The sequence below is a fragment of the Lampetra planeri genome, chromosome 8 (genome assembly GCF_965212315.1).
Source record: "Lampetra planeri chromosome 8, kcLamPlan1.2.h2, whole genome shotgun sequence".
Lineage (NCBI taxonomy): Eukaryota > Metazoa > Chordata > Hyperoartia > Petromyzontiformes > Petromyzontidae > Lampetra > Lampetra planeri.
The window spans coordinates 13,773,023-13,917,201 of NC_136114.1; the positions used below are offsets into that span (position 1 = coordinate 13,773,023).

Here is a 144,179-nt window from a genome sequence, read left to right on the forward strand (position 1 = left end):
CTAACATGAAAGGCGTGTGAAGTGGATGAAGGAGGCGGAGGCTGGGCAAAGTGGCAGAGGTGGAATACATGTTCGGGATAGACCTGGGCAAGTGCTCGTGTTTGCGTCCGGTTTGGTTAGAACCAGGGAAAGGATAGCGTCTTATTGAATGGTGTGGTTAGGGTTAGTGTCTGATTCGTATAGTTAGCGGCAGGGCGAGAGTCTGGCTGTCTGGTTAAAGAAAGGGCTAGGGTATGGTTGTCTTGTGTGGTTAGCGTTAATGGCAGGGGTAGTGTCGTCGCTGCCTGGTGTGGTTAGAGTCAGTGGCAGGGGTAGTGTCTGGATGGAAACTGTGGCCAAGGTCACTGCTATTGTCTGGTTGAATAGGCACAAAATACAAAACTTAACTGGGCACACATTTGTCAACAAAGCTCGTGGTAGATCTGGGGCATGTGGATGGCGAGTGCGAGGTGGCTGCAGCAGCCTCTTTAACCTGTCGGCGATGACAGCGTCGTGGGTGGGGGGGGCAGTGCGATTCGGAAAGAAAACGGGCCGCGCGGGGGGGCGGGGGTGGTAGGGGGGGGCACCACGACTGGGGGTTTCGAAGCAGAATGCACGCATACACACACACACATACACGGACGTACGCACACACAAACAAAACAAAGATCGCCTATATCGCTTTAACAGGCTGTTGGGGCAAGTGCTGTTAGCGAGCACCTATGAAGGCCAGCACGGCACACGAGGGGGTGGGTGGCCAGCACCACGCCCGACCGCCTTTGTCTCCCCAGTAGCGATGTTTTTACACAACGCACCAGGTACTCATTTGAGGCTGAGTCAGCCTAGGGGAGGCCCAGGACCGGTTCAAATAATCGTCACCGGTGTTGGCCGTGAACGGGAATCGAACTCGGGTCGCCGGGTTCGTAGCGCAGCGTAGCGCTAACCGCTGCACCACCACTCCCCTACACGCGCACACGACAAGCGAGGGAGCGGACGTACGCAGCGCAGCGCGCAGCAGCGGCGAAGCTGAAGAGCGGAATGTCTCTGAAGTTTCCCTCGATTTGCGCCGAACGTCCATCGGACGACTCGCGACAAGCCGACACAGAGGGGTCGTCGCCGTTCACGACCGCACACAGACGAGCCTCGAGCCCACAGCGATTCACGGTCTGCATTTAGACGACATTTATTGTTACAGATTTTTCTTTTTTATACGTGTACGGGTTTTGTTGCCTAGTCTCTTAGAAAAAAATAGTTTATATTACATCTGTTTTGATCTAACCTAAGGCCACGTCTAGCGCTACGCTAATATAAATTTAATATTTTTTTTGTATAATAGTTTTATATATTTTTATTTTTTTTGTAATATTTGTCCAAAAAATACATTAAGGCTGCTCATAAAGTTGAAATAGACGTTTTTTTTTTAAATATGTACAATGGTTCACAACAATAGTATTTTATTTCTCCAAGCCGTTTTTTCTTCTTTAATCTTGCGTTCGGGTTAGTCGAGGGTTTTGCGTTTGTCGTCGTCGTCGTCGTCATCACGCCGTGGCGTTCACCGTTGGGTCGCGCGCCAGCTCGGCCGTCACGCTCGAGCCAGGCCTCAGCTCCTCCCTGAGGAGGGGAGGGAGGGAGAGAGGAGCGGAGAGAATGCGCCTTTAAAACACACACACAAAAAATGTCACGGCCACGTTTTTGAATATTTCATACGGCCGAATGGGTGGGTGGAATTGCGCCCGGGTAACGGGCCTATGAATCCACGCGACGTCAGCGACCGATGTTCATATTCGTGTTTGACAAGCCTCACACATTTTATTATTCACGCGTTATTCAGAGTTGGAGGTTTATTTGATTTCTCAAGGAGGATACTTTTCTGGCCACTGTAGAAATTGGATCGAATTTTTTTTTTATCAGGAGGTGACCCCCGTTTAATTTCATCGCATTTTTGGAATTTGTAAGTTACATTTCTGCGCGGTGTTTACACGTTACAGTTGACGTCATGAACAAAAAATCTTTGCAGGGTTTTTCCACAAATTAATAACATTATTCCATGAACTATTATGAAGTGCTTTAACATCGGTGACCGTGCTTTGAATCTCAAACGAATATATATCATTTTTATTATTTGTCCAGCCCTTTGTCACTCCACATAATCATACTAATCATAATTAGTTTGCCCATACTTCACCATGCCGATCAGTGCGAGTTAGTGAAGGCGGAGGGGGGGGCATGACATAGGGGTGTAGAGCTGTAGAGCACAGTACAACAATTATGATCCCAATTTTGAGTTTTATCCATTATTCACGCTTGCGGCATTTTGTCCCTGCGTATTTCTCGTTACCACTTGGCACGGTTTGTTTGTTTTCGCGCCGTACCCGACTCTCTCCGTCACGTGCGCACGTGACCTCGTGCGCGGGTCCCGTGCATAAATAGACTCTCCGCTGGACCCACTTCAAAGCACGTCGCCACAAACCAATTTACGCACATTTTGGTCTCGAAAAGTCGGCAACTCTCAGCCCCAGCTCGCACACTGCACGGCTTGTCCAGGGAACAGCAGCGTGGTGCAAACGTTCAATTAGAACAGGCACCAGTATTCTATTAATCATGAGCGTGCTCTTGCTTCGTACCCCGCTATGGCACGTGAATACTAATTTTTAAATCATTTGCAGCCGTGTCAATCTGCTCCAGGATCGAGACCTCCCCACCCCGTCACGTGTCAGTTGCGTAAAAACACTCGTTAACTGGCCGGAAACATCTCATGTACGGAGGACTGCGGCGCTTGTGAAATTGTTAGCGCCAGCTGACTGCCTGGCTTACAGCTGTGTCTGTGGCTCCTCAGTGATTGTGAGATTCGATTTTCATGACTAACATTGCTACATCAAAACTAAACATTATTTTAATTCCTTTATTACTCTGAGAGTTGCTTGACCATACTTCACCACACTAGTGAGTATGAGTTTTGTGTAGAGGGGAAAGTGGGGGGGGATACAGGACCAGTTCAGATGTCATTCTCCCCCAATGACAACTGACGTTTGCTCAGGGCGTCTCCGCCTGCAGCCTTGTAGACGGACGGTGAAAGGGAACGGGCGATGGAACCCAGCGATATGGGGGGGAGGGGGTGGTGGTGGGAGCAGTCCATTTCATTCCTCTGGGCTCGTGCTACCCACGCTACCCCACCCGTGCCACCCACACTCCTCCACCCGTTCCACCCACACTCCCCCACCCGTGCCACCCACGCTACCCACGCCCGTGGCGTCCGCGCATACCGGTGGGGCACGGTGATTTTGTTGTAGGTGCCGTTGCCGTCCCCGTCGCGGACGGCGTCGCTCCCCGGCTCCGGGTGCCGCTCGCCGGCCCCGTGCCTCCAGGGCCTGGGCGCCGGCGGGGCGGCGGCCATCCCGGTGGCGGCGGCGGCGCCGTCGTACAGCCTCTCCTCCCGCTCATGCGGCCACACCACGGAAGCGTCCTCCAGCGAGGGCCCATCCTCGTAGAAGAGGAGGCTCCGGGAACGCACTGCTCCGCCGCCGGCACACACGGGCACAGTGGGTGAGCGGCAGGTGAGTCGGGGGGGGGGGGGGGCGGGGGGTTGTGTGCGGGGGGGGGGGGTGAGTGGGGAGTGAGTGGGGGATGAGTGGGGGGTGAGTGGGGGGTGAGCGGGGGGTGAGCGTGCGCTGTCGATCGGTGATTAAATTCCTGCGCGGTGTTCCAAGAGTTGCGACCGAATTTGGAAACTGGTTTCTACCCGCGATGCTCGCTGTGTGTTTAACGATGCACCGGTCGGTTGGAGGTTTTAAAGCAATTGTCCCTTGTTTATTCAGAATGTTATAGGAAATACCACTCGCAGCTTGGTAAAGATGAATGTAAGCAATCTTACACTCGACCATACTTCACCACACTGGTCAACGCAGTTTGGTGTGGGGGGGGGGGGAGGGTAGGTGGGGGGGGGGAGATCGGGGAACCAGGACCAGTCCAGATATCACTCGCCATGAGCCAGAGCCAAGAATTGAACTCGGCTTCACCAGGTTAAAAGGACATGCTGCCTCACCACTGTGCCACCGCTCCACCCACTGAAATATTATCTCATTTAAAATGTATCTTGCTGAAATATTGAGCTCTATTTAAATGTTAATGATCCGTTGTTATTACGGCTCAATGTTCTCGTATTATTATTTCAGTGTGTTGAATGTTAATGTTGACTTTTTTTTACCAGATGCTTACTGTATTTGCTTTGTTTGACTCAGTTGTCGAGAGACCTGCTCACGGTAAATGTGCGCGAATGAATGAATGCAACGCTTTAGCAGCAGGACGAGCGAGCGAATTAGTTGCGCAGGCAGCTGCGTTTGACTCGCAAATGGATTCGAGTAAAGCAAGCAACGAATTAACTCGAGGTGGGGTTGGTTTCACCGAGCTGTTGGCCGATTCTAAACGAGAGCAAAAGGAATGAATTATTGAATGGGTGAATGAAACAGACCGGGAATCCACAAGCTCTCAACTTAGCCTTAAATAAAGTATATATGAGCGAACGAATGAATTAATTTGTCCTTTAAAGAGGACACACTAATGAGTTTACCAGAGACAGTCTCAAATGGCCCTGAATGAATGAATGTACGTGAACAAATTATTGAGTAAGCAACAGAGAGACAGGCAATTTCTATGGGCTTAACTAGTGTCAACCAATGAGCCAATGATGGAATGAGTGAATGAGTGAGCAGAATCATGAGGGGATGAGTGAATGAACGAGTGAATTAATAAGTGAGTTAGCAGATGAGTGAATGAATGGGGACGAATGAGTGAGTGAGTGAATAGACGAATGTGTAGTTGAATGAGTGAGTGAATGTCATGGTGAATGAAATAGTTGTGGGGAGCGGTAGTGTCGTGGTTAGCGCGCTGCGCTACGAACCTGACGATCCAGGTTCGATTCCCACTCAGGGCCAACACCAGCGACGATTATCTGAACCGGTCCTGCGCCTCCCCTAGGTCGACTCAGCCTAAAGTGAGTACCTGGTGCGATGTATAAACATCGGCACTAGGGAGACAAAGGCGGCCGGGCATGGTGCTGGCCACCCACCCCCCTCGTGTACCATTCTGGCCTTCATAGGTGCTCGCTAACAGCACTTGCCCCTACAGTCTGCTAAGGCTGTATGGGGGATCTTTGTCTTTGAATGAATGAGTGAGAAAATAAATGAGAAAATGAGTGAGCAGATTAATGAGTGAATGAGTAAATGAACGATCGAATCAATAAGTGAGTGAGTGGATGAGTGCGTGAATGAGTGAGAAAATTAGTGAGTGTATGAGTAAATGTGTGAATGAATGAGTGAATGAGTGGGGGAGGGGGGGGAGGGAGGGGAGGAGTCAAACACGCAGAGGAGGCGGCACTCACTGCGCGTGGTCGTGTACGCATCCTTGCCCGCCAGCGCCACCTCCTCCGAGTGGCCGGACGAGGGGGCGAGCGAGGAGGGGGGCGAGCGAGGAGGGGGTGAGGGGGCTCAAGCTGGGGGTGAGGCCGCCCAGCACCAACGCGAAGCACAAAGCCACGACCTGTCGTGGAGAGGCAGAGAGTGAGGGGTGGGGGGGGGGGCAAGGAACCATCAGAATTAGTATTTTATACTGGAGGAATCCGAGGAGCTATAATGCTCTTAAATTTCGATTGAAAGCTTTCGTGACTGCAGGGATTCATCTTCTTGCTTCTTTCGGTAAAGTCACGTAGAAGGGGAATAATAAAACAATAAAAATAAAACATAATAAAATAATTCTCACGACGTTTCGGCTACAATGCAAGCAGCCGTCCTCAGGTGAAGAACAGGTCTGTCGGAAAGACAGCGTCTGAATCACTGTCTTTCCACCGATGTCCATTAACGGAAGAGGTCACAACTTTACAACAACAAACGATACAAAAACACGATGGGAGTGCAAAGTATAGGAAAGGTAACCAAATCACTTAAAAAATATAGACAAATAAAACACTTTAAAAAAGGCGAGTAAAAAAAAGATGAACAATTTTTTTATCTGGCCAGCTAAAGCCGACCGAACTATTCACTTTATATTTCATGAGCGACGTGGCCACAAATAAAAGTCCAACAAAGTAGCGTCTCACGTGGAAATTTCCAGCAGCAAAATAATCTACACGCATGTTTCCATCTCGGCGAATGTCCCTCCGCGCATTGCGGACACGCAGACTGCTTTGTTGTTCTTGTTGTTGTTCTTGTTGTTTGTTCTTGTTGTTGTTCTTGTTGTTGTTCTTGTTGTTGTTCTTGTTGTTGTTCTTGTTGTTTGTTCTTGTTGTTGTTCTTGTTGTTGTTCTTGTTGTTTGTTCTTGTTGTTGTTCTTGTTGTTTGTTCTTGTTGTTGTTCTTGTTGTTGTTCTTGTTGTTGTTCTTGTTGTTGTTCTTGTTGTTTGTTCTTGTTGTTGTTCTTGTTGTTTGTTCTTGTTGTTGTTCTTGTTGTTTGTTCTTGTTGTTGTTCTTGTTGTTTGTTGTTGTTCTTGTTGTTGTTCTTGTTGTTGTTCTTGTTATTTGTTCTTGTTGTTGTTCTTGTTGTTGTTCTTGTTGTTTGTTCTTGTTGTTGTTCTTGTTGTTGTTCTTGTTGTTGTTCTTGTTGTTGTTCTTGTTGTTGTTCTTGTTGTTTGTTCTTGTTGTTGTTCTTGTTGTTGTTCTTGTTGTTGTTCTTGTTGTTTGTTCTTGTTGTTGTTCTTGTTGTTTGTTCTTGTTGTTGTTCTTGTTGTTGTTCTTGTTGTTGTTCTTGTTGTTGTTCTTGTTGTTTGTTCTTGTTGTTGTTCTTGTTGTTTGTTCTTGTTGTTGTTCTTGTTGTTTGTTCTTGTTGTTGTTCTTGTTGTTTGTTGTTGTTCTTGTTGTTGTTCTTGTTGTTGTTCTTGTTATTTGTTCTTGTTGTTGTTCTTGTTGTTGTTCTTGTTGTTGTTCTTGCTATTTGTTCTTGTTGTTGTTCTTGTTGTTTGTTCTTGTTGCTGTTCTTGTTGTTTGTTCTTGTTGTTGTTCTTGTTGTTGTTCTTGTTGTTGTTCTTGTTGTTGCTCTTGTTGTTGTTCTTGTTGTTTGTTCTTGTTGTTGTTCTTGTTGTTGTTCTTGTTGTTTGTTCTTGTTGTTGTTCTTGTTGTTGTTCTTGTTGTTGTTCTTGTTGTTGTTCTTGTTGTTTGTTCTTGTTGTTGTTCTTGTTGTTGTTCTTGTTATTTGTTCTTGTTGTTGTTCTTGTTGTTGTTCTTGTTGTTGCTCTTGTTGTTGTTCTTGTTGTTTGTTCTTGTTGTTGTTCTTGTTGTTGTTCTTGTTGTTGTTCTTGTTGTTGTTCTTGTTGTTGTTCTTGTTGTTGTTCTTGTTGTTGTTCTTGTTGTTGTTCTTGTTGTTGTTCTTGTTATTTGTTCTTGTTGTTGTTCTTGTTGTTGTTCTTGTTGTTGTTCTTGTTATTTGTTCTTGTTGTTGTTCTTGTTGAGCCGCTTGTTTACTCAGGGCGAGCCTCGCTGAGTCTCAAGAGACTCTTTTTTCACGAGGGGGCGGTCTTGCCAAGTTTGTCGCAGCAGAGGGCGATGTTCCTGCTGTCGCTACTCCTGCTGCTGCGAGTAATCCCACACCGAGTAATAAGTAGGTCACACTGCAGCACTGGGGATGCTTTTGTTCGCGTTTTAAACTAAGCTGCTTCTCTTTCCTATACCCTCAGCGACAGCTCCTCCCACACAACGTCCGCGACTTCACCTACCCAGACAAAGACAAGGCGCCCCCGTATAGCCTTAACAGACTTTGGGGCAAGTGCTGTTATAATGAGCACCTATGAAGGCTCGCACGGCAACCAAGAAGAGGGGGGCTGGCCAGCACCACGCCCGGCCGCCTTTGTCTCCGTAGCGACGATGTTCACACACCAGGTACTCATTTAAGGCTGAGTGGACCTAGGGGAGGCTCAGGAGCCAAGTTCAGATAATCGTCACCGGCGTTGGTGGCCGTGAGCGGGAATCGAACTCGGGTCGCCGGACTCATAGCGCGGTGTGCTAACCGCAGCACCACCGCTCCACCCCCCCCCCCCCCCCATCCGGTACGCGACATCGTCCGGTAAAGGCCGTGGCTGCCTGTGCCGGGGCGGAACGGCGTCGCCTACCATGAGGCACGTGCTGGTCTGGGTCGTCGCCACCTTGCCGGGCCTCGGAACCTTGGACGCGACGAGCGTCTGGAGCCTCTGCAGCTGCTGCAGCAGCGACCTGGGGGGGGGGTGGGGGGGAGGGTAGAGGCGGAACGAGAAGACGCGTCAAGCCACGGCCACCGCCACCGCCGTCCCGGAACAGCAAACTAAAAGTGCAAAGGGGCTCCCACCCCGGCAGAGTTAGGGTGGTAAGGGTTAGTCAGTGCGTACTGTACGTTGAACTTCTTTCATACCGCACGTAGCCAACCGTGACCGAGTACTTGTGGATATAGTTGGCCAGATGGATTGGGCAGAGCTGGTACCGGTGGTGAGAGTCAACGGCAGGGCTGCTATTAGTGTCGAATTGCGCAGTTGATTGGAGTTCGAGGCAGGGCTTGTAGAGTGCTGGCGACCAGGGTAGCTTAGTTGGGTCAATAGGAGGACCAGTAGCACTTGGAGCTTGTTGGTTACAGTTTGTGGTAGGATTTGTCACTGGTTAAGTAGAATGTCAGGGTTATTAGGACGGCCCGTACCATATTGGCTGCTTGGCTAGTTGGTTATGGTGGTTGGGGTCAGTGGGAGGTAATTGCTCGAGGCCATCAGGGATGTAACAGTCAGTGGCTAGACAGTGTTAGTGGCTAGTAGGGCTCGACGGTTAATTGGCCAGAGCGTTCCACCTTCTAAACCGCGTAACCCCTCCGTCAACTTCAGCCAGAAGAAACCATCGGTGCCACTTAGGCCGCCCTCCCACCGCGTGCGCGTCTCTCGTGTGGCCACGCGGGGGCGCCCCCGCATGAGAAAATGAGCTGGGGGGCTTCAGAGCCCAGCAGAGGCCAAGGGGGTGGTTTTGTAATTCGCATTCTGGCAGGGCCTTGACGAGATGTTTTCTTTCTACTACGACGACGAAGTTGCGTCTTGACGCGATGGCAACCTCTGGACGCTCCAAGTACCCGTCAGCCAACACTCGTCCCATCCCCCCCGCCCTGCCGATCGATGGCTCCTGGCGGGAAATTCCACGTTCACATGGAGGGAGCCAGTCTGTCTGCAGCAGCGGTTCTTAACCTCTACTGCAGCCTCGTACCCCTTTGGTTCTCAATCGTTATGTTTTTTTTATACTGTTAATAAATGCAAAGGGTTTGATGCAACAAAGTAGTTGTAACTTACGTGCCCGTGCTTAGTTTGTTTTTCCGATTATTTACCTTCTAAACAAATCTGGCCACGTCTCGCACCCCCAGGAAGGGCATCTCGCACTCCCAGGGAGTGCGTGCACCCCAGGTGAAGAACCACCGGTCTGCAGGATAACCGGAGTACTCTTCGACTTCCCATGTGGTGGCACAAAGCTTTAATTTAACTTTCTGGCCCGGCTTGACGCTGCATTAGCGCCACGTCGTCTCAACTAAACGCGGGTGTTTTTTTTTTACTCCGCGTCTTCAAACACCCTCGTCAAATACCAAACTACGTCGCACTGAGGATTTCCCCCACCGCCGCCTCTCCTCCAATTCCCGTTGCTACCCCTGGACATATGGAAGGCATTACGGCGAAACGCCAGACACAGGCGGATTGTGTCCGTAATGGGGCCCGCGGACGGGCGTGTACTCTCCCACACCCAGTCATCATGAGGTCATTGTGCCCTGACGCCCCCCTCCACCGCCCCCTACCCCCCCTTCTGCAACCCCCCCCCCCCCCCAGCTGCGAGACAGAAACCGGATCGCTCCCCTCCATTCGTTACTCCGTGGGCCCCCAGGCCAAGGGTTTTACTCGCTGCTGCTACCCGCCATGGCAAAGCTTGAATTGCGTCATACAATCGCCAATAAGAGAGTGAATTATGCTATAACCTTGGTTAATAAGTACATGATCCCATAACCCTCTCTCGGAGCCATAGATACAGACTGGTGTCGCGAAATATCTGCCACCTCCGGGGTAACCGAATTTCTGCTTTGGCGCAGGAGACGATGTTTCCATGCCTCCATTGCGTGCCGCTTAAAAATTGGACTAATCGTGGTATTCATGCGTTGTTCATCGTTTGCTGTATTCGTTCCGCAAAGGCTTTTGCCTCCCCGTTAGCGGGGGAGAGGCGTCGTGAAAACGCGACGGACTGCTCGTAAAAGGGAAAAAGCGGCCCAAAAAAAATAAGCAACACAAACGTGTCAATTATTTCCTTCACCAAGCGCGGGGAGGGGGCCCTTCTCAGAACAGCGCCTCCCGCCCCACCACCGCCTCTGTTTCTATGAATCTCGAATAATCCGGATATACTCTAATCTCATCGATAGAAATGAACGAATGAGGACAAAACCTGAATACAGTAGTGACGTGTGCGGAGGGTCAATGCGATAGCGTACGCTCGCATCGAATTGCCGTGGCTGATGTAGCGGCGTAGATTTAACTTGAAGACTCGACTGACTTCATTGGACAATCGCATTTTAAATGACCTCGGCACGAACTCGTTGCTCTTGCTGCCCGTGGGGAGTTACTATGGGTGATAACAAATACGAGCAGAACGGCCGTTTTCATTTGTTTCAAGCAAACAAACAAACAAACGCATACGTTGCTGTATTTGTGACACAAAGGCTCGATTTTCTTTTTGTGGAAGAGGGAGGGTGTGAAAATGTGAAAGCCAACAGGCCGATAGACTCACACATTTTTTTTTAATTAATATGCGGAGAGACAGAATGGAGATTAATTACATCTTGACCTCGCCTGCATTTTCGCAGAATGCTTTGCCAGCTACGAGAGTGTCACATGGCGAGTGGTTTCGCCAATGGCGCGAGCGACCGGATCGTACCTGTTTGCAGTCTCAAGCGTCTCCACTTTTTTTCTCAGCTCGCTGTTTTCCGACGCACAGTTCTCCACTCTAAAAGCACGGAACGAGGCGGGGCGAGAAACGACACCGCAAATTTACCAATTGCCGCATACGGCAACACGAGGCCACGACAAAAAATGACCTCGTGAAAGACCCCCAAACGCACAAGATCTCTGGCCCTGATCTTCAGCAAAGGCTCTGGCGGGCCACAACCCCCAAACCGCATCCGCACACAGACCATTGCGGCGGGCAACAGTTGCGGATACTTAATGGGAAATTGGAACATTAAAACAACTCTCCGGTGTGCGGAGTCTGGTCACCCAGAACAGGACAAGGATCGTATCGCGACTCAACGATCGATGCACAAATACGAAGGAGGAGGCATCGTGACGGCGATTCACCACTCCGCCACTCCTCACGCAATTATCCGGCTCAACGGCTTCGGTGTAAAATTGCAGCTGTTGCTCAGCACCAACATCCATACGAGGAAGATGACGAAGATAGCAACATAACCGCCCTGGTGTGAATCTCCTGCAGACTGCGTTGGTGTAACGTAGCAGCAGCGCCCTCCTTCGCGCTGGAAGAATGATGACAGCGCCGCTACCAAATGTACCGATGATCCGATTATAAACCAGTGAACATCACGAGCACGCCCACTTTAGGAATGGCGGGGAGCGCTGCCGCAGGGGTCAGCAATGCTGCGCTATGAACCCAAACATCGGAGCTCGGTTTCCGGCCATAGCTCACGTAAGTGGCGATTATCTCAACCGCTGCCCAAGCTGATTTTGCGCCGCGGCGAATTTAGCGTTTAGCTTCGCTCTGACGGTGACTTGTGTCAACAATATTTTCGATTCCTCGTGCGATGCAGTGTTTTTTATTCGTAACTTTTTGGGGGGTTTCCGATTTCCTTAAGTCATTGCTCAGTTTTTTTTGCCATTGTCATTTCGGTGACCCAGGCCAATTGCAAAGGGAGACTCTATCCTGGTCTCTTGACTTCTCGCCACCTGGTTACATAACCTCACGTCCCACCCCCTATTCCCCAACCTGCGTGGTGAAGTATGGTTCCATAACCTCCATGACTAACACAGCATCGGGAGGACTTCACCATCCGGCGGTGAATTGCCAACAGGGCTGTGAGATTGTTATTATTGTAACAAAGCGCATTTTGACATTTCATACAAGTGTGCTTGTTTAACGCTCGAGCAAATCAAGACGATGATTTGAGTATGATTAGCCAGCGTCTGTCGCATCGAATGCAGGCAGTAAACTCAGGAGTTGTGCCATCACCGAGCCAGAGATTTAATTTTCCCGTGCAGGGCCTGCTGGTGGCTCCAGGGGTGAGTGCGTCTGTCAAACAACAGTGACGTAACACCACCCGTGAGCTCCTGGCTTAAAACCCTCACAACTGCAACCTCGCAAACAATCGTTTTCGACATCCATCGGTAAACATTGGTTGAGTGTTTAATGTGGCCAAGGCCGGCTGGAACAACAGGAAGAAGGCAAAGAGCAAAGAGATCAAAGCTCACGGCCGACCTGCCGAATAAGTGAAAGAACCTTTTAAGAATTTGTGTAAATTCTTCCAAGTAATTCCACACAAAGCTATGCGCAAGGCTTATCTGCAATAAGGACTTCCATATACTCACGTGAGTAATTTGCTCTATCTAACTGGTCAATTTTCACGATGGAATCGGGATACAATTTGCAGACAGGGCAAAAAACATGTTTCTAAACAACTTTTATCCATCTCACTTATTTTGAAGGGGACGCTTACAGACGCAGGAGACACTTTGATTTGCAACGAGTGAGAGAGCCCGTTTGAGACGAAGCGAGGCCCGAGCAATGAAAATATCGTACGATACACAAACGTGGAGCAGTGGGGCTGTGGGGGTCATCGCAAAGCGCCCGCTAACCTGGCGACCCCATTGCGATTCCTGGCGATGGGCTAACCGTCCAATACCTGGACCAGCCCCTGAGCCACACCGAGCAGAGTGGCAAGGTACGGTCAAACGAACTCTGTGACCTTACACGGCGTGGGGAAGGCCTTCATCCAGCAGTGGATTATTATCACACACGGGGGTGGCGGGGGGGATCAGGCCACGGCAAAGCGAGTGCTTCTCGGAAAGACACGCCGCCACATTAGCATTGGGTCACTTATGGGAAAAAGCCCTCGGGTACACAAAACCTGACCTGCGAGTTAGCGTTTCCCAAATCTGCCGACCGGGCCACATTTCCCACAATCTCGCTGCCGCCGCCGCCGCGGTATTTAAATATGCTTAGAAGCTCAGGGTAACGTGGCACACGCGTGCGCACGCGCGCTCTTTCCACTGCGAGCCCGGATCTGTTTTTCCATTAGCGGAGCCGGCAGAGAGATAGCGCGCGCGTCACAGCGAGAGGGGAGGGGGCTGGGGAGGTTGGGGTGCGGGGGGTGGGTCCGGGACGAGGGAGGGGGCAACGATGGGAGGTGAATGTCTCATGGCGGAGGCCAGCTGCTGGTGGGGGCCCCTCAACTGGACACGGTCGCCCACAATTACTCACAAGCTTTGGCGGTTTGTTTAAAATCATCGTCGTCATCATCACCATAAACCATGATCTATCAAATGCTACAATTACTGGACATCTGTGAAAAAGAGCTTCATAGCTCAACGGATTCCTCCATTATAGATATTCTGATCTTATCTGATTAAGTGCTTCAGTGGAGAAATGGTATCTCCCTCGCCCTGGTATGGGGAAGGCCGTAGATTTTTCTCCGGGTCCTCTGGTTTTTCCCTCAACATTGAAAATTAACATCACACGTTTAGATTATTTGGCTGTTCTGTTATACATTTCCACACGATTATAAGCCACTTCGTTGAGCTATCGTGTGTGGCCAGGTAGCCTCTGAAAAAGAGCTGTGCAGCTCAGTGGGCTTTACCTGGGAAAATAAAATAAAATTTGTTTAAATGTTGACGTAAAGCTTTCGTGACTGCAGGAATTCATATTCTTTCAGTAAAGTCACCGCTTGTGTTGCGATCAAAACGTCGTAGTTTTTTGTTGTTTTCTTTGAACCTATCTACGTGCCTTCACCGAAAGACTCAAGGAAAATAAAAATGTGTTTTTTTTCTCCAAAGCCATCCCCACGTCGATTCCAGTCACTGTAGTGCAACGGCCTTGTCCGAAAAATGTGACGAATGGACGAACTCACTTTTTCTCTAAACACTCCACGTACTCTTTCTTTTTCCTTCGGCTTTCTTGTGCTGAAATCTGAAGGGCGCAAACATGACAAAAAAATAAAGCGGTATTAAGACGGTCAACGTTCGTTTTCGCAGCCGTCGCTGTACGGCTCTCCGGAGCACGTTTGGGATGTACTGCGCGCGTGGGTTCATTTAGGGTAGCGGGCATTCTGACGTTTCGCTCCATCTGCTGGGGGCTTCTCCAGGCACCGAACCCGAATATAAACAGGTCCTGAAGAAGCTCCCAGCACGCGGAGGGAGACTGTCGGACGATCATGCTGAACGAACCGAAACACTAAGCGGGAATGAGAAATATAAACCTGGATCGGTCAAACTCTGGTGAGATATTTGTTTTTATTATTATTGCGCAAAGTCAAATGTGCATACCTTGGCACGCGATGGCAAAACAAAAATAGAACCACAACGTTCATAAATAAATAACATCACAAAATGTAACGAAAAAAAGTGGGGAGCTGGTGCATCAATCAAGGCGCCTTAAGAGCAGTCCAACAGGCTATATTGTTGAACATTGACTCGATGACTCATTTTATAATCGAAATCTATGGCCGCTGCAAAAATATAAACAAACAGTTCAAGACCCATGGCTGTGACAAAACGGCCAAGATACACAGTGACCAACTTCATGCCTTTCTCCCTTTCAAAAAGGGTGAGAGAATCTGTACTTCCCTGCTGCAGTTTAGCCAAGGGACCCCCCCCCCTTCTCCCCACCCTCGGTGGCAGCTGTCCCTGCGTGGCGCAAGGCGAAGGCAGGACCCTCCTGCGAATGGGGCCCTAGTCTGCCAAGTAAGGGAGGCGGATGAGGCTATTTCAAAACAAAATTTGGGCCGATTTCTTTAATTCGGTAAAAGTTGGAAAAGTGACGGCGGCACACGGCCCTCCGCAAAAGCAAACGCTTTCACCGCGGTGGAGCGGCGGCAAGCAACAAGTGGCGAGCAACAAGCAACTAGCAACAAGCGGCGAGCGGTGGCAGCGTGCGTGGGCGAGCAACCTTGTTTTTGATTTTCCGTCTGATTTTCTTGAGGGCCTTCTCCTCGGCCTTGGTGAGGGGCAGCTTGGTGGGGACGGGGTACCCCTCCGTGATCAGGGTCCTCTTCTCCTCCTCCGTCAGCATCAGGGGACCCGCCGCTCCCTGCAGCTTCTGCAAACGGTCGCACCCCCGATTAGCGCGGGGCAGGCTACGTGACACGGTGCGGGAGGGAGTTCAACGTGCGTACGTACAACGGTACGTGTCAGTGCCACTCTGTCAAGGCCGGACCAAGTTTGAGTGGGGGGGGGGGCCTCCTCCAAGGCTGTTGTAGTTTTTTGCCAGTGACCCCCACCGCTCACCCCCCCCTCGCCACTCTGCTGCCCCCCCGTCACCCCCCCCCCCATCACCCTCCCCCCCTCTCGTCATCCCCCCCCCCCCCCCCCCCGTAGATTCAGTTCCTTCCCTCGACTGTTTCGCCACCACCGATGGCCGATGCCAAACTCTCCGTTGTTATTTCAGTACCGGTTTTAAACGGGATATAAAAAATATACTTGCACAACTGAAATCTATGGCCGCTGCAGGAAAAGCAGACTGAGAAAATGAACGAATGAACGAACGAACTTATATATACAAGATTTGTAAAGTCGCAGTTTCCAAAACGAGTTTAATTTCGCCACGCGACTGATAATAAACGCGCATAATGACAAGGAGGGCTTTAACTACCAAATAACTGATGGCTTTGTCCAGCAGTGGATTGATCATGGAATGATGACTAAATATGGCCAAACCCATCGGCCGATGGACACGTAATTAACTGCTCACTAGGTACTTGGCCTGCTCTTCCATGCTGGACAGATGTCTTGCAAGAGGTAGGAGTAGCCACACTTAACGTTTTGGGTAATGGCCCTTTCTTCACAGCACATTTAATTTGTGTACGTGGTATAAAGAAGGATCATTGCCTGAAACGTCACCTATTATATTTTTTTTCTCTTGAGGCCACACAACGCCATTGACCAATGTGTTCCCTACGAGGGCAGAATGAGCCGAGAGATGGATGCGGCCTGGCGCCAAAATAACTCCCGTCCCAGACTAAAACAGATCGCTGGTTACACCGCGCCCCCCCCCCCTCCCCCCAGATATCATCGGCGGCGTTCGCGGCGGCACTAACGTGGGGAGCGGTGAGCAGCGTCGTGTTGGAGAGGGCCGAGGAGGGACCCCGTGCCGGCACCTTCAGTCCCGGCTGTCCCCCCCGCACGGGGCTGGACGGGGGCAGCGAGCGGGGGCTCAGCGAGCCCTCGCTGTCGCTGCCGTGGCTGCTGGGGGGCGTGGGCGGGAGGTGAACCCTGTCCAGCGCTGTTGGGGGGGGGGGGATGGCACGGAGTGTGGGGTGAGGGAGGGTGAGAAGAAGGCACACGCACGGAATTTTGACGAGCGGCACGCGTGTGTGCGATTACACCGACGCACGTGGGCGCGTGTACACGTGGGCGCGTGTACACGTGGGCGGGTGTACACGTGGGCGGGTGTACACGTGGGCGCGTGTACACGTGAGCGGGTGTACACGTTGGCGCGTGTACACGTGGGCCCGTGTACACGTGGGCGCGTGTACACGTGGGCGCGTGTACACGTGGGCGCGTGTACACGTGGGCGCGTGTACACGTGGGCGCGTGTACACGTGGGCGGGTGTACACGTGGGCGCGTGTACACGTGGGCCCGTGTACACGTGGGCGCGTGTACACGTGGGCGCGTGTACACGTGGGCGCGTGTACACGTGGGCGCGTGTACACGTGGGCGCGTGTACACGTGGGCGCGTGTACACGTGGGCGCGTGTACACGTGGGCCCGTGTACACGTGGGCCCGTGTACACGTGGGCGCGTGTACACGTGGGCGCGTGTACACGTGGGCCCGTGTACACGTGGGCGCGTGTACACGTGGGTGGGTGTACACGTGGGCGCGCGTGCACACCATCTTTAGTAGATTTTTATAATTAAAAAAAAACACGCAGCTCTGAGCTGCATTTTCGGGTTGTTCGGCACGATGTCCTTAGGATTTTCCCCGTCGTGCCGAACGACACGTGGCGCAACCCAAAAACGCAACGGAGAGCTAGGGGTGTCCCGACGTTTCGCTCCGTGCGCTGGGAGCTTCTTCAGGAGCTGAAAATAATTGAGATGGAGCGAATCGCCTGAAGGACGCGCGGCACGACCCCAAAAGGGCAGCGCAGCACAACGGAGGAAGTCTGCAGAGCAGTAAAATAAAAAACATTCCTTTCAGATGGTGCCCACATTTTAAGGACAAATGATTTTATTTCAACTCCATCGTGCGTCTATAATGATGAGGATTCAATTTGCCCGCCAACACTCGCATCACATACAGCAGGTTAGCACGCAACATCACCCCAATGAACTGGACACTGTGCGTGCGATGCGTCCGTGATTTAAATGTTCAACTGCACTGCTGTGGCCACTCGGACACATCTCACGTCAACCGCGATGGATCGCTACGCGGCACGTTTCACTCGACATCCGCTTTACTTTGCCAGTGAGAAGGTCCATGCGTTGATGCTGTAAGAACAGCATAGTGTCATCGTAAGACATGGGGGAATTTTTTTTTTAATGCCACGCTATGGTACAACCAATTACAATTAGTCCGTATTTTTTTTTCTGTATCAGGCTAGTCCAGTGGTTCTTGACCTGGGGTGCACACAGCCACACACCCCCTGGAGGTGCGAGATGCCCTTTCCGAGTTCGCAGGCTGCTGTAAAGGTTAAAAACCACGGAGCCAGCCGAAGACGTCATGTGGAAGTTTACCCAAGTCTCAGTTTGCCGATTTAATTTCGTCACTCCTCTCCCCATCTCGTCAACGAATGCCCCCCCCCCACCCCCCCTGGGAAGGGACACTCTCGCGGGAGCTCTCCAGGTAAAATACTTTCATGAAAAAATATCTTTAAAAAATCTGGCTTGACCTTCCTCATTAAATGTCAGTTCGAGGGGGCGGGCAATTTCTCTCCCCCCCCCCCCACCCCATTGCTTTTCCTCGGTGCGAGGCAGCCTTTAATAATTCTCGTAATGCGTCTTCGACTGCGTGTTCATTCAGACTAGCTAGCTGCAGTAATTCTGTCTCGTCGCAGCCAGTCACGCTTCGGTCTTTGGCGTGGGTGGTTGTGTAGCCACTGCCATCGCCGCTCGATTAACGTTGCAAAAAATAAAAACAACACTTTGTTGACAATATTTTCCTCACGAATTGCATTAGCACAAATTAACCGCCGCCAAAACACACGCACACTCTCACGCGTTATTGTCCTCTTGTCACAAAGCCATTTTGGAAGCCAAAGTCCAAAACAAACACCACACACACACACTTAACCATAATCAAGAAATTTAGGGGTTGCTTTGTTTTTTTTCTCCTCGAGAATTACAGAATTTCTCTGTGGCGACGGCAAAAAGGCGATAAAAGCCATTGTAGCCGGAGCCCGGCTCAATTAGAAGCGCGCGGGCGGAATGAGCGAGCCAGGCATTGGGCCTGCGTCTCTATGGAAACGTGCGTGGGCCGCTCGCTCGTCACAAAACAGCCCCGGGGGCGCGCAGCGGAACCCAGCGACGCTGGCGAACGTGCACACGCGAGCATTCCTCTTCGGATCAGAGCACCTCGCCATATCACACGGAACATTGTTCTACCTGCTATGGATTATACACGCGCGTGTGTGTGTGTGTGTGCGTGCTCGTGTGTGCGCATGCGCACGCGAGTGGGAATAATGAGGTGGATTAACTTGTCCCCCCTGAGCCCACTCTGGCTAATTGTCGATTCCTCAGAGCCTGAGAGCTGAGTGGCGATAGCTACAGCATCACTCATAGGAAGGGAATAAAAATTAGGAAATGCATAATAATAACAACATGAAATGTAAAGGTACAGCCCTGCAATTGCGTGCTCATGCCACTGCTCGTGAAAGGGTCTCCAACAAGAGACCCCCCCCCCTCTATAGAGGATGTTGGTCTACTCTTCAACGCCAGTCAGACATCTGGCAAGAGGTGAGAGCATCCGCAATTCATGCCAAACAACATTCTCGATGTGTGGCATCAGGAGAGAATTGAAAAACTAAATATATTTTACCAGCAAAGCCCCCACTGAGCTATGTAGTTCTTTTTCAGAAGTGACCTGGCCACAAATGATAACAAAGTGGCTCATCTTCTTGGTTCTTTCGGTAAAGTCACGTAGAAGGGAAATAATAAAATAATAACAATAAAACATAATAAAATATTTTTATTTTATTATATCCCTTCTACGTGACTTTACCGAAAGAACCAAGCAGATGAATCCCTGCAGTCACGAAAGCTTTAAATCGAAATTTAACAAAGTGGCTTTTCACGTGGAAACTTCTAGTAGCCAAATGCCCTAAGCGCACATTTCGAAATGTGGAGAGAAAAACCGGAGGATCCCGAGACAACTCCTAATATACAAGCATTAGAGTCTGGGTCAAACCTACGACCTGCATACCAGGTGAGGTAGTTAACATCTCACCACCGTGGCGCCCCTCACCTGCTGCACTGGCGCTGAGGAACTGCTCCACGTCATTTGGCTCAATCTTGATCTTTGGCAACACTTTGGGTGGGCACGGCTTGATCTGAAACAATGCAACATGCTTCTGTCATCACCACCATCATCATCGGCCGATCTTCATTGTCGTGATCGTCAATATCATCATTGATGTCGTTGTCATCATCATCATCATCATTGTCGTCATCATCATTATAGATATAACCAACATCTTCACCATTGGCATTATCATAATCAACAACAACACTTTCATGGTAATTAATACCGTCATCAACACGGCTAGGATTAAAATTTATAATTTTCTTTGAGCCTGGCACAGGGGAGCATTTAGGATAAGGGCACCGAAAATGTTGAGCAAGAGATATCGGTCAAAACTTCTCTCATCCTCCAACACTCATCGACATTTTCCACAACTCCACGACATAAAAAAATAACAAAATAAAACAGCAAATCTATTCGCTACATTTCTAACAGCAAAGCTGCAGCGGACGAAGCCGCCCCCCCCCCCCCTTCCCCAACGGGACGAACATTCGCCGCGCTCCTCTCGCGAAAAACAACGAGCCGCTATTTTTCTCAACCGAGGGCAAGCAAGGGGCCCACTCGCTCGCACCATGTGCCCCGTCGAATCGCCTCTCCCGCGTCTACCTGCGTCACGTTGGTGGGGATGGGCGATCCGATTCGGTTGCCGTTGTTGCCGATGCCGCCGTTGCCGTGGCCAGCGCCGCAGCCCGCGCTGGCACCAGGAACCGCGCCGCCGCCGCCGTTCATGTGCTGGGCGGCCATCGCGCCGCCATTGTTGTTGTTGTTGTTGCCGCCGCCGACGACATTCTTGCAGCTCTGGTTGAACTGCCCGGCTTGGGGGAGCAGCGCCGGCGTGGCGAGCATCTGCGTGCTGGCGGAGGTGGCGGTGAAGTCCGGGAGGGCGGCGGTGGCGGCGGTGGTGGCGGTGGCGGTGGGGGCGTCGAACTCGATGCTGTCAGACGGCAGCAGCGGCTCCGGCTTGAAGATGGCGGCGCGAGCGTGCTCCGCTCCCAGGGCCCACACGCCGTCCTCCAGGTCTGCACCGCCGACGGCGTCAGCGTGACAGCAAGCAAACAAGCGCGCGGTCAGAAGTTAGACCCCGGGGCATCCCAGTCGCACCCCCCCCTCCTCCCCCCGGCAACTACCTCAACCAATACCACAACCAAAATGATAACCAAGACCACATTGACCGGAGGGCCTCAATAGAAATGCATTTTGTTCAAAAGCTGCTCTCTCTATTCATCCACCTTTCTGACATGTCAATGTCTCATCATCTTTCAATAACTTCAAGCATAGACTACGGGTTAACCTGATGAGCAAAACTACGCAGCAGTCTCCTCCATGTAGCCTAACTCTCACACACATACGCACGCAAAAACAAACATGTTTTTTTGAACACCGAGTTTAACATGTTTAATTGTAATTAGTATGCTTTATTTAATTGATTGATCAATCAATTTTGTACATACATAGTTCTTTTTTTGTTGTTGTGGCTTTCTATATAAACCCTCTTGGGTTTCCAACCTCACCTGCACCACCTTTTTTTAACCTTTTTTAACTTTTTTTATTTCCACTGTCTTTCGTTTTGTTTTTTCTGCGATTAAACAATACGATACGGCGTGCCATGAAGACGGGCCATTGCCGGAAACGTCGCCCCTTATACGTGTTGTCTTTTGACGTGCGGGGGGGGGGGTCCATTGAGGCGAAACTCTTTCCTTCGCGAGACTTGCGTTCACAGATGTAGCGCGTCAAGTCGTTCCGCGCGACGGAGAACAGGGCGCACACAAACCGTCGCCAATCCCACAAGCGCGATCCACGCTCCAGCATGAGCACCGCCGCCGGAGAAACACCATCATCATCGTCGTAGTCATCATCTCCATTGATGCTCATCGAGAGTTTACCCCCCCCCGCCCCCGAGCGGAACGAGGGACAAGGCTCGCGACACTCAAACTATTGGGCACACTAAAACTATCGATATCACCTATAATTATAGTTATAATAATAGCAGCATATAATTGGCATGGTTTGTTCACATGACAAACCTGACTCATTGGCTGCGTCGGGTGGTGGCGGGTTTAACGACACATTTATATTTACGCGATCTAACCCAAAAAAACAAACCCTCTATTATGAACAATATAATAACATTATTACAAATGATTATTGTTATTTAAATTTTGACATGCCTTGTAGATCCGTGGCTCGACTTCACACAACCGCTGACCCATCCCTGTGTGGTGTCTGCGTCCCCGTGCAAACAGGAGGAGGGCACAGTGCCGATATGAAAGGGGGGTCTGTGTACTCGGTGCCAAACGCATGCAGTCGCTCAGATCCTGTCCCTCGCTCAGATCCTGTCACCCACCGCTCACGTGACACCCCACCCCCTCTCCCGCCGACTTTGTTTGGCCACCCGTCGCTGCCCAACTCCTCTGCCCTTCCCCCCCCGCCCTGCTGCCCTCTGTCCCTCCACCATCCACCCCTGCTGCTCCGCTGGTGCCAACTTAGCGGTTTTTGTTGCAAGACTTTAACGATTGTTTTTGGTTTTCCCTCACGACAACTTTTAGTCAGTGCCTCCCAACGAATATAGCGACCGTCGATATTTTATGATTTGACTTTCAGGATGAACGCGTCTATTTGGCGATACTTTTTGTGACGTATGAAGCGCTTGTCTTCGGTAAACTCAATAACTACTGTTTGCTGCCGATTTAAAAACCGGTCATGAAAACAACTTTTTTTTTAACGTAATTCTCATCAGGCCCCATTAAACGAGTGCAGCCTCTAGCTCTCGTTATCCACTCCCGTCTCTCCGGCCACTCTCGCGACATGCTATGAAGAAGAACCATTTCCTAAAATGTTTACATATACCGTATATTCTTTCCCTTTAAGGCCACGGTATATTTTGTTGAGGCTTTTTTGTTTGTTTATTATTCACCGCAGACAGCATTGTGCGGATTTACGAGCGATTCCAGGTGCGCATTAAGGATCCTGTATTGGTGTACGATGTTTAACAGCTGGTAAATTGTGTCCGGCGACACGATTCCAGGTGCGCATTAAGGAGCCCGTAGCAACGTACTTCGCATCGTGCTTGATCGATGGCCTCGCGACAGTTTCCGAACACTGGTAGGTCTGTCTCGCGACATCTCGCAACATCTCGTGAGGTTCACTTCCCCAACCTTTCGCTTTCAAAGGAGTTGGCAAACCCGCCGTTGCCCGCCCCCCACCACACACAGCTGCGTTTGCAAGGGTAGGTCGGGGTTTTGCAGCCTTGTCACAAAATTCTCACTTTGCGCTCCCGGCGATTTCCCCACCTAGGCGAGAGGCAAAAAAAAAGCGCATTCCATCGACGAAGACAGCTCCACCACCCCGGGAGGGAAGCATTTCCTCCGCGGCGACAACGCCGCTCCTTTGTGCCACTCGTCGCACGCAGCTGCAGCAGCAAAGTGTGCAGCGGCGGCACGGACGCACGTCACGTTTTCTCGCCGTCCATAAACAATATAATGCGAGACATCCCGTGCAGTCTGGTACATACGCGCGCTCGTAACAGCCCTTCGGGTCAATCCACTGCTGGATCAGGGATGAAGGCCTCGGCCACGCCGCACACGTCGTTGGGGGGACGGGGACGATTTGACTGTAGCCTCATGCTGGTCAGCAGCAGGGCTCGGTGGAGACGGGGCGCTTAGACATTCACTGCAACGATGGATTCTGCCGCACCCGCCTTCTGCTGCCCACGCAGTGCAGCTCCACAATCTTGTTTAATAAAGAACAAAACTTGTTTTCTTACGACGGCCCGGCCAGTCGTGCACGATGCAGGCTCCAGGCTCGGCCCCTCCTGGGATCCGACGAGACCGGGCGCATTCCGCACGGAGCAGCGACTCAATAAAGCCACGCGGCCAACGCCCCAAAACCTTCCTGCTCTTTAACTGCCGAGCGTCCGGGGGTGCACGAACGCGAAACGTGAGCGACGTTTATTTACGTCACCCACCATTCTCCTTAAAGACCACGGCACCGGCCCAAGGAGCGGGGGCGGTGGCGGCGCGCGGCCGGGGCGCGTGAAGCGGCGCAGCCCACGCTGGCGCGGTCAAAATGTAATTTTTTTTAATAATTTATTTTTAATAATTAAAAAAAGTGTCAAAAACACTATTTTTTCGAAGCCTGGCTGCCCCCAGGTTGTGCGTGAAAGGCCCCATTGTCTGCGCTTGCGTCTCTCGGCGCCGCGTGGAGGGCGAGCGGCTGAGCGCGCGAGCGCGAGCCGCGTGCAACGAGGAGGCGTGAGCGGCGCGTGAAAGCGCTCGCTCAGTGGAGGCCGCACCTGGACACGCCGTTTGGCGTGCGCCAGGCTCTGGGCCTCATGCCAACCAAAGGTCTCTAGCACACGGCTTCATTTCTCACTCGACATATATACGCATGAACGTCGCTAGGGCCGCCTTGGTGGTCGGGAATATTAGCGTAAGGCGCTACTAACTCCAGTATAAGGTACGCCTGTTATATATATATGTTTCCCTTTAAGGCCACGGTTTTATTGACGAAAGTGTCGAGTTTACTTTTGTTTATTTGCGCCTGTACACCACTGCCAAAGCAGTATCGCCAAACAATATGTTCGGAGAGTGGCGAGGCCGCTCGCTGTGTCGGCGGTGCTGCTAATGGAGTGGATGTGGCTGTTCAAAGGGGGGGGGGGGGGCGCTGATGGACGGAGGGACAGTCAGCCTCAGCACGTGTTCTGGTCGAGCGTCCCAGCAATGCTGTCGCTTTTCGCACGAGGCCCCTCCTCGGGCTAGGAGACACCCACCACGGCTCGTCGTTCAAGCGAACGAAATCGACAGAAGCAGAGCAGCAGTCCGGTCAGGAATGCGAGGAATCCGGTCTCGTTGGCGACGGGATTCCAGCCAAGCGCGGTTGCTATTTGGACACTAATGAAGCCTGGATTGTGATTAGGAGGTTTTAAGTAACAGCTCCTAGGATGGGAAACACGTTCGAGATTGGGGCAATTGTCAGGAAAGCTACATGCTGACTCCACGGGCAACATGTGGCTACTAACACGTGGCCCCCATCATGTTCGGAGACCGACATCAACGTTTCTCAACTTCAGTTCTCGTAGCCGGCGCCTCGTTTATAAGAATACCAATCTTTAGTTTTCGTTACACATGCAAATGTTTCCGCTGCGCACCGCACGCACCTGACGGTTGTGAATCGCGGAGAGCTGTATCGTGGGTGGGTGGGGGTGGGATAGCAAGAACTGGAAGCTGCACGCACACACCGACGCAAACCCTCACGCCAACCGAGCAACACGCAGACGTGCGAGAGATTTGTCATTCCGTGATGACGCACGTGGACTCTGGATGAGAAAAAAAGCCGAACGCGTGGTTGGCACGACATTGAGATAACGAAAGAGAAAAAAAAAACATTGAACGAATGCAAATTAGAGACATTGTGTTGACTGTCACGAAGAGTAAGTAAACTAAACTATTTAAAAACTAAGCTATTTTCATTTTTACCAGGTAAGGCCCACCGAGCTATAATTATAGCTCGACGAAGTGGCTTATCATGTGGAAAGTTATATCAGGTCAAATGTTCTTGAACGCACGTTGATTCTAAATTTGGAGGAACAAACACACGACCACGGGGAGAGAGACCTGTAAACTCAAAATATTCAGGCATCGTCAGGGTCGGGATCGAACCCACGACCTCCTGCATAACAGGCGAGGGAAACAACATCGGTGGTCGAGACTGGCGATGGAATGGCCACCAAAGGAGGGAGAAGCCAACGGAGAGTACGTCCCCTGCAGAGACGATGCCATGACATCAGCTCATGGGGCCACGGTGAGTAGGGGGGGGCTTCATCCAACAGTGGCTAGAACATCACCGACAACACTGACGGAATTCCGATGATGAACAAAATCACATAAAAGCCACGTGTTCCCATACTGACAACAAAATTGCCACGGGGTAATAAGAGGGGCATTTTCAATTAGAGAGCATGCGGCCGTCAGGGACGGCGGACCACAACACCCCCACCCCCTGCCGGCCGTCGAGGAAACGCGAGAGGCTGGGCGCGTCGGCGCTGGACGGAGCAGTTGCCCGGGAGCGGTGATCAAACGATGTGGAGGCCGCACCCTGCCCCCGAGACGCTGACAATTCCTCGCGGAGGCAGAATCGTAAAGCGTCGTCCGATCGTCGCCGGTGGGGTGGGAGGGGGGGGGCAGTCGCGTCGTGCGCACGTTTAAAGGGCGGCAATCTCACGCGACTGTTGGACCCGAGGCTGTCGGGGTCGAACAGCGAGTACTTTTACGAAGGTGCTGCGTGCGCAGGCCACCGCGGGGGCTGCCACGGGGGACGGGAGGGTTTGCGATACCAGGTTGCATTTTTTGCGACGAGTGTCAGATAATTGTTGAGGTTTTTGTTTTTTTATATTCATATGATTGGTTCTTTCGGCAAAGCCACGTAGATTGATACGCCGTCTCCAATCGTATTCAGGAATGAGCCGTCGCTATCATGTAAAGTCCAATCCCCCCAATTCTTGTCATAAACTCTGTCTCTCTATTCACGTGTGAAGAAGAAGGAAGGAGAAAAAGGAAGGAGCATATGAAGGAGAAGAAGGGCCATTTCAGGACACATCGCCGCTTATAAATATTTGATTTCAAGGCCACCGCGTCATTGATTATTGTCTTGAGCTTTGTTTTTGCACCACTGTCAACGCAGCAACATCAGCAGCATCACCGGATAATTTGCTTTGATGAGTGTCAAGTCAAGAGACAGAGTCCGTATGGGACCTGCGGAGAACAGCGCATCAGCCGGTGCGCTGTGTGCTAGAAAACACAGGGGGCAGAAAGTGGAATCGCATAACCACACGTGGGGTTGCTTCAAGCGACTTGTGGAGGAAGCACTTTCCCACGCACACCGCTGCTGCAAAGAAAAACTATTTTGTCGCATGGCAGTAAAACCATTTTTTTAATTCTTAGTACTGGAATACGTAAAGCCATATTAAGTGACAAAAGTTAACTTTTAGATCTATGTTTTTTTTTTTGTAAAGCCAGAGGCAAACCAGGCTGAGACAATCCAATTGCTGGTGTTTGAAACTCGAAATAAAAGCCCAGGATGCCAGCGGTGGTGGCCCCAGCGCTCCAACAATGCCTGGAGCTGACCGTGTTGGGACCGACGGCCTTCCACCGGTCGCTCGTTCGCTCGCTCTTGGATTTGACCGACGAGGGCCGCGCTGCGCCGCCGTGAAATCTGATCGCCGAAATGAGGGCACGGAGCAGGAAGCGGACGGTTCGGTGCGCAGCCAGGCGAGCTGATGAGATCATTCCGGACGCGGCCGCCCGTCAGCACGGCAACAACAGGTCGTGGGGTTAAAGAGTTTGTGAGCGACTTTTGTGTTCGTGTGCACAAGCTGTGCGCACTCTGACCGGCGTCACCGCTGTATGTCCGCACCAACACCACCCCCATCCACCCGGGTCTGAGCGGTCCCGGCATTCTACGTCGCTCTCGCGGTTACCGAGCCGCGGCATGAGCTCACTCGCTCTCGCCAGGTGCGGCGTCCTTCCTGGGAGATTCTTTCAAACGCAAATCCGGTTATGCAAAGACAGCGCCCACCAAACCGTGAACCTCCCATGAGGCAAAAAATGAAAACACGAAAACGTGCAGGCTGTGTAAAGACACGCAGGTACGCCCCCGCGTAGCCGACGCTTTGTCTTTTTCGATAACGAAAAAAAAATGAAAACGAGAACCGCACCCGGGCCCCGTCACGCCTGAACAGGCGTTAACAAACAAAGGGCACGGCGGAGGCCTTTTAAAAGAGCAATGGGTGTGACCCGCACACGCGGGACATTGTATTCACACCGAAGAATATGGTGCAGGTTGAGCGGCGGTGATGCAAAATGCCCCGGACCTCCAGCAAACGCGCGTGCTGCACGGGGCAGGGAGCTTGGCCGTGCGGGGCTGCGACGGAGCTCGCTCGCTCCGAGCCGGCCACAGCGGCGGCACAATTTCGGTGGAGTTCGCCGAGCGTGGCGACGGAGAGCTATCGGCGGGGGGAGCTCGGGTTTTGCAGCACTGTGTCTGTGCCGCGCCGGTTCAGTGGCGGCGGCGGCAGCGGCGTCTCCTCCCAATTATTATCCACTAAATTATCAGCACCACGACTTTCAGATTATATATTTTTTTTTACATATACGCGGCGGCATTTCTTACAGAGATAACGATGATAATGATGGCGGCGACGCCAATGGTGATGAATCGTTTGAATTGCCATTAAATGATTTGCTTGAAGGAGTTGCAATGAATCGGTGTGCCAACGCGGTGAGGTGGTGTTAAGCGTCAGCCCTTCACTTAAATTTTTTTTATTTTTTATTTTATTGAACAAGAGCCAATTAAAAAGCCCAGACTATAGGGGAAAGGGATGATACAGTTGTTCCGTGGACAACAAGCCCGAGGCTATGTGCCCATGGGGTAAGGGGAGGGAGCCCCCTCGTATTATAAATATGCACAGAATTGGCCAGGCATCCCAATGTATCTGGATTCCTCCTTTTAACAAAAAAAGAGTCTTGAGACTCAGCCAGGCTTACCTGTGCAAATAATTGGCATTGCGCACTTATTTGAATGAACGTGATTTGGGCAGTATTTAAATATGTATTTGAATGTAGAATAGAATTAGCGGGTGCGTGTGGGTCTCCCCCCTCGTATGTCGTGCCGCCTTTCATATGTACTCGCTAACAGCACTTGCCCCAAAAGTATGTTAAGGCTCCAAGGGGGATCTATGTCTTTTGTGTGTGTGTGCATGCCCATTTACAAAAAAAGTCTCCTAAGTAGGACTCCTTGCACACGACTGGCCCAATACTGGCACACACACACACAGTCCACTAATATTATAAATAGCATACACATGAGATGTGTGATAAAATTATTTGGAATTACACTGCAGAAACAAAACAAGTGTTAGTTTTTGTGTTGATCTGTGTTGATTCCATACGGGGGGGGGGGGGGTATCTTCATCTCTTCTCGTCTCTCGCCAAAAGCCAAAACGCCGAATTCAAACCGGTTCCTTTAAAAGCGTTCAACCGAGAGCTCGCACGTGTGGAGCAGAGGCCAAACGACGCCTGCACAATTGAAGCCGACACCGACAACGTGCCCGCGTGCCAAGAATAATGAGATCCCCAATCAAAGCTTTCTGAAACTGAAATCCCACCAAGCATAAAATTATTTGCTCAGAGCCAGGCCTACATGTGGGCAGGATTAGAAGCCAACATTCCGCTTGCTTCACTCGAAAAAAGCCGCACAGATAGTTATTTTCCATCGCATTATCGCCAGCTCGGAAAGACTTAGCTCACGATTGAATTTGGGGGGCTTTTAGTTTCTCTCGCTTACATCGACTAAATATTTCACTGCAAAGGATAAAACTATAGCCTCGTTTTCAAATGCAATTAACTTCCTGTGTTGTTAGTTTAGGAGTGTTCAAGTGCCGAGCCTGCCGCGCTATGAACCCAGTGAACCGAGTTGAATTCCTGGCCAAAGCTAACATCGGTGACGGCCGATTATCCGAACCGGTCCTAGGCCTACCCCATCCTGCCCTCGACAACCAGCACTGAGCCAGAGTGGCGAAATATGTTCACACAACCACCCATGGCTGACCCGGCATGGTGAGACTTTTTTCTAGCAGTGGCCTGACACGGGGCTGCTAAAAAGTTATTCGATTCTTACCTTATTCTATTTTATTAAAATTCATATCATATTATTGAATCTGCATTTTTACTATGGTAGGAGATAAAAATGACAGTGTAACCTTATTATGAGGAATTTGCTTACTTTATAAGCTCACAAGGTTCCAGGAAAGAGCCACATGGCAGCCGCTACTCTGGGCACTCCATGAACTCTGGCTCAGCATTCCCTGGGCCGGGTCCCAAGCAGTAATATCTTGTAGCCAAAACCAGCCGAGAGAGTCGGGGAGTGAATCTGCAGGCTTGCAAGGACCACGGGGAAGCTCCTGGAGATTTATATAGTCCTCTCGATATTATCGCGGCTACCCTCGCAGTTGGCGCTGCAGCGAGCAGTGGCACGGCGGTTGATGCGCCGCAACTCTGAACCCTGCCGCCCGAGTTCCAATTCCCAGCCGCGGCTATTGTCAGTGGCGAGCAAGGGGGGGGGGGGGGATGGAGCCTCCCTCCCAGCCCGATCGACTCACCCTGGTCAAAGTCGTCGAGCTTGAGCGGAGCGAGCGGAGACTGTGGGGTAGAGTAGCTGTGCTCTGCCTGGATGTGAGGTTGAGCCGGGGTGAGGTCCACCTCCATCAGAATGCTCTTGTCCACCAGCAGAGGGTCCTCGAACAGTGTGTTGAAGAGGTCCTGGGAGAACTCCTCCAGATTCTCCGACAGGTGCTGGTGGAGGGAAAACGGGGTGGGTGGTGGCGAGGTGTTAATTCCCTCGCCTGGTATGCAGGAGGTCGTGGGTTCAATTCCAACCCTGAAACGTGTATATTTGCAGTTTGCATGTCTCTCTCCCCATGGTGGCATGGACTTTTCCCGGTCCTCCGGTTTTTCCCCTCCACATTTAGAATCAACATGCTATTAATGTCCACGTGATGATAAACCACTTCGTTGATATAATTTGTGGCCAGGTCACTTATGAGAAAGAGCTGTATAGCTCAGTAGGCATTACTTGGTAAAATAAAATAAAAATGTGTTTCATAGTTTAGTTTACATACAGCGGTGAAACCGGGTCAGAGTGGGCACAGCTGGTGCACACAAAGGCACGTTACAGGTGGTCCCCGCTCTTACGACGACGCATTCCCGGAAACCCGTCGTCGTCATCGTCGTTGAAACCGGACCCACTTTTTTCCCCACAGACAGCAGAAACAGTGAGAAACGTCACTCACCGACGCGCTTTTCCCTTTTCTCGGCCGTACTTCAACGGGGTTTCACGAGATAAAAATCCACAAAGGACACTTGAGAACAACGAAAGCTCCTCCACTTCAATTCAGCCAAGTCACGTTGGAAAAACCAGACCGATAATATAAGTTTTTTTTTTGTGGGGGGTTAGAAAGCGTAAATATAAATGTGTCGTTAAACCCGCCACCACCCAACACAGCCAATTATTAAGGTTTGTTATGTAAACAAAACAATGCCAATTCGTTACTAGTACAACACACCGGTGTGTTGGAGAGCAAATCGACAACATTTACAATCTGAGTACGACGTTTCGCCACCAATTACAACCGGCATCACGAGGCGGACAACCAAACTAGACCGACTCTGTTCGAACACGTTCGGAGTCGCGTCGGGAGGACGCGTCGTACAAGTCACGTTTCTGCGTCGTAAAATCAATCCACCAGTGGCATTATATGAATGTCGTAAATGTGGTACACGGTAAAATCGGTACTCCCGTCGTAAATCAACCGGTAAGGAGATGGGTGTAATTAGCATTTAGGCCTCCGGTTACTGGTACAGTATTTGCAAATCGCACCATCATCGCCGTCGGCTACAATCGATCTACTGCTGGAGGAAGACCGCCCCCCCAGCCACACCGAGTACTCATTTCAGGCCAAGTTCTGAAAACCACTTTCCATTGATGTTGGCCGTGTCCGGGACACAAACGCAAGCCTCTGGGTTTGTAGTGCAGCGCGCAACCCACGCCACCTCGAATGCGCGCACGCACACACCACAAAAGACAAGGATCCCCTACATATTCTTCACAAACTGTTGGGGCAAGTGCTGTTAAGCGAGCGCCTACGATGGCCGGCACGGCACACGACGTGGTGAGTGCCGTTGTTTACACAACGCGCCAGGTAATCATTCGAGGCGGAATCAACATAGGGAGGCCCAGATAATCGTCACTGGTGTTGGTGGTCATGAGCGGGAATCAAACTGGGGTCGCTCTGTTCCTAACCGCAGTGTGCTAACCGCTGCACCAACACTCTCCACATACACACCTTGCCAGCTCACGTTCACAACGCTGCCATTTGCTGGGCACCACGCGGATCGAACCGCCTGCCCGTGAAGCCTCCACACTGAGCACCATCGTCCACAGTGCCCATTTCTATTTCATTGCACCGTGCTGTCCAGGCACGCGCTCTCACACGCACGGCCAATCCAGCACCCCCGCCACCCCAACCCCAGTCCCCCACCCCACCTATTGGCCGTTTATTATCTGACTTTCCACAGAAGTCGTAGGACTTTCTCAATAGAGGGCACTTATTAAAGAGCAAAACATTCAGTCGGTTTACTGCAATTTCTTGAAATATATTGACCGGGCCCCCCAGTTATGCGCGACCGGCTTCGCGAGCAAAGAAAGGAGCAATTACGTCAGGAATTCTCTCTCCACCCACCCCCTGATGCTCCCCCCGCATCCCTCCACAGCCGCCAACGCTGTCGTCGCTGCTGCACCAGCAGCAGCAGTATTTGCCATCCCCCCCTCTGCCACAACTGGGATATTCCGAATGGATGGCGAGCATCACTGACGTATGCCCGAGGGAGCCTTCTCCCCGTCGTTACCCACCGGCCCGCGGACACGGGCGAGACGCGCCGAGGGTTTGGTGCGCGCTCGGTGTGCATCGATTCACCCCCGCCGCCCGTCGCCGCCCGTCGCCAAACATCACCGCCATCGGGGGATTCCATGAATTGGCGCCATTCAGGGATCGTGATTCGATTCAACGATTGAAGGATCGACGGGGTACATTTTTTGTTACATATTTTGTTACATTTTTTTTTCCCCCACCTCATACCGTTTCTCCGATGGGAGCGGTGACGCAGTGCTTTTACCGACCCACGCTGACCGGCAACGGCGAAGCATGGTCGTGTTATCACCATGACGAGTAGAGCTGCGGGAAGCATTCATAAAGCAGCGGATCGATATAAATGATATCTCATGAGCTTTTTTTCCAGTTTCTACAGTCTCGTTGACTCAATTCATATAACTCTGCACGAATAATTCATAAGTGATTCTCTCAATCTTGCTGCAATCGATTCTATAATACCAAAAAACTCAGCACACTTGCCAATAAGACTGTGGCCCTAAAATAAAAATAAATATAATAGGTGACGTTTTAGTCAATGTCCCTTCTTCACAGCACAGTAGTCGGTCCTCGCTCTCAATGAGAGAGGAAGACTCAGAGGCGCCAGGAGGAGCCACAGACAAGCGGGAAAGGCAACAGCCATGCCAACAATCGCCCGAGTTCTGCAAACCTCTATATATTAAGGTGTTAGCGGCCGATGAATGGGTGCTGACATGTGGAAGGAAACTACAATACCCGAAGAAAATCCATGTGTGCGAGGGGGCAATATTCTATCCTGCTCCATCACAGGTGGAGTCCGCATTTGCCGTACCGCCTTCTCCTGGCGAGCCAGGGTACGGCTCCCCCACCAAGGCCACCCCCAACTGAAGGGAGTTTCACAGCAACATCATCTGTGCGGTGATCCAGCAACCCTCGCTGCTGCTGCTGCTGCCTCCACTGTGCTGCATCTCAGGCAGCAACGTGCAGCAGCGTCGCCACCACCACCGCCGCCGCTGCCATTACCACCGCTGCCGCCCGACTATCGACAATTGGCATGGACACGTCTTGATGCATTCTGCGTTAAATTTCGATTTAAAGCTTTCGTGACTGCAGGGATTAATCTTTTTGGTTCTTTCGATAAAGTCACGTAGAAGGGAAATAATAAAATAATAATAAAAATAATAAAATAATAAGTATTATATAATTATATTTTTTGTTATGTTTTCTTTTTATTATTTTATTATTTCCCTTCTACGTGACTTTACCGAAAGAACCAAGAAGATGCATTCTGCGTTGACGAGCTCAGACCCAGCCCGGGAATGAATCCCACTGCATTTGCGTTGACCCCCCTCCACCCCCACACCACCCCCCACCGCCTCCGAGGATCGCAGCTCAGATGGCAGGAATTCCTTTCCCAAGCAGCACGGACTCGTCTTTGGGCCTCGAGCCAAATAGTCTACGAAGCAGAAATATTTTACACAAAGCACTGGGAAGGAGACTGGTGAGGATGTTAAACGTTGCACCGAGCAGCAGCAGCAGCAGCTGAAGGGCTCTCCGACGAACGGCGCGGATCTCTTTGAGAGCGTTTAGAAAACCGCTTCCGAAACGCCATAAAGATTCGGCGCGGTTGAAACTCAGGTCAAGGTGTTTTTGACATAGGTCAAAGGGTCATATCTCGTCAGCAACACCGCAGGTCCCCGGGTCATGCGAGACGGAATGCGCACCACTGATGTTATCCGTGGTTGGCCATCAAATTCAGGTGGCCTGCATTCATCACCCAGTGCCTGAACCTTGTATGTAAAAGTAGACATTTTCATGCGCTCTATAAACGGGTTCTTTTGCATATGACATGTCTAAACAAATAAGCCAGGAAAATGTTTCCATTGCAGTAGGCTTTTTGTTCAACGGCTTTTGGCTTTGTCATTATCCTCCCGTGTCCTTTTAGAGTTCTTTGGGACTCAGAGGCGAGGTCACCCTTTATTTACTGGGCTCAGTTCTGCACACTGATTTACAGGAAAAAGCCACAGTGTCAACAGCACAACACTCCGGGCTTGGATCTCAGGCCAACGCCACATTCCTCGCCGCCGCTAACGCGGCCGCCATGACGACTCCTACTACGGCAAAAGTTCCATGCCGGCTAAGATGTTTCTTTTTTATCCCCCCTCCTCTCAAGAGTAGATCTCCTCATGACCAGGAGATCGTTGAACAGGGCCCCCCCCCTGCCCAACCATCGTTTCGATGGAGTGCTCTTGCCAATAACATCCGGCAACCCAGCAACGTTCAATTCGCGAGATGAAGCATTATCAGCAGAGTCAGGCGGACAAAACCTGGCCCAGAGTTTGCTCGCTCCAAATAAACTTTGCTGGATATTGGTCTGAAAAAGGGAAAAGGCCGATGGAAATATATATTGCTTTTTATGGAGACAGAACAGATGTTTCGTATATATTACAGATGTTTCCGATAACCAGGCCTACATTTCTAACCGAATATATTCTGGGCCACCGGTCGACTGAAGTATCGGTCACTGTGAGAGGCATACTGGATGTGGTGTGCAGGGTGCTAATATAATTGTTGGATAGCTGACCGAGACAGATCCTGGTTGAAACGAAGTCGATTCCGAAAACAACAAACGATAAGAACAATAATTCGTGCATTTGGTGTTTGCGCCATTCTCTTAGCACAACGCAGCTTTGGCGAAAGTGCAATGATTCCTAGACGGAGTAGTTTGCTGCACCCCACAATCCCCGCCTTCCCAGAACTCCGCCGTCCCTTTCACTCCCAATCCGTGCATCTTCAATGACCGCAGCTGGGTGGCTGGGTGTCCTGGGTGTGCGCACGGCGGGAAGGAGTTGATACGACGAGGGGGGCTACACCCCCCCCCCGCCCCCGAGAACAACAACACGAGTCGCGTGCTCCAGAGAGACGAGGAACAATAGCGTGGTGGGGGGCGGGGGTTGGGGGGGGCGAGTGCCAGGCACGGTCCACCGCACTGTGTGAACAACGCTCACGATGGCAGAAGCCGCACATCCTGATTGGGGATCAATAGCAGCCACCCTTTGGGCACACGGATGTGGACCCGGCCGAGGCATTTATTTAATTATTGCTCCTCGCATTATTATTTTACTGCAGCTCCGAGCATCCGGGTTTAGTTCACGTGCGTGGGGTCACATACCAGGGGTCAGCGCAAGAGCGAGAAGCAAAGGAGTGGTGGGTGAACGCTCCCTCCCTCTCTCTCTTTCCGACGCGCTTTCAGCACGAAGTCCAACGACGTTTCGGACCCCACACCGAAGGGAGGTGCGCGGCACGACCGCGAAAACCCTTCGGCGGCACTCAACGACGCTGCCTAGCTGCCTTCCCCCAGTCCCGAATTTACACCCCCCGCACAAAGAGGATCTCATGTTAATGGGGGGGGGGGGGGCATTCTTCCCCTGACCCCCATGACGTCACGAGACTCAGGGCTGTACCGCGACGCTTGACAGGGAAGAGCAGAGGGTGGCCTTTACTGCAACAGGGAGCGGCGATGCTCGGTTAACGATTTTTGTTCTTTCGTGGCTTGGCTTTGTAGGCGTCGTCAAATGTTGCCGTGCGACGCACACACTGAAAAGGCCGCGCCGTTCAAGAGCGGCCGCTTGAATGCGGAACCTGGAAAATTGGCGAACAATGGAGGGGCATGAACAACGTTGTGGTCCGTTTCCAGCGTGGACCATTCTCAGCAGGGGCAGAGCAGTGGCAGCGGTTCGCGCGCCGCACTGTGAACTTAGCGCCCTGAGAGCGAGTCCCAGCTATGGCTAACTTCAGCGGCAAGTGATATCGCAGCCAGTCCTAGCGCGGCTACCTTCACCAACCCAGCAGTGATCGGCGCGGAGCATGGTCCAACGATTCCCGTGATCAAAACGCATCGGGAGGCCTTCATCCAGCAGTGGAAAAATAATGCCAGCAAAACAGCTGCCACCTTGGATCAACGATGGCCGATCCTTGGTCAACACTCGTACACTTGTCGCCATGCTTTATCTGGCTTGCACGACACCGACTGGCACTTATCCCTTGCACTTCATGTTCCTGTCACCCCCCCCCCCCCCGTGTCGCAACCATTCAAATGTACCTCCAGCACACTTTTTAAGATAACATTGCTACATACAACCAGCCCTGACACAAACGTCAACTTGTAAAACGTGTTTGTCGGTAAATGAGCCATCTCATTCAGCACTGTCAAAACACAAGTTAATGATAGAAAATGCAATTATCTGCTTTATATATTCAAATATTTTTGATTACTAGGTTTGATTAAAAATAAATTATGCTTTCTGTGTAGCCATTCAAGTTTTTTTTTTAAACGTTGAGAAATATATTGTTACGTAATTGAAACTATAAAAACAAACACATCTTTGACAGACAGTTTAATGCTTTCGTGGGTGACGCTATGCAACGATGTTATTGCTCTGGAGAACTCTGGGGCATTGGATCGAAGCCCAGCGAACTTGGAACTCTGCGTGCAGCCGCGATGGGGCTGTGGGCCACCGCGGTTGGCATCGAGGTTCTCCTCTCGATCGAGTTGGAGGCGAGGGCGACGGATTCCTTGATCCGGAGTGAGACGCATGGCCGACACTAATGAGCACGTGGGGCCAAACGAGCATCCGAGCCGAGGCGACTCGCGAGATGCGGGGACGTTTTTCACGCTCGCCCTTTTATTGATCGTAATAATTAACGCTTAAAACACACACCTTTTATTAATTCCATCGGAATTATCGCGACTGCAGTACGTGGGCTTTATTGGATTGGTGTTAAATCGTTACTGCCGTGCACGGGTTTGAAAGAATGAAGAAAGAAACACCGTTGATTTTTTATGCGCTCGTTTAATAGGCTCAAAGTGTGCCGAGTTTTTTTTTGCAAATTAAAATACAACACAGCGATAAAAAACTAACTACTGCATAGGTCCATAAGAGAGGTTGTTTTGGGTTAGATTGTGTAACTATTAATGTGTCGTTAAACCTGCCACCACCCGACAGAGCCAATTAGTCATGTTTGTCAAGTAAACAAAATGTGACAATTAGTTACTAGTTCAGCACACCAGTGTGTTGGAGAGTAAAGTCACAACATTTACAATTCGAGTACAAAGGTTTTCCTGCGCAGGTTTTCGCGATTGTGCTGCAGTACGGCTCTCCGGTGTGTGTACTGGTTGCACCGTGTATTGTTCGGCCAGCTGCCCTCTTCAGTTCAATGCCTGAAGAAGGTCCCAGCACGCGCGGCGAAACGACGGGCGCCAAGCTGAACGAGACGCTGCACAACCTGATCACGCGTGGGAGAGCGCAGCGAACACAAACGCTTCTCGGAGACGGAGACTGTCTTAGGTCATCCGACCGTTGACATGTCGCGATAAAAGCCCGTTGGGCCGATGCCAAGACCGATGCGACCTTTCCCGTCAATTCCTCCGTGCGGAGCCCCGCCAAGGGGCTTCTCATGGAGCGCCACGAGAAATCGGAGTGCCACTTAGCGGCCACTCCGTAGCTCCGCAGCTTGATCGCCCGCGGCGGGCGATGAAGTGAGAATTTCGAGTGAGGCCCCCAGGGGCCTGTCTCCATCCGCTCCACGTGACCCACACAAGACCCCGGAGTCCCGGCCACATTGTTGCGAATCATCAAGAAAAGATGCATGGCTGCCAGACGTGGCCTTCTCCTTACACACGATTCGTCCGTTATCCTACAAAGGCACCCTGCCCCCCATCCCCCCCCCCCGAAACTTCCTGGACTTTACACGCTGCTCCTCAGCATGTGCTAATCTTTAGCGGGTTAATTGCATTCAGATGCCAAGTGCCCAAGTGCAAAGCGAGCAAAGCAACCACCGCCATTATTTATCGTCCACGACTGCCGGGCCAGCCTGGCAGCAACAAATGCACGAGCGCTGAAGACTTTTGTTCGGTTGAATAAAAACTAAAAGTCCAAAGTAAGACGTCCGCGCGGCCTTGTGAACACTCCCCGGCCACTGCGACACCTGTCATCTACGTGACGAGCCCTTTACTATTGATCCGCTGCCGGATGAAGCCCTCGCCCCCCACGCTTTTCGGCCATGCGGGTTGCAGCCTCCTCGCTGGCCCCGCTCTGTTTGGTGAGAAATCAACGACCGATTGCCATAGTGAACCCGGCGGACCGAACGTCAATCGACGATCTTCCGGTCTCCAGAGCGGCAACTCAAGCCACCACGCTGAGGCCACTGCGCGTCGGTGAAGTTGAACATCTGTCGCGGTGAACCTGGGGCACGCATGCACGGCTCCGGACAGACAGAGCAAAGCCAGTGAATCGTTTTGCGATTGCCCGTCTGAGCGTGCTGTTTGCATTCTGCGTACGATGCCACTGACTCCTTGCAATGCCTAAAGCTAAAGTATAATAAACTTTTTTTTTATACTCCGTAACGTCCGCTCAGCTTATACAGCTCTATTTCAAAAGCAACCTGGCCACAAATGATAGCTCAACGAAGTGGCTTATCACGTGGACATTTATGGCATCCAAATACTGCTCGCCGGCACTGAGGGTTCCGTTCTACGATCTCACTCACAAACGTTGTCTTCATGTGCACCGGACAAGGGCGCACGCACGACAAAGATCCCTCCCCCCACCCCCGTCCTCACCATCCACCCATCCATCCACACAGCTTTACAGCTGGCTTTGGGCAAGTGCTCGCATAGCCACCACCAATTAAGGCTGGCATGGCGCACGAGGGGGTGCGATGAGGCCGGCGCCATGCCCAGCCACGTGTTTTGTCGGTGCTCTTATTTAAGGCTGAGTTCACCGAGAGGAGGCCAGGGATTGGACAAAATATTGGCCACTGATGCTGCCCAGGGGGGCAAGAATCAAACTCAGATTGCCAGGTTTTCGTAGCGTAAAGTGCTAACCACTGTGCCGACGTTCCCGACTCTCTACACAGAGATCCCCTCCCACCCCCCGCCCCCCCCCCCGTATAGCAATACAAACTGTTGGGGCAAGTGCTGTGAGTGAGCACAATTTAAGGCTGACATGACACACGAGGGGGTGGTGAGGCCAGCACCACACCCGGATGCTTTTCATTTGCACCCACACAAAGACCAACAAATCCTTTGTCTCACACACGCACACTGACCCACACCTGACCTACACTTACATTCTCGCACTCCATTTTCATCCTTACTAAGGCTGCTGGAGCCAACGTCGCTCGCGGCCCGGCCACTCCTGCCTTCCCAGCAATTCGCACCGCACGCCATCCACACAATCTGAGGCCAGGCCAAGCCAGGAGGAAGGCCCAACATGTGGCACAGACACCGATCGCCACTGCGGCACTGTGATTGCCTTGGCCAGGGATTGAACCCCGGGCCGCTTGGACAGTGCCCCGTTTTCAAAAGTTCAGGGCCGCTCTCATCAAAACACATTCAAGCTGGCGGCGGCCCTGTTGGAAACGCAAACAAACTCCCGGGCCAGCAGTAAACCGTCACTGCGCACCCAATTGGCGCATATCGCACCCCACGCAACAGGGAGGCCTGCGCCCAGCAGCGATCCTCCGGGCAGGCGGCGGCTGCTGGCGGGAGTTCTGGACGACGAGAGCTGCCTTTGGGGCCAAGCGGCGGGGGAGCAGGCCTCGGCTGCACAACCTCAAGGGTGCCTCGGGGAGGGGCGGAACGGGCAAGGGTGAGCCGCTTGGAGATCAAAAAGAGAACAAGTATATATATGGCAGGGGGGGTGGGGGTTGAGCACGTGGTACCACATGACATGTGATGACCCCTGACCCCCCCCCCCAGTATAAACCCCCAGACCCCGTCTTTACGACGCGTGGCCCCTCATTACGCGACAAGGCCTTTGAAGGGAATGCAGTCGATCCAGAAGCCAGGCGTGCCCTGGAGAGCCGGCATTGATAAAAACCGGAGCCCTCGGGGGGGGGGGAGGGGGGAACAACAGCCTGATGCCGCATCCTCACAAGTTTACCAAACGTATCGATTCGCAAGTGAACAGAAACACGTGTGCCGGACAGCCGTGCGCGCCGAAGCTCATTGCCACGGCTTAACGTGTCGGAGAGTAGGGCAAGGTAGAGGCGCGGCCCTGCAATTGCTCGCTCACACGCCACTGCCGGTGGAAGGGCCCTCCACTCGAGGCGGGTACCTGGAGGGACCCCTTCTTCGAGAGGGCACTTCGGGCCGACTCTTTGTTGCCGGCCAAACGTTTTGGAAGGAGGCAGCAGTGACGCACTTCAGCTCAGCATGATTATCTAACCCAATTCTGACCACAAATTGTGGAATCGCTGGGGTGGTTACGGGGGGGGGAGGTGAATCATGAGATACCAAGCGAGGACGCTGCGTTTGCTCCATCTCTTTTCTGCTTATTCTATGAAAAAGAAAAACAAATCGGACTCGGCAGGGTCCGTGTCAAACGTGCGCTCGTTTTAAGACATTTAAACTACAAACTGTGGTCCAATGTGCGCACCAACGGCCACTGGACTCCACACCTCCCATGACTCAGACTCCGGCTTCATTACAGCCAGTAAGGCCCACAGAGCCCATCTGCTCTGTGGGACGACGAAAGGCCTACACTGTCGGCAGTGGTGTCAGCTACAGGACGTTGGAGGGTGGGAATGTGCAAAGTAACAACAGCACAAAAGCGACAATAAATTATTGACATGAAGCCCACGCCGAACCTTCTGTAAATAGCATAAACAAAAATCAAGCACTTAAAGACAAAATCAAAAACAGCATTATAAAATCCTGGCACATAAATCAACCGCATACACAGCCTCTGACTTTGACGAAGCTTAGACGTAGCATTCATAGAAATTGTGGCAGAGGTGATTCTGTAGCATGGCCTTAACACATACACACGACTAAATAATGTAGATGTGGAATATTAAGGCCGACCACGAGGACATTCCAACTTGTGGGTTCTGTGCACTGGAACGGAGTTCGCAATCTGGGAATGGTGACCGTGGCAATCGTAAGTTTGTCCAAGGTTGCGTTTGAACAGGATGGAGAATGCCGGGTGATTTCAGGGCATTTTTAGACGGTGATCGCCGAGTACGAGGTGAACGCGCGAGACAAAACACCGCGGCGCAGCGTGAAAACATTTGACGCTCCCAAATATTATTCCTTCAATGCCATACGGTCTCTGGTGAGAATGAACGCGAAACTTTCTGCGTCTCCGGTGACACCCAAACAAAGAATCATTGGCCACGTTACAAAACTGCGAACCGTTAGCGGGCTGAGTCCAATCATCCAAGCCTGACCACCAACCATAACGAGGTTCCTCTTGAAATATAAAACATGCCTCTCCTCAGTTTAACGCGTAGGCTTTCTCGAGCAATATCCATAATATTTTTTGTGTTTTTGGGTTAGATTGTGTAAATATATAATATTGACATGTAAATATTTTTTATATATTTATGCGATCTAACCCGAGAAAAGGTTCTCTAATCGAAAAAAAATGCAGCCCCAAAAGTATCATGCTTGCATCAAATACGGTTATGCTTCTGTCGATTGTAAGAACTTTTTTTTGGCGAGTGTATAGCAGATTTGACGGCGATATTTAAGCCCCCGTCGCGAGAAAAGTGTTGAACTTAAAACCCACAAGCAGAGCGATAACACTCAAAAAAATTCCGATGCCTTACTGCATATGTACGTATGCTGAACTTCTTTCGCACCGTACGTAGCCAACCGTGCTTAATCGGTATTCGCGCCATTCTTATGGTGCAGGGTTAACATGAAGGCGCCATGTTTCACAGACAGGTATAGTCTTCCAGGAGGTGAGGATGTTGCCCTGTGGGATTTGCCCAATGTAGGAAAATTAGACATATCGTGAGTCATTTTATGGTTTGGCATATTTGTACCGTGACGCCAACACACATGGCCTTCTATTTTTTTATAACCTCACAGGGGAGTTTTAATATCCACTGTGAAAACGTGACGGCGTGCGATTATGGTTAAAACACGCGCAGTGTTTACCAGGGCGGCCCGCTGGGCTGAACCGTAAACCTCTGCAAACGAGCTACCAACGCACGAGCGCCAGACTCAATAAACAAGTTGCCCATCTGAAATTGCCGATCTGTTTAGGGTGCGCTTTTTTGGTTGTTGTAAAATAATGACTTTGTTTTGATGACTGCCTCCATCTCAACCTCAGCAAAAAACGGTCATTCTCTCGTGACCTTGGTGAAAGTTTGGATCGAGGTCACCTGCACGGAAGGGGACAAATTCCGCTGCTCAATTACAAAGTCCTTGTTTGTAAAAGACCAAAAAAAAGTCAGACCGTCCCCGAGAGCAGAGATAACCCAGAAATGATCTGGCAAACTCTGCAAGAAAAACTTCATCAAAAGGCAAATCGACAACGTCAACAGCGGATCCGGGTGCGAGAGAGAGAGCAGCGTGCCGACCTGGGTGTGCACGCATCACAGCAGAACTCCGCCGCTGGTCGATCGTAGAGAGATATTTAACGACGACACAGGGGACAGCGTTTTGGCAGTCTGTCAGTGGACTACAACCAACCGCCACTCTCGAGCCTTCCAGACAAACACGGTCGCGCAATTTACCCACCGTCAACAGCCCCTCGGCCACCTCCGTGTTTACACTTACACCTCGCCTCCGTGAGCCCAGTGTCGGACAGAAGGTGGTGGCGTTAAAGGCCGATGCGCTCCCCGTGGCAACGTCGGGGGGGGGGGGGCAATCGTTACAGGCAAAATTTTCACGAGGCAGCGCCGCAGTGGCGAGATGTTAACTACCTCGCCTGGTACGCAGGAGGTCGTGGGTTCGAAACCGACCCTGACGCCCGTATATTTGGAGTTTGCGTGTTCTTCCCCGTGGTTGTGTGGATTTTCCTCCAGGTCCTCTGGTTTTCCCCTCCACATTTTAGAAACACGCGTTTAGAGTATTTGGCTGCTATACATTTCCACATGATGAGAAGCCACTTCGTAGAGCTATAATTTGTGGTCACGTCACTTCTTAGCTGTGTAGCTCAGTCGGCCTTACAAATAATTATTTACAACCCTTTGTCAATCCACTGCAGGATGAAGGACTTCCCACAGGGTTGTTTTGACCATACTTCACCGTGCTCGTCACTGCTGGTCAGCTTACCACTCACGTTAGCCATAATTGGTGGGGATTGAAGTGGGGGTTTGCCGGGTTGATAGCGATGTGCGCCGACCACTGTGCCACCGCTCAACCCCATAACCATCGGCGCTGCTCGTCGTCAATGCATTGCTATTGATCAGTGCCCTAAAATTACAAAACGATTTAGGAACTTGCGTGGCGTCTCAAATGCAGCTGCATCGCAAGACGATGGATAGGGTTTGTCGTTGCAAACCAGGTGAGAATTAAAACGCTGGACACAGGGACACATATATAACATACTTACATGTCGCTATGAAATATTTAAGATACCTCATAAGGTATCTCACGCACAGAGTCAAATTTCCACCGTAGATCCGGGCCTTAAAAGCAAAGGCCTGTAAAAGAAGTGACTTTCTTACGAAACTACGGTGGAAGTTACGTCATTAAAAAAATAAGAGTGCAGACGCCTCTAGCCCAGGGAAGCCTGCACAGCTTCAACTGGCAGCGCCACTCGCACACACTGGACCCATATGGCAGAACAGATAGAGAGACACTCTCTCTCCTTCATACATCTCTCTCCAAAAAAAAGTTTAAAAAAAACTAAATATATTTTTGTTTGTCACTCAAAACAGCGTCGTGGGAGAGCATCATACCAGCCGTAAAAACTCCGGACCGGTTTTCGACATCCCGTGTCTCCATCAGCAGGGTCAGGCTTCCGCGAATCAATGGCAACGCTGGCGAACAGCCAGATTTCATTGGCGGAGGGACTTGGGACCCCCATATGGTGGAGCCACAACAAACGTGGAGCCCTGGGAGCAATCAGCGCCGTAGCCAGCCGATAGCGAGAGGGTTCCGTTGATAAATGATTCACAGTGTTTCCATCCAAATCGCTCCCTCGCTCCCTCGCCCCCCCTCCTCTCGCCCACCCGCTCAGCGATCAGCTGCTAGGAGCAGAGGTGAACCCTCACCAAGTTACCTTGCACCCATAGCAATTCAAGATGCTTGCGTCGACATTTCACAAGAGTGCAAGTCCAGTGCCAAAGATATAAACATTGCCCCGTGTCAGTCTTCTACAATGTCGGGGCAACCCAGCCAGCGTGAAACGCCAGGGCCAACTTTGCTCCGACGGTAAAAAAAAACTACATGCCAACGTTGGCCCAAGGTTGGACGTCAACAGGGAAGCGTCGTGAGTGAACGTCCATTCAGGCTGGCATGGGGCAGTTCATAAATGACGTCACGCGATTTTTGACCCCCCCCCCCCTCGTCACAAAAAGTCAGACCCCCCCTCAAATATGACGTCACAAAGCTCTGCCCCCCCTCCCCCCCAAAAAATAAAACATGCTTCAAATCGCTTCAAATCGTTTTCATTGTAGTGCGTATTTAATGTGGCGCTGCACTCTGATTTTGTAGGAAAAACATGTATTAAAAAGTGTATTTAATTAAGTAGAACGCGTTGTCTATATTTATTTAAAGTCTGACCCCCCCCCCCCTAGGTGCGTGACGTCATTTATGGACGGCCCCCATGGTGCAAGAGGGGTGGTGGCATTGGCCAGCATCGCGCCCGGCCTCCTTTGTCTGACGATGACACACGGCACACTTGGTACTTATTTAAGGCTGAGCCGACCGAGGAGGGAAGCCCAGGACTGCCTCAAACACCACTTGCCGCTAATGTTAGCCGCTGTCCACGATTCAAATTCAGTTGCGTGAAGCATTGTGCCCCCCACCCCCCATCACGCACGCTCGCAATCAATTGCCACCGAGAATGAAGCATAAACGTCAAGCTTGAGGATGCAAACGCTTGGCCGTGGGGGGATGAACTCGGTTCGACGGCGGCTACAGGCACCACTTTCACCAGCTTCAAAATACCGCAATGGGTGGATCGAGTTGTTTGTTTGGGGGCGATCTATGGGCGATCAGCACCGCGCCTGATGAACACTCTTTGTTCAGCAGACGATGGGCAATTCTAGGGCAAGAATTGGGGAAAAACCAGCGGCAGCTTTTAAACGTCGCTCATTACTCACGATCCCACTGCCTGTCCGAGGGACCGATGAGAGAACTCGGCAGAGTTGGTGGTGGTGGGAGGCGAGTGGGAAGGGGCTGGTGAGAGGGTGCCATCCACTTGTTCACCTTCTTGACAAGGACTTGCTTTGCTAGGTTGGCACAGCAATTGTCATTTCATTAGTTCTTCTATAAAACAAACAACCTCCCACACGCCGCCTCGCCCGGCACCCCAATCCCAGCCACTAGTTTTTTTCTTATCCAAAAGCCCCAAGTGAACCTATCGCCTCTGCTCAACCGCCCTCTCCGCACTTCCCATTGGATGAAATAGCTTCCGCCACCCTCCCACAACCCCCAGCTGCTTCCAAACCACAGCTGCTGCTGCTGTTGCCACGTGCGGACTGACATTCCAGAGCGAAACCAACCCGAGTAGGGGTGCGGACGGACGGAGGGGGGGGAGGGTCAGGTGTGTGAAATGGACCGTGGCTCTCAGCTGTGGCAGCGGAGAAGGCATGAACGGAGATATCGTGCTTGCTCATGATTTTTAAGCATTCCAAAGAACGTCGTTATTCTATAGCGTCCAATTCTGCCACTGGCTCTTCACGTCACCGCCCTGTGTTAAGGAGGCTGTTGTCATACTCTTAGTTCTTTCGGTAAAGTCACGTGACTTTACCGAAAAAACTAAGAGTATGAATCCTTGCAGTCACGAAAGCTTCAAATCTAGAGGCTGTTGTCGTAAAACTACCGAGCGAACCGTTGCCTCGTGTCCCCGACGCTGCAGAGAAATGCAGCCAGGTGCCTGTCGGTGACAAAAACCCAACAATCCGATGCGGGGAGTTTTTGTGCAGTCACGGGTGACCGGGGGGGGGGGGCGAAACCATCAACTCGCTGCACTTGAACACTCGGTTTAATCACAGACGACCGAAACCTGAATTCGAACCGAGGTTTCTCAACGGTGCTGCCTCAGTGCCTCTGCCCCCCCCCCATCCCAGCCCCCCCCCCATCGGAAACTCCCCGGCCACCTCTTGCATAAACCGAACTCATTCGATGCTCTCTATGTAACCCAGGGGAGAGAGAGAGGAGAGCCCAATGAGATCCGAGTCACGATAAAAATCAAAAGTAATACATGATCTCCACGGGCTCATGGTCAGCAACACAAAGGCGGGCGCTGTCCTCCGCGAGGGCAACTCCACGCGGCCGGCCGGGGCACACAGCGGCAGCTTTGTCAGTACGGACGGGAGAGATCGGCTTCCTTGAACGGACGACACGCGGGGGAGGAGGTGGGGGGGGCAGTGGTGGCGACGTGACGTTTGCTGGAAAGCTCAGCGGCGAAATTGTACAGATCGACTCGTTCCATCGGCCGAAGCAATTTTGGCTTTTCGTCTACTCGACCGCACACCACCCCCCCCCCACCTCTGCCCGGAGCCCACCGCCTTCCCCCAGTTCTGGTTGGCAGCAAGTCGACTGTGCTGCATGGGCCAGCGACAATAGCAGCGAGCGTCCTCGGCACTGCCCAGATGGGAGCTCGCGAACGCCAATGAGTGTCCGTCAACTGGCCACGAGAGACATTCGAGATTATTTCGAGGGCTTCATTCCTCGCTCCGTGTGTTTTTTTTTCTTCTTTCTGGAACGCCGCTCGGCTGGGCTTGCGAGTGGGGATCGTCGGCGAAAAGAGCGCAAGCTACGCCCATCCACAACACTGTAATCCCATATTCTCATGATTATGCCCTATAATCCTAAAATTCGATGCGGACGAAGTGTCGCGATAAACAACATGAGGCGAGAGATGGATGTGGCCGGGCTCCCCAAAACCGTTCCTTGAACGGCGTTCATCACGGGGGCCATTGCGCCCACAGCGCGGGGTGCAAGGCGACAAGCTCGAGTTGGTACGAACGGTCGCGTGGCGCGGGGGAACTTGTGCTCACTGAGAGCGCATTGAGTGGCCACGCGTGGTTCCCCACATGCGAGGCAGCCAGCTCCCCCCCCCCAACCCACCAACACCGCACGTGAAGACGATTTCACTGTGGTGGTGGTGGTGGAAGGCTGCGTTTTTGGGGGGGGGGGGGGCAATGAGGACTCGTGTTCCTGAGCCGGGGGTGTGGGGGCCATGTCGAGTAGCCAAGTGGAGGAGGGGTGGACGGCTCTGCGTTTCTTCAAAGGACGCACACGTGCGGCGACGGGACCACGTGGTCTCGCGCAACTTACTCCGTGTGCACGACACATCGCGTGCACACGCGCTAACAAACACCAAGATCCACTCCCGGTGTAGACTTCAACAGGCCGTTGGGGAAAGTGCTGTTAGCGAGCACCTATGAAGGCCGGCCACGGCACAGGAATTGGGTGGGTGGCCAGCACCACGCCCGGCCGCCTTTGACTCCGTCTTGGAAATGTTTACACACTGCACCAGGTACTCATTTCAGGCCGAGTCGGCCTAGGGAAGGGCCCAGGACCGGTTCAGATGATCGTCGCCGATGTTGGCCGCGAGCAGGGAATCGCAGCGCGGCGCGCTAACTGCGACCCTCCCGCTCACCACCCACAAACAGCCACACACTCAAAGTGCGGGCCACACTGAGGGGGACTTGTATTCGAACGTGCACAGGCTTCGCACTCAATGGGCACGTGTGTGCGCGCGTTCCTTGCCCCAGAATTTGCTCAGACTGCCGCTGCATTCCTGTCTGGAAAATTCTGCCCTCAAATAGCTCCGCGTTGCATGCGCAGGCCGAGCCACAGTCCCCGCTCGTTTTGCTCCCACGCCCAGACTCACACACACACACAACTCCCCCCTGTATCTGTCGGACTCGCACACAGTCTGCATCTGTCAACGGGTGTGCAGGGCCCCGTCTGTGTTCTCTCTCCACCACCTCGCTCGGCCAGAGACGATGCCCAATGCCCACGCAGCTATGGATCGCGATGTTTTAGCTTTTCGCCTGCGAGATAGTGGAGATACAAGGAGGTGCTCACTTTTGTCCATTACAATTTGTAACAGTTTTGTTTCTGGCCACTCTGTGTGTTGGACCTTTGGGCCTGTGCTCACAAAACGGTGATTAAATAGAGATCTATATGTAAAGTTGTTCAGGCATTGCCTGGAACAATCGGTCGCTAGCATCTTTATGTGCCTTCCTATCTTCTATGGGTGCAATGAAGCTTCAATGAATTGATCAGAATCGATTTTTAAATCGCACGATGCGTGCATCGCGTTGCGCGAGTGAACAAGCGTCTGTTTACGATTCATGAAAATGTTACGCAAATGACATGGGATTTTCACATCTAGGAAGAAAAAAAAATACCTTTAGGGGATTTGTATATGGAGGGGATTCGTATTCGTCGTTTGTAATAGGCCCATGTGACCCAGGCTAGGTTCACCACAATGGTAAGAATAACAAGACACGAAGTAATAATCGCTTCTCGATTTTATTGTGACAACTCATCGATTGGCTGGTGGGGGGGGGGGGCACGGTGAGGGTGATAAGTCAATTGTCATACGTTTCTCCATTGATCTCCAGGCCTGCGGTCTCTCCTCTCCAGGGCATCCATGGCCCAGGCGTTCCTCATCATCTGTCCCGGCCACCCCTGCCCCTCGGCCTTCCCCCCCCATCTCCTCCATCGTCAACTTGAAAAGCAAACCACGTGTGAGCAACATTCTACTAACGTATATACAATACGACCCTGTTGCAAACTACAACGCTGTAGGTACTTGGTGATGGTGGTGGTGGGGGGTGGTCAGGCCGCTGTCATAGATCCCTTCGTCCGTTCCAATACAGCGCACAGTATTGACAACGATCGTTTTTTTTTACTTTAGCACCGTGCCGGTTTTCCAGCGTGAAAGCGTTCTGGCTTTTAACAAGATTGTGGTAGATCCCAGCTCAAAGCAAAATGGCAATTTTGCGTTACACTCCGATAAAGTGGGAATGCTTTTTTGTTGTTGTAAAATAATAATAATATGATAACAAAGATAAAATAAATTTCGATTTAAAGCTTTCGTGACTGCAGGGATTCATCTTCTTGGTTCTTTCGGTAAAGTCACGTAGAAGGGAAATAATAAAGGAATAAAAATACAAAATAAAACATAATAAAATGGAGCTGCGGTGGATTATTTTATTATTTCCCTTCGACGTTACTTTACCGAAAGAACCAAGAAGAAAAATAAAATACTGTAATTTTTTCTTTTTAAGAGAGCACAAGGAACTACGAATGCTCCGGGGAAAAAAACCGGGCCACATGTGGTCTCTGGCTGTGGAAGGCAACGGTTTCCAATGTACGCGAAACTCCCATTCTGAGCAACATCTGTGACCATTCTCATGCCAGACGGAATGGTGGTGGTGGGGGGGGGAAAGCCGCGAGTCCAATGTTGCGATGGAGTTACATCAGGAGGAATACGCCCGCCCAATAGAAACTCAGAGTCTCTCTCACTCTCTATATAAACACAAAGAGTGTGGGGCTGTGTGTGGTTTGTCGGGACAGGAAAGGAGGGTGGGGAGAGGGGGGCCGAGGACGCTGGCTCCAACGGAAAAGAGTGTTGGGGGGTTGTGGGGTGGAGGGAGGGAGGGAGAATGGAGCTGCGGTGGAAGAAGAGACGAGAGAGAGGAGAGAGAGAGATGCACAATATGGGAGTGCAAGGGGCAAACGGTGATCGGGTGCTGTCTTTCACCTCGCACCGACAGTGATCACAGCCAAGGCATTGGCCAATCTGGCAGCGAGCCCGTGTCCCATAGGTTAGGCGAAGTATATTCTTGGTTCTTTCGGTAAAGTCACGTAGAAGGGAAATAATAAAATAATAAAAATAAAACATAATAAAATCTATTATTATTTTATTATTTCCCTTCTACGTGACTTTACCGAAAGAACCAAGAAGATGAATCCCTGCAGTCACGAAAGCTTTAAATCGAAATTTAGGCGAAGCAGTAAATGCGTACGGTCAGAGTTTTGTGGGTTTTGTATGCTCGATGGGTTCTCAGCCGGTGAAATACATTCCGTAACTCCTCTACTTAATCAAACTTCCCCATTCGCATTAAACGCATCTGCCTGCGACCAAATCACCATTAAATGCGCCCTGTCCCCTTTGGATCTCAGGAGCTAAGCACCATCGTGCCTTGTTTTTACTTGGACCAAAGGGGCTTGCCGGGTATTGTAGGTGTGGGGTTGCAAGGTATGGACAAGGAATGGCAGCAGTGGTGTGTGTGTCACCCCGATGTGGTCACTTTTTCAGACCCAGGTCACTCTTACACACGAGACGCGTCCTGGTCTATATGGAGTTCTCACCTGGGTAAACAAATTAAAACTTGGCTTGTAGCGAATTTTATCTAGCTTCTCTACTTTCCCTCCACACACAAAGGTAAACTCTCACTAACGGGATTTATGGATAAATATCCCAGTGCAGGACCACCCTCCTGCCTCAGCGAGGCTTTCCAGCGAGGATTTCCTGTGAATATCATCGTCAATTCCATCTCTTGGACGATACACTACTGGATGAAGGCCCCCACGTGCCTCGTCAGCCATGGGGATAGTAACCACAGTCTGTGCTGCTCAGTGCGTGTTGAAGGTGGGAGGCAAACCAAGGAGAGTGAGCATATCACCCAACGAATACGAGGCAATTGCCAGGAATCCAATGCAGGTTTCCGTGTACTATTTGCATTGTTCATTAAATGACCGCCATGAGAACAAGATGCTTAATTTTCTAACATCCAAACATAAAGTGCAAAACCAAGAGGCGTAACGACAAAGCACCCAACACCGTTGACGTTTATCCAAATCGAAACAAATGTTACGGACTCTGCACTGTCTCACCACCACGCCATTAATTGGGGGAGAGAGGGTTGGAGTGCAGCCTTGGTAATTCGCGAACTTTTGCTCGAGTGAACTTTCACGCCGGCAACGCGCGTGGGATCCGCGCTCCCGAACGAGGCACTAATAAAAAAAAGGACTCTCACGCACGGCGCAACAACAACAAAAAATCAGCGCAAAGGTCCCGCCCGGCCTTTACGGCGGCCGTGCCAACGATCACGGCAAAAAAAAAGAACCGATAAGGCCCCTAGACTCAACCCTGCGACAAAAACGCCCCGCTATTTGCTACCAAAATGGACTCGAGCAGCGTGACATGTCGAGACGTCCCCCTGGACTGTCCCGGATCCCACGCGGTGGGAGGGGGGGGAGGCAGAGTCTGGCAGGCGTGCCTCGGCCTTCACGGCCATCGCGGTCCCGTTGCCGGCACGGCTGGAAACCGAATCGTGTGACGTGCGAGCGTGGGCTAAATGGCCACTCCTCCACGTTTAATACGTCAACGATTGGAGCGTTGAAGTTCATCCTGCTCCACAGCAGGCTCCTGGGCCGAAAGTAAAATGCCATCGCGTAAAGGGGTCGTCGTCGCCCCCCCCCGCTTGCGTTTTCTTTTCAACAAAAATAATAATCGGCGCTTGAAATACCAGACCTGCGGCCAATTACCAATGTGAATGTGTCACCCGAAATTAATTAGCAATCTGCAATGTAATGGGGGGGGGAATAGAATCGTAACTTCAGCGAACAATGGTGGGGTCAATTGCACGTTGACCCCAGGTCGTGAACGCGTAAAACCTCCCTTGGATGCGACTTTGCTGGGGCTTGAGAAGAAGGGGTCTGCGAGCGGGCAGCGAAGTTCGATTTGAAAAACTCCAGGGCTACGAATCGGTGTATGCGCACGTTGATATTATAAATCCACAATGCGAACCCGTCCGCCAATAAATACAGCTTTTACGCTCCCTTGTTCGTGAGAAAAAATAATCTATACATTGTGCGCCTTGTGCGGTGGGGGTTGGTGCACTAATATCTGACTTTAATACATGGCCATTATCTTAATTGGTTTTGTACCCGCCTTACCCCCACCACCCCACATCAACCGGAGTGGTGAAGTATGCTCAAACAAACCCTCCCATGACCTACACAGCATGGCGAGGCCCTCATCCAGCAGTGGATTGACAATAGGCTATACATCATCATTATTAACAATTTTAGGACATGTACTTAGTCATTAAAATGCAAACGCGTGAGTCATCGGGGAGTTGACTAAATCTGTTGGGCTGTAAAACTAAATTAGTCTGAGAAAAAAATATACACCACAGCGTTTGATTAATAATTCTTCCCAAAAAAAAAAAGGTTGAGCATTGCGGTCAGCAGACGCCACGTGCAAATGCGTGGACGATCTTTGAAATCGCTGGTTGCTACGGGTTTTCAATTCGTTCACCATCCAGTTCGGCGTGTGGCTGGGCTCGTTCTGGTGCGGCCAGAGCCGCCAGCACACCACGGATCGACCAAGAGCGGCATCCAACCCTTGCAGCAGGTGTTGACGTCGTCATCGATTTTTAAAATATTTAATTCATGCATCGATGACGACGCTAACGAATCGAAAGACTTTGACGAAGATTCCGCGAGCAGTCATCGTCGTCGACAAGGCTCGAGTCGCCGGCGACAAAATCATTTACGATCCCGTTCGGGCACGGTGGCTCCGGCGAAAGCTTTGCGCGTTTCCCAAAGGTCACGTTCCGTTTCGTTGGGCGATGGAGTGCAGCAGAGGTCAACCGGTCAACCGGTCCCGTTCGTCACTCATGTCGATACGAACAAATGTCAAGCGTTGCGAGTTTACACGCACGCGTACACAGACGATGAAAACGCATGCACACACACACACGCGAGCGAGCGTGTGTGTGTGTATGCAGACATAGACAAAGCTCCCCCCCCCCTCCTCCTCCGTTCAGCCTCAACAGCCTGATGGCGAGAGTGCTGTTAGCGATCACCTATTAAGGTCCGAACGGCACACGAGGGGGGGAGGTTGGCCAGCACCAAGCCCGGCCGCCTTTGTACACAAACACACACAGTGCGGCTACACACGTAAACAACACAAACGGCTGCATACATACATACCATAAATAACACAAAGACTGGCGCGACGGCGGCGCATATGGCATCCAGATGTTTGTGGCAAACACGTGGCCTTTCTCATGCAACACACTTTACACTTAAACATTGTGCTACCCTGACTGAACTCCTTAACCAAACAAGACTCGGACAAAGATAAAGATCATCCACATAGCTCCTTCAGGCTGTTGGGGAAAGTGCTGCTAAGCGAGTGTCTATAAGAGGGTCAGCCACCACGGCACACGAGGGGGTGGTGGTGTCAATCTGGATTTGGTGAGGTGTGGCTGGCACAATGCCAGGCCACCACATACACAACAAGACAAAGATCCCCCTATAGCCTAAACAGACTTTTGGTGCAAGTGCTGTTTGCGAGCACCTATTAAGGATGGCACAGCACACAAAGGCGCGTGGGTGGCCCCTTTTGTCTCCCCAGTGGCGATGTTTACACACCGCACCAGGTACTCATTTGAGGTTGAGTCGACCTAGGGGAGGTGTCGGAACAATGCCCGGTCACCACTCACGTAGATAACCATGTATATACCATTATACAGGAGATATGGGCCTGAAACTTTTAGGAACGCAATTCTCTTTTATAGTTTCTTTAGTTTCACCAGCAGGATTATGTTTAATAACCATTAAGTGGCCTCATGTTTGTATCCCAGAAATCAATTACGAATCATAACGTTGGTCGCAAAAGCCCACATGTTAAACGTTCCTGGCTAAACAGATGGAATTACTGTTCTGTTAAGTTAAACCAAAATTAAAACGGTACTTAAATGAAAATAAATATTCCTCAAAACTTTCTGATAGGAGAAAAGCCACGCTCTCGAGGGGGCTTTGAAACTCCATACAGATCGAGGCGCCGCAGTGGGGAGATGTTAACTCTCTCGCCTGGTATACAGGAGGTCGTGGGATGGAAACCCGAACCTGATGCTTGTATAATTGGAATATGCATGTTCTCCCCGTGGTCGTGTGGAATTTTCTCCGGGTCTTCCCGTTTCCCCCTCCATATTTAGAATCAACATCACGCGCTTAGAGTGTTCAGTGCTCTACATTTCCACATGATGATACATTCGTTGAGATATCATTTTCGATAGCCAGGTAGTTTCTGCAAAAGAGCTATATAGCTCAGTGGGCCTTACCTGGCAAAAATAAAAAATACAAATATAGTTTAAAAGTAATTCAGTTTAAATATATTCCAGAATGCATCGCTGTTCTGACATCTCTTGGCCACTCCACAGCCCAAGCTTACACCACCTTCGTATTCCCAAGCAATCTCCCATTCACGTGCTAACCAGGCTCAAACATGCTTAGCTTCCGAGACGTGCCGTATTGATTTGGTAACCAATCGCCGCCTCGCACACGTGCGTACGCACACCGCGCGTGTGCCAACATGTACGGACGCTCCAACCCACGACCCAGCCGAGGGGGACGCACCAAGCCTCCTCTTTCATCATAAAACCACACACACACACGTGCAGGACACGTGCAGGACACGTTCATGCAAATGCACAGAGGACCCCTTATCTGCAACCGTCGTCGCCATGACCATAATCGGCGTACAACTCATTCTGAGTCCGGTGCGCATGGCTCTCAGCCCGATTTGTCCGGACCCATGACGGTGGTGGGGATCGGGTGGGGGGGCAGTGGGGGGAGAGTCATTTATATAACAAAAACGCGTCTGTGTTTATTTTGGCGTTTTTGTTGTTGAATACTCATGCTCCACTTTCCATTGCATTTATTTTATTAAAATATTCGTTCAATATATATTTTGCATCTCGTTTTACTTTTCACTGTTATGCTACGTTTCATTGCATTCGATGTGGAGTACATTAGATTGAATAATAATTGCTGTCATTTGTCCTTGCTAAATTTGTGTTTGTTTTAAACACAAATTTCACCGTAATAGAAATTGCGATCATCGTTATTGTGCTACAGAAGAACACATCGCTCGACACATCGCCCAAGGAGTTAATCAGAACCAAGTGTGAGCACCGCTATCCCTACCGTCTCAGTCCCAACCGGTGACCATCGGGACATTACAACAACCAGCATTTACATCCATTGCTGCCCACGAGATATTAAAAAAAAACGGCGTGTGGTGGCACTGTTCGCGATTCATCAACAGCCCCGATTAAATCATCATCAGCCCACGATTCATCATCAGCCATGAATAAACGTGACGCCCTCCTTCCTCCCTTCCTTCCCCAAGTCGTCGCGATCTGTTTTAATGAGACACACACAAAAAGTAAAAGTGGTTTCCTTCTCAAATCTGGCTGCAACGCTCATCTCCCCGTACCAGCGGCGTAAATTCCACATTCCTCTGGCAGCGGTCAGTCCATTCTTACCACGTTCACCTTCGACTGTCTACAAAGCGATACTTATTTTATCTACAGACCCGCTAGTGGTATTACAGGATGAATCGATCCCCAAAAGGGCACGCTTTTAACGCGTAACGTTTTGTTGTTGGCAAGTACTACTCTTGACGCGTTAACCCCGATGTGCCACTGGACAAGATTGTATTGGGAGTCATTTCTGCGAAACATAAAAAAAATAACCCCCTACCACACGCGCTGCACGGCGTGGTGAAGTATGGTCAAATAAAGTCACGTGATGTTGATGGGAGGCCCTCATTCAGCAGCTGATTAAACAAAGGGCCGTTACATCTACAGGGTGGTCCAGATGTCTTGTGACCACCCTCCCCCCCCCCAATTAATTTACCCCTAACATTTGTTCCATTTGCAATATTCATTTCCGTTTTTAATAAATCTTACTTTAAAAAAAACAATTCAGATAATTAAATGGGGGTGTCACAAGACATCTGGGCCACCCTGGAGTACAATGATCTGTCAGAGACACGCAAACAACATGACGTGGACACACAGACAACATGCGTTGAACACACAGACAACATGACGTGAACACACAGACAACATGCGTTGAACACACAGACAACATGCGTTGAACACACAGACAACATGACGTGAACACACAGACAACATGCGTTGAACACACAGACAACATGCGTTGAACACACAGACAACATGCGTTGAACACACAGACAACATGACGTGAACACACAGACAACATGCGTTGAACACACAGACAACATGACGTGAACACACAGACAACATGCGTTGAACACACAGACAACATGCGTTGAACACACAGACAACATGCGTTGAACACACAGACAACATGCGTTGAACACACAGACAACATGACGTGAACACACAGACAACATGCGTTGAACACACAGACAACATGACGTGAACACACAGACAACATGCGTTGAACACACAGACAACATGCGTTGAACACACAGACAACATGACGTGAACACACAGACAACATGCGTTGAACACACAGACAACATGACGTGAACACACAGACAACAATGCCGTGAACACACAGACAACATGACGTGAACACACAGACAACAATGCCGTGAACACACAGACAACATGACGTGAACACACAGACAACATGCGTTGAACACACAGACAACATGCGTTGAACACACAGACAACATGCCTTGAACACACAGACAACATGCGTTGAACACACAGACAACATGCGTTGAACACACAGACAACAATGCCGTGAACACACAGACAACATGCGTTGAACACACAGACAACAATGCCGTGAACACGCATTCCCTTTGTTATTCCATTTGCGAGGAATCGCTGCAGTTGTTTGCAATCCATACGGCTGTTAAAATTGATTCTCAAGTTCGAGTTTAACAAACAAAACAAAAACTCAACGTTTGAAAATAGCACTGCCCCGAAGCGCAGACATTTACCGTACACACGGTAACAGGCAACGTTTCAGGCAATGAACCTTATTCCTAAATGTCGCCTAATTAGGGTCGTGTTGATGACGGACGTGATGCGAGTTGTTGTGTCATTACAGGATCTGTTCGTGTGCGCCTCTGCCAACGAAACGCCGTTATCCATTGTAGAGAGGGGGGGGTTGGGGTTATATCGCGTAAATGTGTCGTGAAACCCGCCACCACCCGACGCAGCCATTAAAGTCAGGTGTGTCACGTAAACAAAACGTGCCAAATTTGAGTACAGCAACATCTGTGTGTTGTAGAGTAAAAGCACATTTACAACGCATCAAACGCAACAATGAAATACCAAATGCTCTCTTGTTCTATACGAGACTCTCTGCGCGAGTTTAAATCGATGGACTGAAGCATTTTCATTTTTTGTATAAAACGCAACCGCGCCCGCATTCCGCATTCTTCCACCACGCACGGGACACACGCACGGACACACACGGGCACACACGCACGGGCACACACGCACGGACACACACGCACGGGCACACACACGCGGACACACGCGCACGGGCACACACACGGACACACACGCACGGACACACACGCACGGGCACACACACGCGGACACACGCGCACGGGCACACACACGCGCACGGGCACACACACGGACACACACGCACGGACACACACGCACGGCCACACGCACGGGCACACACGCACGGACACACACGCACGGGCACACACACGCGGACACACGCGCGGACACACGCGCACGGGCACACGCGCGGACCCACGCGCACGGGCACACGGGGAGTCGCTCTCGAGACAGGATGGACTTGAACATTGTTGCCTCCCAAATGGCATCACGGTAATTTGCATTCCATCGACACAGCCGCCCCATTTTTTTGGTATTTTTCCTTATACGAGACGCACACATTCCAGCACGACGCCGGAGCCATTTCCTTCATTGCATTCTACCACCCATCAAGTCGAGCGTGTGTGTGTCTGTGTGTGTGTCTGTGTGTGCCCCTTCATGGGGAGCGGTGGTGTAGTGGTTAGCGCTTCGCTACGCTACGAACCTGGCGACCCAGGTTCGATTCCCGCTCACGGCCAACACCAGTGACGATTATCTGAACCGGTCCTGGGCCTCCCCTAGACCGACTCAGCCTTAAATGAGTACCCTGGTGCGATGTGTAAACATCGCTACTAGGGAGACAAAGGCGGCCGGGCGTGGTGTTGGCCACCCACTCCGTCGTGTGCCGTGCCGGCCTTTATAGGTGCTCGCTAACAGCACTTGCCCCTACAGTCTGTTAAGGCTAGACGGGGGGATCTTTGTCTTTGCCCCTTTAGCCGGAGGGTGGGGGGTCTAGCCGAATATCGAGACTCCGTTTTTGTCGGGAGCGTCTTCACTTTGCTCCACGACACTCGCGCAGATGTTTTGGCGTGAAGACTCACGAATAAAGAAGGTGTTTGGTTTCGTTTTGTTTAAAGACAAAAGCCGGAGAAGCCGGAAGAAACCCCCCCCCCCCGTATACGGGAGGGGAGTAGTGGCACTCAAAGCTCCGCACAGATAGATTCAACAATCCATTGCCCTCCAGTCATTTATTGACTGACAATCTCGTGGTTGCACCCGGTTGCATTCCCAGACAGCCTCCCGACCGTGAAAATAAAAAGACAAACGAGGTTCAAGCCAGCTTCGCTTTCGCGTCCCGACGATATCACCCACGAGAGTCGATCATTCATGCTTGACAGACCACGTCGATCACCATCATCAATCATCATCAACAACCACCACCAGCAACAAGGCGTAAGGTGCAAGGTTCAACCAACTCAGTGCGGTCCACACAACAAAAAGTCACCACCACCACCACCGACGCTTGAGGACAACGCGAGTGAATGAAGCGAGGAGGCGGAAGAGCAAAACAAAAACCACTCACGACGCTCCCCATGAAGTCGGCGTCATCCCCAAAGTCGGCGATGCTGGGCTCCCACAGCATGCGATCGGTCCCGCCGACGTCCATAAGCTCCATGGCCGTGCCGGCTTCCTTCACGCGCGGGGGAGATGAAGCAGCGGAGAGACGACGATTCGTTTGGACGAGGCGAGGGGGCCACTACTCGTTTGTTTAAGCCCTGACAGTCAGCTGATGCTGCTGCTGCTTGCTGCACGCTTGCAGTCTCGGCTCCGCCCGCGCGCTCACGCCGCAGATGCCGTTGCTGGGCAGTGCGAGGCGCGTCTTGTAGCGCTCCTCCTCCTTCCTGCGCGCTGACGACACGAGGGGCGGCCAGCCGGGAGGACTTTAACCAGGGGGTGGTCGGTGGTGGTGGCGGTGGTGGTGATTGGTGGTGGTCAGTGGTGGTTATGATTGGTGGTCAGTGCTGATGGTTATTGTTGGTCAGTGCTGATGATTATTGGTGGTCAGTGCTGATGATTGGTGGTCAGTGCTGATGGTTGGTGGTCATTTCTGATGATTGGTGGTCAGTGCTGATGGTTATTGGTGGTCAGTGCTGATGGTTATTGCTGGTCAGTGCTGATGATTATTGGTGGTCAGTGCTGATGATTGGTGGTCAGTGCTGATGGTTGGTGGTCATTTCTGATGATTGGTGGTCAGTGCTGATGGTTATTGGTGGTCAGTGCTGATGGTTATTGGTGGTCAGTGCTGATGATTGGTGGTAAGTTCTGGTGGTTATTGGTGGTTAGTGGTAATGATTGGTGGTTAGTGGTAATGGTTGCTGGTTAGTGTTGATGATTATTGGTGGCGAGTGGTAATGATTGGTTAGTACTGATAATTGGTGGTAATGATTGACGGTTAGTGGTGACGATTTCTGGTTAGTGCTGATGATTAGTGTTGGTTAATGTGATTGGTGGTTAGTAGTAATGATTGCTGGTTAGTGCTGATTAGCTGGTTAGTGCTGATAAGTATTGGTGGTTAATGGTGGTGATGATTGGTTAGTGGTGGTTCGTGGTGGTTAGTGGTAGTGATGACTGGTGGTTAGCAGTATTCGCGATAATTCGTGGTTATTGATCGTGGTGGTCGAGATTGATGGCTTGTACTTGTTTATTCGTGGTCGGGATGATGATGATGGCAGAGGCAGCGTCATCTGCGTCTTGTGTACAAACACAAGACGCAGAGGAGGGGAGTGAGCACACTTTCTATTGCTCGCCGTGCATTTATTTACTTGGCGTCAAACAAACCCCAGCGCCTGCCTCGCCAACGACAACGCCGAGGAGGATGATGGCAGTGTAAGGAGGAGGGAGGATCAGTGGCGGCGACAGTCGTGAGTAAGTGGGAGGGGGAATGCTGGGTGGGAAAGAGGATGCTGGTAGTGGATGGGTGTTGTGGGAGGTGTGTGTGTGAGCTCAGCCAGCCGCTCGCCTCTGGATAAGCCACGTCGCTTAGCGCAGCCAATGGAGTCTCTGCCGGTAGCGCGTCACCGAGCCTTTAAACGGGCGGCGCTGCTGTTGCTAAAAAAAATGTGTTTGAGTGGATGCTTGACAGTGCCGGATTATCCGAGTAGCACAAGTAGCTACACATGTAGCTGTGGGCCCCGCGCTTTCAAGGGCCCCGCGCGAAATGCTTTCAAGCTATCCATTCCGGTTCAATGATTCTGCACTTGCTCTATTACTCTAGTACTATACCGCCTTCAACTTTTATGAACGACTGGGTGTTTAAGGTGAGCGATTTGTAGTATTATCTGGCTGTATAGCAAATGCAAAATAATACAATGACTTTACTATGGAAGTAAAAAAGTTTTTTGTGTTTTAATATTCATGTGTTTATTTTTTATTTAGGACCCCTTTATGATATATGCTACAGGCCCTGCACTAGCTTAATCCGGTAGCTTGGGCTACCGAGGAACAGCCTCACTGTTGTCTCCCCTCCCGCCCCGTACCTCCGATTAGCACGGTTGGCTACATACGGTGCGAAAGAAGTTCAATATACAGGTACATTCATGCGCTGAGTCCTGTGACCCCTTTTTTCAAGAGGGTCCTGCCAACGTTTTCACACTTGCTGTGTGCATTTCCGATAGTAATTTTCGGTTATAATTTTTCAGATTGTAAACATTTGCACCATGCCTCAATGAGTCCCGGGATATATTTTTTTCTTTTCAGGAGGGTCCTTGTCAGGGTTTTTCTCAGCGGGGTCGGGGGGGTGATGTAGTAAATTTGCGGGGTAATTTTTCAAGCGTGCAAAATTTTTGACAACATGATGCCGGCACGCACTCTCGCGAATGCCGTCAAAGGGATCTGTTAAGGTCCACACCGTGCAGCAAGACGGCGTGCGGATTTTCACGTTCGATGGATGCACCCGCAGTATTAACCAGGGCGGCCGCTGAAAATCTAAACCGTGTGAACCTCTGCAACGTCGCGGCAGGTGGCGAATTAGAGATTGTTCCCAAACTGGGGCCAAATCGGGGCAGCAGCAACAACCGCGCAAAAAAACTGGGCACTGAAAAGAACATTATTGGGTCTCCGCTTAATAAGGGGCATGCATTTGCATATATACACATATATATACAACTCTGCCACTTGAATCAAGAACATTGGCTTCCAGCGTAACGATTATGTTTTAGGATAATCGCTTTAAATGTTTAAAGGGCCATTGCCTGAAGTCTATCGTGTATCTATTATTGATTTATATTTTATATACGTTCCCGTGTTTACTTATTATTTATTTACTTTCCTGTGGACCACTTGTAACGCAATGGTATCTATTTTAGGAATGCAGTCACGTTTTTTGTGTCCCATACAGCCCCAGCCGTGGTGCTCAACCTTAAAGTCTCATGTCCGAAAATGGAAACTACAATAACTCCAGTCCTGTGTTGTCTCGTGAAGGTTGACAGTAACTGCCTCTACCATCTGGCGACCAAACTGCATTGGGTTGACGAGATGGGTGAGGCTTTAGCAGTAGCTGGGCGAATATCTAGAATGTTAACACCCATCCATAATCTTGCCACAACAGGCCACGAGTTTCGGCATGCTTGCTTGATTGTACTTTGCGTGGGAGTTCAAGGTCAAGAGGTTACGGGGAGGTAATCGTGGCCAATGCCGATCGTGCCACAGCACCTCAATAACGCTTCCTTCCTCTAGCGACCCACAGTTGTGACAAAGTCAAGGCCGCACATTCAAGCACAGGCACTTACGGTCCCGTCATCACCAATGAGACTAGCCCAGTCTCAACAAGAGTTCTCACCAAGTTCAACATAATAAACTCGAACGAGGTCTTCCTAATGGGTAACACTGTAATACCGGTCTTGTTAACCACCTTGCTGCATCCTGTACATGGTGCCCCAATCATCACAACCTCTTTCACGACGATAACATTTTCCCACCACGTGCCATTCAAAGGTTGCTCACCCAATCCTTATATGACATTCCTAGTCTCAACATCATGCACCATTTACTCAAAGGCTACCTTACAGCTACTCTAATTATTTGTGTAAAAGGTCGTCCATCAAAGCAATGCGATCCAATGGAATTGTTCCAGTGAATTACGCCCAAATGAAAAGTTCACCTCGGTCTGGAGAGGGGGTTATAAATTCCCATATTGGGTAGGATCTAGCGTCCGGTATTACAAGTGGGCCGACAAAAATGTTATTGTTGTTCACGTCACTGATTCTACAGAGCATCGAAGGCATTTTGATTTGTGAATTTTTACCCATTTTCAAAAGTGTGTTGATTTCAATCTTGATTAGAAGCTTTCGTGACTGCAGAAATCCATACTCTTTGGTTCTTTCGGTAAAGTCACGTAGGTAGAAATAAAATCAAACAAATCACGACGTTTCGATCGCAACACAAGCAACCTTCATCAGGTGAGACAACCACAGCTAGAACACTGCTGAAGTGGCCCACCTGATGAAGATTGCTTGTGTTGCGATCGAAACGTCGTGATTTGTTTGATTTGATTTCTACCTACGTGACCTTACCGAAAGGACCAAAGAGTGTGTTGATTTCATTTAGGCCTTTTTCCAGGTTGTTTTGACATAGCTTCGCTTTACTCTTACTGATAGTAACCTCCTGGTTATACCAACCCACATGGGATTATTATGTCCGTCCGTCCGTCGTGCATCCAAAAATGGGAGGGGTGGGGAGGGGCTGGGTGGGGAGGGTGAGGAGGGGCTGGGTGTGGAGGGGGCTGGTGACCCCGTGGTGCCCTTATAAAACTCAACGTTTAACCTACTCACGCCGGCTTGTGCCCGCCCTCACAGTCGGGCATATTTGCGGAAAACACCACGCCGCCGTTGACCCTGGCCATCGATCGAGCAACCCAACGTTCCTACCAGCTCCCTCCGCAGGAATGTGTTTGTGCAGTCGATTTGTTTCGTTGCGTTAGCTTTGTACGTCAGGCTTCCAATGCACTCCATTTGACAGCCATCTCGGTCGTCAGTGAACCCATAACACCTGGGTCTAACCTGGAACCTCCGGCCAGCGAGCCGTCGAGACATCACCCCACGTGACCTCGATGTACACCTAGTCTGGTACACGAGCTGCGATGTCACCGCGACTTTACTGGACACACGTCGACTGGACATCTGTGAAAAAGAGCTGCATAGCTCATTGGATTCGTCCTCCTCCAGTCTAAGTAAATATTCTGACTTCGTCGGGAATGGTGGCCTTTGTTGTTCTCTGTGCTTTTGGGTTGTACCGCGTGCTGTTCAGCATTGTCTGACGTTTCACTGCACGTCTGGAAGCTTCATCAGGTACGGGATATTCACAACAAACAATGCACAACCCGAAGACACATCAAGGGAGCTAAACAGCACAAACCTCGAAAACAATACTTTGTTGCTATTACACTTTATTTGCGGTCAATTTGGGGTAAATGTTGACCCAGTCACCCTTGCAAAATATACTCAACGTCTCAATGAGTTATAAGCTGTTAAAACAAAACATATCCATCAAAAGCTCCAATAGCAAGCGCAGTTAGACAAGTCATTCTGCACACAGCAACGGGGCGTCGACGTTTAGCGTGGTTCGTTTTTTTATCGTAAAATATCTACAGCGCTGCTGAGAGAATCCACAAACAATGCACCACACACGGAGCTCCCGGGCCATCACACGGCGTAACACTTCCATCCTTTACAAGAAAGACTTGAACGAACAAAGAACACGAATTTTGTGCATGCTAGCCCTAATGCAATTGCTAAGCTCATGCACATGCTAGCCGAATTAACATGGCTAGCCTGATGAACCTGGCGAGTCTAATCAACATGCTAGTCTAATGAACATGCTAACCTCATGAACATGGCTAACCTAACGAGTTGATGAGTTAATGATGACGTTACCCTGCTGATGCTCTATTTAAGACCGGTAGCCAAAGCAGAGCCTCACCATTCTGGCGAATTGTCCGATGATGCTGGATGCAATTATCAGCGAAACGTCGTACTCAAAAATTGTAAATGTTGTGGTTTCACGCTTCAACACACCGGTGGGCTAAAGCAGTGAACTATTTGTCTTTTGTCAACGTGACACTTTTTTTGCTGATTGGCCGTGTCGGGTGGTGGAGGGTTACGACACATTCATAAATAACGCGATCTAAACCCAAAAACGTTGATTATGACTAATGATCATGCTTGCCTAATGAACATGGCAAACCTAACGAACACGGCTAGCCTAATGACGGTGATGCAGTCACTTTCTATGTTTAACTCTACATTTTAAATGCATAGCACTCTAAACCCCGTTTTCATGTAATGACGATTGGCGTCAAGATCGTTTAACAAAATATCAACCAACGTAGGGCCCCCGTGTCAATTCCGCTGCTGGACGAAGGCCTCCCAATGATTGTCGGTCACGAGGTTATCTGACCATACCCCCCCACCCACACACCCCTTTCCAACAGACAAGTGTGGACGAAATTGGGGAGAGGACGGCACCAGGACAAGGTTTGAGATATCGCTCTCCACACTGACGTCAGCCGGGGGTCCGGGGGTTGCACTCACGATTGCCTGGTTCATCATGCGGCCTGTATTTTACAATACAGCAACTTCACAATGTAAGTACACTTGGGTTATCCTGTTCAACTCTGCAATTTAATCTGTTGCACTAGAAACCTCGGTTTTTGGATGCATTTTTTCCTATCCAGGTCTCCCTGCAAAAATAGACTGAACTAAATTAGCTCTTACTTGGGTTTTCAAATAAAGGACATGGAATGAAACATTTTTGTTTCGTTTTTTTTTTACATTTGCTCCACACCGTTTCGCTCGTGCATGGAGATTTACTGTAAACATCGGTTAATGCGCACGCAAGCCTGACCAGGTATTCGCGGCTCTTATATCCGATACAGCCCAACCCTGCACCGCACCGCACCCCAATGACGATGTCCTACGCAAGTTGGGTGACTCACAGACGCACACAAGACACACGCGCGCGCGCACACACACACACAGCAAGACAAACCAGTCCTTTGTTTTGACGTCAGACGTCAAATTCGTTGTAATGCAAACGCAGTCATGCATTATGGTTACAGGGCAATGGATCAACAGTGACTCCGGGTCACCAGTGACTGCAGAAGGAAAACAATAAACCACGCACGTTATAATTAATTATTTTTTTTCACTTATTGTAGAATTTCGCAGCTCCGATGATTAAATAAGAAAGTCAGTTTGATTGACATGAGACAAATACCCTTTGCGGGGCACGTATAATGAGGTGAGAGGGTGGTTAAAGGGTCAGAGTCGGCGCTGCTGAGATCACGGCTTAGAATCCGGGTCTCAGCCGCGCTTGTTTAAACCGGGCTCCCATGTGTGGCGAGTTAATGGTCTCAGTCCGGTCAAAGAATGACTGCACAAAAAACAGAATCCCGTAGACTTACAGAGACCCATTGATTTACTTAATAGACTGACCCATAGGCTCGCATCGAAACCCAGACTCGCGTATAGGAGATCCAGACTCACATAGACCGAGTGGTGATTAAACTGGGCTCTCACGTGCAGCGAATTGGTGGTCTCCGCCCGGTTACCAGTAACTACACAATATACCTCATCGTATGAATTTAGTGTGTTGCACTTAAGTTAGATACATTTCATCTCAGCTCATTTAAAGATTGCTTAAACTACCACGCAAAGAACATGTTTCTGTAGCAGTGTAACCACCACGGCATCAATAAGGTTGAATGGAAATCAGTTCCGTGACATCGTATTACACGATATGCAAAAACGTGTACAAAGCACAAAGCCTCTGTGGGTGCATTATGCAAAAATAATCGTCAGTTCCTGAAAGATTGCATTGCGGTCCTCTTGTCTTTGGTTACCATCAAGATCATTTTGAGGAAATGTGGCCGACTATCTGCAGTGATATACAGATAGACAATTGTGCATGGGTTATATTCTTATTGGGACAATGCTTACTGCTGCAGGGTCTGCCTGTGGATACCATGCATCGGAGTTTCACACTGCCACACTATGGTGCCCATTCTTTTGGCTGATGCCAAACATGATCACACCTGTTACACCACGAGAATCCGATTCTTGTGATAGGGTTTTCTCGACATTTACAGATTTGAGTTGAGAACGTTTTACACGAGCCAATCTCGGGACGTGTGGCGCCGAATGGATTATTAAGACTCGAGACATGGTGTCGATAGTACGTTTGAAACAAAACGGGGAAAGAGATGAAAACATTTTTAAAATAAGAGGTTCCACGAGTGTCGAGGCAACCTGTGACATCAGAAGCATTGACATCTTCACGGGCCATATGACATAAGGTGCAAATAACAAAAACGCAAAACACCCATTAATAACACGACCTTAAATAGGGGCCTCTATTTGCTATTAAGGGGCATTACCCAAAACATTGCCTATCTAATACTTTTATTTTTAAGGCAAATATTTTTTACGAACCTGTTAAGAGTTGTATTTGTGCTTGTGCACGACTGTCAACACGGAAGCATGAACAAAATGTATGTCACAGGGTGGTTCACCGCTTGCTTTGAGTTCTGAATGAACATTGAGGCAGAGGATGGCATGCGAAGTGCAGTAACTCGCGTGTGGATAAAAATAGGATGCTTGAAGCAATCTTAGAGAAATGGTTCTGATATCACCTTCTGCAAGCCGTTTTCTAAACACCCGGGTGATGCACTGCTCACTGAAGAGCTCCACACTGACACTCAGGTCTCATATCATGAAGCAGACTGCACGGTTGGAATATAATTTGGTGAGAACATAAAAAAAACCCAACGATTCTGCTCACCGGCACAGCCACGAGGCTCAAAACACGACTTGCCCTTGTCACAAATTCTTCACGAAGCGGCTTCGTCAGCCAAACGCATCTGAAAAACGATGACTACGAAAGTTGTCCTGGGCACGCGGCGGTTTGTGTCATTTCGACTTGCCCCCGAGGGTAGGTGGCAGGAATGACGTTCTGAATCGCAAAGTTTGAGATGAATGTGGTGGCGGCGTGAGTTGGCGGCACGTGCAAGTAAACTCAGCCGGTTTCTATGGGCGCACTCGCCCATTGGCGACTTCAACTCGCAACACAGATGCCGCTCAACAGAGGAAAGCTTTACTTAGAAGGGAGGTGCTGTTTTGGAAAACTGACAATTACTTGTGAGTGCATGTTTGTATATGCTAAAAGATTGTTTACAGCTTTTGGTTATACCCAGCCAATAGAAGAAGCTGGTAGACCACATTTCCTTTGTGGTGGCGTTTGTATACCCAGGCATTGTAATGAATGAATCCATGTTCTATTCATGCCAATAATTGAAACAAATCATACACATAGATGCAGTTGTGATTGAGTGATATTATTTTTGATCATGGGGACTAGATGTTAAGTATGAAGACGTAAAGCGATGTAGAACTTTAGACTTACCTTTCTTTATGAGAAAACAAAAATCAGGTTAGGGTTGTAACATTTTGGGGAATCAAATAAAAAAAGAAAATCTATGACTGGAGTACTATATAATTTTTTGCATATTTTACCACATAAGGGCCACCGAGCTATTTTTATATTTTTCCAGAAGCGACCTGGCTATGACAAATGATACGAAGTGGGTTCAACGAAGTGACTTATGTGGATATTTATAGCATCCAAGTACTCTAAATGCACGTTGATTCTAAATGTGGAGAAAAACCAGGACCCAGAGAAAAATCCACACGACCACGGGGAGAACATGCAAACCCCATATATACAGGCGTCAGGGTCACGATCAAACCCATGACCTCGTGTATACCAGGCGAGGCAGTTAACATCTCGCCTTTCTAGACCATCGATATAATTTACACCAGTCAGTTAGTCATCAATATGAATATATCGTCGACATAGGATGAACAGAGAGGGCAGCTGCTGCCACCAACATTTGGATACGTGCCAAGTCATACTGTGCTCCCTTAATAGCATTTATGAGCCCGTACTTTGCTACTCTGAGGGCCCCCCCCCGCCATGGCTAAATGCAAAACCCACCTCCCACTTGCAAAATCGTTCCCCAGTGCTCAATATATATTTAGTCTGATTATGTGACTTGTGAATGTGGCGAGTGGCCGAGAGGTAAAACCTGGGAGCGTGACGGCGGTCCCCAGCTTCCTACCCACCGTGGTCACAATCACAGCCCTCATCAGCGCCACGATCATCACAGAGCAGTGGCTCACCTGATTGGAATTCCAAAATTAGCCCAGGGATGATGCGCTCAACTCCTCGCTTATTAATTACAGTCAACAGTTTTCGACTGCAACTCCTAGGAGATGTATATTCAATTAAAGCCGCACGTTACGGCTGCAAAACTACCTGGGCTCGACTTACATTTAAATCAAAAGCCAGTGTCTTTATGCCCAAAGGAGTTTCAGGGTGTGGCTTAAATATACCAAAGCTTAGTTTGCCAAAGGCAATGTTTTTCTTAACTTAATTGCTGTCGGTAATACCTGCAATTTGGATAACAACCAGCACATTGTGAACCACTAAGACCCACATGAAGGCTTGCTAATACCACAATATCAACTCTGCCTGAAACTCACATTGTAATTAGGTAGCTCACGGCTTCAAGAATAACAAGGCGGTATGAGGAATGAAATTGTTGACCGTTCAAGTGCCCAAACCTTCAGGTCTAAATCCTCATGTCAGATGAAAAGCACTTTATCCACAAGGTTTTTTTTTGGCTTAGGTCGCGTAAACATAAATGTGTAGTTTAACCCGCCACCACCCGACACAGCCAATTAGTAAGATTTGTCACGTAAACAAAACATGGCAATTCATTACCAGTTCAGCAAACCGGTGTGTTGGAGAGTGAACCCACAGCATTCACAATTCGAGTACGACGTTTCGCTGGTAATTACAATCAGCCTCAGCAGGCGAGTTTAACAAAATGCTTATATTTACACGATATAACCCCCAAAAAAGTCCTTTATTGTGGATATTTTAGCGAAAGCCTACATGTTAAACTAAAAAGCTCTTTGTTTTCCAGCATAAAACACTTTGACGGCTTTCGTAAACCTTCGGTAATGAAGACGATAAATGCATGCACAGCACTCAACTCATTACCATCCAGTAGTGCCATGGATGGCCACGAAACCCATGCTCTTAAAATGGAAAAGCTGCACTTAATAAGTCATTGTGCACAGCGTATGACCCGTACGGCATTATTTTTCACAACCGACCGGTTGCATGTTTATTTAAAAAAACAAGAACCTTATTTGACACACGAAGAATCTGCACAACATGTTGTTTTTTTCCAAAACAAAAAAAAGGTTATTCATCACGGAGAGTATGACTTCACATGAGTGCCATTTCAATTACACCGACAACGAAATGAACGCGCGCAAAACAACAAGACAAAAACGAACAGAAAATGTAAATACAACAGAAATCAAGTGCTCGCGCGAGCAATGCACGTTTGAAGTAAGCAGGCGCGCGGATTGTCGCGATCGCGAGTTTTGCGCGAGTTGGGTGTGCTACTATCAGGACTATAAACACTTTTGTGGAAATTAGAAAATTTCGAAATGTTGAAGCGCTAATGTGCTTCTCTCCGTGCGGAACACTTCCACCCTATTTTCCACCGGCTCGGCAGACCCTTTTTTAAACGCAACAGACGTAGGCGGAGTGAATTTTGCAATGTCTTGGAAGACAATATCTGCTGACGTGTCCATGGTTCCAAAACCCCAGTTTTGAAGGTTAAATACCACACTTAATCCCACACATCCAGCGTTTTGGGTGTACCAATCAACAGATATAATCCGAAGCATATTGGCTCATTTGCGTGCAAAAGGAAGAGATTGGGAAATTTCACAACCTCTCAGTGTGGGTGCAGCGGGTGTCCGTTCACTGGCCAAACTCTATAGAAGGTGGCATGACTTAACTTCTGCAATCCTCCGGTCCCTCCCAACCCACCACACATCCACTGTCACACCACCCATCACGAGCATCTGATGATCAGTGCTCACAGCTGCATGTCCTCGAGCTCAGCTTTTCGTCCATCGTCTCTTTCAGGGTCACTCAAGAAAATGATTTGCTCTGCGGACGGAGGGTTAAGACAGACAAACGGGGTTACGCTGATGCACGCTGGGTTTTTTTTACAGAAATATTTACATCCCTTTTGTCAATCCACTGCTGGATGAAGGCCTTCTCATGCCAAGCTGGATAGTGCTTGGATGGTGAGCATAGTTCAGTAAAACAATGTATTTTGATGCACATCCCTGCTGGCCAAAACTTAGCTGCATGGAGATGTCCGAGTGTGAGGAGCACCTGCTGTGATATATAATGCACCTGCTATGATAAATAATGCACCTGCTATGATGCTGGTGGCACTCCTCTTGACGTTGTTCTTGTCTGTGTACTCGCCGTACTCCAGTCGTCCTTCCACATAGACACGAGCCCTGAGCAGATATGAATGAAATACATTAATCCATCCATTTATTCATTCATTCATCCATACATGTACACATTCAACCAGCCTCTCCACACATGACAATATGTACCATCCATTGCGCAAGTAAAATATTTAACAGCCTCGCAACGTCAACGACACCCTCGTATAAGTTTGCAAATAAGTCAAACAAGAAACAGCAAATGCAAGACGAGAATAGGGGTGTGCTGCCATGCTGTCATGCATTATGGACATACTACCTTGCAGAAATTAAGAAATGTAAATGAACGCGTGTGCTGATAGCAAGGGCCTATTCAGTATAGCAAGACACAATACACTACGATGGCAGGGCAAAAGCATGCTGCCTGGCTGCATTTGCCATATCCACTTGCCAATAAAAACTAAAATATGACTTCAATGAAAATCCTATGCAATACGAAAATAAAACAAAAATTTACTTTTTTTCCCTCAGCCTTTACAAACATCATCAACTGATAAAGTTGGTGTTGCCATCACAACGGACTCTATGATGATTATATTATATGTACCGAGCCATGAATCCATTCTGTAAGCAGCCCATTCAAACATTACTGTTTCTACATTTGACTCCAATTTAAACAGACTCACAGATATATTTTTGACTTTCGAAGGGCACGCCTAATACTTAATATCTGCTAAAATGAAACTGCTCAAGTTGAACCCAAGCACTGCTGTCAGAAAAGTCCCTTAATTTCGATGGGCATATCTGTTCAATACAAATTGGGGCTCTTCATGATGCTTAGTCACATAATGATCAAATGAGACCAGTTTGTAATCAGAAAGGGTGACCTGGGATGACCTTTGTATGTTTTTTTGATGTGCTGGGGTGTCCCCACCCCCCAACCGTGATGAGGAAGGACCGAAGACCATTTCGAAAAAAAATTCCATGTAAATTTAGAATTTCCGGACAGCAGTTTGTACGAAATGATTGTAAAACCACCAAGGCACTCTGTCAAGGTTATCAGACTTTTATAAACGTAACTATTTGCATTTCGGCATTCACTCGTAAACACGGAGTTTATAATTGGATAATTTTCATGAAAATGCTGATGTACTCTTCACAGCAGCTGAACTCTTCACACAGATAAGATCAATATGCAAATAAAAAAGTGGGTGTAAAACTCGTTGGCTTGACCCGTGAGCTAATGCTGTGAATTTACAATGCACATCGATGTGAAACTTCCTAAAATGTATTTAAACATTGCAGTTTTGAATAGGAATGTATAGAATCCAAAGGCACTTAAATTGTGCTTTTTTTTTTATTAAGAACTGTGTGGAGTGGTATTGATCGCCGCTTGTGGCACAGGCTGACCAATGTGGTGAAGTATGGCCAAAAAACTACTACGATCTGCATTTCTCTCATCCAGTGCTGAACTGATGGGCGGTTGCACATATATAGTTTGTATATTCCATAAAGTGAATACCCTGCATATAAACCACGAACAATGAACTGCAAAGAACCCGCTGGGTTCCAGCGGACTCAAACCCCAGCTTCTTTGAGGGGCAACTCACCCCTTCTTGACGTACTGGAATGCAACCTCCCTCAGGCCGGGTTTGAACACGGACACGCGGTGCCAAGTCGTTTTCTGGGCGAGATCTCCTGAGAGGGAAAGACACACACATGGGGGTGAGACCGCACGTTATCGCCTATTCACGTAAGTAGACCTACCTTCCTTACCCACGGCTTAATTTCTGACCGAATAATTTTTGGGTTTCTGTAGGCTGGAGTCGGCACGTGACTAATAGTCACAGCAATAACGAGAGGTATGTTGGATGTGGTGTATTGGGAGCGGAAATATTTATCGGGTTTGCTGACTCGCACACATCCCGGCTGAAATGAAGGTTCGGTTACACGCAACGGTTTTGCGCTGAGCCAGCAAAGCAACCCCAGCCACATGTGCGACCTTTACATTTTCTGGCATTACAGCCTTTATCTTCTGCTTTCACATCCTGATCACTTTTTAAATCCTTTATATTAAGTTCGCTTGCTTGCTTAGGACCGTGCAAATCTTTCGGTCGTTTTTTAACCCACTTCCCGTGATCCAATTGAGCTGACATTTTGCACACATACTCGTTGTGCGTGACAATGCATTTTCGTGAAAAAATTTTTCCTAAATTTTACACTGTTTAGGGAATTTTATTTTATTTAATTACCAATTGTTTAATGCTGCCAGACAATCATCTGACCCATAGGTGGCAGCCATCTCAAGCCAGAGGACGAGAGGACTCTAGCCGCCCCGATGCCACGCATATAAAGGATTTATAGTGAAAAACTTTGTTTTTACGGGTTAATTTTTTACAGACTAAAGTCCACTAAATATCTGAGCATGAGACAAAAATTCGCCAGACTTCACTTCACAACGCTGTCCCATGAAACGCTGTTCGCTGCTCCCTTGACAATCCCCAGACCGTTTTGCGCGCCTGTGACGTCACTTTTAAGCAAGGGTCATCAAATGTTGCCAATACCACTCCACAACCTTTCAGCAGAAGATCTGTAATTATTTTACCATAATACAGAACAAAGGGTGCAGGTTAACCTCAAAATGACCCCGTTTAGACTGTGTGAGCTCACAAAGGAGCGTAATAGAGCTAAACAATGGGTTTGACGTAAAACTCCGGGAAACGTAAGGACAACACAGTAACTGGAGCACTCATATGCACTCCCGTAGAGCATGGGTTTTAACCACGCCTGAACAGGTGGAAGCGTTAGCAACGCACAAACCACTCTAACACTCGCAGTGACGCGCACTCACTTGGTTTCGCTCAAAGAAGATCGAGGCACAGTTACTCGACGTGTGCGACAAAATAACACAAACTACCGTCCGATGAAAGCACCAAGGTTACTGTTGTGAGTACAGTATCACATTTCACGACCACTTTATATCCCAGAAAGTGATTTTGTATGAAACTCAAGTACTTGAGCCCACGATACAAAAACTGAATTAAAGGCACACTCTTGCTTTCTGATTTGCTTCAGGAATTCACAATCCATTTAAAAACAGAGCCCCACAGAATTACACATCATTTTCACGAACACACACCGAGGGAAAAGTGGCATTTGTGATTTGCATCGGTTATTTGTACTGTATGTCCAGGAACTGGGAGGAAAGTATAGCTCTCTACTTACAGATATCCCTTCAGAGATTAGTGATGCATCGATTAAAATTGATTAATATGGCTCACGATTGATACGTGCATTAGAATCAGGAGTTTGAGACATTTTTTATTTGTATAATCATAATCGGCAGCAGCCACGACTTATCCACTACTCGATACAAATCCTCCCCAAGCCTTTGCCATCTCTCACGGTATTGCGATGCATATACATCATAAAAAAAAGTTATCTATCAAGGGCTTTCATTGCTCCGTCTGCATGGGGTCATGTTGTCGTGGGCTTGCTCTCACCAAATAAATGGGGTAACAATTGACTTGGAGAATTACAGGCCCATCATCTTTATTTAACCATTCTGGTAGCACAACCATTCTTGAATAGCATCAGAAACAAATTTGTGACCAATCTTCAAGGGGGGTGAATCATTACAGGCCTATAATTAGAATATATTAGAGTTTTTAAAAAATGCTAGCCTAATAGGAGAGAAGCACTGAACATCAAAAGCAATGTGCCAGTAAGTAAATAAACTGACTCAGTGAGTAAATACATATATTATGCATTTTTAGAACGTTCCCACGTTAAAAACGCAGCCTTGTGCCATGGACCACACCAAGAGTCAACCATGAAACAAAGTTCACACACATTACAAACCAATCACACAAAACATTGTTTAACAGCGGTGCACTCCTGTAAACCAGCAGTTTGGCCACAAAGGATGGTGGGTCACATACAGGTGAAATGCAACGTGGCTAGGAGATGAGAGCAGAGCAAGTGTGCAGAGCTTTGAGTGTTAACCTTGTGTGCATGGTGGTTTTTCTGTGGGTACTCTGGTTTCCTCCCACAAAGTAAAACACTCTTCAAAGTGGACTTGGTCAAACATCCAAATGCAGGACCCTCAACATTTTTTTCTTCAGATTCAGTTAAGATTTCCTGGAGAAATAAAATTACAATATAATTCTATGCATTAGCGTGAGTCTATAAATTGTATTACAATACATTCCTACGCTCGCAATGTCTTAAATGAGGAACCGGTATTATTTCGTAAACATCAGCACTGGGGATACAAATGCAGTCGGGCATAATCCTGGAAATCAAGAAATGTTCCAAAGGCCTGTTAAAAGCTTTATGGAGGATTTTTTGTCTCGTTTTTTGTTGTCGGCATACAAAGATTAATCCATCTATTAAAACATATGGCAATGCTCACGATTGAAGCATCAACAATTGTATAGAAGACTGTCTATTTATGATTTATGTAATTCTGTACTGGTTAATGTTGTTGTTTTTAGCTATGCTGTGTATTCACTTTGTGACCCAGGTTCCAAATTGATTTTTTTCTAGTTTCAACGATCTCTCACCTGATTTTAAACGTTTTCCTAACAGAAGGTAGGCAGGCAGATACAAAAACAAGACAGTATGAACTAGACATACAATGCAGATAAGACAAACGAGATAAAAACAAATCAATGCTTGCATTGAACTGTTACCGAGAATCACTGCAATTTATAAAATCCCAAGGATGGATCAGTCATTGCAAAAGCGTGAAATTTCGGATTATTTTAATCAGCTACAGTCAACTGATTTGACTGCCTTGACTTAGCAAGAATACAGGAGCTCATGTGGAAAATATGAATAGAATAAACATTGTGTATTTTCATCCCGTGACAAATGATTTGTATGGCTTCGCGATGAAGCCGCTCATGTCCTTATACTTTCGGAGGCAAAATCAGTGGAAAAACGAACAGCCCGGAAGATCCCGCATTTGAGGCTTCGCAGCGACTGGAGCATTATTTTAAAAGGGCACATTAATTTTGCTTGGAACAAGTGAAGCGCGTGAATGATCCTGCGAATCATCTTACAAGTAATTCACAGAGATAGTCATATTCTTGTGCCCACGCTGTCGCCCCACTGGAACTCATCCATCAAGCAAGCACACCCGGACATGCACAGAGTTAGCCTCCCCACTCTCACACATTGTTTTTTTAACCTCGCTACATTCATAATTATCACGGTCTCATAATAATAACCATACTACTATTAAACATAATCTCTGCCTCGAGTTTCCTGGTTGGCTGCTGGCTGGGTTTCTTTGCAACCAACTAATAACTCTGTAAGAATAGATTTTGCCCTTTTTTATGGCAACAAAACAGGTGTTAAGATGTTAAAACACCAAACTGAAACCTTTTACAAGGAATCATGTCTGCATGAACCACAATACTTGTGGTCAGAATGCAAAAAACACTCTGATAATATATGCATTGTCCTTGAAACTGATTGGTCCACACCAGAGACAGCTTTCTTTTGAGCCTCGTCTCAAACGGTGTTCGACCAGAGGACGCCAAAAGGCGTACAGCTCAAAGAGATTTTTTTTTGGTTTGGCTGCTGCAGCTCCTTACTATTAAAATTCCTTCCCTTTATTACTGCTAACCCTACTTCCTCCCTTTGTTGCTGCTAATCCTGCATAATGCACGGGCATAATATGACTTTGAGACCCCCCCCACCTCCTACGCATTCCATATCTGCATTTTCCATAAATATGCAAAATTCCTCTGTTGATATGCAAATTCCTTTGTCAAGGCGCCCTTCCTCCTCTAATCCAGCTTAAATATACACTGCCAAGCTTGGTGGTGTTCATTCAGACGCTGTTTTTCCGACAAACCTGTTCTTCATCTGAGGACGGCTGCTTGCGTTGTGGCCAAAACGTCGTGAGAATTGTATTTAATGTTTTATTTTTATTATTTTATTATTTCCCTTCTACGTGACATTACTGAAAGAACCAAGAAGATGAGCTCAAAAAGAATCAATTGAAATTGAGAATAATTCAAATAATTTCAATCTCTGTGATAGCTCTAGGCTCAGCGCAGCCTGGAAGAGTATTTCGATTTAAAGCTTTCGTGACTGCAGGGATTCATCTTCTTGGTTTTTTTCGGTAAAGTCACGTAGAAGGGAAGTAATAAAATAATAAAAATTATGTTTTATTTTTATTATTTTATTACTTCCCTTCTACGTGACTTTACCGAAAAAAACCAAGAAGATGGAAGCGTATTATTAAGTAATACACAACACATTGCAAATCCTTACAGGTGAGTCACATGCTAAGTGGCCGATTACTGATTTATTACATATTTGCATACACCCCCACCTCTGATCTCGAATCCTGATGGGGTTCAACAATGATGACGTCATCCTGCACGATTTAAGACCGAAAGCTTCACTATTCTGGCAAATCGCCCGAAGATGCTGGATGTAATTTCCAGCGAAACGTCGTACTCAAATTGTAAATGTTGTGGATCCACTCTTCAACACACCGGTGGGCTAAAGTAGTGAACTATTTGTCTTTTGTCAACGTGACACATTTTTTACTGATTGGCCGTGTCGGGTGGTGGAGGGTTGCGACACATTTAGCAATAACGCGATCTAACCCAAAAACCTTTTATGAATAATACTGGTCGCGAAAGCCTACATGCTAAAATAACTCTGTTGTTGGTGGCTGCGAGCCGTTGCCACCTGAACCAGCTGGGTAACTGGATAAACAGAATTTTCCAGGTAACAAATACATATTGGTTGAAACAGCGGAATAAGTTCGGAAGACATAATAAGACGGCTTCACCAATGACGTGGGAGTAATAAAGATAGAATTGACACTTCATTTTAATTTTCTCCAACGTTTCACAATTTGTGCTCCAATTAATGTAATTATTTTGCAAGACTATTAAAATCCTAGAAAATATAAAAACTCAAAATACGTCTCATTTTATTTCATAAAAAAAAGTGGATCACTTTTAGTGCTTTGAGTACGAGATTGTGAGTAGAGTATGAAAATGACAGCTGTCACTTACTTTCTATTATATATTTACAGCCCTTTGTAAATATACTGATGAAGGCCTGCCCATATCGTGTCGGTCATAGGGGATATTTGACCATAACTTTGCCACGCCGGTCAGTGTGGGTTGGTGACGGGAAGGCCCAAGTGCAGTTCAGACCTAACTTGCCATCTATGTTATTGATGGCCGTTAAATTAAACTCAGGTCGCCAGGCGAATAGCATAGAGCACTCAAAACTGCACCACCACTCCTCCCTAATGCCTTTAAAATCTATAAAATAGGTTAACAATTCACAAAATGGTCCGTACGCTAGACAATCCATTACCCTAAACGTTAGCATGCTATGTATTTTTCCGTGATAAGGCAGTGTAATGACAAAAGAGCGGAGGTTTTTTGTTTCATTTGTACTTTAGCAGGACTTTTCATTATTTGCCAATAGCGGTGTGTTCACACCCTTCTTAGCTCTAACGTTACACATTTTATTTGACCACTTGAAATCTCTCAAACACTGCTCCCATCATGCACGCTCATGGTCTCTAGCACGACGCAGGAAGGAAGCACATCCCATGTCAGATTTAAAAGGAATGAATCTACGTTTATTTTCAAACACTGAAATTAAACATGGCGCACAAAAGCACAACGTGCACTTTTTGATTTGTATATGTACGTTAAATGCTACCTTATACAAACATAATCGTGATAGAATTAAAGTAAAAAAAAATATATTCAACGAACATCTTAAAATGATCTATATTGACACAAGCGTACTTGATACACATTTACATAGTATTCGCCAATGCAGCAAAAGTTACCACCTGCTCGTGCGGCACAAATATTTGTACTTTTATATGCCACAAAGGCACTATCACAATCATTGTGGAACAGCCAAGCCCTAAAGACAACTCTCTACTAGCAAATTCTTTGTACATAATGCTGAGAACTTGCATTGCTCTTCTATTTTGTGCTGACATTTCAATCGACCCGCAGGCACCACCCCACCTACACCGCCTTTGCCCCCCTACCCCCTCCCATCCCAAGGGTCTAACACCAACCCACCAATGTATTTGTCCCCTCCAATGCACACCTATAAAAAACGCACACCCTGCGCTTTGAATTGTAGAGACATTGCGTAAGCCCCAACTTAAAGGTCTGTCCAGTGTAACCTGAAAATCCTGCTTTTAGTCCATGAGCCCAGACCAGATATTTCACTTGTCTCTACCACTTGAGGTGGCATAACTTTAGTGTTTCCAATTTCTTTATGTGGCCAATAACAGTGAATTGTGTGGTAACCATTTGAAATGAGTGGGGTTATAAAGTAATTCACTGTTATTTGCTGTGGAAATCCATCGGTACGGCTAATATTTTGCTACCTTTCGTGATACCAATTTCTAATCTGGCCCATGGACTCTTTGTGTCAGTTTGCAAACACGTAAAGCTTTGATTTCACAACAAGCATTTGCAGCTCATCCCAGCCGTCAACTCCTTGGGGGCCAATGGTTGGTTTAAACATTGCTGCTCCGCGTGTTACGATTAAATATTGTTGTGCATGAATCAGGTCGTGTGCGTGCGGTGGGGTAAAGTGTGGATATTAACATATCTTCTGAGAGATCTGACAGGAATACAGTAGAAGAGGCAAAAAATACCCTAGAGGGAGCTCTCTAGAACTCCCTCGAGTGGAGACCCTTCTGCAATCAAAGGTTTGCGTTTATTGTAAAACTATAATGTACACAACGGTTTGGATAATTACCATTATGTATCATGGGCCCTCCTCCTTTGCCAGTACCAAAATATGAGAAGAGGTTTTCCCCTTTTTTCTGGCAACAAAACAGGTGTTAAGATGTTAAAACACCAAACTGAAACCTTTTACAAGGAATATTGTCTGCATTAACCACAATACTTGTGGTCAGAATGCAAACAAAAAACACTTTGATAATATATGCATTGTCTTTGAAACAGATTGGTCCACACCAGAGACAGCTTTCTTTTGAGCCTAGTCTCAAACGCCAAAAGGCGTACACTCGTATAAAATATCTCCGTGCTCACAAAAGTTACGTCACCCACTGCCTCATGATACCACATCACGATTAGTATGGTGGGCTAAGTACGGTGCGAAAGAAGTTCAACATAGAAACATATTATTTACATTACTTCCAGTGTTTAATTCAATCCCAAACAAAAAAATCAATTCGGATCAGCCAACATTTCGTATTGATGCCTAATTATGAGATTTTTCTGAATAATCAGAAAGTAGGGAACATATCCCCAGCACCAGGGATGTAACAATGCATCGATTCACCAAATAATACCGACTGTAAAGCCCACAATATTGCATCAAATTGCATAAAAAAAAATAGTTTTTCAATTCATGTACGTTGGGCACAACCGGTTCATGTCCCCTGGAGCCACTTGAGGTGCTATAAATTGGCAAAAAAAGTATCCACTCTTAAATGGAATCGTGACCTCGAATGTAGACAATTCATGAAAGCGCCTGGGTTGGGGGACATGTGCATCATTCCACACATAGAAGATGTGCACCAAATATTCAAATGTCATGGAGGCGAATAACATTTGATTACGAGCACGTGACAAGTAAAATAAAGCAGATGTAAAGTAGGCATAGAAAAAACATGTTTAACTGAAACGTGTACACAGGGACACTGCCGCTGCTATGCTGGAATAACTTTGCAGGTGCGTGTTCATTGTGCACGCGCGTATGTATGTGTATAAGCCTGGGGTAGCAGTTTTGCAGTGGTTAGCTCATTACTACAAACCCAGCAACCTGCGCTCGATTCCTGCCTACGACAATTAAAAGTGGTTAATATTTGAACCGGTCTTGGGCCTCTCCTAGGTCAACTCAGTCTCAAGCGGAGTACCAGGTGTGGCGTGTAAACACCAGCACTGGGGAAACAACGATGGCGCGGCGTGGTGTTGGCCACCCACCGCCTTCGTGTGTCATGCCGACCTTGATAGGTGCTTGCTAACAGCAACTTCCCCAATAGTTTCTTAAAGGCTATACGAGGGATCTTTGTCTTTGTCTATCGCTCAGAGAGGACATCAAGCGATGTAGAGGGGAAATCCACATCCGTGTCCTGCTCTTGTACCTCCGCCAAGTGCTTGTTCAGGCAACACACAGCGATAAAAGGGTGCGTAGGGCAGCAGGGTAGGTAGTGAGGTAAAATAAAACCGCAGGGACCACCAACACATTACCTCCTCCCTCTCGCCAGGACACGGATCGCAGCATTCCATTCATGCGTTGTAGGATTTTTGTAAGCTGGCCGATATCCGGGACACAGCTCGTACCCTTTGTATGAAACTGAGTGTAACTAAGCTTGTTAATGTTAGACCAGTTCAACCTGAGTGGGCACAATATCACAAGATTTTAGAAACTAAACAGGATGGAGCCTGGTCAGTAGGAGTGGATTGATTCGGCCCACCCGGCCATTCAATAAATTGTCGCGATTAATCAATCTGAATTGTTTGACCATACTTCACCATGCTACGCAGAGTTGCTCAAGGGTGTGGCTGAGGACTGGTCCAGACATCACACACCACTGATGTTAGCCATGGTGTGGGAATCGGACTCAGACCACAGGGTCCACGGTGGAATACGTGAACCGCCACTCCACAGCTCCACTGCCACTTTCAATTAAGGTAGATAGATAGATATCGACATTCTTAAGTGAAGGCATTCGTTCACATGTTTGATTACCGTACAAAAGACACTATTAGTTTAATGCAGTGGTTCTTAACCTTTACTGCAGCCTTGCACCCCCTTGGTTTTCAATCGTTAAAAATGTTAGGTTAATAAATACATAGGTTTGATGAAACACAGTAGTTGTACTTACGTGCCCATGCTTAATTTGTGTTTCGATGATTTACCCTCTAAAGAAATATGGCATATCTCGCACCCCCAAGGAGTGCATGCAGCCCAGGTTAATAACCACTGTTTTAATTATTTAATCACATCACCCCCACGATTACATTCAAGCTTTTAAACTTATTTTTTTCCAAACGACTTGTAGTTTCTCATTTGTAATAAATACATTTTTTTACAGGTACAAGTTGATGCATGTATCGTAAAATAAAAAAACACACCTATTTTAATCTACAAACTGATATATTGTTACATAGCCACAGGACTCACATCATTCTTACTCACTCCTAAGAAGCAAAAAAAAATTTAAACATAAAATATACGCCTGGCAGGCTACTTACAGCTCACAATACAGACATCATATCGATTTACTGTAGAGATTTCACTCGTTCTTAGGAGACTGACAGACAAGCCATTGGTATTCTTGAGGTGACTGGGAGGGTCAGAGGTCATAGAACTGTGCTGGCACGACTGAGGCCCTTATCTGAAACTGGGTTTTTAGCCACCTGTGATCAAACTGGCTTCCCATGTGTAACAACCCTGGTCACCAATGGTACACAAAATATCATAATAAATGTAGTTTTGCACTTAACTTGAAAAAAATATCACTCTGAGTATTGTAATATTGATATAACTGTCAGGTGACAAATACTAGTCACACAGCAGTGATAAAGCACAACCCCACTTTGTAAACAGAAAAAAAAGACCACTGTGATGCACCTCTTCCACAGCCAGTCTCAAGACAGATGAAGGCGCACTGCTCCGTATTATTTCTGAATGTATTCTCACAATTGGGATTCATTTGGTCAGAAAAAAACGGAAAGCTTAAAAAATAGTTCCTGTTGAATGAAGGTTGACTTGCTGGAGTGGCCAGTCTTTGAGGTCCCAACAGCTCCAACATTCGTGTTGCCATTGTGAAACACGCGCCACTGGTAATGAATGAAAATGTCAATGCATAAGGCATTTATTTTTGTCTTCTATGCAGGCGGCACGGTGGTGGGGGGAGGTGAATAGGAACGCAAGAACAGGAAACGGTGGCGGCAGGAGACACTGATTCACATCTGGCATATTGCTGGTGCCCAGGTTGTCCGAGCAACAGGATTATAGCCGATTGCGTCAATTTCACCTCACCATCACGGAAAGTCAATTACCGGCGCTCGTACAAGCGCCGTCACTGATCCCAGAAATCCAACCCAGCTGTCCAAGGCGTGACGCGTCCGTTTCTCCGCTGCCACAATTCATGATCTTCCATCGAAGATTAATAGGGACTCTTAAGTTCACCGCTACAAAACCCATTTGATTTGTTTGACGCAGAAGGTTGCTAAACTGATCAGTACTCAGTGCACCGACGCAGCTCTCCATTCTGGCAAAACAAGGCATTTTGTTGAAATCCTCAGTCAAAATGCGTCTTAAAGGTTAAGTCACTCAACACCTCTGCTGTTGTTCCCATTGTCTGGGATTCCCTTCCCTCTGCCATCTGTGCTGTGGACTCACTGCTCCTGTCCCCATCTAGGCTCAAAACCTTTCTCTTTCACTTTGCATATGAATGACTGTATCCTCCACATTGAGTGCCATCATTTGCACCTTACCTTTCAAAAATATAATCTGTTTTTAGTGATTGCCTGTGATGCACATGTTCCAGTACTTTGTATATACATTTGCATTTAGACATTATATATATCTAAATTGATAATTCAAGAACTTACCAAAGCATAGAGGCTAAATAATCATGTGACACATTTTGTAAGATCAAGACTGTGCCATTGTCCTAAAAATATTTAAAAAATTGGAAATAATCTACAAAATGTAATTTTAAAAAACACATTATCAGACAGATGTCGCTTGCATTAAACCAAAATATAACCGTCTCTACGGGAACCCATCGCTCCCGTAAAAAAATTACTTGGCGAGCTCCCACGGACAAATACACTACACTCAATTAAATTTATATTCACAACAGCCACTTAATCCATTGACATCCACCACTGACATGCTGTGCATTTCAGAAGCCCTGTAAGGCTTAATGGATTTGCACACCTCATAATTGTTTTTGACTTTTCCTGGGCAATGGGGAACTTGCTAATGATCTACGATAACTGCCTTCCTATCAGACAACTGCCAGCTCCCCCACTCCTCTTCCCTGGGTGCACTGACGCACGCATCTCTTGTTTGCAGCTCCACATGCACAAGATATCTAAGCACATTCTGGTCGCAACATTAAACCCACAGCTTTTGTCACACAACCCGTGACGTTTATCATTAAATGGCATGTAACGATGCATGGATTAAAGCCATTTTTTTCACTCCCGATACGTGCGTCAAAACTGTGCGCATGAGAGTTAATTCTTTATGGTTCACGTAGATGATACGCTAATTATATATATTTTTTATACATTAAGGATAATGGAACAAGCCAGATGCTGAAGTAAATGAGACCGAACAAACAATACAGGCAGAAAATACGAGCCAGATTACAAACAAGACAGACAACACACAAACGAGTTGACATTACAAACAAGACGGACAATACTAATGTAACACAAAGTATACACTAGAGAGACAGTAAAAACAAGACAGTACCAATGAGATAAAAAAATAAGAAAACATTGAATCGAATCACGAACCCAAACATGACAATTCATATAATTTCTGGCGTAGTAAATCGTTACATGCCTGATGACAATACTCAGATGACAAATTCATCTGTCTCAACAGAGGTTATTAAAAAAAAAATCACCATTACTTTATTTCGCATACATGCATGTATATTATATCATCATAACCATGACCTACCCACTGCTGGATGAAGGCCACCCCTAGCTGTCACCACGGTTTTGCGATGCAACAAACCATGAAGGGGTCCTGCCCATAAGCTGATTAATCCCATTCATTTCTATTAAACAAGTAGAGAAATATTCTAGCCTGCCAATGTTCTCAGGAAATTAAGAGAGAAATAAATGTCAGCCAGGGTGCCAGCGTGACCGCAGCCGTCACACTTCGGTTGCCAAGGGACGGGGACCCATAGCGCCGGGCACACAGTATACTCCACGCTGCAGTTCATCACCAGCAGTTACAGCGGCACACTGATTTCTGCGGCAACTGCCCTAGACCCTGCGTGTGCGTCATACCCAGTGATATATTTACTGCATTAAAGATCCGAGTTGAGCGTTATTCCCTGAACCCAGTGACATTCCTTACAGGGAAGCCTTCAACGAGATTTCAATCACTTAACAACGAAGATTGAAAGCTTTATCCATTAGCCCTGTCTGTCGGTCTCATCTATCTATCCATAGCAGGAGGGCATAATAACTCTCATAAAGATGATGCAATATGAACCAAACGTAAGTATAAAGTTCTCCTGCTATTAGGGTATCATATTATTAAAAAAACAGCCATATTGAAAAAATAGGGTGCTCAAAACTCAGGAGACAGAGACCAGAGCAAAAAGAACTACGTGCAAGTATGCAAACACATAATTTTTTCTGATTGATCACTTCCGACAACAAAGGCACATTGGAAACATTTTTGTAATCCATGCATATGTGATTGTTTTCCTTACTTGTCTTAAAGGGCATGAATCCTAAAAGCCGTTGATATTTTCTAAATTTTTATTTTTGAAATTTTTCATTCCAGTACAAAGTTTGGTATAAAATGGCTCAGAAGCTATTTCTGTCTCCTTTGTCACGATATTTGTAACACAAGAATGACAGGTGCCTCCCCACCCTATATTACACGTGAACGCAGTCCTCGTACAATGAAGAACGTCCAAAATTATTTGGGATTCACAATTCGGTGAGCCGTCAACTAAACACTGACCAAACATGCAAATTGTTTCACTTTGAGAAATATTAAAAGTAATCGGTTCGTCCCGTCACTATGTTTGTACTGCAGTGATGGCAGCACTCTGACAGTGGCACACATGGCTAAATGTTTTTTTTGTCGGAGAGAGAGAAAATTGTTTCCATTGTTATACGAAGTCACTCATTTAGGGAAACAAAATGGATTGCATTTAAATTAAGGTTCGATTGTATAATTTAAATCTACCTCCAATTTTATGTGTATAAAACATTTCTTTAGTGGTATATGACATATAGCGGCCATCTAAAATGTGTGGAGGGAAGTCCCCCTCCACCCCAAACCATTTAGTTAGGCCTCTGCTCTGGTGCATCACTTTTGTACAATAGTTTTCTCTTGGACAGACCGGCTGACACCATGCAACAATCCTCATGGCCTCTCCCCCCCACTCCAGCAAATTAATGCACTTTGGCAATTAACAATTGAATAATTTTTATTTTCTTACTGTGCAGTAAACGCTAAAACCTCTCGTGGCTACAGGGGTAACGCAAACCCATTACATACCAAACACACAAAAAATGACCATCAATTACTTAATTCTTAATTGAATGCATGCATTGTGAGCTTAAAATCGAATGTAATTGATGCTTCATTACATCCCTAATAGGAACATGGAAATGTCGCTACTGGTGACTCAACCAAAAATAAAGGTAAGTATTTTCCAATCATACGATCCAGCAATGGGGCACTTTACATTTACTCAAATAATTAAATTTCAAATGCAACAACATCCAATCACATCTCAAGACTTAGAATTTTCACCTGCAACAAACATGTATTATTTTTGTAATCTAGATTCACTGTTTACGCTACAGCTAAATCGTAAAGAATTTGTATTCTGATCTCTCACAACCAATACATTGCTCCTAACAGAAAACCGATGCTGTTTCGGCCTTTGAGGTCTCTGGGTTGAGTCAACAATGGTGTCCTCCTCAATGTTGCGGTACTTTGTTCTGACAGCTCAGGCACTTGGAAACAAACGCTACAGGTTTAAGAACAGAACACATTTTTTGAGTTGCGTTTTTTTTTGCCGCTCCCTAACAACTCACAAAAGCCCCAGAAAAAATGTGGGCACTCAGGAAGGACTGACCTACCTCTCTAGGTGACCTTTTCTGCTGGGCTAACCTCACTTGTCTCCATACAAAGGCAAAGGTCAATTTTGTTGATGAACGCGACCGACGGTAATGGAGTGGTGACACGAAATGACCCTAACTTGTAATCAAGGGCCATTAACTGCATCATCATATTAATCTATGTGTGTGGGAGAATGATTTAACCCTCTGTCATTGATTATATGAACTGTCGTGATTCAGAATAAAAAAAAAAGCACTCATTTCCCTCTGCTATCCCCATAGTCTGAAAATCCCTTTTCCCAACGATTTACACTGTTGACTCTTTGCCCCTGTTTAAGTTGACTCTAGAATTTCCTTTTTTCCTCCTGATTGTCTCACAATGTGAAATAAATATACAAAATGTTCTGTACAGGGTGTTGAGATGTTGTCACAGTCGACGTAATATAAATATTAATTGCACTGTTATGATTCAGGGTAAAGATTGAATCAATAACTGATCATTCCTTGTCTAATTTTTATGAGGTCTTGTTTATTTTCCGCATTATTTATGGATCATTTGTACATTTCAGTTTGCTCCATTAGCCCAAAATACCAGTACCCTCAAAGGGTAGGGAGACCATCCTCCAGTAGTGGAATGACAAAAGGGCTGTAGATGTACACAACTCAATAAAGTCACCTGTATCAGTGTTGCTCGCCACTTCCTGGCCCTTCCACACCTCGTTGGTTGCCATGGAGAAGATGGTAACGGGGAAACGGCCTTCGGCTTGACGCACCATCGAGTCCTGGCCCACGCGGCCCAGCAGCTGCACTCGATTCAGGGCTAAATTCGACATCATAAGCAGCGTCAGAGAGAGGGGGGGAAGAATAAGAGCAAGAACCGTTAGTCGGTCATCTCGTAATTATGACTCAAGCAAAGAACATTTGGGTGGGTGAGTGGCGCAGTGGAGGGGTGAAGCAGTGGCACAGCGGTTTGTGAACTGCGTAATGCACCCGGGCAAACTGAGCTCGATGCCCAGCCATGGTTAGTAGGTGGCAAATCATATCTGAAATGATCCTGGGAACCCCCATGCTCTCCTTCACCAACCCACACTGACCATTATGATAGAGTATGCTTAAATAACCCGCATGACCAATGACCAACACAGCATTAGAGCTTCATCCAAGAGTGGATTGACAGTGGGCTGTACATGATGATTATAATTCTGAGAGCACAATCTGTTTCCAATGCAAAAGCAGACACGGCAACAGTAGAATGCTTGCGATATAATAAAACGCCAATAACAACCATTAGATTGTTTTGCAATTTTACAGTGGAACATTCTAACACAAACAAATAATGTGAGTTATAAACTAGGTAAGGCGAAAGGCAGCGACTGAAATCATTTACATTCAGAACATAACCAAACAGCACGGTAATGTAAGCATTCATGAAACTGCTAAAAACTTGAATAATACTGCCTGAAAAATCTTGGGTTCAAATCTGAGTTGCAGCTGCCTATAATAAAAATCAGGCTGGCGGTCCAATGCTTGTCACCAATCACTGCACAAAAAAATCCCGTTATGTGAAATGTAGTGTTTAAAATAACTTTGCATCTTCCAATAACGAAGACTAAAAAATGTTGATGTGATTATCACGTGACAAAACACCTCTAGCGAATGGCACGCAAGAGGTGCACCACCTCGTGTGAATTGTAGGGGACTCAAAGGAACCCAGAATCCGTTCTGCAACATCATATTCCCAAGGCCGTTCTGTATCCTGGGATGACAATTTGCAACGAGTATGGATAACATGGCATAGTTGAGTAACCTCAGAAGTAGGATATTGCCTTGCTTTCTGTGACTTCTCTGAATGCAAACGACTTTGTTATTGACGTGGCAACGAGAACAAAACTGGAATATAATTTTTAAAAAAATCAAATACCATGATTAAACATATAAGCAGCGTAATATCATGAAGCTTTGCACACACGCGTAATGGCTTATCGCACCATCGTTCACGGGCTCCCGCCAAGCTCAACCTGCTGTTACTAATGTGCAGGCAGGCACACCATCTTCGGTTTCGTGTGAATTATAAAATACCAGATGGCATTCATAAAGGGAGGCTGCCGTGCAATAAGAGTCGAAACAAAATTACGGGCATTACCTGTAATTACTAAATTACAAGATTGTACCACGCCACATGAAATGCTCAATGGAAACAGGCGACCCTTTTCTGAGATGACCTCCTCTGAAAATAAATGACTGGCCCTCAGCAATGCTGTGTAATATAATGATTGAGGTTTAGATTTATCGATGTGCATGGTTATCAAATACAAAGAAAGTAGGCGTGCACGATTCAACTCCCCCCCGCCCGTCCCAAATTTGGTTTGATTATGATTCTATTCAGGAATTGATTGAATTTCTCTTTTCATTTGTTTTGTATTCTCAAATTTATCTGGTTTACAGTTTTGCTTTCATTACGTGGCTTATATATATAAAAAAGCATTATGTTTAACGAAACAATGTATGGACATTGGCATATAATTTCACAATGTCGTTAGCAATGTACGAACATTAAGCTCATTTTTTAAATTGCACCACTTTGTCTATAATAATTACATGGACAAACCACATAAAATTGTCTACCCATTGACGCAAACTCAATTAAAGGTGTTCACTAAGGTGACAATAGACAAAGACTTGCTATTGTGTAGTGCTTGAAGCATGACTCATTACACCACAAGTGTGCACAGATTTCACATGGCCACAGCAAATAACACCACTATTGTGTACCGCTAGCGTACCATAATTGTAGAAGACACACTTGTTGTTTTTTCACAAATTATATTCCAATTGTGCTTTGAGTGTCATGTCAGGAGACGAATACATGTCCATTGTGAACTTTTGTAGCTAGAAGTGCTCAACCGTATCAGACAACAGCCTTGGATGATGGCGCGACAAAACTTCAGACGTCACAAAGATCCTTTTCAGTCACACGAGGACCCCACCATGTATATACATTTCAAATATTTTCTAGGCATCCAATAAAACTAAATATGCTCAAATGTATTTAAATATTTGATGGTTGTCGAATTTAGTTTGGATTTTTAAGTCATTGGTAAAAGCTGGCTCCATTTGAGAACCCAGTTTGACCATGGGTGGCTGAAATCCAGTTTTAAACACACATTCTCAAAGGCCCTGGCTTTGTATCTCTAGCTCCTGTACCACCCGGCCACTTCTTAGTTTCAGACGTGAGATTATACAAGTAAAGACAGTTTTACAAATTCAAGGGGCACTTAGCACGTTTGTGTGAAATTCCAATTGGAAGGTGTTTTGGGGCAAAAGTCCAAATACATTGAACTCAACTGGACAATTTATTTTCACACATGCCTTATATTCGTTGGTCACATAGCAAAAACTCACTTAGATGGCAAAGTTGTGTCAAGATGTGGTATTTTTTTTACCAAACCACATCCAAGGGCCCAAGCGGAGAGGTACTGAGCCTCACACTGAATGCCAAGAAAAAGGGGGTAATAATTCAACCCCACCCTAGCGATGCCATGAATTTTTGCAATTCACAGCAGGGTAAGTACTGGATGGTCAAACAACCCCCAAAACCGGAACTGACATTAGCACAGGAAGTGCTTCATCCAGCATTGGATTGCTAACTGAACATTCCTATTACTCTATTATTGTAGTCATCGAATTATTCATAAAGCTAGCAATAATTGTAATAATTGGAGTCATGATTCAATGAAAGAATCGATTATTGCCTTGTTTTGTCTCATTTGAATGTGCCTTGTTGATTGCTGTTGTTTGTATAGTTTGTTCACTCAAGTTGTGAATGTAACATTCACATATCACTAGCCTATGATTTGTGTAATCTGTGAATAGATTTTTACATGCAAGATTCAACAGATTTATCGTAAGCTTCGATTTCAATTACCAAAAACCATGCATTGTGTACCCCTAGTTTTTAGTTGCCTGGTGTAAAAGCACTGCCACCTTATGGAAGTCAGATAACATTGCACAAAATTACAACCATTACACTCAGCTGTAGACAATTTCTTCGAATGTGAGCGGCGGGGAAGTGGGGACCCAGGGTAAGGGAGAAATAGCACCAGGCTAGGGGGGCTACTTTACCCGGCTGACCGAGTTGGATGAACCGTCGGTCAGCGCTGTGGGAAGAGCCCGTTAGCCTGGAAGGCGTAGGGATTTCCCAGTACCATTTTCCCTGGGGAGAATTAGCTTAGCCAGTAACTTGTGTTAGGCCTTCCCAAAAGCTAGGCGAAATCCCTTTATAGTTCGTTTGGCGTCAGCCCCGACAAACTCTGCCTTCGTGTCGTGTTTCACACCTCAACACATGTAAAAAAATAAGTAGTGTCGTTTGTAAAAGTTTATTATTACATCCGAGGTTTAACATATCTCAAATGACCTAGGAATCGGGAAAATTAACTAGGTGGAAAAATTAAATTAGCCGAGGTAGAAACGGGATTGATCAGGAGAGCCATCAGCAATGACTAAACTTCTAATAAGTACAATAAATAACTCAAGTTTATTTGAGTAACTTCCTGAATCATTGGTAAAGGCCAGTACTGCCGTCATCTGCTGCGATTCATGATATTTTTTACAGCAGTGTCACGATTACAACTGTCTGAGCTTGGATGGAATCTCATGAGTGGATTAAACGTAAAGTTTGTATAATCGTGAAACCTGTTCATGAGGAGGACGTTGTTTGACAGGATGCGTACATATGTATCTGTCCTACTCATTTTTCAAGCAATTCCTATTTGAATAAACAGCAGATATTTGCATTAAACATTTTATTGTAAACTCTATAAATAGCTCTATCCCCCACAGAAAGCTGAATTTGATAATTAAAAGCCGTGCACCAATGTGGCAAAATACATTTTAATAAGTGCACATTGCCACGCATGAGAAAAATGTGGACCCAATTTTTTTTTAAAGAGCTGAAAATTATGCAGAGAAGCGTGGAGAGATGATGCATGCTTAGAATTCCAACCCAGACAAAGAAAGAACTCATGGATCAGGGGAAAAAAGCACATTCGAGACGTTGACTGTAAAGAAAAGTGGGTTTGGGTGGGACACAAAGGCCGGTGGATGAGACTGAATATGGAATGGCAGCCAAAGAAGGAGGACGCCTAATAGGACTACAAGCAGAGATGGTGTGACGAGATCAGCTGAAGTGCAGCAGATGGATGTTGGCATCACAAACCGAGAGATGCTCATAGTACGGAGAGGCTGTCATCCAGCAGTGGCTCGACCATGGCTGATGATAGCCATGGCCACAAAGCGAACTTGTGAGGTTCATAGTGCAGCGCGAGAACTACATTGCACCACTCACTGAATACATTACTCACATTTCTCCAGTTTTAACGCGGCAGCATCTCCAGCCTCACTCGTCATCAGCCCACGAGCAAGCTGCAATATAAAAACAACTTCTCTTGATGAGAGGCAGGTAACCTGGAGCCGAATTGTACACACGCACGTTGAACATTTTTCTTTAAAACGAATTTTTTTAAGAATTTGGAAGATAGGTGCACATTTGTGAAAAGGCCTTCTTTGACAGAAATTATCTACTCAATATATATCTGGCGAAAAGTTGGCATGCCTATTATAATATTCATGCGTATCATAATAATATTCACAAATCTGGCTGTGGCCTGATGATGCTAGTTGTAACTACTGGCGAAACGTAGTACTCGAATTGTAAATATTGTGGGTTTACTCTCCAACACACCGGTGTGCTGTACGAGTAACAAATTGGCATGTTTTATTTACGTGACAAACCTTACTAATTGGCTGTGTTGGGTGGTGGTGGGTTTAACGACACATTTATATTTACGAGATCTAACCCAAAAAAACAACATTATGGATATTGGTCGCGAAAGCCTCCGTGTTAAATTGATAATATTCAGATGTTACTTTGGTGGATTATCGGCAATATATTAAGACAAAATAGCAAATAAATAACCTTGAAAAGCGGTCTTCTGAACATCGTTCCACGATTTCTGCAGATAAAAACACACACAATGCTTGCTGTTAAACGATTGTAATGACTTTGCAGATTCCTATGAGAGTAATCATTTAAAATCTTGCCAATCAACTTCTGAACGTCTCACTCCACGCTGTCTAGCCATAGAGGGATTTGCTTGGGGTTACCCAGCACCAGTTCAGTTCTAACTCGCCACTGATGATAGCCGTGACTGCAAATCGAACTAGGATAGGCATGCCGATAGCGCAGTGCGCTAATCACTGTGCCACCGCTCCCCAGGAACACATATGCCTGGTCAAGCTACATCTGTACATAAGTCACACTTCACAAAGATTATAACACAAATAGCTCATGACACATGCAACGATTCGCGCTCGTTAACTCATACAGCCACTAGAGGTCGCTATATCCATAGCAATGATTAAACATCGATTACGTATTCAAATACAGTACTGTATATAAACGTTGATTCTTACGCGAGTGGACGAATACATATATCGTGATCTTTAAATAAACAAATATGTGAAATTATTAATATCGATCCCCGAGTGATTATTATCGTGACGTATGCCCAAATGCTTAAAAGTTGATCCTCGGACGAAAAATTCGGTCCCAACCACAACGCCACTGCAATAAACGCAACACTTTAACAAAAATCTGATATCAACGAGGAAACGGTTTTGCATTACCTGCATTCAAACCCCAAAGTAATAAACTTTAAAACAAATCAACTGCATCATCCCCACGTGGAAGTTTGCGGCTCGCCACGCATTGCACACACCCATCCCAGCCTTGCACACTCAACAAATCACTCGTCATCGAACCGTTCGCACGAGTTTAAACAACAACAGCAGCAGCAGCAGCAAGCGATGATGGTGATAATGATGGGATTGTACAAATACTGTGACGCCAACGTGTGTGAAGTTAACAACCTTGGAGGAGATTGCGCGGGAAGACGCCGGAAGTGACGCAGCGGAGCCCCGGATGTGACTCAGCTGAGCCCCGGAAGTGACGCAGCGGAGCCCCGGAAGTGACGTGGCGGCCGCGTCGCCACCCTGAGGTAAAGTTAATTTTTTTTTAAACAATTTTAAAAAATCTCATTTACAATTCACGTTCATTTAAATTACGCGAATTAAGTGCCGCTGAGTCGTCGTCGTCAACATCATCACCATCATAATCATTCGTGGTCAATCCACTACTGGATGGAAGCCTCAATCGTCATACGTCGCCATGCATCCATCACTCCCGCAATGTATCGACAGCAATAATCGATACGTGTGGATCGATTGTTGCTGTTGATGCATTGCGGGAGTTGATTTAAATGTGCTCCATCTCCACGGCGGTCACCCTCTGCGGTGTATTCATCTTCCGTTGGCTGCCGTTGAATAAATTATTACGGACATAGTAACCGGGAATTGTTTGACAATCCTACTGTGTTTGCCGGTGGTGAATAAACAACAAAGAATCTTATCCAAATTCGTCAATAATAACACTCTACATGCCTTAAGAGGATTACAAATATATATGATAGGCTACGCTTGACCATCGGCGACGTTTTCCCGAAACGTCTTCGTCGTTATTCTAGGCCACGTCACCGCCAAACCACAAACGTATTAATAAGTTGTCGACTTAATTACATCTAATTGTGAATGAGCTTTAATAACGTGAAGGGGGGGGGGGAGATTCATTCGTTATTTGCACAATCACACAAGAGCAGAGATCTCACCCGTGTGGTGTGGATACCACGCGTCTCAATGAAGGCGAGCCACTAGAGGTCGATAAAGTTAGTGTACTCAAGTTAATTGATTAGGTATAGCCCTGTGAGCCATTCGGCTCTTGAATCGGGTGCAACCGCAAAAAACCAAAAACAAAAACATGAACAAGAAAACATCTTAAAGTGACTATGTGACTGTGTGCAAACAGAAAATCCAAGAAAAGACCGCAAAATATTGCAGAAAAAGCACCGTACACCAACGCTGCAAAAATCCCAGTGGGATGCAAGTCAAACAACAACAACCACAAGACAACTTAGATTATAGCCATCAGTCTTACTCCATACTACAACAAACAAACATGGCCAAACCAAAAAACTTGCCGAAATCACCAAAATAAAGCCATGAAAGCAATGTAACAGTGATCATCGGAACTGACGGAATTTTCACAATAAACGACGTCAACAACATGTACCATCACCAAACCCTGTAGCCATAGCTGGCTGCAGGGTTTTGGTAGTACTCAACACGTAACAGTACATTTTGATTCTATTAACTTTTGAGTTATTCCTCCTGTTTTTTTTTATAAAGCCAGGTAACCACCGAAATTGATGTTAGTGGCCGTCCATAAATGACGTCACGCACCTAGGAGGAGGGGGGGTTTAAGGAAGGTGACGTCACATAAAAATGCGCAACTTTAAATAAATATAGACAACACGTTCTACTTAATTAAATAAACGTTTTAATAAATGTTTTCTCCTACAACATCAGAGTGCAGCGCCACATTAAATACGCACTACAATGACAATAGTTTAAAGCGATTTGAAGCATGTTTTATATTTTTTTGGGGGGGGGGGGGGGGCAGAGCTCTGTGACGTCATATTTGAGGGGGGGTCTGACTTTTTGTGACGCTGTGTGACGAAGGAGGGGGGGGGTAAAAAATTGTCCAAAATCGTGTGACGTCATTTATGGACGGCCCCTTTGTTTTGATTCTGTATTGTCTCGTTTTGTCCTGTCGCGTCTGCTCCGTTTGTACTGCCTTGCTCTCCACGCAATGTCTTGTTCTGTAATGCCAATCGCATGCCTGTCAAAGCTTTGTCAGTGCCTACATTATTACAGACCAATTCGGACCTTATTGGTCACCCCGTGCCCCTTATAAATCTCAACGTCCATTCTACAAAGTCCCATCACAAGGGAGGAAAACAAACAAACAGACAGTTATTATTTTGTGCCCGTATTGAAACACCGTATGGACTTGAAAACTCAATTTCCTTGCACAAGAATACGGGTAAACCGTATGGGTTGAGAGGTATGCAATCGTGTTCTGTCTTTGTACATATATACGCACCAACTCATCTGCAGTGTCTCATTAGTACCATATTCCAAACGTGAACTTAAAATGCATAAAGTATCTACGAATTAAGTGAAACATTTTTGGCGCACAATCACATTAATTTACCATGAGTATAAATACATTTTAATCTGTTAATCCTTACATGCCTACTCAATAATGAATTTTCATTCGAGCTATTCCCTTCACCAACCAGTACAATACTCGCCCATTCATTGACCCTAACCCTGGCTAGCTAGCAACCCAGGCATTAGTTACAGCCCTACTGCAATGACCATAACCATAATCAAAGCCACGCAGCCGCTACACACTAGCCCTCTTACTCCCAGCCATCTGTTATGGCCCTCTCGCTGACCATAACCATAACCAACCAGCCGCTAGCACACTAGCCCCCTGCGCTAACTCTACCAAACCCCTAATCCCACATTCACTTGGACTACTTTCACAATTGCTCTTCTCTTTTCAGGTTTCTTCACGCGTTGAAACCCCCTTGATTCAGGGGCCCATGGGGACGGCCGGTGGAGGCAGGCGGGCCCTCCCGGGCTGGATGGTCACGGGTCCTGATGCCCCAGAACACGTTGGCAAGCAAGGATCGAACCCTGCCGGCAGGGGTATGCAGACGGCCTCCGGCTCAAAAGGCACGGCACGGAAAGGCAAGACGAGGTTTGCCATTACAGTGATATGCATGTTGTGACGACAATGATGTTCATCATAATTATGATTATAATCAGCCACTATCAATCCATTGCTGCATGAAGACCTCCCCAAACCAGCACCATCTCTAAGTCTTAAAATGCAACAATCCATCCAGCGCCTGCATATAAGTTGACAAGTTGACTCCAGTGGAGGTATTTTCAGGCATATGCTCGTATTTGGCTGACACTCCGTCATTTGTCTTAACCATTGGCCATTAACCCTTCAAGTGGCATGTCCTGCCTGTCCAATCTCACTTAAAAGCAGTGTGGACAACGATTTCATGAGTCCCAAGAGTGTGCTGCTTTCGGGTATTTGTAAAATATTGTAAATAGTGTTACGTTCGGGAGAAAATTGTAGTATGGATATCTTCATATATATAAAAGGCTGTAAATATGTGTGTCTGTTCAAAATGTTGCCATGTGGGTACTTTCCAGACTGTACACCATGCAAAAATTATAAAAATACACTTTTGTGTTTTTTGGGGGGGGGAGCTCAATAATGCATTTTTTTACACGGAAAGTGAGCTGTGACGTCACATCTGTCACGTGACCCGCGCATGTGGAAGCGTAACGCATTGTAGTGTAGTGGTTAGCGCGCTGCGCTACGAACCCGGCGACTCGAGTTCGATTCCCGCTCACGGCCACCACCTGTGACGATTATTTGAACCGGTCCTTGGCCTCCCCTAGGTCGACTCAGCCTCAAATGAGCAACTGGTGTGGTGTGCGAACATCGCCACTGGGGAGACAAAAGCGGCCGGGCGTGGTGAATCCAAGTCCCGGGTGAAGCCGGGTAGTAAAGCTAGTGGTATAAAAGGGGAAAACGATCAAAGGCCCGTACAGATAGATTCACAGCCATGCTTGCTGTACAGTATTGCCATTTGCTGGCCACCCCACAGCACAGAGGGTTTGTGAGGTTTACAAATCTACATGATCCACCAAACATTGCCATAATAGTGCTATGGATTATTACTTAATCTCGATGATTATGTGATTGGTTGCATTTGGTCGGTTACACCGGTGGCTACAGACTTTTTTACTAAACCATTTCCTTCACACGGTCTTCGTCTATAACGCAAAGTGGTAAAACAACATGATAGTGCATCACATAACAACTTGTTTCCAGAATCGAGCAAGGTTATGGGAACTTGGTAAAAGAGATAATAAGGCATTCTGCAGAATGAAGTAGTGGGAGCCAAAAAAATTAAAGAAAACTGTGTCCTGAGATTTGGTGATTGAACACAGTATGCATGACAGAAAACAGTCCGCCAAATAAAATTAGTCCATCCCATTAGCAGAGGTATCAGGGTGTGAAGTCCATATGCATAACGACCATGGTAGTAGCAATACATAGTGAAAAGAAAGCGATTGAATAATAATGGTGAGTGACTGGATAGAAGCATTGAGTTCAGCAGCATCAATTAACCAAAACACTTTAGATGGTTCTTTATCCAGCAGTCAGATATGAACTAGGAGTTTACCCCAGATATGATATTACTTCAATATTGGCCACTTGTGCTTTATACAGCACCAGAAACTGTTCAGAAATGTCAGTCTGGTTGTATACAAATGCCTGGCTACATGAATAATAGTTTTCATTTATGTTTGTCTGGTTATTTTAATTGTGTGTGGCTCTTTGTATACCTGAGTGGTTGAATGCATAATTGTACCGATGTCTGGTTGTTATGTTTGTTTAGCAACCACTGAGGTTGCTTATAATCCTTTTTTGTCAGGACATCCAGGAAATCATTCTCCAAGCTCAAAGGTGGCCCTGGTCAACCCATCTACTGCATGAGCGAGTCAGAGCTGCTCCACACGGCCCTGCAGTTCCTCCCTGACATTGTGAGCTCAGGGCCAACAGGGAAAACATAAGTATACAACCTTGTACACATACCCATGTGCATATTTTACTGGCAATGGTTTCAGATGTGGATTTAATTGTCATTTTAAAATGCTGTTGCTGACCAGACACATAAGCAGAAGGGAGTGGCTTCAGAAATGTTTCCACTGCCATACTGTGGTACTGTGGTTCCAACAGCATGCACAGTCTTCATTAGGGGTACTTAGGTTCCTACCCAGTGCATCGGCTGCCATTGTAAATGTATCGGTGGCCAATTTCAGTCAGCCAGAAGCATTATGTGATGAAACACACCATCCAGAACTCTTAACTAGAATTTTTTTAATCATCATTGTTTACAATTTTCAAATTTTATTTTGAGTATTAATGTGATGGCGCTTTGAGTGGCAGATTTATGCTAGAAACGTGCCACGTATGTGTACAAATATAAAATTGACTTTACAATAGGAGGCCAATCAGATAAAACTCTTGACGTCACCAGGCTGACCTACCATTAATGACAGTCAAAAAATAAAACACATTTGGTGGATTAAAAGATAAAACAGCATCATCATTGGCTCCATATTATCAGCCAGCGATAGTAAAATTATTTGAGGCTGTGTCTAGTCACGTGACATTTGTGACTTTTATTGATCAACAATACCTTTAAAATTGAAATCGTTACATTTGGTAGCACCCAAAAACCCCTGATGAAGATTGCACAGGTTGTGTGTACTGCAGTCTGGCAATCAAAACATTGTGGATAAAGAGCCTGAGGTGGCTCCTCCTGCTTAGTAGTAGCGTTTTAGTGTAGCTATAACATTGTTTTGTTAGTAATTCACTATAATTTTAATCTCATAAATATGGAGTAAGTTATAAGACCTTATAATAATTAATTAATTCACATATGACTGGGCACTGGCCAAAATTAGGTTTCCAATGTACAGTATTTACAATTTTACAAATAAAAAACAATAGTATAAATGTTACTAGTCCACACTCTCCTGTTAGATTTGACTGATCATATTATTCCTCAATAATTTAAAGAGGGAAGCAGATAATTTAATGTTTAGTTTTATATGGCATCATTCATGCAAATTACATTGCACAATCACTAAGGGACCACAGACAAGCAGGAAGGCAGCCAGGCAATGAGCCTGTGCCAAAAATTGCTCAAGTCCTTTATATATTAACATATTTTCATCCAATTCATGAGTGATTACATGTTGGAGGAAACCGGGGCACCCAGAGAAAACCTACATGCATGCAGGCAAAACTCTATCCCATACAGAAGGGACAGATGATACTCTTAGGTTTTTTCGGTAAAGTCACGTAGGTAAGAATAAATAATACAAATAATAGAAATAATAATAGAAATAAAATTATAAATCACGACGTTTCGGAGGCAATACTTCTTCTTTAGTGCTGCCTAAAGGCGTGTGCGACTTCACGATGATATTGGTCCCGGTCTAGCACGGCGTGTAGAGTTTGTGCTGTTGTTAATTGTAGCCATGTTTTGATGTTACACAAGTCTCCGTTATCAGGTGGGACCGTCACAGCTTGATTTACTGTATCGTGATTTATAATTTTATTTATATTATTATTTTTATTATTTATTCTTACCTACGCGACTTTACCGAAAAAACCTAAGAGTATGAATCCTTGCAGTCACGAAAGCTTCAAATCTGGGACAGATGATATTTGTCCGCACTTTTCTGTACCACCAATTCCAAGCCAGGATGTGGCACCTCAACACCCACGGGAACGGAGTTTAGCAACATTTGTGTGATCTTTTAACAGGTTAAAGTGCAGGATAATAGTGCGATGAACTGCGGCGTTCAATCTTTCAACAGGAAATATATGAGAAGTACTCTCACATGTATTCGGGCCAAGGCTTGCATTGGAGTTTACGAGCTAAGTGCCGTTATAGGACGTGAGGGTCCGTGATATCTCAAGCGGCAGCATTTGCTGATTAGGGTCACCGTTCCCAAATAATAAAGGGGCATAAAACCCTTCCAAGGTGCATTGCTTCATTTTAACCTTTTGTCAGCATTTGATTTTAAGTACTGAACCGATGCTTTAAAAAATGCCAAGAATCTTGCTGCTGTCTTATTCACAAACTTCAGATACACAAAGACAAATAATCTGTCTGGTGACGAAACAAATGTTCCTGAGTTTCCAATGCTGATGAGGACAGAATAATGTCCAATATGCAGTGGCACTTTTTTTTATCTTTTAAAATGTATTGTTCCATATCTCTGTACTCGTAATCTTTGGCACACCACCCCAGGGGTGACTAATTGTCTGTAAAACTTAACAGAAATCTAGGGGAAGGCTGTGTGTGATTACGTAGCTAAGACAAATGTCACTTCCAATGGCAAATTAAAACATGAATAATTTAAAATCAAGTCTTTAAAAACAGTGTTATTTATTTAAATTATTGCAGTTTGTGTTTTTTTCTCAATTTGTAGGTTTAAGGACTGTCATCTCTTTTTTTTATCAAAATTTTTGCAGTGGATGGAAAAACACGAAGGCAAAATAAGAAAATTACGCTCGAAAATTTGATTGATTTCTTAGCATAGAATGGAGGCGAAGTTGAAGAGTGTAACATGTATTTATCGGTAACGAGCAGATCGTAATAGAAATAGCAAACGTGTAAAAGATGCAAATGAGCTTGGAATAATCTATTTTTATTTATTTTTGCTAGCACAGTTAATCCACAGCCTGGATAATCACCTGGATAAATCAGAGTTAAGTACATATTTGCCCCTTTTTATCTTTAGATTCTAGTTTTGCAGAACTTGTTTTACTTTTTATGATTATAAAGTGCCATGAAAGTTCGTTGTGGAAGATGTACATTATCTAGATGTTATTTACTGTTATATTGTAATAACATGTTTATCATATAACAATCGGTTTTACCTTTTCTGGCAATAAAACAGGTGTCAAGATGTTAAAACACCAAACGGAATTCTTATTCAAGGAATCCGGTCTGCATGAACCACACGTACTTGTGGTGAACATGCAAACATCAAGACACCTGTTTTATTCCACCATTGGAACCTCATTTGCCAGTAGCAAAATATGATAATTGTTTTTTTACCCTTTTATCTGGCAACAAAACTGACACTTTTTTTTGCATTGACCACAATACCTGCGGTCGGAATGCAAATAAAAAGCACAACTCTGATAATGTATGCACTGTCCTTGAAATTGATTAGTCCTCACCCGAGACATCTGGTCCAACACCATGTGAGACGAGGCTCTAAGAAAAGCTGTCTTGGGTGCGGACCAATCAATTTCAAGGACAGTGCATACATTATCAGAGTTGTGTTTTTTTTTGCATTCCGACCGCAGGTATTGTGGTCAATGCAAACATGACTCCTTGTAAAAAAAGGTGTCAGTTTTGTTGCCAGATAAAAGGGTAAAAAAACTATCACCTGTTTTATTACCAGAAAAGATAAAACCTATTGTTATATTTTAATACTGGCAAGAAAGGTCCCATATTGGAGATGTTTATCAATTCACTGCTGAATGAAAGCCTCCCAAACAACCTTTTTTTGACCATACTTCGTCATGTGAGTCAGTGCAGGTTGTGGGGGGTATTTCCAGGACCAGCTCAGATATCTCCGGCCACTGATGTTAGCCATGGCTGGGAATCAAACTCAGGTCACGGTGTTCCTAGAGTACGATGCTAACCACTGCCACCACTCCATTATAGCTATTATAGAATACAAAATGGTAGACAAATCAGTTAAAAAAATATTAAAATACGGTGCCAGAGAGGGATATTAAAATGGTCACTGAAATGTTTTTGTATAATCCACTTATGCCAATTTTGCTGAAAACTCAAAGCACAAATCTGTTCATTGTGTTCACAAATTCCCAGTACATTTAATCGCAAAATCAAATGTTATCAATATATATCCCAATACCATTATCAATAACCTTTTTCAGCCATGGATAGCTGAAACCCCACCAACTTCAAGTGTCAACCAAAATAACAAGAAGACCCATTTTTTTCAAATTCGGTAAAAAAAAGGCATTATTTCAAGAGCCTCATTCCATGTGAATACGAGACGGTGGCCCTTAATAAATAACGCCACGAAGCAGTCCTTAAAGGGCCGCATGCACCTCCGCAGCTGCAGGCTGCCGACCCCTGCTTTCGGTGCAGTTGCATTTAGAAGAGAACGATGACCCAAAGGGGTTGCTGGTCCTTTATTGAGTCCTGTGTACTTTACAGCTGAAGGCTGCTTGCTTAAACAGCACCACAGGAGCATATGAATCACTCTTGTGTTACAGCAGGTTGCTTGTTTGTATGTATGTGTGCTGTGTCACCAGTTAATAATTGGTAAAAGTCGTTGACCCAACTTTAATACATGCCTTCTTCCTTTCAAAATAGCCCAGTGTTGTGTGGGTTTGTTTGTTCATGGTAATATTTGTGTACATTCTCAATTTCAATCAGATGAGGCAATATAGACATCACGTCAATTTTTCAAGGCAGACCTGGATTACAAGGCAATTGCAAATACACAAATTTGAAAAGTCGCGTAAAATTGGCATCAACAAATCTCTTAAGGTTGTAAAAAAAACTCGTGACATAGGTGAAACATAACAACACTTGAGGTAGGAACAATCATCAAATATATTTGGAACCCAATTTTCCAAGGAATTTCCGATTGAGAGGGAACAGACTTTAACAGAAGAAGATATACCGTGTTGTTCCGGGGATTGTGAACCTACATGCATGAAGGAACATTCTGAGAATGTAGTTTTAATTATTGTGATGTGAACATTTAATTTTGAGGATAATCTTAGATTGGAAGGTTTTGAGTCAGATGTGAGCAAAACAGATAAATGTAATGGCAGATCCTTAGTAAATGTTGTCAAGATGAACTTAAACCAATGTGGTTCCAATCGTAAAAATAGTAGTGGGCAGCCAGATTTGAAATAAAGATCACATGCAGTACATGGAAAGAGTGGAGCGTACATTATAGTGATGTTCAAGAAAGGCTTGAAAGCTGAAATTTGGCATGATTGTTGTCAAGTTTCCATATATTTAGGGGAAAAATATATAAATTAACTGCGCGTACACATTGATATTCCGTGGCTTATAAATACTCTTTACAAAGAACGCTGGATTAAAGCCAAGGACTCGTCACAACGTGTACTGGAGTATATATTTAGGAACAGTGACATGTTGAAGAATTACCCTTCAGAAAATGTTAATAGTAGTCTTACATTAACCGATTAATATTCATTTCATTTGTATAGCTTGCAAACACCAAAGCATGTCAAGACTGTCCATAAAAACTCACTTAAACAGAATTGATATGGTTCATAAATCTGAGACTATTGCCTAAATCGGTAGGACGAGCAAGTATTCTATCGCTCAGCTGCAGAGTTTTTGGGTGATGGGTTCAATGTCTCTGTTGTAACACTTGCCGATTTGTGCTGTGACCATTACAGTCGGACACGGACAGCAAGGAGGCTATTGCAGTGACTGCTACGGGGACCGAGGAGAGAAAAGGACCGAAGCTGACCACCACCGTGGAATATTGGCCGAGCGAGTCTCAAGTACTGCTTGGGGGGACAATGTCCCCCCATGGACGAGTCGCCAGGCCCTCTCTCTCGAGTGAGATCAGTGGGCTACGATGCTCCAATGCCACTCGGCCTAGAGAGGACTCTGTGGGGGATGACGGCATGAATGTTCTCAAGGAAATATTTTTCAAGAAATGAACTGAAAGCATTGTCTGCACTACATGATCTGCGTGTTGTCACAATGAACAGCTGTGATATTTCTCGAGCCCAACCCTTGGTGTCTGGAGGAAGGAGCAGGGCCTAAAGAGAAAGAAGCAGTGCCTAAAGAAGAAGTGGTGGGTCCTAACAAGAAAAGACTCAAGAGCCAAAAGAGGAAGAAACGGGGCTGAATCACAAAGTGGAGGAGGATGGTTGTGGTCACAGAGATTAAAGAGTTGTGGCCTAAAGAGGAAGGGGAGGGACCTACAGAGGTTCAACTTTCCCGTTGATTTCATAAAAGCATAGATTAAATAAGTGCAACAGGCAGCATACCTTTAGTACCCCATATGCAGCGACAGGTAAACTAGTATAATTTGATTATACCACGCAGACCTCACTTAGCGCTACCTCGTTGAACGTGGATTCATTATAGCGCTCTTTGTCCCGGGGACATTTTTTTTTTACAAAAATTGATAAAATCTAAAAAGCACTTACGAGTGAGAACATGCAATGCCGAGGAAACGCACCCGCCACCACCTGTGTTTACGTTCGCTCAGCCAATGAGTGCGACAAACGCTCTGAGCTCACCAGTTTAAAAAAACACACCTGCCCGCCGACGTGTTCACTCTGCCTTGGTCTCTGTCCTATTTTTTTGCGTGTTTTATGAGTATTTTAGACCCATAATGTCTGGAAAAGGCCTGCAAATGTTAATGTTGGAAATGTGACCAAGGTGTCAAGGAATCCCTTAGGATGTTAAAATGCAAGTGATAAGGCGGGTAGAGGGGGTGTCAGGTGGGTGTGGGTCGTGAGCGATGGGTGGATGTACTCGTGAATACAGTTCATACTACTGATGTTATTATATTAAAATATATTTACGAAATGTTTACCATCTCTATTATTATTTGCGTTATTACCGATATCCGAATGAAGCCCTCATATGTTGCTCATACGTAAGAAATAACGTCGGGAACTCGTCATATATATGCACACTGCTTTAATGACCCCTTTTAGCAATGGTTGATTTAGCTGTCACTTCTCCATGAATGGCATATTGAGCACTAAGCGAGGTCTAAGTGTAATAATTAACAGCGCGTTATCAATCCACTGGCTGGAAAAAAAGTGCCGTAGTTGTATCCATCCTAGGGATTTTGCAGGAAAGTTTTATTTGGATAAAAAAAACCCACCTGTATTTATGCAGAATAAAATAGCATATCCTGAGTCTGGCAAAGTATCTATAGGTTAGTATCTGTGTTGAATCACATTTTTTATTTTACCAGGCAAGGCCCCACTGAGCTATATAGCTCTTTTTCAGAAGCATTCTGGCCACAAATGATAGTTCAACGAAGTGGCTTATTACGTGGGAATTTATAGCAGCAAAATTCTCTAAACGCATGTTTATAAATGTGAAGGGAAACACCGGAGGACCCGAACACAAATCTACACAACCCACGGGGAGAACATGCAAACTCCAAATATTGAAGCGTCAGGGTTGGGATCGAGCCCACGACCTGCTGTATACGAGGCGAGGTCGTTAACATCTCGCCACTGTGTCGCACCTCGCCACCGCATGCACAGGTAATGACGTCACCGCCGTTGCATTAGATAAAAAAAAACATGCTATGTGACACTTTTTGTGCTAATTCACCACATCCCCCTTTTTTCACAAAACCACAGCGTTGCGTGTTGCGAATTTTTAATATACAAATCGCTTTCTCGGCCGTCCAATGCTTTACCCCAAGTTAGTGTAAGCTTAGAAGATTCGAGACGCTTTTTATAGCGCTATTCCGTTGCACTTTCAATAGTGCTGTTTCTTGCTGGCCGCTGAGCGTTTTCGGCCTGTGCTCAGAAAACATTGTTTTTTGTTACATACCCCCCATCCACCTATGATGATGATGTTGAGGGCGAATATTATTGTACAGTAAATGCCACCGTATTATAATTCTGAATTCATTACCCGCGGTGGAAAATGCTGCAGACTAATCAACTTCACCGCGACACCACGCCGCTACGTTGCCTTGGGTGTTAGGCTAATACCCCCCGACCCGCCTCGATTGCCGTGAAATCCCAGCTTCTTAATTTTTGCAAAAGAACAAAACAAAATCCATTTTAATTACCGTCACAAGGTGGAGAAATCTCGTGCGCGTGTGTGTGAGTGAGCAGGAGAATTGGCGAGCGTTCACGCTCACTCACAAAGGTCCATTCATCACTGCCTGAGCTCGGAACACCAAATGCTGACCTAGGCGTGTTCAGGGTTATCGATTATATTCGATTCTTAAGCCGATGATAGCTTTGTGGGCGTGATTATTAGCGCTAGATTGCAGGCCCAGTTGCTAGTGATATCTGTACAACTGGTTCTAGGCCCCACCATTTCATTTGACCAGCGTGGTGAAGTATGGTCAGTCAACCAACATGGCATGGGAATGCCTTCATCCGGCAGTGGACTGACAATGTTTGTAAAAACAAGATAAATTAATAATGGTACAAAGCAAGCAGGCAGTCCAAGCGAGAGATACGACACAATCGAGCAATAGAGACGGAACAGGACGTGCCAGACGGACAAACGAACGAGACGGTACAAACCAGACGGATAACACTGGTCAACACACTTTTTCTGGCATAAGGTATTCCAACGGTTTTAATGTAATTTTGGAGTGCTGATTCCAAATCTGGCATCAGTTTTTGTCTATCACATCAGGTTTTTGAGATATCAAATATGGCATTTTCAATACAAACTGCAGCAGAAGAAAAATATTAAATAAATGTGGATATCTACATAAAATTATATTATAAACACACTATCATAAAAATACAGCACCATATTTTAACACTAAAGCAGTCACTGACTCGCAACAACTTGCAATCATAAGTGACAAGAGTTAATTTCGGGTAAAATCAATGAAAATGGGGTATGCCGATAGCATAAAAATGAGATGTGATAGAGCAAATCTGAGGTCAGATTTGGAATCAGCACCCTGAAATTAGTCTAAAACAGTTGCAAAAGTCCAGGCCAGAAAAAATGTTTTTTGTTGTTGACCAGTGAAATTCAATTTGAGATGGAGTGAGACGCGAGAAACCAGATCGGCAACACAAACGAGTCGCGGCGTACGAGAAGACGGCAACAATAATAGAGACATCGCGTGCGGGACAGGGGGACAAACGGCACACAGCGCAACGGAGGCGCGTGCAATATTCAAATATGCTTAAAATGCCCCCCCCCCCCCCAATATATTGCTATAAAATAGATTTATGTTAATATGATTGTGGTTATGGTTGTACTTTATGAATCCCTAATCTCTGCCATTTCATACAATGAAACAAGGAATGGTAAAGAAGAAAAACAGAGCAATGTAATACAATACACTAATAGACATTATTGTTAAAAATAAATAAAAAGTCTATTCTATATGTTAGTGCATTTTTTAATATTTTAGGCAGGAAATGAGTTTTAACATGTAGATGTTTTTTTTCTGGGGGGGGGGGGGGGGGCCCAGACCCCCTGGAAGATTTGCCCCCCCTCCCCCCCAATGTTGACTCCATGGCCACGGCCTTGAATTGAGACGCAACAAAAGAAAAACCGATCACGGATTCGAATCACCACTATACAGTAATCGTGAAATATTTAATTCGGTTTCCGCGACCAGGCAATGATATTATGTGAATCATCATGATGTCATGATGCGAATCATGATGTCGTGAATAATTGCAAGCACATCACTGGAATGACATTGAATTTATACCCCAAAGGTGACAGCTTCGAAAGCATAAAAGAACAACAACAACACAACAGGACTGACAGCATGCTTCGCATGTCAATACGACACCACCATTCTTACGCGCACTCTACGCTCACACACAAACACACACAGACACCGACACCGTTTCGTCTTGACAGCCAGCGCAGACGACAGTCGAACAACAATGAATGACCGCCAGCACACACAAACAACAACAGCCGACCAAAGGCAACACGGGGGGAGGGGTGGCTGTATCGTATGCACCGAATTATAAGACGCACTCCCCCCTCCCAGTGTTTTAAAAGTAACATTTGGGGGTGCGTCTGATACTCCGTCTGACGGGGAGCGGTGGTGTAGCGGTTAGCGCGCTGCGCTACGAACCTGGCCATCCGGATTCGATTATTTGAACCGGTCCCGGGCCTCCCCTAGGTCGACTCAGCCTCAAATGAGTACTCGGTGCGGTGTGTAAACATCGCCACTGGGGAGACAAAGGCAGCCGGGCGTGGTGCTGGCCACCCACCCCCTCGTGTGCCGTGCCGGCCTTCGCTCACGGTACTTGCCCCAACAGTCTGCTGATGCTATAGGGGGGGTCTTTGTCTTGTGTGTGTGTGTAAGACCAGATTTGTTACGTTCACACGTTTGGGGTGCGTCTTATTTTCCGGAGCGTCTTATAATCCGGGGGAAATACGGTACAGTACTGGTAAGTTGGGAAACAGAAGCGAAGTGGGGAGGGAGGGAGGGGTGTGAAAAGGGATGTGGTTATGTGGGAAGCTGCATGCGGGTCGCCATGTATATTAACATAACCTCGCGAGAGAGAGAGGAGGGCTTGGTGCTGGTGCTGGGAAGATCCGTGGCTCTCTGCAGCCTCCTCCCACATTTCAACCGCCGCTCTCCCTGCCACGCCAAGCCGAGAGAACGGCGGGAGGGGTGGGACGATCGTCAGACGAAGCCAAGCCGACCCCCAAAACATCCTCCACCCCTCCTGCTCCTCCTGCCCCTGCGAACTCACTCCTCCCATTCATCGTCCCGCCACTCGGCTGGAGCGCACGCGGCGCTTCGCTCCTCCCCAGGGCCGAGTCGCTCCGCGCGTCTCTTCATCCTCCAGTCACTCCGCGCGTCTCTTCATCCTCCAGTCACTCTGTGCGTCTCTTCATCCACCAGTCACTCTGCGTGTCTCTTCATCCACCAGTCACTCTGTGTGTCTCTTCATCCACCAGTCACTCTGCGTGTCTCTTCATCCACCAGTCACTCTGTGTGTCTCTTCATCCACCAGTCACTCTGTGTGTCTCTTCATCCACCAGTCACTCTGCGTGTCTCTTCATCCACCAGTCACTCTGTGCGTCTCTTCATCCACCAGTCACTCTGCGTGTCTCTTCATCCACCAGTCACTCCGTGTGTCTCTTCATCCACCAGTCACTCTGTGTGTCTCTTCATCCACCAGTCACTCTGCGCGTCTCTTCATCCACCAGTCACTCTGTGTGTCTCTTTATCCACCAGTCACTCTGCGTGTCTCTTCATCCACCAGTCACTCTGTGTGTCTCTTCATCCACCAGTCACTCTGTGTGTCTCTTCATCCACCAGTCACTCCGTGTGTCTCTTCATCCACCAGTCACTCTGTGTGTCTCTTCATCCACCAGTCACTCTGCGCGTCTCTTCATCCACCAGTCACTCTGTGTGTCTCTTTATCCACCAGTCACTCTGCGTGTCTCTTCATCCACCAGTCACTCTGTGTGTCTCTTCATCCACCAGTCACTCCGTGTGTCTCTTCATCCACCAGTCACTCTGTGCGTCTCTTCATCCACCAGTCACTCTGTGTGTCTCTTCATCCACCAGTCACTCTGCGTGTCTCTTCATCCACCAGTCACTCTGTGCGTCTCTTCATCCACCAGTCACTCCGTGTGTCTCTTCATCCACCAGTCACTCTGTGTGTCTCTTCATCCACCAGTCACTCTGCGCGTCTCTTCATCCACCAGTCACTCTGTGTGTCTCTTTATCCACCAGTCACTCTGCGTGTCTCTTCATCCACCAGTCACTCTGTGTGTCTCTTCATCCACCAGTCACTCTGTGTGTCTCTTCATCCACCAGTCACTCCGTGTGTCTCTTCATCCACCAGTCACTCTGTGTGTCTCTTCATCCACCAGTCACTCTGCGCGTCTCTTCATCCACCAGTCACTCTGTGTGTCTCTTTATCCACCAGTCACTCTGCGTGTCTCTTCATCCACCAGTCACTCTGTGTGTCTCTTCATCCACCAGTCACTCCGTGTGTCTCTTCATCCACCAGTCACTCTGTGCGTCTCTTCATCCACCAGTCACTCTGTGTGTCTCTTCATCCACCAGTCACTCTGCGTGTCTCTTCATCCACCAGTCACTCTGTGCGTCTCTTCATCCACCAGTCACTCTGCGCGTCTCTTCATCCACCAGTCACTCTGTGCGTCTCTTCATCCACCAGTCACTCTGTGTGTCTCTTCATCCACCAGTCACTCTGCGCGTCTCTTCATCCACCAGTCACTCTGCGCGTCTCTTCATCCACCAGTCACTCTGTGCGTCTCTTCATCCACCAGTCACTCTGTGTGTCTCTTCATCCACCAGTCACTCTGCGCGTCTCTTCATCCACCAGTCACTCTGCGCGTCTCTTCATCCACCAGTCACTTTGTGTGTCTCTTCATCCACCAGTCACTCTGTGTGTCTCTTCATCCACCAGTCACTCTGCGCGTCTCTTCATCCACCAGTCACTCTGCGCGTCTCTTCATCCACCAGTCACTTTGTGTGTCTCTTCATCCACCAGTCACTCTGTGTGTCTCTTCATCCACCAGTCACTCTGTGTGTCTCTTCATCCACCAGTCACTCTGCGCGTCTCTTCATCCACCAGTCACTTTGTGTGTCTCTTCATCCACCAGTCACTCTGTGTGTCTCTTCATCCACCAGTCACTTTGTGTGTCTCTTCATCCACCAGTCACTTTGTGTGTCTCTTCATCCACCAGTCACTCTGCGCGTCTCTTCATCCACCAGTCACTCTGCGCGTCTCTTCATCCACCAGTCACTCTGCGCGTCTCTTCATCCACAAGGCACTCCGTGTGCCCGCGGGCCTCTTCATCGGCGGAGCAACATCGGAGGGAGAGAAGGGGGCGCGTAGCTCGCACTGGGCCGGTTTGGTATCGGTGAGTGGAGAGTGCCTTGGATGATGATGATGCGAGAGATGGCTCTGCTGTGCGTGTGGGAGCGAGACGTTCAACGTGTGGCAGACGTGTGCGTGTGTGTGTCGACTCGGTCTCAAATGAGCACATGGTGCGGTGTGTAAACATCGCCACCGGGGAGACAAAGGCGGCCAGGCCTGGTTGCTGTCCACCCACCATCCCTCGTGTGCCGTACTGGCCTTCATAGGTGCTCGCTAACAGCACTTGCCACGACAGTCTGTGTGTGTGTGGAAAGGGGAGCGGTTTTCTCACCGCTACCCGGCGACACCGGTGATGATCATCTGAACCGGTCTCCGGGACACCCTCCTAGGTCGACTCGGCCTCAAATGAGTACCTGGTGTGATGTGTAAATATTGCCACCGAGGAGATAAAGGCGGCCGGGCGTGGTGCTGGTCACCCAGCCCCTCGTGTGCCGTGCCGGCCTTCATAGGCGCTACTTGGCTAACAGCACTAGCTCAGGCTATACGGGGGATCTTTGTCTTTATGTGTGAGAGAGAGAGAGCGAGAGAAGTCGTCTGTGTGTGGTAGTAGGTCAGACAGAGACCGCTTGTGTGTGTCTGTGTTTGATGTGTCTGTGTGTGTGTGTCTGGATGTGTGTTTGATGTGTCTGTGTGTGTATGAGGCTGTGTGTGTGTGGTAGATACCGCTGTGTGTGTGATGGTTTGTGTGATGGTTGTTTGTGTGATGGTTGTGTGTGTGATGGTTGTGTGTGTGATTGTTGTGTGATGGTTTGTGTGTGTGATGGTTTGTGTGAGTGTTTGTGTATGTGTGAGGGTTTGTGTGTGATTGTTGTGTGTGTGAGGGTTTGTGTGTGTGAGGGTTGTGTGTGTGTGATGGTTGTGTGTGTGATGGTTGTGTGTGTGAGGGTTTGTGTGTGTGCGATGGTTTGTGTGTGTGTTATGGTTTGTGTGTGTGAGGGTTTGTGTGTGTGTGAGGGTTTGTGTGTGTGTGTGATGGTTGTGTGTGTGAGGGTTTGTGTGTGTGTGATGGTTTGTGTGATGGAGTGTGTGATGGTGTGTGTGTGAGGGTTTGTGATGGTTTGTGTGATGGTGTGTGTGATGGTTTGTGTGATGGTGTGTGTGTGATAGTTTGTGTGATGGTGTGTGTGTGTGATGGTTTGTGTGATGGTGTGTGTGTGTGATGGTGTGTGTGATGGTGTGTGTGATGGTTTGTGTGATGGTTTGTGTGTGTGATGGTGTGTGTGTGATGGTTTGTGTGATGGTGTGTGTGTGTGATGGTTTGTGTGATGGTGTGTGTGTGATGGTTGTTTGTGTGATGGTTTGTGTGTGATGGTTGTGTGTGTGATGGTTTGTGTGTGTGATGGTTTGTGTGATGGTTTGTGTGATGGTGTGTGTGTGATGGTGTGTGTGATGGTGTGTGTGTGATGGTGTATGTGATGGTTTGTGTGTGTGTGTGATGGTGTGTGTGATGGTGTATGTGATGGTTTGTGTGATGGTTTGTGTGTGAAGGTTTGTGTGTGTGTGTGATGGTGTGTGTGATGGTGTATGTGATGGTTTGTGTGATGGTTTGTTTGATGGTCTGCGTGTGAAGGTTTGTTAGCTACGAAACCGGCCACCCGAGTTCGATTCCCGCCCGAGGCCAACACAAGGTGACAGTCATCTGAACCGTTCCTGGGCCTCCCTAAGGTCGACTCGGCCTCAAGTGAGTAGCCCGGTGCGGTGTGCAAATACTAGGGAGACAAAGGCGGTCGGGCCACCCATCGTGTACCGGGTTTCATAGGTGCTCGCTAACAGTCTGTGTTAAAGGCTGTAATGTGGGGGGGCATCTTTGTCTTTGGGGTTGTGTTTTATAAAGACCCCGCTATGCGTGTGAGGGTTTGTGTGAGAGTTTGTGTGTGTGATGGTTTGTGTGTGTGATGGTCTGTGTGTGTGAGAGGGTTTGTGTGTCTGTAATGGTGTGTGAGTGTGTGTGATGGTTTGTGTGTGTGTGTGAGGGTGTGTGTGTGAGGGTTTGTGTGTAATGGTTTGTTTGTGTGTGATGGTTTGTGTGTGTGAGAGGGTTTGTGTGTGTGTGAGTGTTTGTGTGTGTGTGATGGTGTGTGAGTGTGTGTGATGGTTTGTGTGTGTGTGATGGTGTGTGTGTGTGATGGTCTGTGTGTGTGAGAGGGTTTGTGTGTGTGTGATGGTGTGTGAGTGTGTGTGGTGGTCTGTGTGTGTGTGATGGTGTGTGTGTGTGTGTGTGAGGGTGTGTGTGTGAGGTTTGTGTGTGCGTGAGTGTGTGTGAGTGTGTGTGATGGTGTGTGCGTGAGTGTGTGTGAGTGTGTGTGATGGTCTGTGTGTGTGTGTGGTGGTTTGTGTGTGTGTGTGATGGTGTGTGTGTGAGGGTGTGTGTGTGAGGTTTGTGTGTGCGTGAGTGTGTGTGTGTGATGGTCTGTGTGTGTGTGTGTGATGGTTTGTGTGTGTGAGGGTTTGTGTGTGATGGTGTGTGAGTGTGCGCGCGCGCATATCGAGTCCTGTGTGTGTGCGCGTGTCTTTGTGCGCGTGAACGCGTGTGCGTACAACATCACATTTAGACCGGTGTTCATCTCCGACGGGGTCGACCGAACCTCAAATCGGTCGCCCCGGACCGGTGCGTTCGTGTGGTTATAAGACAGCCGGACGGCCTGCCGGCCTTAGCCCGCACATCCGATGCGGGTGGACAGAAGACAAATGCCGTCGAATCATCTACACTGCACTACTTCCCGGGGCTCTGCGCTCTTATTTGTGTCGAGATATAGATATAGCCGTAGCAGTTCCGAATTACGACTTTGTGCACGCTATGACACGTGGGGACCGTGTTTGCATGACCATACTTCACCACGCTGGTCAGTGCGGGTTGGTTGGTGGTGGTGGTGGGGAGAAATGCAGAACTGGGGTAAGCTGCACTGCCCTCTGCTGCCCGCAACGCAATCAGCTCTTGCACATATATTCTTGGTTATTTCGGTAAAGTCACAGAGATAGATAATAAAAATGAGATAAAATTTAAAATAAATAAAAAAGCAAAAAACCCACAACGTTTCGATCGCAACACAAACGATCGAAACACCGTGGGGTTTTTTGCTTAAATGTTTCTTATTTTATATTTTATTTTATTTTCTGTCTCCGTGACTTTACCGAAAGAACCAAGAATATGAATTCCTGCAGTCACGAAAGTTGTAAGTCCAACTTTAACTCTTCCACCTCTCTGTTGCACAATGGGTGGGTCACCAACTCTCAGGATGTGTTGCCCGTCCAGGATCGGCCACTGCATTCGCTTTCGGGATTAATTTGGGGCCGATGTTGTCATTAGGCTTCGCATTCAAGCATGCAATGTGTATTGCAATACATCATTTCACGATGTGAAGCCGGTGGCACAGCGGTGAGCGTACTGCACAACAGACATGGCATCCGCAACCGGCCGAGTTTTCATTCCCCAACCACTTTAAATCGAACTGAGGTCGTCGGGTTTATAACCCAGTGTCATAACCACCGCACCAAGGATACGCATTGCACCGATAAGATGCATATACTGATAAGTGATTCTTTCTCCAGGTAAACAAGGCTTATCTTCATCGCTGGAGGACGAATAGGCCGCTAGAGTAACAATGGAATCGGCCAAATATCCCCAATGTCGCAGGACCCTCCTGAAAAAAGTGCCGAGACTCATCAAGCGCCTCACAGTTACGGACGCACGTCTTCACCGGGTTCCTTGGTTTCCTCCCAGACAAAGCCACACACTCATCCATGCAATCGGCCAAAATCCCCTTGCGGTAGGGCCCTCCTGACAAAAAAAAGCAAGAGAACTTTCAGACTCACGGAGACTCTCCGGGGTAAACAGAGAGTGTGGCTTGTTGTGGCTGTTTGTGTGCGCTCGTGTGAGCAGATCAACAGCGGTAGCACAACGGCGATAGTGTTGGGGAGCGGTAGTGTAACGGTTAAGTGCGCTGCTCTTACGAACCCGGCGACCCAAGCTCAAGTTTCAAGTTAATTTATTTGGTATAGCCTTGTGAGCCATTCGGCTCTTGAATCGGGTGCAACCGCAACAAAGAAAAAACTAAAACATGAACAAGAAAACATCTTAAAGTGACTATGTGACTATGTGCAAGCTGAAAATCCAGGAAAAAAAGAGCAAAAATTCCAGAAAAAAGCACCGTACACCAACGCTCAATTACTGCTCACGACCAATAACAGTGGCGAATATTTGAACCGGTCCTGGGCCTCTCCAAGGTTGACCGAGCCTCAAATGAGTACCTGGTGCATGGTGCTGGCCACCCCACTCCCTTGCGTTCCCTGCCGGCCTTCATAGGTGCTCGCTGAACAGCACTTGTCCCAGAGGTCGAAGGCAATACGGGGGATCTTTGTCTTTGCAGGTCAACAGGGCATGGTCACGTGTTGGGCGGCGTGAATCATGTGGCGACAGCTCTGGTCCGGGCGGCGGCTGCTGATCGCCACGCTCGCCCCGCTCTTGTTGCTGCCTCTGCCGCTGTTGTGGAGAAGCAAGGTAAAGTGGAGAACTCGCCGGCTGATGGACGCGTATTCCTCCACTGCACTCCAGCCACAGCGAGCGCGGGAGCGTAGGCCGGGAAGGATTCATTTCGGCTAGGTCTGTGCAGGTCGGTGACCCAGAAAACATTTCTGCTCCTAGCCCCCTTGCATCCAGTATCAGCCATGATACCTCTCACTATGGCCGTGGCTACGAGTAATCATGTGACACATTCTCCAGCCTACCAGCTGCATGGCACAGCCACGGAAACCGACGCGGTGGTTTGACACGCACACGAAACTGAATGCGCCACCACCATCCCAGCACCACAGCCAACGCAACCTCACCTACCTATCGAAGAATCTCACTGATAGGACAACACACGAGCGCACAGGCGCACAAACAAACCATTCACCGCCATTGAGTATATTTAATAGTTGTCGAACACTGCTCTTTATAGTGGCGACGGTGTGGGGAGGCCATCGCCCAGCAGTGGATAGATCATGGCCGATTATCTCTTACACGACGCGTCTAATTATATCTCCTACATCGCTCATCTCCCTCTCTTCTTGTAAATGTCAGCTGTGAATAAGTATTTCTGATATCGTCTGAATATCTGCCTCGTAGACAATGGCTGCTACTGCTGCTGATGCTCCTATTGATTGATGGCGATAACATCACTGTCTGGGCACTTGGTGGCTAAGTCATGAATGTCCTGTGGCCATCTCATGCAAGTCGCACACTCTCACTCGCTCGCGAGTTATTAATGAGCTCTTTACACATATCTGTGAGCGGCTGGCACTGGCTCTTTAAAAGCGATGTTGTTGGGAAGACTGATGCAGCAGGTTATTGCTTCTGAGTGAAGTGAGTGGCGAGCATCCTTCAATCGCCCTGGGCCAAGACGTGGAATAAAATATTGCACCACCAAATTGGATGGAGAAATGTACTCGTGAGCACCGTGTCTCATGCAAGTGTATTTAGGGAGGTTCTGAAAGCTCCAGGTAGTGTTTGCTATTGAATTGTTATTGTTTTTTTTTAAGTAATCAACCAGAACGACTCCTAGGAACCCAAATTGAAAGTGTCTGAGATCTTAATCTCCTAGGGCTGTCTCCATCATCATCATCATCAATCATTGCCATCAGCCATGATATATCCTCTGCTGGATTAATGCCTCCCCAAGCCGTCGCCTGATGCGACAATCCATCTAGCTCCTGCACACGAGCAGATTTCATCACTCCATCTTCTCCGTGGTGGGCATTCTCCCTCCGTTGGTTGCCAATCTCCGCACCTGCGATTAGCACGGTTTGCTACGTAGTTCAACATACACACGTACAATATGATGTCTGTCTTGACCATTGGCCATCAACCCTTTTAGCCAGGCATCCTGCTCGAACTCACTTTTATTTACAGCCAATCCGATATCTCCAAAGTTGTGCTCTCTGCTTCAAGTAAAATATCCCAGCATATGCACCTCTATTTCTCCACGCATATTTGCCTACTTTTCAGCTTTTGTTGTTTTTCTTCTTCTTGCTGTTATCAGCAGTTTGAGTTTGGAGTCAATACAAACAGGGTATAGGGTAAATGTCACAGATAAGTGGAGCCCATAAAAGGGCCGATGGCCTTATGCCGAGCAATCTTTACAATGCAACACAACACGATGAGAATCTACAGAGTCAAAAACACTTTAGGATTTTTTGTTTTTACAACTTTGCATCGTAAAAATGAGTTAATCAGAAATGTTATGAATGTAGGAGCTCAGTGTTGTATTTGTTTTTTAAGCAAATTGCTCTGAGCGCGGTGGCTGGGTGACACAGAGGTCAGGTCGCTGACATGCCACCGCTGAGGATCCAGGTTCAGCGACCTGCAATTAAAGCAGGTTCTCAAATGTGGAGAGTTCTTAACCTCATATCGGTCATCGCTGATTCACACAGAGACACACAGACTCGCGTAGAGCACGGTTGGCCACGTACGGTACAAAATAATTTCAACTTACATACATATTCACATAGACTGAGCTGTGATGAGACTAGGTTTTCTTGGGTATCGAATTGATGGTTTGAGCCTGGTCACCAACGACTGCATAAAAAAAAAACATCACATTACATTTAGTTCTGAACTTAATTCGCCTAAAATTCCAGCTCTGAAAATCTAAATGGGTACTCCATCTCATGGCATGATGTAAATTGCACAATCTGTATGAAATTGTGGAAGTCGACAGAAAAAAAGCAATTGGACCTCTGAACAGCGGGGAGAATATGAACTGACCTGTTTAAAATAATATATTTTTTAAGAAATGTATTACGTATCCGTGCACGAATCCTTATTCCTCAACGGTTTGGCGGCAGGAACTGTTACGGCGATTTGGTTGCAACTGCGATACATTGCGGAGGCGATGCATGCACGTGGTTTGCTGCTCGGATTACAGAAGCGAATGTTAGCCCTGGGTCTCAGCCAACCTGCTGTTTAGCCTTGCTCAAACTTTTACTATAGTTTTAACTCTGTACATGAACAATAAGTCCAACTCAAGATAAATGTGCCCTGTCTGTGCCTGGAAACTAAAATTGCACAAACACAATGCTGTTTACGTAAGAGATTAAAGGCACGGGGTTTAAGTAACCCATTTTTTTTTTACCAAAACGTACAAAACAAGCTACCTCCTTGACATTAATTGTAATTCATAACATTTTGAGAAAACAAATTGTATAGCCTGGTATAGATGACGGTCCAGCAATGGATTGAATCTCACTGCAGAACTTGGTTAATATCTGGTTGGCAGACTGCCTGGGATTGAACGCCAGGTGTTGTAGACTTGGGTTGCAAATGTGACCAGGAGATGGTAGAAAAGCAATAATTTCTTTGAACGAAGCAAAACTTAAAATAGTAATGAAATAAACTAAGTACATTTGCTATTCGCACAGTTCTTGCAGTGCACAGGCTATGACGAAGGCGCCATGGTTATGTTTCGTAAGCTTAATTGAACAGTCGACCGCTGCACAACGACTTGAGAGTATGGGACGGATCACAAATAGCGATCGTGAAAACAGTGACAGAACGGTGAGGGTCACCTCCCCCCTGAATGCGTGGCAGGGTCTGCTATGGGTACTCAACTTCACTCCCACGTGAAGCGAAAACGATCGTTAATAAAGTTGGCCAAACATCCCAACGCAGGACCTTCCTGAACAAGAGATTCATGGGCCTCCGTAAGGCTTTTCTGGATAACTAATGGCATAATAAGTATTATTAATATTACAAGTCGGTTGCAGTAAACATGTTTATTTTGCGTTCGTGCCGAAAGGATTTAATTATATATATATTAAAAAATGTGGCAAACCAGTGTCCCTCGTCGTCAGCTTAATCTGGCTTGCGCAGTTACTCAGTCTGGGTCTCTTGACGTGTTTATGAGCCAGAGTCCCCTTGTTTCTCTCAACCCCCACCGTCCCCCCTCACTGCCCCCCCCCTCGACGTATCGACCCTTTTTCGCCTCTCCTGACCTCCGCCCGATCAAGACACGCATTCGAGAAAGTGGTGCAGGGGTGCGAGAATTCCATATAAGCTTGAGCGGGCACAGGCCGGGACGGGTTCCACTCGCACACCGACACGCAGGGCTCCATGAGACTCTCTCTCCGTCTTTCTCTCCGTCTCGTTGCTCGGCCTTTTATGCAGGTGGGGCGTGATAGCTCCTTTGCGGAGTGGTCCGTCTGTCCATCTCTCTCCGTCCGTCGCTGCGTTTTTCACCTGATATGGCTTCCATGCAGCCCGAATTTCTCGCAAGATCATTTTGCGTCTCGCCTCTGCTCGCAAACTTTGGTGATGGCGGTTGTGTGAATAATCGCAACTTCGCTGATTGATGTCCGCTAGCCTTGAGATGTTTTTATTTTTTCTCCCACGAGAGTCCCCTTGCTATGGGGATGTTTGGTGAGTTTTTTTAAAGAAGTTTCTCGTGTAAGCTAAAGATGCCACGAGTTGTTTTTAATGCAGAGTTATCTTGCCCCAGTGTATGTAGGTGGGGTCTTGTGTCATGAGTCCAGCAACGCTTTGTATCTATGTATGTTGAACTTCTTTCACATAACACCGTTTGTAGCTAACTGTGCTTATTGGAGGTGCCTTCACCCACCCCTGCCCCCCCCACCCCCACAAGTCTCAATGTGGGGTCGGGAGGGGGTAATAAAGGTCGACACGAGTGGGTTCACAGAGCCATTTCCTGCTTTGGCGTCTGCTGGTCACCTCGCAGTCTCATAAATTTCACCACGATCCACCCACTCTCGCCTCCAGAGCGCAAACTTACTGGCGTGCACCAAAGACAAAGATCACCCACATAGCCTTAACAGACTGTAGGGGCAAGTGCTGTTAGCGAGCACCTATAAAGGCCAGCACGGCACACGAGGGGGTGGGTGGCCAACACCACGCCCGGCCGCCTCCACCATCACGCCCGATTCAAATCTACACCACGCTCCATCCACTCCATCAACGTGACCCCTACTCTCTCCGCATCAGTAGAGGTCAGGAGGCATATTGTTATTTGCTGCTCTCAGGGTCTTAAACGCACTATACTGACCAACATTAATCCCTCCAAGTCATTGCGAACACTACATATAATTCAGAATCAGATTCCTGCTTGCAGTCAACATTGGTAACGAACATCTAAACCCGTCCAGGGCCTCCCCCGAGGTCGTCTCAGCCTTAAACGAGTACCTCGTGGTGTGTGTAAACATAAAAATATCAGCACTGGGGAGACAAAGGTGGTCGGGCGTGATGCTGGCCGCTCACCCCCAGGTGTGCCGTGCCAGCCTTACTGGGTATTCCCCAACAGTCTGTTATAAGCTCTATTGGGGGATCTGTATCTGTGTTCATGCGGACGTGCGCGTGTGTGTGTGTGTGTGTGCGTGCGTGAATCTACGTGCATACGCAGGAGGCGGCATGCGCGTACACGGTGCTGCTCACAGCCACGCTGTGGGTGTCCGAGGCAGTGCCGCTCGGAGCCGCCGCACTGCTCCCAGCCATGCTCTATCCGCTGCTGGGTATCATGCGCTCCAGCCAGGTGATCTGCAGCAGCGCCCTGTGCGAGGGACGCCAGTTAACCCGTCTCGTCACTGCTCAGATCGTCGTTTTCAGCTGTTTTTTTACACGCTTTTAGTTAACTCACTCTGTCTGTTGTATCCACAACTCTGTCTGTTGTCATATCCTCAAATCTTGTAACTCAATTTTAACCCACTTCCCAATGTCGTATCGACTGCAAACTTGGTATACGTATGTCATACCGGTGACAATACTATATTCTATCATTTAAAATATATATATTTTTAAACATTCTTTTTTATATCTTATGTTTCGGCTTGGGTCTAATTGTCAACGCTCAACTCACGTTGGCTGTAATTGGCCACGGTCCCTTACGTTATGGCAAGCTTCGGGGCCACTTCCTGGAGTCGTCGAGTTCTGCTATTACTCGTACGGTACATTTCATTAAAACGTGTTTATTTTTATTTTTTATGTATATTTTATCATTGGCAATTATCATTGCGATAGTCTTGAGATTCATAACAACTCATCATCGTTATCAACATCGATTCTTATCTAAAATCAAACGCGGTTTCCCACTCGAACCAGCACGTGGTGCTTGTAAGCTCCTGTTCACAGCCCGGAACCAATGGTAGGAATTCTACATTCCAATGGCAGAGTGAGTCGCACCACATAGCAACGACAGGTGACCACTCACCGCAACGCGGCACTCCTCTTATCGATGCCAGAAGGGTGAGCCGCTCACTCTGAATACTGTGCCGTTGATTAGAGGATACGTTTTTTTCACAATAACGCTGATGCGGTGAATCATGGTGATGCGACTTTCATTACGGTGCTGGTAATTCGATGGTGATGTAGCAGCCGAAATATCACCCGATGTGGTAGCGATGTGAGAGTGACGGTGATGTCTGGTGAGGTGACAGTCACGGTGATGGGACACCGCTGTGACATTGGCGAGCTCACGCCGGCGTTATCGTTGATGTAGCTAAGTTTCACGCAAGGCACAACAATGCATAAAAAGTATAGTCATGCGTGCGCATGCAAAAAAAACCATCAGCATTTCCTGAGGAAATGCATTGTGGTCCCCTCATCTGAGGTCACCGGAATACATTTGAGAAAATGTGACTGCTATCGGGCCGCAGTGAAGCGGTGATAGACAAATGTTGACTGTTTTTGTGCTCATTAGGACTCGTCAGCAAAGTGTAGTCACCAATTATCACCGTTGCAATGCGGTGTATTGGAGACGGTTACAGCAACAGAACGCTGATACTCCGCCGATGTCAAGGGCGTCAATGTTGCGGCGATTTTTTTGGACTTGACAATGTCGTGACGTTACCGCAACTCTTGCGGCGTCGTGCGCAGGTGGCGGCCGAGTACTTCAAGGACACCACCCTCCTGCTGCTCGGCGTCATCTGCCTCACGGCCGCCATCGAGAAGTGGTGCCTGCACCGCCGCATCGCGCTGCGCATGGTGACGGCTGCTGGCGCCCGGCCCAGCCTGTACGTTCCTGTCCCTCCTGCTCCGCGGACAGCACGCCGGTGCACTGGCACGATAGCACATCCAGTTGCAGATCTGTCAACTTCTCAATGGGGGTGGGGGAGGGGGCGGTGGCACTTTGGTACAACTATTGATAAAATTACAGAGACCTGTGAACTTACATATAGACAAATTGACTTACATAGAAACCCGCAGAAATACACAGAGGCCCGTAGACTTACACAGAGGCCCGTAGGCTTACACAGAGGCCCGTAGGCTTACACAGAGGCCCGTAGGATTACACAGAGGCCCGTAGGCTTACACAGAGGCCCGTAGGCTTACACAGAGGCCCGTAGGCTTACACAGAGGCCCGTAGGCTTACACAGAGGCCCGTAGGCTTACACAGAGGCCCGTAGGCTTACACAGAGGCCCGTAGGCTTACACAGAGGCCCGTAGACTTACACAGAGGCCCGTAGGCTTACACAGAGGCCCGTAGGCTTACACAGAGGTCTGTAGGCTTGCACAGAGGCCTGTAGGCTTACACAGCAATGAGTGACGTGCGTGCCCCATCCCCGTCTTGCGCCCGCTGTCCCCAGGCTGGTGCTGGGCTTCATGGTGTGCACCGCCTTCCTCTCAATGTGGCTCAGCAACACGTCCACTTCGGCGCTAGTCATGCCGATTGCCGAGGCCGTGCTGACGCAGCTCGCCGAGGACGGGGCAACCTGCGGGGGTGGCGGCAAAACCGCGTCCGCCGTCGCTAGCGAGGGCGCCGCCATGAGAGGCAATGACTCGACGGCCGCCCTGCTGCCGAAGGGCGTGCGGCAAACGTCCGACCCGCAACTGAGTTTTGGTGAGGTGTGGGGGAACCGGGGGAAGTGTGGGGGGGTGCCGCGATGATGTCCACATTGCTTCTCACAAAGAGGGCGACCGGGGGCGCAGATTGATTTGGAGTTGTTTGTCCTGTCGAAAATGTGACTGCATCCGTGGATGCCGTACGAAAAGCGGAACGTGCGCGTCGGGGGAATTTTGCTCGCGTGCCGAAAGTGAGGTGCGATTGAAATCCCTTCAGAGATGAGAGATGTCACGGGCAGAGGGGGAGAGGCAGGTCTTGAGCCCGACAAGTTCCGTTTTAACTTTTATCGATGGTTTCCTGTCGTCTGTCTTTAATCACGAATATGAATTTCGAAAGCTGCCTCCCGGAAGCAAACAAGTCCCGTTTAGTTTGGATGCGAAACATTTTAACTCGTAACAATGAAGCTGCGTTGCTCATGGACTTTTACGTTGAGGCATCACGGTGGAATCCCGTTATTTACAATTACTTCTGCTTGATAACCAAAAAAAACTAACATCAATTTGCCCGTCTTGCATGCGCCAGGCGTCGCCAGCTTTGATGTGGACAATTCTGACGACGAGATGACCGTGGACTTCAAGGAGGAGCCCACGGTGGTGACCGTTAGCCAGAGGTACAGAGGCCAACGCCGGAATTCCATTTGGCACTTAATTTGACGCACGGAAGTTTCGTCTGCTGGTGTCGGTATTACAAAGCACCTCTTGAGTTGATGACGTGTCACCTGTGTGCAGTATTCAGGATGGTGACAAGATCAGTGCCTTTCATCAGGTAAGTCGACGCACTTTCACAAAACCCATTTATCCTTTTTTTACTTCACAACATTGTGTTAATTGATTTCTCGCATTTGTGATGTTATGAAATATTCTATGCACCTGCTGAAGTACACGAACACAGCTGTCTCCAAGGTTGTTGGTCTTGATGATGACAACCGCCGTCACGTACAGCCCTATGTACTGTTGGATGAGGGCTTTCCCATGCCATACGGGAGTCATGGGTGGTTGTTTGACCATCCTTCACCACGCTGGTCAGTGTGGGTTGGTAGAGGCGGGGCGCATATACATGGGAGAATAGTACAGTATAAGGATAGATTTTTTTCTCTGCTGCCCTCTGCTGCCCACGCAGCAGCCTCTAACACTGTTTGCGTGCGGTGGTCGGGCATCCAAGCACGGTCCGGTCTCAGCGCTGCTTATTGTCTGTGATCTGACGAGATTGTGAGCGTTGAGAATGATATGGTCATAAGTCAAAGTTCCAAGCATGGTCCTGCTTGCTGATCGGATAAAAGAGTTTAATTTTACTTGTGGATATTTAGTAAAATGATTTGTTTACCTTTCACATACTTTGCACTCCTATCGTGTTTTTGTTATGTTTGTTGTTGTAAGGTTCTGACCCGCCCCAACTTGGCATCTGTGAAAATTTGATTTCCTTTTAACAAAGTGCACGTTTTAAAGTGAATTAATTAGTACATTCAATTAGGCTAAGATGTGGCAAATACTGCATCGCTGTGCATTCAAGCTATTGATCCGACAAATGATTAATTACAATTGTGGTTGCGTCATTTGTAATGAATTGCAATGAAATGTAATTTTGGTCATTTGCGTTTTTTGTAAAACAAAATTTCTAATTTCAACTAAGACGGCTGCTGTAATTGCAATTTTAATAAACTCCAGGTCTGCTCTCGATTATAAACAACAACACCTCGGTTTGGTCTAATGCATTAAATTGGCATTCGCGCGCTCAGATGGCCGACTCTCTCGGCATGTCCTGGACAACGTCTTTGCAAACCTCCCCTGGCCCAGCGGTGACCCATGGGTGACCTTTGAACTGCGACCCCGTGGTGTGAGTAATGTCCCCGGCCTTCCGCCTGCCCCCCACCCACCCACCCCCCTCGCCTTCGCAGCAAGAGGTCATCGCGGCGTCGGCAACGGAGGTCATCACGGCGCTGGACGGGCCGTGCCGAGATGTCGCGACCTTCGGCCTTTCCGCCACGCCACAGGATCGCGTCGCGTGCCGCGGCGTCCCCAACGGCTGCGCCGCCGCTTCGGCCAACGATGCCGCGAGCGACGGGGAGGCGGAGGGGCGGCGCGGCGGTCTCGACAGCCCGGCCAGCGAGAGGACGGTGCTCGCGGGGAAGCGAGGGTCGGCGGGCAAGGGCGAGACGAACAGGACGCTGGGCAAATGCCTGACCCTGGCCGTCGCCTACGCCTCCACCATCGGGGGACTCTGCACCATCCCGGGCACCTCCACCAATCTCATCTTCGCCGAGCAGTTCAGCAAGTGAGTTCGGCGCTGGCGTCTTGTGTGGCGGCCGGGTAGCTGGAGAAGAGTTAATTTGGAAAAGACCACGTGAAGTTTAAACGTATGGCATGCTGCCGTGGTGCAACGGTTAGCGCGGCGGATTTGCAATCTGATCTCCCCCATCCCTGCCCACCCGGCAAAACAAGCGGGTACGCCACGGTTAATGGATGGGCAGATCGCGTGTGGCGTGGTGAAGTGTGCGTACTTCCACCCCTTCTAAGACGCCGGCTGGCCAGCCTGATACCCTCTGTGTGGCCTCTCTAGAGCTACCTCAAGTGGAGGCCCTCCCGCCAGCAATGGCACGAGCGAGCAATTGCAGGGCTGAGCTTTTTGCTTCCTCTGTTTATACAACTTTAAAAGGGAGGCTGAGCCTTCAGCAGGGCGCAGAGGGGAAGCTTAGCCACCTCCAGCCACCCCCCCCCCCCCCCTGTTGCGATGACGCTGAGCGACGTGCGGTGCGTCCCGCTGCCCCGGCGCGTGCAGCCGCTACCCGGCGTGCGAGTGCATCCACTTCGGCTCGTGGCTCCTCTTCAGCTTCCCCGTGGCTCTGCTGCTGCTCATCTTCACCTGGCTGTGGCTCACCTGGCTCTTCCTGGGCTTCCGGTGAGGAGGCGGAGGATGGATGGAGGAGGAAGGCGGAGGGAGGAGGGAGAAAAGGACCTGTGTATATAACTTGGGCCAAATGTACCAATGCAGGGTTTTCCCAAAAAAAAACATGCTCCTAATCCTGATACCCAATGAGGCTTTCTTGAATGGAGCAGTAGAATTCAAAGTGTCCTCCCACCCACTCGAACAAGGGTGGAACATTGCCTACCTCTTGACAAGAATGTCGGGGGGAAATTCCACACTGACAAGTGGATAGCACTCATTCAATTAGAATGTGTTTACCCTCAGCCAAGCATGGGCTATTTTCACCATCATCCCTATCATCATCGGCCATGATTATTCCACTGCTGGATGAGGGTCTTCCCAAGCTGTCGCAGTCTCTCAAGGTCCTGCGATGCATCAATCTGCATGAGCTAATTTCATCGCTCCATCTTCACAGCAGACGTCATCTTAGACACCTAAGAGGTTTTTTGGTTAGATCGCGTAAATATGTGTCGTTAAACCCGCCACCATCCGACACAGCCAATTAGTAAGGTTTCTCATGTAAACAACACATGCCAATGTGTTACTCGTATAGCACACCGGTGTGTTGGAGAGTAAACCCACAATATTTACAATTCGAGTACGACGTTTCACCAGTAATTACAACTAGCATAATATTGGTCGTGAAAGCCTACTACGTTTTAAACTCATCTTAGACACGTCCCCCTCTTCGGCTGCCCCTCTGACATTATTTCTCGACCACCGGTGATATTTTCAGAGCCTGATGTTAGCTAATTATCCGTTCCACAGTGCTCGACATCCCACCGACACAAGGGGTGTGGGGGGGGGACAAAGGGCTCCGTCTGGGGCACGGGGTCACTTTCAGAATAGCTCCAACAAAGTAGCTGCTGCGGTCACAGCGCTAAGTTTGGCGAGTGGTCTCAGGATGGAATTCACTTCTCTCCTCCTTCACGGGGGGACGGGGGGACGAGGCTTAGCATTGGAGTTGGACTTGAGCCGTGGCAGGGGCGAGTTCCTCCAAAAAACAATCCCAGTTTTTCTTTTCTTTAGAACTGCTTTTTGGTGTTTAATTTGTTGTCTTTCCCCCACACGTCTGAAAAGCAAGGTTGGCTACGTAAGGTGCGAAAGAAATTCATCATCATTCACACATACACCGTGTATGTGTCCCGACGTACGTGTGTGTGTGGGAGGGGTAGTGTAGCGGTTAGCGCGCCACACTAAGGAACCCGGCAACACCAGTTTGATTCCCGCTCACGTCCAACATCAGTGACGATTATCTGAACCGGTCCTGGGCCTGCCCTTAGATCGACTCAGCCACAAATGAGGACCTGGTGCGGTGTGTAAACATCACCACTGGGGAGACAAAGGCGGTCGGGCGTGGTGCTGGCCACCCACTGTCATGTCCCGTGCCGGCCTTCATAGGTGCTCGCTAACAGCACTTGCCCCAACAGTCTGTGAAGGCTATATGGGGGTATCTTTGTCTTTGTCTCTGTGTGTGCCAGCATTTGGGACCTGCGTCGCCTGTGCTCGGGCACGCTGAGCACCCAAGAGCGCATGTCGGAGCGGCGCATGCGGCAGGAGTACGAGAAGCTGGGCCCCATCAGGTGCGTGAGGTCACATGACCTACAGGTGCCGCCCCCTGGACTCACTCATAGTCCACAAGCCCATGACACACGCTTCACTCGTCCGTACCATCCGCGGTGGTATAATTTCAGTGGTTCATATTCCGTGCTGTAGCCGCTAACAGTGAATGATGTGATACCCACTTGAAATGAGTGAGTTATCACGACAGTTTTGCTACCTTAGGTGGTACAAATTGCTGCCGTGGTTCAGGGACCACGGTTTAATTCCTCCCTCTCTCCTCCAGATTTTCACTCGCGTTTAGCCAAACTCCAGGCCAATGCGGCGTGGCACGATTTTTTGCCGGATCGTAATTGCAACGGACTTTGCGGTCTCCCACACATCTCCTTTGTAGCCTTCGCGCCAATAGCTAGCGTCGTGTACTTCCATCTGGACGTGTAATTCAAACAGACTTTAGTTTTTTCCGGCCATCCTTAGCAATAAAAACAAAAATCCTTTATCTCATTGTGGTGTTGCGAACTCTTAAAGTTCATGGGATGTTAATGTGAAAACACCCATTGCATGGCATACGAAGGAGGAGCACACGTGGACCAATCGCGCTGCAAATTCTATTTGAGACGGATTCAGTGGCCCTTCCTCCCACTGGTACACTGGCCAATCCGATGATAGCCCTCGCACCACCCCTAATCCTAACCCCACGCCTTGGCTACTTCGTTTACAAATTGGATGGCGCCGTTCACTTCCGTGGTCAAAATTTGCATCGAGACGGGGAAAAAACAGCTTCCTGAAGAAAAAAAACAAAGCGGCCGATTTGCTACGGGTTTCTGCCAACTCCCCCCCACCCGCCCCGCCCCGCCACTGGATGCTCGGTGGGGAGAACGTGGGTTTGAATGAATGAGGCCCTTGGACATTCCAGCGCTGCGTGTTCCCTACGCGTGGAGGTGCGGGGGATGGGGAGACCATCCGTTAACCGGCGCGGCCCCCTTGCCTGTGTGGGGTTGCAGCTACCAAGAAGTGGTGACGGCCAGCGTCTTCCTGCTCATGGTGCTGCTGTGGTTCCTGCGCGACCCTGGATTCGTCCCGGGATGGGCGTCCTTCTTCCTGTACGTCCGCTCGCGCCGACCGTCAGAGAATTGCGCAATCATTTCATGGCCTCGTTGTCAGTCCACTGCCGGATGAAGGCCCTCTTTCCGCCCCCCCACCACGCACGCCATGTCGGTCATCATGGGGGGTTGTTTGACCGTGCTTCAACGACGCCGTGTCGGTACGGGTTGAAGGTGGTGGCGTGAGAGGCCTGCGACCGGTTCGGATGTCACTCGACCATCTATGCGAGCCGTGGCTGGGAACTGAACTCGGATGGCCAGGGTTCGGAGCACAGTGTGTTTTCTAACCACGCCGCTGCCGTTATACCCCAGAGAATTATTCAACTAGAACTTGGATTTTAAGAGCACTGTCCAAATGTATTTGTGAAAGTTGCTCATCTTTACAATGGACTTAAAGTAACATGCCACTCTCACCCCAACCTAACTTCTAACGTCAACATTGCCAAGCCCAATCCATAAAATAACCTCTCCTAACCCTAACCGTAAACTAACCCAAAGAAATATTTTGCTGCCGAGAACACCTCATTCTTTCTTACTCCTGGGCGTTTATATATATACAGAATATTTATTTTACGGCCGGCAGGTCAAAATATTTGAAAAATCTAACATTCGCTTATACAGGGACGGGCATCACTGACGTGCCATGCTTACAGCTCGGCATGCATGGCCCAGAGAATTCATTTTAAAATAAACATTATTTTAAACAAAATATTAACATTTTGTTCATGAATTGTTAAATCATTATCTACCGACTCAAAGGTAAATGTGCATATCGTTTGCATGAAAACAATGGAAATTCGCGCGCACGAACCGATCCATTATCACCGTTACCCATGATCAATCCACTGCTGGATGAGGACCTCCCCAAGCCGTCGCCGCCGCCACCTGTCACGTTCCCTGCGATGTATTGATCCGCCAAGTAACCTGCAACACGCGAGCTGATTGCGTTCACAAGCAGCGATGTGAATCGACGCGTCGTTACGCCCCGGGTGGTAAAGGCGTCTTCTTCTTCTCGTCGTTGCTGCTGGCACGCGCTCCCCATGGTGCATGCGCGCAGGAAGGGCTACCAGACGGACGCCACGGTGTCCCTGCTGCTGGGCTTCCTGCTCTTCGTGGTTCCGTCGGAGAGGCCACCACTGCCTTGGCTCTCCAAGACCCAGAGTAGGGGTGCCCACACGGCCGAACACCATCATCACTCTCGTTATCATTGCCATCATCGTCACCGTCTTGGTCGTTGTTGTCATGATCGCCGTTGTCATCATCAAAGTTGACATCATCAACAACATTGTTGTCATCGTCATAATCAACATAATTGTTATCAACACCATTGTGTGTCAATGTAATTATCAATATCGTACTCTTTGGTTCTTTCGGTAAAGAACCAAAGAGTAATTCCTGCAGTCACGAAAGCTTCAAATCAATATCGTCATCAACATCACCATCGTTTACATTATCGTCAATGACATTATCGCGATTGTCACGATCAACAGAAGCAATGTAAAAAACAAACATCAGCGACAGTATCATTAGCAGTAGCATCATGGTCCGCCATCATCATCAAAGACATCAATGTTATCATCAGCAGCATAACCTGCTCGTTAGTATCACCGGCAGCAACAGCCTGTTTAGTCATTCCATCTCACCAGACGTTCCCAACCATCGATGCAACGCATCTCTCCCTCTGATGCCGCCGTTTGTTGTTGGTACGCTTATTCAATCCCTAACTTTCGTGCGGCGCCTAGGGGTAAAACGCGCGGAGGAGTCCAGCGACAGCTGGGGCAGCTCCCCGGCGCTCATTAACTGGAAGGACTTCCAGGGCTGCATGCCGTGGGAGATCGTCATCCTCGTGGGCGGGGGCTTTGCCCTCGCCGCAGGCTGCCAGGTACGAGCCTCACCTGCCCCGCAATCGCACTCCGCTAGCTTGATAGAAGGCAGGCTGCGGGCTGCCAGGTAGGAATTTCACCTGCCCCGCAAATCGCACTCCGCTAGCCCGAGTGCTGAGCATGGCGTAGTGCCCACCGCTGCCCGGCGGGCACTTTGTAAGGCACACAGGGTGCATACAACTCGACCGAGAGGAATTTTAAGGCGGGCTGCCGAGCGCTACTGGCAGCTGCTGCTCCCCGGTCACAACCGACGAGCCGGAGTGCCGAGCGCTTTGAAGAGAAGGCGGTAGAACGCTCACCACGTGTATTGCGCAACCAGAAACTAGCCTGTGGAGTTTCTTGAATCTCCACCTCTTGACAAAATAGACGGATTGGACAGCCAGTGATGCAGTTCGCCGACCTTCTGTGTTCAGGTTGGGGAAACCTCGGCCCCGGGACTCGGTTCCATACGAGGCGCGTAAAATGTAACGGTGTCGTACACCGTCCACACGACACAGCCAAGTCGCGATGGTCGTCACGTGGAACAGAACGTGCCAATGTGTGACTACTTCAGCTCCACCGGTGTGTTTGCTGGAGAGCAAAGCCACAACACGTTTACAATTGAGTACGACGTTTCTAATGCACCGGTGTGCTGAAGTAGTTTTAACATCGCCACGTTTTGGTTACTTGGCGAACCTTACGAACTGGCTGTCAGGTGGAGGTGGGTGTATGACACATTTACATTCACGCGAGCTAAAAAAAAAACTTTGTCATGGATATCTATCCACTGCCCTCATCGAGTACCAGATGGGGATATCTTCAATCTTGCAACGCTGCGTTTCTAACTTTGGCGCGTTCAGTCACTTCTGACACTGAGGGGGCCTCTTCATACTCAGTTGACACACGCGTGTCGTTGTGTTCTATTGGATAATGGAATGTGTTGATGCGTGGTTGTCCACTCATGGCATCTGAAAGTCCCATTCGGCCCTCGGTGAGCAAAAGCTGGTCTTCAGATTCAGAATCTTCAGAATGTCCAGTATGGGCAGGTCAGCAAATTCGCGTTGTTGCATCATCCTCCGGAGATGGCAGATGATGCGGATACCTGATGCAAAAATGTAAACTTAACAACTCTCCAGTAGTAGTGTTCCAGAACAGACCGCAGTACAACGAATAACGACTCAACGCCCAAATCCACAAATACGAAGGAGACATCACATCGACGACACACCACTTCGCTACTCGTGACGATGCTGTCCGCGCTTGATCAACTGAACGTGAAATCGTAGTTGCTGCTCATCAGCCGTACAACAAGAAGCGAACTCGTCTTGGTTGTGGTGGGTGGCGGAGGGGGGGGTGCGAGAACGAGGTGGAAACAAGCGAGAGCCAACCTCACTCTCCCTCCTGTCCCTGCCACCACCACCACCAGGTGTCGGGGCTGTCCCTCTGGGTGGGCTCTCAGCTGCAGCCCCTGGGCTTGCTGCCGCCGTGGCTCGTGGTGCTGCTCTCCTCCCTGCTGGTGACCTCCGTGACGGAGGTGGCCAGCAACCCCGCCACCATCACGCTCTTCCTGCCCATCCTGTGCACGCTGGTAAGCGACCGGTGCCACGCAACAATGATGCTGTGCATAGTGCAGGGTTTTTTGGGGGGGTTGGATCGCGCAGATATAAATGCGTCGCTAAACACGCCACCACCGACACAGCCAATTAGTAAGGTTTGTCACGTAAACAGAACATGCCGATCCATTACTAGTATAGCGCACCGGTGTGTTGGAGAGCAAAGCCACAACATTTACAATCTGAGTACGACGTTTCGCCACTAATTACAACCGGCATCAGCAGGCGACTGCCAGATTTGTAATTGCTGGCAAAACGTCGTACTCAGATTGTAAATGTTGTGGGTTTACTCTCCAACACACCGGTGTTGGATGAAGGGCCTTGGGCTTGAGAATGGCTGGACAGTTCCATTCGTGTCGTGCGTGGGAGTAAGCAACATTTCAAGATCTGCACAGATGAGTCAGGGAACCCACTTGCTGTACTGCCGTCTCCTTGGTCACCTCACAGCCGAGCGTGCTTCACAAATCTCTACGCGATCCACCAACCCTTGCCTCAAAAACACAGGTTCACGGACGTTCACCACGCTGATCAGTGCAGGTTGGTGAAGGGGTGGGGGGCGGGGGGGGGCCTAAGACCGATTCAGATTGCACCGAGCACTGGTGCTAGCCGTGTCCAGGACTCGAACTCGGGCACCCGGGGTTCAGAGCCACCGCTGGATTTATCAACCACACCAAATGTGTGGCGAGTTGTAAAAGGCAGTACACAAAGCGGATGAGAAAAAAAGCCCACTTGGATTGTTACTCTAAGCATGAATCACTGCAGGATATTGTATTCCTCCATATGGCCGCTAAGAATGGAAGCACTTAGGTCAGTCGAACTTGCCACGCAAACAGCCCGAGTTTAGGGATTCTTAGAATTAAGTGGAAGCGCTCTTAATGGAGCACATCCTGGCCAGAAGCTATCTGCTTTTGAACAAGATAAATGTGTATAGTATCAAAAGGGTATTCGTATGAAAATGTCACAATGTATCGACATGTTCAGGCAGAGAGCAGGTTAGTGCATTGCACTACGAACCCGACGACCCGAGTTCGACTCCCGACCGTGGCCACCATCAAGTGGCGAGCGACAATTTGAACCAGTCCCGAGTTCCTCCTCGTCCAACTCGATCTCAAAAGGCGCGGCGCGTAAAAGTCACCACTGGGGAGACAAAGGCGGCCAGGCGTGGTACGCTTACTGTCGCTCTTCACAAGCGTAGGTGCTCGCCAACGGCACTCCCCACACCCCCCCCCCCCCACTGAACAGTCTGTTAAAGACTTGGCGGGGGTGACATTTTATGTTTGTCCATGCCAGTCGGAGAATATGCACGTGAACCCGCTGTACGTGGCCGTCCCCGCCACGCTGAGCACCTCCCTGGCGATGATGCTGCCCGTCGCCAACCCCCCCAACGCCATCGCCTTCAGCTACGGGTACCTGCGCGTGCGCGACATGGTACGTCAGCGCTTTGCGCACGAACGCGCACGCACACAGCCGCAGGGGGGCTTCGTATCGGCGGGGTCTGACCAGGTCATGGGGGCCAGAGGTGGTGCCCTAACCCAGGGCTATACTTCCTCTTGCTTTGGCTGCGGGGTGATCCGTATTTTATTTTGGGTTAGATTGTCGTGTAGGTATAGTGTCAATTGTTTTTACTGTATAACCCGTCCACCACGCAGCGACAGAGCCAATCGAGTTGTCACGTCACGGGCGAAATGTCCCATTTGATTTGGCTTTTTGGCAAAACTGGAGGCATGTTGGAAAAAGAAGCAGGAGTTTGACAATTTTGTCCGACGTTTCACATCCAGCGTCATTAGCTGTTTGCAAAACTGACATGACGTAGCTACATTATAGATGTAAAGGTTCATCGATTAAAATTAATTCCTATGCCCATGAATCATAAACTACATGTAATAATCAATACTTTTTTTTATAACATATATTGTATCTCATACCACTCAGGAACCTGCAGATTCATACTGCAGCATAAATTTTACGTGCATCATCCCACAAAAATAACGACGTGAAATTGAATTGGCTTCGGCACGAATACAGTGGCTTGTACAGGAAGCATAAATCAGATAAACAATCGTAAATTTCTATCCAGTGACAGATGACTCAACACTTTGCCATTAAACCACTGGTCAGTTCACTTTTGTAGACAAAAGGAGTGAAAAATGAATGTGTTTGCTGTGGCTGGATATAATTATAAAGTTTTGCATTATAAAGTGTACATGCAGTGAGCCGGTGTTAAAATTTGCCCAAGTTCTGCGTTCCTCTTTATATTAAGATGTTTTCAACCAATGAATGTTTATACATGTGGGAGGAAACCGGATCACCCAGAGAAAACCTACATGTGCAAGGAAGCAACACTCTATCCCATACAGTAGCGATAGATATTATTCATAGGATAATAATAGGCACGTGTTTGGCTGCATCTGTGCACACGACCCACAGTTCAGTGTCCCATTAAGTGGGACTTGGGTTCCATCGACGTACGGTAGTCGTAGTAGTAGGTGACGTCAAAATACGTCTCGAGGAGGCCCGGATCTCTGTGAAACCTGCTGCCATGGGCCATTCTCCAACACGAGGCGGTGAACCGCCGTGCCAGAGATTCCAACGGATACTTGCGCGTCATGAACTTTAGTATCGTGGCATGTCGCATGTCACAGGTTGTGTTATCATTGTCATGCGATGGTACTTTGCCTCATGACACAGTATGGTGACATGACACCAGTAGCACAATCGGGATAACATTGAGGGGAAAATGAATAAGGCAACTAAATTAAGAGTTCCTGTCGGACGAGGCTCGGTGTGCGTGACTTTTTTTATTTTATGCCGACAGGTCAAAGCCGGGCTGGGCGTGAACATCATCGGCATGGCCGTGGTGATGCTGGCCATCCACACGTGGGGATTCTCCATGTTCGGCCTGGACAAGTACCCCGAGTGGGCCGCCACCAATGCCACGGCGGGGCTGTGAGGCCCCCAGGGCGCCACGCTCCCAGGTGGAGCCGCCCAACGCGTCATCGTCGCCACCCCCCCCACCCCCCCACGGTGCTGCTTTACGGGATTGCGACGTTTGGGTCGTTCTTGAACACTGAAGGTTCATCGCAAACTCCCCAGCGTTCAACAAAGGCTGCACACGAAGTGAAGCCATTTCCTGGCTAGCTAATCTGGACACAGACTTATGAGTTGCTCTCCATCTAGGCATGCGCAAGAGGGTGAAGACCCAGACGTTTTAAATTCGTCTACGGGTCTGCACAACGACAAGGCTCTATGTCGCGATGTGTACGCATGGATAGATGGATAGCAAAACAAATCTTCAGTAACTATACAAAATAAAATCAATATTTGCATTACTTTTCAGAAATGGGATTGCATTATATATTGTGCAGAGCCAAATTTCGGTGGTGGGAATTGATTAAACCTGGTCTGAAAAGTATAAATCTCTGAAATCTAAATAGACCTGCCACTGTTCTCGTCAGATTGCCAAAATATAATGTAGGTGCCAGTCCCTCAGTTCAAGAGCTACATTCTCGACACGCCCCGTACAGATACACCAGGGGACCAGATTTGAGCCGTGTTTTCATCGTCAAATTACCCTTTAGCAAACCTCAAATCTGATGTGTACTATCAAATCTGAGATTAGTGACGGCTTACATTTCATAGACCGCATAAGCAGCACACTGAGGAAAAAAAGTGGTGGTGGTGGGGGGCCTCGCTTTAAAAGTGCCTTTTGAAAAGTCCTACCTCGCTCCTTACTCAAGTGCAATATCACGTGACGTTTGGTGAAACCCCAACGCGTTGTAATGTCGCGTCCGCGGTTCGTTTTTCGTCTTCTCGTTATGCGCAGGTCAGTGTTTGTAGAAAACCCTTAAATGATATTTCACGAGCAGCAAATATTGTCGGTGAATGTTTTTTTTTTCTTTCTGTGCATCTCGCTTAAAAGTTATTTAAGTGCAAAACGATTTCAAATTGACCAGGTGCGTCTAAAAGATTGTACGTAGTATAGTAGTACTAATACGCCGAGTTATTTTGTTTTGTCGGAATTTGCGTCGTGTCATCTTGTTTATGTTTCATGTAGGCTCAAGGCAAGTAAAGGCGGTACGTGTAGTTAGGATTAGAACATTGTACAATAACCCTTCCTCTACAATGCAAGAGACTAGGGCGCATTCCATCACGCGGCACGCACACGACAGAACTTTCAACAGCGTCCACACTTTGAGATGTTCACAATGTAAAAATAATATCAGATTATTTAAAAATAATCTCAATGACAATTATGTAACTGAATACACCGGTAGCATTCATAACTGATATTTAGTCATTCACCCATGCGGTTTAATAATAGAAATAGTATGTTTACACAAACCTGTACACTATAAGGATGTGGTGCAGTGGTTCACACGTATGTACGTTGAACTTCTTTCGCACCGGACGTAGCTAACCATGTTAATCGGAGCTGCGCTATGAACCCTGTGAGCCGAGTTTGATTCCTGGCCGCAGCTTAACGTCTGTGACACATGATATCTAAACTGGTCCTGGGCCTTCTGTTGACCAACTCCCACTGTCCAGCTTAATAAGTATGGTCAACGCTGCAAGACTGACACGATGTGTGGGGAGGACTTCATCCAGCAGTGAACTGAGAAAGGTCTTTAAATTATTATTTTATTCCATTAAACACTAGATATAAAATCGACTGCTGCATGTCGTTACCAGTGGAGTTCCACGCGTCACATGACGGGTGTGCAAATGTGAAATGTAATTCAATGGCATTCGCTCATGGGTAAAATTACTTACTTTTTACGATTAGCCGTTATTGTTTTCTTTGACAGAAGCATGACACTCATGAACAAGAAGCTGCTGTCTTATAACATATCTAAAGTCAAAAATAAAACAAACTGAATGGGTTTTTGATAAGTATTACATCTTATCATGACTGTACTCAAAACATTCATACGATGCAAGTTGTTTCAGCTTGCAAAATCAACCTTCTTGTGTAACATTCCATTACACACTGCTGTATTAATGTATCGGTGATAACTGCCATCAAATTGACGTGTTTAAATCATGCTGTGCCAATTAATCAACTGGCAAAAAAAATATATAATTTGCTAGGATTTAGTATTTTAGAAAATTGTCTTTCGCAGGTAAACAGTATTCATAGGTAGGTTTCTGGGACAAACGCGTGGCGTGGTAGATGCTGAGAAAAAGGGCGAGGCCGAGACCGTGTCCCAGCTATGCATGGAATACGTGTTAAAATACTTGAATGCGTTTTCGTGAATGATGCTGTAATGGCCCCTTTCGGTACGGTCGTCCTGACGCCTTACCCATATAACGTTGCTGAGTTAGCCGTACAATGTCAAATCAAGATTTGTGTGCAGTGCATTTTCCAAGCCTAGCCCTGCCAAAGAGAAGCAATCCCGTGAGTGTTTTGCCAATCTTGGGAGATGAATGACTTGGTACCCATCGATTCATATTTCCCTACGTCCAAATCATCTGTAATGTGCCCGGTCTCGGAAGCTACGCGGGGTTATGCCTGGATAGTGTTTTTGACGGGTATAACCAAAACGCACGGAAATTTGCTAGAGACATGTTGGGCAGCAGAGGGCGATGCAGAACGAGCTATTAATGTACTGTACTCTGCCCCCTATTCTCCCCCAAGCAGCACTAGCAAGCGTCGCGGAGTATGGTCAAGATGTGGAAGGGTCCTAGTCCAGTGGATCGTGAGCCTTCCCGCAACGAGTGGGTCATCCAGTGGACTGACAAAAGGCTGTACATATACCCATTCATTGGTTGGGTAGAAAATAAAATAAAAGCGAGTTCATCCATAGCGGAGCCGGCGCGTTAATACGAGTACCCATTAAGCAAAAAAATTCATGCAGGATTTTGCACAGCGCTGGCAATGCTTTTGGTACTCATGTTAAAAACATGTATGCTCATCACCAGAGGCGCATAATCACTTCCTAGCAAACGGCACACACACACACGTTCTCCACCTCGGAGTACAGGGCGTTCTGGTTTGTGGTTGGGATTATTTAAATTCCCAAGTAACGCCTAAGGCACATCGAGTAAGAGGCAGCTTTTCCTTTAGAAAACGAAATATTGTTGGTACGAAGGCTGGGGGAAAACGCAAGTGTCGAGTTTCACATCTGTCACACCAATTTGTTTAGAAACGTTTTGCCCCCAACCTGCAAGTCGTCCCAATTTGTGCCGGTTCATTCCGTACAGTCACAACATCTAAAACTCATTGGCCACTTGGGTCCACTGTTATGTCCTCAGCCAAATTCCGATTACTGTACCGAGGTTCCACCAACACGAAAAAACCTGACCGGTGTTGGCACCGCCGATGTTTGCCAGCGTTGCATTTCTGACGCGAATAGCCCGAGTGGTCCCAACCCTACGGGGGTTATAAAGGACACGGTGAACTCTGGTGCGAGAGCTGTGTGCAGCTGCCGACGTGACTTCCACCAAAGCACCCACTGCCTCTGGTGATAGGCTCACAACAATGCGTCGGGGGAGACGCTAAGAGAGATGTTATTTGTGCCACACTTTTTATTTCATGGCTTTAATTTTGTAAATCGATTTTGTATTGCATGTACACACTGGAAGCATTTTTTTAAAAATACAGCTTGCGTATGAATTTTGGTGCCTTTTTTTATTGAACTGGTACTTTCGTTTGCTCCACGGACGTGGCAATCTGTGTCAGTGTGCTTTAACTAACCGACAGCCCACGGGCCAAATGTGGCTCTGAAGGCTCTTGGGAGTGGTCCGCTGACAGATAAATCGAGACAGATTAGCGAGTTGAAAGCAAGACGTGCGAGAGAAAGAGATGTGGAGACAAGAGGAGCATGAAGACTAGTGGCCCATCACTAAGCCACGTAACATTGTATGTTACAAAGTCATACGGCACACCAGCACGTATGTTATTGTGACCTGCTGGAAAATATAGTTGAACCCTTTGTATTCTTTGACCCTCACTGCTTTGCCACGTTTTTACAACTCGTGATACAATGAACACATTTTATAATAATTAATTTACTCAATTATAGTCTGGATTTAAACAATTGACACAATAACAAAAAAAGCAACGATTTGAGTATGGCCTTAAATGTAGAGGCACTTCATATGGGAGTTCCTGAGCTTGGATCATCAATTCCCAAGATGGGAAAAAATAATATTTCATAACCAATGCAATTGTTATAGTCGCTTGTAATGATTGTGCTTTTTTTTCTTAAATTATGTCAAAAGCTTTACCAACACCCTTCGCAAAAGCTACTTTGTGAATTGCAAACAATTTTAGTTAACAGCCTTAAGAACGTGATAAACAAAAGAAGTGTTCACTAGAATGCACTTTGACTGCTATAAGAAATTTTATTTCATTACAATATCATTAGTTCATGCTTAAGCATGACATAAATCACCAGCGTTAAGGGAAAAACTAAATCCAGAAATATTGGTCCAGAAAGCCTAGAGACTGATGGACAAAAAAAATATTGTTTATACGTGAAAACATCAACAGGGGTCAATTTTTATTACCCGTCATTTGCCAAAATGGCACATAATGCATTCTAATCTTGCAACGGTTTACCACAAACATGGCAGACATTGGTTTTCGCGACACAAGCCCAAAGTTCAGCGGTAAAACATTTGTGTTCAGAAACAAAAAATATCACCCAGCTGTGTACCCTTTCCCAGTCACCTTCCGGTTTAAATCCAATTAAGCATTACGTTTCAAAGCGGAAATGTATACAGTCAGCAGGGCCTGCGTACCGTGACATCCCAACAAATATTTTGGACATTCTTTTGGACAAGCAATATTTCACGCTCGTTGAGTGGATGCCACCGTGCGTGGATAACATCTTGGCCTGGCAGTGCCTCCGATTTGATTACAGTTCCACTTCAAGTGGTGGCATTAACAGCAAATCCACAGCACAACGCGAGTCTGCAGCAAGGGCTATTGCTTTCTGTCGTCATCATTCTTCTTCTTGGGCTCGTAGGACTTTCTCCACTCGTCCACCTTTTTCGCCACATCGGGCACCTGGATGGCAAATCCAGAGGATGGGGTTGAAGGGTTTTGTAAAACTCATCAGTGACCGTACCGCTTGTTGCCAAAACCCTCTCCGAGGGATTCGCTCTCACTTAAAAATGCAACCAAAAAAATCGAATCGCTCTTATCTTGCAGATATGAACCCGAAAGGCGTTTAAAGATGTATCCCCCTCCCCCCATACCCGATACAATAGATAATTATTGAGGTTCAGGGTCGCAATTTAATCCCAGATTTTATCTCTATTTTAACAATGAAAACAAAAGTTGCGGTGATGCGTTGGCAATGGTGCACAAGAACTATTAACAAAAACTCACATTTGTAAATAACACTGCCTTAAAAAAATTAACAAATGGCCAACATATTGGGTAATGACCCTTCTTCATACGACATAAATATAGAGGCCAGAGAAATAGAGTTGATAAGCGTTGGCCACGACGTGCTATGAAGAACGGCCCATTTCCAAAAATGTTGCCTAATATATATTGCACGGTGTTATTGACGAATGTGTTGAGTTTTTCTATTTTAACAATGCGGTGAATAACGGCTTCCATGCATATAGCTCATAGGCGTAATAACGAATATTAATCGATGCATTGATAAATGTTTACTTAGATCCGCATCTGCAAGATAACAGCTCATTGTATTTTACCTTGCACTTAAAATGCAAGATTTTTAACCTTGGTGGAAAATCCAGATGCATTCCCCATGCATATCATGACCTCGGTCTGACATGTGCTGCGTCTGCATCGCGCAGCGATAATTGTTTTTACGTCAGCACTAGCTAAGGAGTGCATGCCAAGAGGCATGGCAACAACACCACCTACCTACAGGTGTGTTTAGTCCGTCAATCTAGCGAGGTCGGTGTGTCAGCCTATTTCGGCTTTACCCTGTAATACGCAGGCACCACGTTTTAAACTTGATTACTTTTGTACGTGTAACATAACGCAGCTTGTCATCGCTACACTAATTTACAACTCACACATGACAACGGGACTTTTCCATTCACAATGTCAGCCTTGTTATTTTTTTGACAAACCAATTAATGTAGCACATTGAATAAAAAATATATCGTGAAAATGTTTTTGTTTGATCCGGTAAATGATAATGAAAATGTCTACATCAAACTTTTTTCAGTAAATTCTGAGGGCATTCTCATGTTAGCATGTATCCAGTTGTGCAAAACACCTTCAATGTAAACAGATAATATTTAAATTGCATTTATCTATTTAGGAAAGCCTCACAGAGGTATTACAGGAGGGTCCAGTATTGTGATTTTTGGCTAATTTCAATCAGTTGTGTTTAAGTGCGGGAGGAACGATAGGTATTTCATTCATCTTTAGGTACCCAAAGATTAGGCACATTTTTCCAAAACGGGAAAACACACAAGGATTTGGACAAATGGATCAGAAACCTCTATGCTACTGCCATCTCCTGGCCAACTTACAGTCTAGCGAAGACAGAAAATCACTCAAGGTGTTTGATGCATCCAGGCAATGTGGTTGCTGGCAACCTGTAAGACTACAGCTATGGGCTCTGGGTAGGTGCGGTGATAAATGTGAGATCACCTCATAATTCTGGGCAAGGTACATTCCCACAAGATTTCCAAAGGCGAACCCCACCTGCAAGACAAGCGGAGACCACAGTCAGATCCACATTCGCTCCACATCAGCTTTCTCCACCCACTCACAGAGGCCGAGAGAGAACTGGCACAACATTGAATTATAGAGTACATTACCTTCAGCTCTGACCTCACAATCATCCCACCGCTGGCTGTGGAAACTAAAGATTTGACAAGTCACCCGCACCAGTGATTGAATTAAATATCACAATTCCGAGTTGCTATTTGATTCAAATGTATTATTTTGTCTCGGTATTACTTATGATTGATTCACTTGAATATATCATAACTATTTAAAACTCCAGACACATTTCTTAAAATGCAAGTGCCGTGAGCGTAAAAGGTGACGTTGGAAAATCAAATAAGTTCAGCTGAAAACAAATTCCACCGTTTCAACAACACGCAGAAAAAAAACACCGTTTGAAAATTTGACACAAGAACAAATACTGAAGGTGCACTGCTAGGTAGTTTCACCCAACATAAACAAGAGTAGGCCAAAAGTGGCTCGAGGCGTCGGTGGCGTGTGACTCTCGTGGAATTCTCCAATACGTTTTAACGTAACAAGCGTATGGAATTTGCCTCTGGGAGGTTGGCGAAACAGGTCACGAATATGGCGCGTTCACAGCTAAGCCCTCTTCCGTGACCGGGCAATTGATGACCTCTGCAAATGGCGTTGCTGACTATTCAACAAAAAGTCAGGCACGCAGGGTTATTTCATTTATTTTAAAACTAGCATGAAACATTTTGTATTGTTTGTTCTTTCATATTTTACCTATTATGAATATCCATGCTTCTTCTTTTCATATGAAAATTTAATAAAGACTTGCGAGTTTAATTCATTTTTTTACATGCTAAAAAGGCCTAAATACATTTTAAAAGATAATTTAAGCTTGCATTAATGTTTACGGAAGTCAGTTTGACAGTAACTAAACTAAAATATCCCGATGTGATTTGTTAAAATCAATATAATCACCCTATGTGTCCTAACTTTTGGGCCACCCTGTAAATATATATTTATATTCGGGTTGACCTTCAATGAATGCCCTGTGTACCATATATAAAACAAATACCCCAGTGTTTTCGTGTTGTGCCTTAAATTCCATCCACAACAGTGAGCTTCTTTTGTTCAGCCAACTTGTTGTACAAAGTTTTGTTTTGCTCAAATCTATCTTGAGCACAACTTTACAACCGTCTTTATTTACAACTTATTAGGTCACAACTGCGTTGGCAGCAGTGGTGCATAACCGTAAATAACAAACAAAATCAGCACATTCGTCCAATAACACTGCCTTAAAAGGAAAAGTATAACGGGCAACGTTTCGGACAATGGTCCTTCACAGCAGAGAGGCCTTCTCCAAACTCTCGCTGGTCTCTATATGTCCTGTTGAAGGACCAGTGCCTAAAACATCACCTATTATTTCCTTTTCCTTTAAAGGCAGTGTTATTGAACGCATGTGTTGGCAGTTCATTCCAACTGGAAATTTAATAGCTGCAATTAGCATGGTTAACATCGTCTCAATCTTAAGTTAATTTCTTCATTTTCTCTAAAATCACCCCCCCCCCCGCCCGCCTTCATACGATTCCCATTTTAATATGAATTGTATTTTATTACTTAATGCAATCTGAAGGTCATCTCGCTTATTCAATGTCCTCCGAGCCTCTGCAAGACTATGGAAATACTATGACTCAGTGCGAATGAACGCGGTCATGTAAGCTCTTACAGAGGCCTAAATGAAGACAACAATAAGATCAACTACACTGGCACCGCTAAAAAAATAAGTAGGCGTCGTATGGTTTAATGCAACATCTCTTTGCGCGGTACAGTAAAGCCCAAGGCTATTTTTATTCTTACTCAAGACTTTTAATACTCGAGATATTTCGACATGTCCACACTCGAGACGGGACGAAAACCATCCATACATATTTAGTTTTACTGCTAAAAAAACCTGTTCCCGGATTATTTTTTGTTCCACAAAACCCTGTGAATTTGATCGGGGGGGGGGGAGAAAACCACGTCACCTATTTAATTCTATATTACAACACGAAAGCTTTAAGTCAATATTTAACACACGCATTGTTCATTTAAATATCCCATGGGTGGGCCAGTAGAGGGGGCTGTACATGCCACGTCAAAAAAATAACCTAATAATAATAACGGTACAGTAGTGAACTGTACCCAAAGTGTGTGTTGGCGACCACATCAGTAGTGCGAGGTGGGTATCTGTGGCATTGGGTGACCAGTGTGGTGAAGTATGGTCACATTCTCTTCCACCCCCCTCACAACACAGCGCGTTAATCCGAACTCGTTTCTCTCCACGGATTGTAATGTTAAAAGGCCTTGTGGTAGTGGACGAACCATTGCCGATCATTATGTACAAGACAGCACAAGGTTTTATAGCTTACACACTCATTCGGCAGTCCAATCTTATAACACATCGGGGTTTGTGGGGCCTTGTTTTGACCATACTTCACCACGCTGGTTCGCGTGGATTTACGGGTGTGGGTCGGGGACTGGTCTCTAAAGACTTCACCGACTGCAGCGCAGGAACACACGTTGAAGGCAGTGAATCGAAGACACCCACACGCGGCTAACACCAGTGGCGCTGGCCACGCGAGTCATAGCAGAGACCCGCGCCCCTTCGTTGGACCACAGCGGGGAAGTATGGTCAAACGGCCAAAACGCAACGGAGGCCTTGATTTACAACGATGTTGTACGATCACTTTACGACGACGATGATGATGGATGGTAATGGATGATGATGTGAACGATGCGAGTTTACGAAAGTCGAAAGTGAAGGTGAAATCGCCTCACCACGAACTGCAACATCGCGGCGGTCCTGGCGCAAAGTCACCGAGCGGACGTGACGTCGTCGATTCCCCTCTTTAAAGAGCACGCGCGACGATTTGTTATTACAATTAACAATACTAATCTGTTTATATTATTATCGGTATCGAATTAATGGAAGAAGAAAAATAATAATAGTTGAGACTGCGCCGGAAACTCG

At 47.5% G+C, this 144,179-nt stretch overlaps 4 protein-coding genes and 1 long non-coding RNA gene across 8 annotated transcripts in view; 2 read left to right on the forward strand and 3 right to left on the reverse strand.

The window, feature by feature from the left end:
• Positions 1 to 1,137: 1,137 nt before the first annotated feature.
• Positions 1,138 to 59,058, reverse strand: CREB3L1 (cAMP responsive element binding protein 3 like 1). Its single transcript, XM_078597116.1, is given in 13 exon segments — positions 1,138 to 1,590; positions 3,243 to 3,489; positions 5,357 to 5,435; positions 5,437 to 5,514; positions 8,071 to 8,170; positions 10,874 to 10,942; positions 14,073 to 14,131; positions 15,110 to 15,259; positions 16,257 to 16,441; positions 19,619 to 19,703; positions 20,282 to 20,694; positions 29,829 to 30,021; positions 58,786 to 59,058. Coding segments are annotated over 13 exon segments (1,824 nt in total). The 5' UTR covers positions 58,879 to 59,058; the 3' UTR covers positions 1,138 to 1,517.
• Positions 59,059 to 69,418: 10,360 nt separating this feature from the next.
• On the reverse strand, positions 69,419 to 93,465 carry SSBP1 (single stranded DNA binding protein 1). Of its 2 annotated transcripts, none has more exons than XM_078597117.1 (7): positions 93,343 to 93,465; positions 92,390 to 92,426; positions 91,776 to 91,836; positions 87,092 to 87,235; positions 72,193 to 72,280; positions 70,563 to 70,651; positions 69,419 to 70,289 (listed from the first exon to the last, which is right to left on the reverse strand). In XM_078597117.1, exons 2-7 carry the CDS (start codon positions 92,411 to 92,413, stop codon positions 70,216 to 70,218), a joined length of 480 nt encoding a protein of 159 aa, XP_078453243.1. In that variant the 5' UTR covers positions 92,414 to 92,426; positions 93,343 to 93,465; the 3' UTR covers positions 69,419 to 70,215. The 2 variants fall into 2 exon arrangements, with proteins under 2 accessions (XP_078453243.1, XP_078453244.1); XM_078597118.1 differs by lacking the exon at positions 93,343 to 93,465 and adding an exon at positions 93,100 to 93,315.
• LOC144720378 (uncharacterized) lies at positions 93,393 to 104,621 on the forward strand. Its single transcript, XR_013585748.1, has 4 exons — positions 93,393 to 93,470; positions 95,940 to 96,136; positions 97,899 to 98,007; positions 103,472 to 104,621. It is a non-coding gene; the product is annotated as an uncharacterized LOC144720378 (long non-coding RNA).
• Positions 104,622 to 110,405: 5,784 nt separating this feature from the next.
• LOC144720380 (solute carrier family 13 member 4-like) lies at positions 110,406 to 138,148 on the forward strand. Of its 3 annotated transcripts, XM_078597121.1 has the most exons (17): positions 110,406 to 110,633; positions 112,221 to 112,331; positions 115,018 to 115,148; positions 120,040 to 120,168; positions 121,509 to 121,645; positions 122,219 to 122,472; positions 122,998 to 123,085; positions 123,204 to 123,240; positions 124,370 to 124,746; positions 125,251 to 125,370; positions 126,879 to 126,980; positions 127,962 to 128,060; positions 129,118 to 129,221; positions 129,803 to 129,942; positions 131,349 to 131,510; positions 132,826 to 132,963; positions 134,351 to 138,148. In XM_078597121.1, exons 3-17 carry the CDS (start codon positions 115,056 to 115,058, stop codon positions 134,483 to 134,485), a joined length of 2,115 nt encoding a protein of 704 aa, XP_078453247.1. In that variant the 5' UTR covers positions 110,406 to 110,633; positions 112,221 to 112,331; positions 115,018 to 115,055; the 3' UTR covers positions 134,486 to 138,148. The 3 variants fall into 3 exon arrangements, with proteins under 3 accessions (XP_078453247.1, XP_078453248.1, XP_078453249.1); XM_078597122.1 differs by lacking the exon at positions 110,406 to 110,633 and having other exon boundaries at positions 111,954 to 112,331; XM_078597123.1 differs by lacking the exons at positions 110,406 to 110,633; positions 112,221 to 112,331 and having other exon boundaries at positions 113,739 to 115,148.
• Positions 138,149 to 138,859: 711 nt separating this feature from the next.
• Positions 138,860 to 144,179, reverse strand: part of STMP1 (short transmembrane mitochondrial protein 1) — a 5,385-nt gene continuing 65 nt past the window's right edge. The window contains exons 1-3 of the mRNA XM_078597126.1: positions 143,987 to 144,179; positions 141,122 to 141,175; positions 138,860 to 139,546 (exon numbers count right to left, since the gene is read on the reverse strand). The exon at positions 143,987 to 144,179 is cut by the window's right edge and continues 65 nt beyond it. Of these exons, the coding sequence (XP_078453252.1) occupies positions 139,463 to 139,546; positions 141,122 to 141,175; positions 143,987 to 144,001 (153 nt within the window). The 5' untranslated portion in view covers positions 144,002 to 144,179 and the 3' untranslated portion in view covers positions 138,860 to 139,462. The remainder of the gene's footprint in view (positions 139,547 to 141,121; positions 141,176 to 143,986) is intronic.

What these genes read in the sequence shown, in the direction of transcription:
- SSBP1 (XM_078597117.1), bottom strand. Translation starts at nt 92,413, where the DNA reads ATGTTCAGAAGACCGCTTTTCAAG. An exon ending in TTCCAGTACGTCAAGAAGGG is followed by an intron (nt 70,652 to 72,192) that starts GTGAGTTGCCCC and finishes ATATCTGCTCAG; the next exon opens with GGCTCGTGTCTATGTGGAAG. An exon ending in TGCCACCAGCATCATAGCAG is followed by an intron (nt 70,290 to 70,562) that starts GTGCATTATTTA and finishes CTCCGTCCGCAG; the next exon opens with AGCAAATCATTTTCTTGAGT.
- LOC144720380 (XM_078597121.1), top strand. Translation starts at nt 115,056, where the DNA reads ATGTGGCGACAGCTCTGGTCCGGGCGGCGGCTGCTGATCGCCACGCTC. An exon ending in GCTGGCGCCCGGCCCAGCCT is followed by an intron (nt 121,646 to 122,218) that starts GTACGTTCCTGT and finishes CGCTGTCCCCAG; the next exon opens with GCTGGTGCTGGGCTTCATGG. An exon ending in TTGGCTCTCCAAGACCCAGA is followed by an intron (nt 129,222 to 129,802) that starts GTAGGGGTGCCC and finishes TGCGGCGCCTAG; the next exon opens with GGGTAAAACGCGCGGAGGAG.